Here is a 144,179-nt window from a genome sequence, read left to right on the forward strand (position 1 = left end):
CGCAGTCGCAGCAGGAGCTATGATTCGCTAGCTAGCTATAGCCGAGCTCGTCGCTAATAAACTGACTAAAGCTGTGGGGAAGGTTGCAAAACCAGGTTTTCCTCAAAAAAAACTATAAAAGATTGCAAGAAGTCACTGCAGTCGGGTTTGGGTCTCCAGTCGGTGACAGTCAGAGAAGACTGAGACTTTCTATATTCTATTCTGTCATGTTTCAAACTTTGGGGGCATTTTTCCCCAATTTTCTCCCCAGTTTAATCATATCTAATTCCACCCACTAGTTAGGACTCCCCCAATCACACAATACCACCAGCGCTAAGAGGGCGAAAGCTAGAACAGGCTTCCTCCGAGACCTGTGAAGCGCCACTGCATCTTTTCGAACTGCCGCTCACGCAACGTCGCTGGACAGCTGAACGCGCTCGGATGAAAGCACCAACCACCAGTTCTGTTACGTCAGCTAACAGACGCCTGCGCTGACTAGCATCACGCTGAGTAATGGGGGAAGACAGTGGGCCATCCTACCCACCCAGAGAGCAAGGCTAATTGTGCCCTCTTGAACTCCCAGCTACGAATGGCTGTAGCATCACCAGGTATCAAACTCTCGATCTCCTGATGATAGGGGCAACGCTTAGACGGTTGCGCCACTCGGGGGCAGAAAGAGACATTTTCATGTCAAAACGGCTTGACCACCTGGACGGGACATTACTGTTATTCTTCATGGCCATTTTGTTGTCGATTCTCTCACATTGCATTGGGAGAGTCGCCACTTACTACAGTCACAAGTTAGTAACCTTGAGACAAACACAGTTTCACACAGATTTTATTTTTTTTGCACCACTTTCTTTTTTTATTTCCCTTTTCCTTTAAGAAACATGTCAAAAATGTTCAAGAAGAGAGATATATGGCCTCCATAACAGGTTTTACTGCATGCGGGGTTTCTTTGACACCTGCATCACACTCACGCTCGCTTTGAAAAATGTGCCAAACATCCGCCCTGTCAGCCCAAATGCCAGCGGTATTTATCTTCTGCCGAAGTGGAAAACAATTCAAATGTCAGTGGTTGTTACGATGACGAGGTTATGATGACAGTGATGACGGACGATCAGGATGCAGCCTGTTCTTTAGTGGCGAAATCCCATTTGTGCATGCATGTTTCCTTTTATGAGGAATATGTATGTTCAGAATGCGTGGCTGGTAGAGGCCGTTAGGGCCTCCAAATACCGAACACACAAATTCAGTGTTTCAATGGCTAATTGACCACAAAATTGGTCATCTGATCATGAAAATGGCTAACTGATCATAGATTAGTCATCATGAAATGGGTTACTGGGCACAAAGTGGTTAACAAATGATGATGGTCATGTAATAATTCAGAACTGTTTTTGGTACATAAAACCAAATATAGTGGACCAGAGGGAACAATGTAAGAAAAATGTAGAATACAGGCTCTTTTTTATTTATTTATTTATTTATTTATTTATTTTTCTCATCATCCCAGATAAGCAGCACCTCATTTCGAGTTCAATGAATCTAACATGCTAACTTATTATAATTTATTTTATTTACACTTTTATTGTATTTGACATTTTAATTTATTCGTCATCTAATTTTATTCGAACTTTTGTTGTACTTTCTAACTTTTACTGTTTCTGTTTCGTTATTTTATCTCAGGTTTAGCTCAGTTAATCTGAACGCCAGCCTTTTTTACAAAGACTTATTTTATTATTTTATCGTACCGTATTTATTATTAATTTTTTAGAATAATTTATCAGCTGGAAGACCTCACGCTTGACGCACACATTTATTTTTTCATGATTTAAAACCTATTATTTATTTAGTTATTTATTTATTTTCCTCAGAGCAGATGTGCGTGTCTCGCTGGTTGAGCAAATGAAGTTGTGCTTGAGTTCATGCATAATGATAATTGACATAATCTGGTATTTATGAGTATTATTTATTGAAATGCATTTTATGCCGTACATTTGAGTGCACAAAGTTACAAACTATTATCTTCAAAGAAAAAGTAAGTGTGCCTGGTGTTCTTTATAGACCACGTGATGAAATAAACCATTTTCATCACTAGAATCATCGCTAATATTGGAAACTATTAGCTTCCATTCATTGTTAGACACTTTGCCGCGTTTAGTGGAGCTGTTATTTTCAACTGTCATTGACCCTTGGCACGATTATCACAGGCGTTCTCCGGCTCTATGCATTGTAAATAGTAAAATATCAGTATGTTACTTGTTCTGCCGTCACCTGTACAGAGATTCATGGGAAAAGAGGACATGCCGAAGGAATGTGACTAACAAATATCAATACAGTTTCTCTCCTCTCTCCTTCTGTATGTTTAGCACACCAATCTGTAAATCTGTTGTGTAAATATGTGAAGGTATAGCGTGACTATGTAGGCATGTGTGTGATTTATTGAAATGGAGTGGTGGCACAGAGTTAGCTGACTGTTTGCTGACTAGGCTGACTCTCTCATGTACATAGCTATGGTACAATGATATATTTTTGATGTCTGTTCAGTCTACATGTAAAAAATACGAAAAAAAAAAAGGGATTTCTCTGTCAATTTCACAAACAGATTGAAGTTGTTTCTCTGGTCACACCAGCGTCGTCTGTATAGCTCGATTTTTGTAGTGTTTGTCAGTTAACATGAAAGAACACGCTCCTGTATCTTGCCAGGCTTTTACTGACAGCTGATGAGAACTATTTGTACTATACTGTTCCGTAAATAAGCTTATTAGTAGTCCATCTAATTCAGCAAAGCAGCCAAGTTTGTTTAGAACAAATGTACTATTGGGCTGGGCGATATATCGGTTACACCAGTGTACATTGATAATAACACACCGTGATATTACATTTCAATTTTTCGATAATATTTTTAGCAATATATTTAATATATAATGAGAATTATATCCATATTATGCCCATACAATAGCAGCATCCCTTTTGCATAGTAATTTGTCTTATGTTTGTGCACTTTAAGACATGGTTACACCAATTTTATACAGCTAAAAAAACAAAAAAGCATGTCAAGTTTTTAAAATGGTAACACACGTAATAATTAAAAGTCTGAAATGGACTGCATAAAGTTTTTAATCAACTCAATTTTATACTTTGTACGGATTGTCATGGTTGCAACCCAAACAAATGTGCACCATGATCATCTTGCTCATGACAGAGCATGAAAGCTTGTATGACAAACAAAACATTGAGTGTGTTTACATACACTTTATAATCTGATAACTGCAGAAAATCAGATTTTGTTAGTAATACGATCCATGCGTTTACATGCACTTGAGTAATCAGATAATGGGAAAGTGAGGCAGTAATCAGATTTCTGCTTTGCAACCAGCCGATAAACTCACAAAAAAAAGATGAGACGAAACGTAATGTAAAACTCAAACTTCATACCGCTTTTTTTAAAAACATTGCACCACTTTAACTGAAACTATGAACATACATCATCTAGAAGATGAAGAATATTTAAATCTTTCATTTTTGCAAGTATAGTTGGTTTCAGCATCGCTCCAAAAGTGTTTTGCTGCCATCTTGTGGCAATGCTGCTCACTTATTTCCGGTACCGCAGTCTGTTTTCGCTCATGCACAGACTCAGAAATCTGAAAGAAATCAGAGTTTACATGCACTGAGAAATCTGATTATCGGATTTCTTAATCATATTTCTCCGATCTAAGAAATCAGATTGTGCTGTTTACATGACCTTTTGCATAATCAGATAACTGCAGAAATCCGATTATGATCGGATTATTGAGTGCATGTAAACACACTCATAGACTATAAAAATGCAGAAGTTAAAGAACACATGGTGGATCATAGCTGAAGGGCTGAGGAGAGATTGTGATTAGATTAGTACATCATAGCGAATGTTTATAGCTGTTTATCTATGGACATAATCAGGTTGTTCATGTCCGGCCTTTTTTGTAAACAGGGTGTTCAGTTGCAGTTCCTAAAGCATCCCTATGTGATATTTCTTGTTAAAAAAGTGAAAGAAGTCTTAACGTATTACGTCACATACACAGGCGCAAAAAGAAGATCCAACTCAATGTTTAGGTCTCAAATGCAAAATCAACATTATACTGATGAAGATGTGATGACAGTAGTAAATAATTCACTCACATCCTCAGAAGACACGTCCTTCACCAAGTTTTGACTGAGTTCTCTTTGAATGCTCTTTCAACGAGCTCACAAACGTCAGAGTCCTCCACTTGCGGGGGTCCGATGCACAACCAACGTGCAAAATGTTCATCACATTGCATGCAGTTACATATTTCTGCCAGAGGGGTCTCCAAATCCCCAAATCCTACATAATGTAGCTTTAAAAGAAAACTGATAAATTCATTGTCACCAATTCTTTCTTCTTATGTTTGTTTTTGGAAAAAAAACATGTTAGACTGGATGTGAAGATTCCACTGCATTTAAAATCACATCCTTCATTGTCCGAAAAAAAAATGCACTTTGTTTGAATAGGCTTTTACTCATGGTATCCAGTGGTTACCACATATTCACATATTATCATGTGTGAAAATGTGTGTTCAAGTAATGTTTTATAAAAAAGCACATTTGACGTGAAAATGTACGTCGGTGAGCACAAGTTTCCAAACCGAATGCCAGTGTGTGCTTTTGTTTTTAATAAATCAAATGCAAATGCTGAGAGCAAACTTAGAATCAAATTTTAGAACGTATTATAAATGAGGGCCCAGAGCCTGACAGTCTGCTGCCGTGCATCTAATTTAGGTTGTTTTGAGAGAACAGTTCCATAAAAAATATAATAATTATAATAAATAGTACTTTTTTTTCTTTCCGTAAAAGTGTTTTCTGTCTGGTTAACATTTACAATACTGTGTAAGGTTCTCTTTGGTGATTTTAAGAGAAGAAAACAGCACAAAACAGTCCAATCAAAATAAACCAGGTTTGTAAGACATTCTTATAGAGTGGCAGCACTCAGAATGAATGGTCTCAATAACTTTGTGCTAAATAAAATACCATCTGATACTGAGACATATTTGAGGGATATCATGATGTTGAATTTGATCGATATCGCCCAGCCCGGCTCTCCTGCTGAAACAGAAAGTGAAAGGAAATGACTAGTTGTAATATTTGAAGTAAAAGAAAAAGTAAAATAAAATGAAGGCCAGAGCTGCTTCATCAGCGTCTTTAACACTGCCGAATTACAGCTCACATCAAGAAGGATGTTCTTTACATTCAGACATTGTGTTGAAGAATAAATGATCAAGGTTAAAAAAAGGACAGAAATCATATTAATACTGAAGTGAATCCCCAGCCCTGCTTTCCCCTGTACCCTACTGTACTCCACTGTACTGTACTATATGCAAAATACTGTGTGTGTCTTAGAATATGAATGTGTCCCCTTTGCTCCTCAAATGAGTACTTAGTCTTCCTCTGTTGTCTGAGTCTGTAATTAAAATGATGAGTAAGTAAATAAATTATAAACTGATTTCAACCAAATGTATGCTTTGGTGTGATAAAATTGTTGTTATTATCTGTTTGGACCCAACTGAGGGAGATCAGATTACTGAAGGTCATTATGCTGTGATAAAATGAGATGTGTATTAAACGAGCTGCACACAGGCAATACAATCAAGAGATTTATCAGATTTAAACCTATTTTGATGCCATCACATCTCATGACAACATCAAACAACAAACAAAGAAACTCTTTTACAGCTAATATAATTCACTAACATGGTAACTCAGGGCTGTTGAGGGTCATTAGATTGTATCATATTTAAGCCTGTTACACAGCATTTGTGTTTGCATATTGAGGGTCAGTTTCCTGGACAGAGTTTAAAAGGGAATTTCACTGATTTTCCAGCCTTTCCATATAAATAATTCGCTAATATGTAATAAGGTCAGAGTGGTTTAATGCGAAATGCTCATTTCTAGAAAATTAGAATCAGAACTGGTCACAGTGGTGGTGATAGGAACCAGACGTCTGAAGAGTTTAATGTGACCTTACAGGAAGTTATTGCATAAAATGGTTAGGAATATATTGAGCCCCTGAAAGGACGTGGTGGGTTTTTTAGGTAAAAGGGACGTGGTGCATAATTTTTTAGATAAAATCTGGTGTGCACCAGATACTATCAGGTGAGCACGCAGTACTATCAAATGAGCACCAGATACTTTGTGGTGAGCACCTGATACTATGTGGTGAGCACCCAATAGTACCTCACCTGATAGTATTGGGTGCTCACCACATAGTATCTGGTGCTCACTGCATAGTATCTGGTGCTCACTTGATAGTATTGGGTGCTCCCTTGATAGTATCGGATGCGCACCTGATAGTATCGGGTGCTCACCAAATAATATCTGGTCCCTCCAGTTTTGGCCTAAAGCATAGTTTTCAAAGCCCATTCACAGTGGAGAGGTACATGTAGGGTACTGTAAGTCAAAATAGTCCACAAAGTGTCTGATTTATTGTTATTATTATTATTATTATTATTATTATTATTATTGTTGTTGTTGTTGTTGTTATAAACACTATACTATTAAAAAGATTGTTCTTCAAAGGTTCTTTAACAAAGAAAATATAGAACCATGAACACCACTACTAAACTAAAGAACCCTGTGCATGATTAAACGGTTCTTTGCATTGAGAAAGGGTTCTTCAGATGGATGAAGAATGTGCTGTAGATGGTTCTATATAGAACCTTTTTGAAAAGGGTTCTATAAAGCACCAAAAGTGGTTCTCCTATTGTTACAATGTCAAGCTTGTAATAATATAAGAATTCTTTTTGATGCTATATAGAACCATTTTCAAAAAGGTTCTTTATAGAACCATCTACATTCATACACGTTCTCTATCAGTCTGAAGAATCCTTTCAGGATGCAAAGAACCCTTTAATCATGAGAGGTGCTCTTTGAGTGTTAATGGTTCTATATAGAACCATTTTCTTTACTAAAGAACTTTTGAAGAACCATCATTTTTAAGTGTGTACCCATGAAATCTGACACGTGTAAGTTCACCGCTTGTTTTGAATAGTAAATAAAATGTCTATGTTTGTGTTGTGGACATGGTGACCACTGGTTCCTATCAGCACCACTGTAAAGAAATCAGAGTCGATAAGTTTCTCTACAATGAACCATTTCACACCAAACCTCTCTGAATGACTGTGTTTATGTCTCAATGATTGAATTGTAAAATTTTGGAAAAATTGGTGGAATTCCCCTTTAAGCCCACACAGGACTGCACAGCATTCTGAATGAAAATTCTTAATTGAAAGGAAAATATATCAGGACAAGCCTTAATCCCAGACCATGACACAAACCCAAAGAGCATATGTATTTAAATCAGTAATAAAGTGACTTCTGCTGATTTTTTTTTTCAAAATGTCTGCATAATTAAGTAATTAAGACGTAAACAAAGTCATTCAGAGTGGTTTGATGTGAAAAGCTCCATTTTAGAGAGACTCACCAAGTCAGGATTGTTCACAGTGGTGGTGATAGGAACCAGATGTCTGAAGACTTAAATAGATGTATGCTATTACATTCAGGCACGTTACATCACAGCCAGATAACATGAAATCCATATCTTGGGTGTGTGCATGGAAGAATGAACTTCCATGAGAGAACGTAAGACAAACAATTAAATAAATTAACTAATTTAATCCTCATTATTGTTTCATGCCATTAAAGGGGAACTCCACCGATTTTGCAAAATTACTCAATCGTTCAGTGGTTTAGATGTAAACAAAGTCATTCAGAGTGGTGTGGTGGGAAATGCGCCCTTCTAGAGAAGTTTACAGAGTCAGAAGTGTTCAGCATTATAGTACTAGGAACCAGACGTCTGAAGCATTTAATGGCTCTAAAAGCTACATCCCATTCAGTTATTACACAAATGGGTCTGAATGCATTGCTTGATGCTTGAGACATTGTTTTGTAATATTTTTGTTATAAAGTTTTGCCATAAAATGTTTTCGTAATATAAAGTTTTACTCCAGGATCACTTCCATGTTTCCTCTCAAAACCGCATTCGCAACTGAGATCAATGCGCCCAGGCTAATGTGCTTTTGTTGTTATTAGCCTTTACACAACAGTTAGTTCCGGCCACGCAAGCTGATTGGTTGAGAAGCGTTCTAACCGTGCTGTTACATCACAGGTTTTTCACAAACACTGTATCACTCCGCTGAGACGCCATTGTCAAGCAATGACTTTGACAGCTGTAGGAGCCATTTGAACGTTTTTACTTCTTACTTTGCACAAAAACAGAAAATGGATACTTTTAAGATCACGTTTGACCGACAGCCGATTTGGTCAGACTCTGAAGATGAGACGACACTAAATTCCCGAGCTGTCATCACCACTGAGCAGCTTTTCAGTCGGCGGCTGTGACAGAAGAACAGCTAAACAACCTGGAATCAGCCAGAAATGAACCCAACACCATTCGCCAAACTAAACAGGCTGTAAGATGCTGTACAGACTGGCTGGAACAAAACAACATTAATACTGATCAGCAAAAATTGACAAAACTGAGCTAAACCTGATATTGCAGCAGTTTTATGGCTCAGTCGGTACTTCAAAAGGCGAGGCTTACAGCAGACTGAGCAGCGAGTGAGCGGAGTTCGTTACTCTGATGTAATAACAAGCTGCTTGTTAAGGAACTATAATTTGGTGGAAGGAATTGCTAAGATGGAAACATATTAAATGCCGCGTTCACGACCCAGTTTATTTATTTCTTACTTTATTTATTTAACTGTTGTATAAAAGCAATAGAACACTCGAGGTCGTATGTTATCGCGAATAACATCACGGCTGTGATGATCTATGGCGACCAAATCACAGCCGTGATGTTATGTCGTGATAACACACTCCATCTCATGTTCTAATGCTTAAGTAGCTACAGCCATGCAACATGGCTAACACCAGCAGCAGCTCTTGTTTACAGGTTATTTTTACAGTTTTCTTGCCTTTTTTGGAAGATGGCAGAGAATGCAGAGGACCTCGAGAAACACAAATGAGATGCAGCAGCTTGAAGAAGAGCTGTAAGGAAAAATAGTACCCAAAGAAAACATATTTTTTCGAATTTAGCTGTATTTTCCCATTATCAGCGTGAAAAACGTACAAGACTCAAGTAAGTTCACTGGTCGTTTTGGATGGCAGATAAAATGGTTATATTTGTTGTGTAGACATAACGACGCCAGGTTCCTAGTACTACAACGCTGAACAATTTTGACTCTAAATTTCTCTAGAAACCAACCAAACCACTCTGAATTATTTTGTTTACATCTAAACCGTTGAATGATTAATTAATTTTGCAAAATCAGTTCAGTTCCCCTTTAAATTTGTATCCTGTATTTTGAATTGTTGAGGGTTAAATATTTAAATGTCATGTTTACACCTACAGAGCATTTCATGTGCTGGTTGGTGACGTCATCTTCCATCATATAACGATGGACAAACAAACAAGTAAACTCATTTGAGTCTTATTATACATCTTGATGACATGAAATTGGTATGCTGTGTTGTAAATATCTGTCTTAAGGACTCTTGGCCCCAGCTGAGGGTCAGGATTCCTGAGGGTCATTAAGCTGTGTCATGTTTACGCTTATAGAGTATTATATAGGCTAGTTTGTGCGCATGGTGACATCACCCCTCATTGCCACAGCCCTGAGCATCACTCTGGTCCTGAAGGCTGTGCGTTATGTTCTATTAAAAAGCGAATGAGTCATCAGAGGGGGAGGGACAGATGGGGGGAGCCAGTGAGGGCCTAGGGCTAAACTTGGCCTGCCTTGGGGAGGGTCTTTGGCCAGCACTTTCTGGACGCCTCTATCTGTCAGACTGACCGAGGTCGAAGCCCCAGCAGGCGTATAAAACAGAGGTGTGGGCCAGGAAACTTCAAGAACAGCGCGAGTAGAGGAGCAGATTAGTAGTTTTCCTAAGTTTCTGATTTCGCCTTTACGCACATTTTAGTCCGTGCGTAAAAACGCGCAAGAGGTCTTGACGCCAACTTGGAAAAACTCGTCTAAAGCTTCAAGAAGGGACACCTTTCGACCTTCAGTCCGGGTTACTTGAGGTCTTTCACACTTCCACCATGGCAGAGGGTGATTTCTACACGCTGGGCAGCAGGCAGAGGATTCCCAGAGACCCGTTCGCTCCACATTTCATGGACGACGATTTCAGCATGCCGGCTTTTCCAGACGACATGGCCATGGACTGGCCTGGCTGGGGGCTTCCCAGGATCACGAGTCGCCGCAGCGCGCCCTGGCCCAGCGGCCTGCGCTCCACTTTCACACCGCGGAGATACACGGAGCCCCCGCGCTGCCCCCCGGCCAGCCACCCGGACGAGCCGTGGAAAGTGTGCGTGAACGTGCACAGCTACAGGCCCGAGGAGCTCAGCGTGAAGACCAAAGACGGTTTTGTGGAGGTTTCAGGTGAGGGTACAGACGTGGAACGTCTTGCTTAATGGATGCGGGCTCTGATCTGGCCTAGTGATAGTGATGCATTTATTTCCAAAGCTCACTCTTCCATGACAGTGCCAACCTCACCATTATTAGGAAGAACAATAATGTACTTAAGTGGCACAAAGGAATCAAAGCAGAATTAGAAAATAAAATAGGTAACATCACTCTTAATTAAGCACAGCAGCAAATATATGTCTTTAAATTGTTTTTGAAAGCAACTGGCTTTGAATTTCATAAATGATAAGCAGCCATGGAAATGAGGCAGATCCTAAACGGGACCCTCAGAAATCATGACCTTCATCTTAGCTTGGTTTAAATGTCCTTAAGACTGACATTTACAATCATTACACCATATAATAAAGTTGCAATTAGTTCATTTTTTTGGTCGTTTGTGTTTGGAAGATGTCCTGGAAAATGATGTCACCTTGCACACCAAGCAACAACTTTAATGCCTGAAGACATCATAACAAGCATTATTGTCACTCTCAGCAGGGCAAAATCACTGGTAGGCCTTTCAAACTGACTGCAGATTGCTGTTTAGTGCAAGAGGAACCTAGGGGGAACCTGCCAGCCCCCTAAAATAAAGCAAAATACATCACCATTTCCATTTTCTAGGCTTAGTTTGGAATCACAGATCCACACGCAGCCATAGCACCTCTATCATGACTTGCACATTATGAAGGCTCACTTCACACCCACACACCTGCTGAGATCCCTTAAGAACATTAGTGCTTTAAACACGAGATAAAATTAGACCTCAGATGGAGAGTCCCGTCAGTCTGCCTTTAAACAGGGCCGGCCCCCTATGGCCTGTTTAATTCAAAGTGCGGATACTTAAAGCGACACTTTGGCAAAAATAAATAAATAAATAAATAAAATGAAAGTTCTCCCTTTCCCCAAATATAGTCAGTCAGCCCAAACGTTTCTGGTGTCTGAAGTTTGCTTTTTTAGTTTTGCTTTGGAGCTACAAGGCTAATGTAGCAAGTTACGGAAACTTGTACCTTTTGAGTTAGCAAACCGAATGCTTAAAACAAAATCCAGGCTTCCAGATGTCTGTTTTAGCTGTACTACAAACCAGTGCTACAGCCAGAATTTCATTTTAGGAGGGCCTGCTTACAAGTTAGGGGTTCAGCTAGCAAACGTCAAAGCCCAGAGACAATGGTATGGTGAGGATGACGTCCACCAGCTAGCCTTCATTTTGTACCCAGTTAAATAAAAGATGATTCATTTGCATTTAACTTACTAACATAACGCTTTTGTCGGGACAAAACCTCGTATCTCGAAAATGATAACTTTACAGGAGAAGGAAAAAACACACTTTTAACGTAAGTCAATGGAACCAGACTTTTTTCAAAGTCATTTTGGGCCGTTTCCATTCGTCATGAAATTTACACACAATATAAATTTTCAAACTTTGTCAGAAATGGAGATACAAGGTTTTGTTCCGACAGCAGCAATAAGTTATAACAACTGACAGAACACCACAGCTACTATAGGCCATTTAAACAGAGCTCTCAGCGAATGGTTGAAGATTGCAGTGTTCTCATGAGTATCTCACAGTACTGAACTTTGTTTTCTTTACCACAATCAACTACTATGTCTCGCTAACTAGATAAGTAGCAAATAGGTTGCACAGCTCAGCTAGCTTCCAACCATTAGTAGAAATGGAGCAGGATTACATGTTGGAGTTGAACTGACAGTGTCAGTGTGAACATTGCCATCATAATAGCAGCCACTGGAAATTTGTGATGCTTTAAGGAGGGCTTTATCAGTCTCTTTCTTTTATTTAAGGTGGAAAACATCATGAGAGTGCAAGGAAACAGCGCCTTTGCCCATGACTAGCTCACATTTTGTAATATTTTCATTGTCATTGTTTTTTTAAGAACCAGAAAGCCTGTCTTTCAGGTGGGAAGGCCTAGGCCCATCCCTTAGCTATGTCAATAAACATACGCATGCATTGTCAGAATCCACATAATCAAGTCTATTTGAGATTACTTAACAACTCAACCCAGTTTGAGCCAAGTGTGCATGCAGTTTGCACTTTGCTAAATAATGGGTTATACGCTGCTTTCTTTCAACTACTTATTAGTGTAATAGTTCCAGTGCAAAACTAAAGAAGTAAACTTGTGTTAATACGAGCCATCAAACCACCTTGGGAGCCACAACATATTATATCCATTTTACCATCTTGGCTGTAAATATGTCTCAGAATGTGCTAATGTTCAAGTATAGGGTAAAAAATATAGCATTAACCAATACACAGACTTACTTTACTCTGCTTTAAGCTTTAGCTGAGCTATAGCCGCTTTTCTCGCATCTCCAGCAGGAAACAAAAGTGGAATAGTTTCTTGTAAAATGTCTCTCAACGATTGATTTTTATGAGGCTGAAGTCGCTTCTCATTCACCAGCTTCAAGGTCGAATTTTCACGTTTCACCTTAAATGGTGTCTGACGTGCCAGAATGTAAGTGCTGCACCATTTAAGGTGGAACAGGAAAATTCGAAAAAGAAGCTGACGAATGAGAAGCGACTTCAGCTTCACGACTTTTTAGTGTTTGACATTGTTTATCATTACAGATTAAAAGTATCAGGAAACCAGCTGGAGTGCTTGTAAATGCAAATAAGTACATTCATCTCCAAATTACCGATGTTCGTCTTAAATCTTTCTCTTTGTCTTTTCATTAGCTACTAGCTGGGCAAGATTGTTGTCTGTGTTGCTATGTAACCAGCAGTCTGTGTGCCAACCTTCAGGGTTAAAGGGTGAATTAGCAGTTCTAGGCTACTTTAACTCCAGCGTTTAAGACCATTTACTGTTAAAACTGTGTTGAACGATCAGGAGAGCTTTATTTTACTGCAACAGAGGATCATTTTATTTTTACCTAAAGATCTAATTCCGCTGAGGAGCCGAAACAGGGCAGTAAAAGAGCCGCATGTTGGCGACCCCTGATTTGGGGACGAACTGTGTAAATGATATTTTGTGCCATACTGGCGCGTTAACCCGTGTTGTCCTTGGTTATATGTTTGTGAGGAGCTGCTGTGTTGGATCTGTGTTCGTCAGTCACACAGACGTGGTGAATGTATGTGTGAGGCAGCAGGGCTTTTTATAAGCACATTGTTGGTATGCCAGTTGGGTCATTCACTCAGAGCTGCTGGGAAGGTTAGAGGGGGGTGGGGGGTCTTCTGACGTCACTCAGCCTCTTTCTAAAAGTGATCTGGATAATGTTCTTGTAGCTGTGGCAAAGTGAGAGCTGCTCTTTCAACTCAGCTGAAAAGAGAGTGAAAGAAAGAAAGGGGGGGGGGAGGACTGCTCCATCTGAACCCCCTATAATAATAAGAGAGTAGAGTACAGTACAATACATTATAATAATCAGAGGTTGCTACAGTGGCCTAAAACCACACTCAGGTTAAAGTGTTGTTACTTAAGTGAGAAAATGACTCAATTAAAAGTAAAAAGGCCTTTTCTAATATAATGTGAAGTACAAAAGTAGAAGCTCGGAAGCTTATTATACTTATTACATACTAAGCCTTATTATTCAGTAAGTACAGGGAGTTCGGTGCAAACTGGTTGAGCTATTCTTAGATTATAGAAGTGTGTAATAAAACTTTGGGCCGACCAGCAGGCCCTGGCCATTTGAGGGCTTAAGCAGGTACCTTAACTTACAAAACACGCTATTAAATACTAATGCAATGTACAGAGAGAACGTTTTCCAACAGGCTGTATTTGTTACTGTGCCTTTAACACTGATATTTCTGTATATATCTATATATATATATATATATAAATATATATATATATATATATATGTGTGTGTGTATATATATATATGTGTGTGTGTATATATATATATATATATATATATATATGAGCTCTGTTGTCCTGCTCTGTGTTGTCATCAGTCCTGATGAAAATAAGTTAACTCTTCCTCTACAGAGAACATGCTTCTGCATGCTTTAATGGCACATTTGTTTCTTATATTTTTCCAATATGTTAAATTCAGGATATAAACAGAAATTTTGCACTAAAATTTGCAGAAAAATTCGATTTTTAGTGTGTAATAACCTATTTTCATTTAGAAAATCTACATTTAATTTGATTGGGGAGGGTCAAACTTTTGCAGATGACTGTATGTGTTGGGTTTTGTATTTTAGTTTTTATATATGGACGGAACAGACTGAACAGTGTGTTTTGACGCTTCAACAATGAAAAAGACGGATCAGTTATTCTAGAAAAATTGTTAACTGAATTAAATATAGAATAGTTATTTGTATCCGACATCGTGTTCGTGAGTAACAGTTTGGTCACACTGTTTGTTCAGTTTTAAAAAGAGGTGCGTTTATGGTTTGTACTGAAGTCATTCGGGTGGGATGGCTGGGTAGTGTGTGCGTGTGGGTGAGGGGGCTGGTGGTGGTTGGGGGTTGGGGGAGTGTACATATCTGAGTCAGGCTAGGGCCGGGAGTGGCACGATTGCAATTTAGAGACTAACAGCTGCTTAGAGGGAGAGAGAGGGAGAGAGAGAGAGAGAGAGAGAGAGAGAGAGAGAGAGAGAGAGAATACAGAGTGAGAGAGAGTGAGACAGAAAGAAACAGCGATAGAAAAAGAAAGCAAGAGAAAGAGATGAAGATCCTGAAGAAGAGAAAGATACTGAAAGAGAGAGAGAGAGGGGGGAATAAAGGAGAAAATGAAAGAGAAATCCAGAGAGTGAGAGAGACAGAAAAAAGCATGACGGAGAGAGAGAGAGAGAGAGAGAGAGAGAGAGAGAGAGAGAGAGAGAGAAAAGAAAAAGAAAATGTACTGTAATGTTTGAAATTTCTCAGATCAGTCAGTAAAATCAATGCTCTTCAAAACCTCAACTACTTCAGATGGAAACCAATGCCAGTGTACCCACGTGATACTCAGAAGCTGATATGTCAGCACTTGAGGCTATAAAAGTTCATTTTTGGATGAAGCAGAAAACATAAACAATTCAAGAGACGGCAAACGTGTCGTGCACTAGCCACTAATTTAGCCGCCAGTCATTATCGGCCATTTTATTCAGAGTCATGCCTGATTGATCTCGGTGTTAATGACTGCCGTGTCGTTCTCTCTGCAGGGAAACATGAAGAGAAGCAGAACGAGGGAGGAATCGTGACGAAAAACTTCACGAAGAAGATTCAGTAAGTTTTCCAGACGTTCAGAACTGAGACTGACAGACGGCCGCTTGTTGTTGGACATTGGTAATTCATAGAATTAGAATTGGTTGGTGCCCAAAAGGGTTATTTGGACCAAGGAGAACCACTTTTAATTCCTTCAAGAACCTTTAAAAAACCAGGGCCCGGATTCACGAAAGTGTCTTAAGAAAGAAACATTTTAAGAAACAAATTAGGAGAAATTGTTTTTCGTTGAATAACCTCTTAAGAATTTTCTTATTTTCTTAGCTATTTTCTCAAGAATGATTCTAAGAGCAAGTGGTTTCTTGAAAATATACTGTTCTTTAATGTTTTCTTAACCTTAAGACAGCCTCACACTCATCTTAGGCTGTAAAAGTTGACAAGGTGAGCATCTAAATTTATAACGGATGCTGCCTGTGCTGCTCCTGCCCATCCTAGTCCGTCATTGAACAATTATCATATTTTCCAGTGAGGATTTTTTTTCTGCACTGTTACAAATATAAAAAATGAAGGTACATTTTTGGTCCATCGAGGTACAAACAATGTAAATGTTCCCTCAAAGGTACAACAGTGGTTTTAAGGTCCAATTTTGAACCTTAAATAAGTTTTTTCCAGGTGAAAAGTTCGTATTTGTACCTTTTCGTAACCGAATGTTTTAAAACAGAACAATAAAATGAAAGCCTGGAGACGAGACGGGGTGTGTGGAGTCAGTACAGCTTAAAAAATATCATTTCAGTGGATTATGTTACAATTATTGTATCATGATAATATTATATTTGAGAACTTCTCAGTTTTTTATTCAAGAATTGCATTTAAGAACAATGGACCTCATTCATCAACCATTCCTAAGAAGAAATTTCTTCTTAAATCCCACTTACGCAGTTTTCATGAAGATTCTGACTTTCACCAGTGTTTTCTTGTCACTGGGGTGGAACCCTCATTGGTACATCTCAGTACCTTTAGTCAGGGAACATAACTGTACCATAATCCACTGAAATGGTATTTTCGAAGATGTACTGACTCCACACACCCCGTCTCGTCTCCAGGCTTTTATTTTATTGTTCTGTTTTAAAACATTAGATTATGAAAAAGGTACAAATCTGAACTTTTCACCTGGAAAAACTTATTTAAGGTTCACAATTGAAACCTTAAAACCACTGTTGTACCTTTGAGGGAACATTTACATTGTTTGTACCTTGATGAACATAAAATGTACCTGCACAGAACTCTTATGAACCTCTTAGTGTTTGTCTCAAGAACCTTCGCAAGTTTTTTCTTAAAAAAGCTTTCGTGAATCCGACCCCAGTTTTGTAAATAGAATGTCTAAATGTGAGCTTTAAAGAACCAACAGTTAATGAAGGACACAAACCAATTAAAGGTTTTTCCTAGAACCATATCTGCAAGCCAAGAACCATTTAGGAACGTTTATTTCTAGCAGTGAAGGAGAAAAAGAAAGAGCTGTTCTTCAGACTGTGTTCACACAATATTAAAAATGTAGAAATCACGTAAAAGTTACTAAATACCTTTAAAGTCAATGTGAATCAGAACACATTTCATCCCATATCATCACATATTTCACACTATCAGGGAGGGTCTCTGAGCTCGCGGAGCACTTTCTCTCGATGATAGGTGGGAGTGGTGGGAGGAGGAGGTGAAAGATGATATTAGTGGTATATTATTTTGTCCCGTCCACTGGTGCATGGTGATGTAATCAAAAATCAGAAAACGTTTTAGAGGTGGGAAAAAGTCTAATGAAAGACACAGAAAACGAATATTGATTATGTATATTATATGATTTAATGAGTCATGCTTAATACCAACAGAGACATGAACTAACAAACAAAAAGATCCGTTCGTGTCCATAGCACCCACAAGGAAAGCGGAATACCTGTAGCCATTGTTTGTTTATTCTTCAGTATTTCCTTGCAACAAACAAATATTCAGCTTTCTTAAACAACGTTTTTTTGACCATCTGACACAACAGCAGCCTCAGTTTAGCCATCTGGGCAGCTGCTGAGTCTCACTGAGCTGGAGCTGTGGGTGTTAGCTTCATGTTCGGAGTTTAAACCAGGATGATTATTAGAGCTGTAAGTGTTTTTAGCTTAGTTAACAAAAAAGCGTTTTTGATCTTTTCGGTCCTTTTTAATGTGGTTTCCCCAACAGCTGCTGAGAGGGAGGTGTGAATATTCAGCAGATACTACTCTCAACATACACATTAATTTGTGTGGTGTAACCCGTTTGATTCTGTAAAGCGAAAACCTGAACTTCATAACATTATGACCACCTCCTTGTTTCTATGCTCATTGTCCATTTTATCAGCTCCACTTACTATATAGGTGCACTTTGTAGTTCTACAGTTACAGACTGTAGTCCATCTGTCTCTCTGCATACTTTGTTAGCCCCCTTTTACCCTGTTCTTCAGTGGTCAGGACCCCCATGGACCCTCACAGAGCAGGTACTATTTGGGTGGTGGATCATTCTCAGCACTGCAGTAACACTAACACTGTGATCAGACACAGCAGTGTTGCTGGAGTTTTTAAACACTGTGTCCACTCACTGTCCACTCTATTAGACACTCCTACCTTGTCGGTCCACCTTGTAGATGTACAGTCAGAGATGATAGCTCATCTGCTGCTGCACAGTTTGTGTTGGTCATCCTCTAGTCCTTCATCAGTGGTCACAGGACGCTGTTGGCTGGATATTTTTGGTTGGTGGACTATTCTCAGTCCAGCAGTGACACTGAGGTGTTTAAAAACTCCAGCAGCACTGCTGTGTCTGATCCACTCAGACCAGCGCAACACACACTAACACACCACCACCATGTCAGTGTTACTGCAGTGCTGAGAATGATCCACCACCCAAATAGTACCTGCTCTGTGAGGGTCCATGGGGGTCCTGACCACTGAAGAACAGGGTAAAAGGGGGCCAACAAAGTATGCAGAGAAACAGATGGACTACAGTCTGTAAGGCCCTGGCCATTTAAGGGGTTAAACAATCCCAAAATCCCCAAAAAAGCACCCCCACTTCCTGCGTCCCTGCTAAACGGTGCAGTGTGGGAGACTAAAATAGTCAGATCCAGTGTATTTATAGCATGACACAGCATCTGTTGTGGCACTGGCGCAGTGCTGCCATTAGGCCAGAACATTTCTACAGATACACATAGGCTGCCTTCTGCTGAGTTTTCTTACCTCCACCATGCTGTATGGAAAATGCTGCGCAGGCCTTGCTTTATAATATGACAGTGTTTCATGCGCCTGACATTTTCTGGCTTAATTTGAATATCTGGTTATAACGCCCTCTTTAGTTAACCCTTAGAAGACTGGCCAAAATGAATAATTTAACCATTACTAGATCTGTTGTAAGTGTGTAATGCATGGTGGGTATTGTAGTGAAAGAACACTGATGAATGAAAACATGAGGCTGAGGGTTATAATGCGGAACAGAATACTGCATAACGCAACAAATAGCATATTAAACAAAAAAATAACATATAAATACCATTTTCTGGCCTAAAACACTCATGAGTGACGTTTACATCTGATTTCTGTTTTGGCAAGTTTGAGTCTGCTTAAGACTTTTTTGTTTAAATGTCATAAATGAGACAAAAATTTGGCAAAAACAGTTTTTTTCTCTATGCAAAACAAAACTGAACACAGCAATAAATACATCAAATTCAATGAATTCCTCTTGTTCGTCTTCCTACTTGTTTCAATGAGCTACAAGTGAGAAATAATAAAAAATTACGCTGTAAAAAGTGGCTCGTCAGATCTACCTAAAACAATTACTTAGTATGGTAACAAGTAGTTTTGTTCAACCTAAATAGATACTTTGAATGAATGATTCTTTCAGTCAGTGTAGTTTTTTGAGTTGAATAAAACTTCTTCATTTGCTTTTTACTGCACAAAGTAGTTTTTAGGTAGATCTGACGAGACACTTTTTACACTGTTACGCTTTTACTCATGCAGGCAGTAACTGTGACTGAGGGTTAAATGTTGGAATAGAAAACAGGCGCATCTCTGATCTCAGGCGCTCTTCAGAGACGTCTCTGTGCGTCGGCTGCATATCAGCCGTGTCTCTGTCCGTGCGTCTGAGTCGAGTGTGGGTGGAGAGTCACTCCGTCTGTCTTTATCATCACAGAGAACGACCAAATAGAAAAAGACCTTTTCAGGTTGAGTCAGTCTATTAGTCCTGTCTCTCTCTCTCTCTCTCTCTCTCTCTCTCTCTCTGCTCGCTCTCATTTTGTCCTGTGTCCTTCTCTATCTCATAAACTGTCTCTTTCTTTCTCTCTTTCTATTATTTCTTCTATCTCTGGCTTTTCTCCTCCTCTCTCTCTCTCTCTCTCTCTCTCTCTCTCTCTCTCTCTCTCTCTCTCTCTCTCTTCCTCTCTCTGTGTTGCCTTCTCGTTTCCTTCTCTCCCATTCTTTCTTTTTGTCTCCCTCACTTTCTTTCTCTTTTTGTTTGTCTCCTTTTTATTTCTGTCTCTCTCCCTTTCTCTCTTCTCTCTTTCTCTATTCTGCCTCTCACTTTCACTCACTCTTTCTGTCTTGCTCTTTTTTATCTCCTTTCTGTCTCATTTGCTTTTTTCTTTCTTCTCTCTGTCATCCTTTCTGTCTTTTCCTATCTCCTTTTGTCTTTTTTCTTCTCTCCTTTTCTTTCTTTCTTTCTTTCTTTCTTTCTTTCTTTCTTTCTTTCCATTTCCTATCCCTTTCTTTTTCTTTTTTCTTCTCTCATTTTCTTTCTTTCTTTCTTTCTTTCTTTCTTTCTTTCTTTCTTTCGTCCTCTCCATCTCCTTTTCTTCATTTTTGCCTCTCTCTCTCTCTTTCTCTATTCTGTCTCTCACCTTCACTCACTCTGTCTCCTTCTCTTTCTTTTTTATCTGCTATTTGTCTTAATCCCTTTTTTCTTTCTTCCTCTTGCTGTCATTTTTTTCTTTGTATCTTTTTCCTCCCTTTCTTTCTTTCTTTCTTTCTTTCTTTTCTATTTCTCTCTCTCTCACGCCCTCCTTTTCCCTTTTACCTCCCTATTCCTTTTTTATCTATCTCATTCTCTCTCTCATTCTCTTTCATTCCTTTCTCTCCCTTTCTGTCTCCTGTATCTTTTATCTTTCTGTGTTTGTCTCTATATATCTCTATGTCCCTCGCTCTCTCATCCCCACCCCCCTTCTCTCTGCTTCTCTCTCTCTCACTCTCTCTCTCTCTCTCTCTCTCCCTCTCTCTCCCCTTCACTTTGTCCAAGAGAATCATTTCAGATGGCTGCTGGCAGTCTTACAGAATCAATGTGGGAGATGAAATAATAAAAAAAGCCTCTTTGCCAGAGGTAAACAGAATAGCGTGCGGCTCTGAGCCATAAGCTGCCTGAATGATTTGACTTTGTCACACGGCGTAGCGACTTTGCCGTGCTGTGCTGGGCCTCTGACTGAGAGAGACAAAGAGAGATAGAGAGAGATGAACAGTCATGTACAGACACATGCACACGCAGGCAGGCAGGCAGACAGGCATGCTGTGATTTAAACATGATGGATCTAACAGATGTTTTAAGCTAGCGGACAGCCACCCGGGTCTTGGCAGGATGCTCTTTTGCTTAATCTCTTCTGCTTTGATCCGGAGCCCAAATTCTGGTTTATTGAAACGTCTCTGTATTCACTGGCAGTGGCTGATCATTGGAACTTTACAAAGTAAAAAGCCATCATGGTAGCTGAAATGACTCAAGTGACCCCTGCTTCACATAAAACCCTGCCCGACCATTAGCTTTGCAGCTAATCGTCACCGTCTCTGAAACGGTAACTTGGTTGGAGAACTTTACATCTTATATTTTGAGCTCCACTTATGACATTTGTGTGGGTTTATGTACCAAAACAGCAGTCATAATTCATTTTAATGTGACCATTTTCCAACCTCTCTTTATCTCCTAGACTTAAACTGGCTATTTTTGTTATGTAAATGAGCTCTGTTCTGATTGGTCTCCTTCTGCAGAACCAACGCTACAATCACATTACCAGGCTAAAGTGCCCTAATGTGACTCAGATCTGATGTTTTCAGGGCTGTGTGGACACGCAAATCTGATCTTTTAAAATCCGACCTGAGCCACTTTCATATGTGGTCCTAGATCGGATATGTATCCGATTCGTGGCCATATGTCCTTAATGTGACGCTCAGATCGGAATTCATGTGCTTTTTTTCCAAGCACCATCAATCAGCGTTACCATGGCAGCAGCATCAAACAGAAGTTAAAGCCTGTAAACTGTGGAAAAGCAGCTCATCTCACCTTTTTCACCTTTGTCTCGCTCTAATAATGAAGCTGAGAGTTAATTATCTTCTCAGCGAAGCTCGTTCTGCTCGTTAGTTTGTTTGCTGATGATGCACGTGACGCATGCTCTTCATTCACGTGACATTAGTGAGTAGGATGTGCTCATGCGGGTCATTTCAGGGTGCTGGTTTGTTCACATTAGTGACAGATTTGAATCAATTACCTACATGAGTGTGAACCATCGTGTCAGAGAGATCGGAGTGCAGGCTTGTAATGTGAACATAAGCAGATAGACAATCTGTGATGTAAGCGGTGCTTTAAGGTCATTAAGAGCCTTAAAACTAATGGCAGAACTTTAAAATCCATCCCGAGTGATACAGGTAGCCAGTGCAGTTCTTTTAAAATGGGAGTGATGTGATCTCTGTTTAGTTTTTGTTAGGCTGTTGCCGCATTTTGTACGAGTTGTAGAGGATGTATTGTTTTCTTATGAAGTCCAGTAAGAAGATCATTACAGTGATCAACTCTGCTTGCAACAAATGCATGAACAAGTCTCTCTACGTCACTCTGAGAGAGAAAAGGCCGAACTTTAGCGATATTTCTCAAATGATAGAAAACTACTTTAGTGACTGTGTTTACATGCGGGATAAAACAGAGCTCAGAGTCTAAGATCACACCCAGGTTTCCTACTTCAAGTTTGGCATATGAAGCTAAAGACCCAATTTTCTCATAAAGCAGCTTTCTCTGAGTTTCTGTACCAACAATCCCAATGTATTTAGTTTTTCTCGTGATTTATTTGTAGAAAATTTTGTGACATCCGCTGAGAATATATATACATGACATCACCTAAACAAGTTCAAAAGCAGGCTTTTTTTCAGTTTAGATATCACATATAAACACTAAAACGTTACTGCAGTAGCATTTTTGTTGGTCCAATTATCGTGACATATTCACACAGTCTGAAAGGGCAGCTAGCAAAAGAAATGACCAAAAAAAGGAGCAAGGCTTTTCTTAAGAAAGTGATGAAGTGATCTGTGAGTCACCAGTTTCCCCACATGCTCTACAGGTCTGGAGGAGTGCTGGGTTAGCCCTCCCTCCTCAGCTCGACACAGTCGTGTAAATGGATTTTAGCAGCTTAATGCTAATTGAATAGAGAGAGGCCACCGGAGTCGGCCCTGAACTAGCACTGGGGGTTTATATTAGCGTCTGGACACTTGGCAGCCAGCACGGAAACTCCACTGCCACCTTATTTGGTCAGAGTGCTCTACAAAGCCCTGGGTCTCTCCTTTCTTTCTCTGTGTCTGTCTCTATCTGCCTCTCCCACACAAAGCGTAGACTCTATGATATGGTGGAGTGGAGTGCAGCACTATCTGCTGCAGTCCAAAGGAGGATGAGCTCCTGTTTTGAGTCGTGGCTCCACTCAGTGTTTCTTCCTCATGCTTTTAGGTTGCGTTTGTATTGTAGTTTGGTTACCTAGCATGGTTTTCTCACAACATGAAGAGGAGTAAAGTTGCTGTAGCACACAGCCTCAAATGGATTACAGTATGTAAAACTGGGTTACAGTATGTAAAAGTGGATTACAGTTTGTAAAACGAAAACAATAATACAAGATATAATTGATAATATAAAATATAGTATATAGTTTGGTCATATGTGTGTATATCCTGTGTTTCGTAATGGTTGCAATGGTGCTTCAGCCTCATTGTAAAACTGAAAACTATCTGTTCTATAATGACAGATTCAGAACTCATAAAGAGATGGTGTGAAGTGACGAACCCTTAGGGAGTTGTTCCATTTGAATCTTGGTTCCAGTCAGTGGTTCTTCATGCTCTTGGGGAATTTCTCCATTTGAATCTTGGTTCCAGTCAGTGGTTCTTCCTCATACTCTTGGGGAATTTCTCCATTTGGATCTTGGTTCCAGTCGGTGGTTCTTCCTCATGCTCTTAGGGAATTTTTCCTTCTGAGTCTTGATTCCTTTCAGTGGTTCTTCCTTTGCTTTTGGGAGGTTTTTCATTCTAGGTCTTGGTTCTTCTTGGTTCAGTTGTTCTTCCTCATACTCTTAGGAAGTTTTTCTTGCCACTGTAGCCCTCTGTGGTCCTCATTAGGAGACTCAAATTTCTATAAAGCTGCTTTGGGACGCTGCCTGTTCTAGACAAATAAAAATGATTTAAATTAAATTTATAAAGCACATTTAAAAACCAAAGTACGATACCAAAGATTAAAAATGAAGCAATGAAACAGAATAAATAAAAGAAAAGACCATAATGACTGTAGGCTTACTGCCTTTTGCCGTTGTAGTTATTTAAAAACCATTTGTGTTTAATCCCAATTCGCTGTGTGCTCTGTTTTACTGCACACAGCACTGAGCCAGTACTAACAAACATGAGGAGTAGTCCAGAATTTGAACTGTGGACCTTCAGCAATACAATACAAAGGTCAATGCGAATGATATGAAATAAATTATGACCTAAGCCAAAATCCCAAAATGACAAACAGCTGCCTTCCATACTGAATGAGAGAAGAATAAAGATACAAAAGCAAATCTCAACTCCCACCCACAGCAGACAGATAGGCCCAAAGATGGGTCTTAAGCTGGGATACAAAAGGTCAATAGTGGGCGAAGACCTAATATTAAGAGTTAATTTATCCAACAGCCTGTGTGCAGCAACAGAAGAGGCATGTTTGGGTGGAGGTGGAGTGAATCCGAACAAATATGAGATTCATTTAAATCAAATCTGTCATGAAATAATGATGCAATCACAGAAACAGAGCTCTCTGTGCTTCTACTTCATATTTTGGCTGAACACACTGCGCATTACATCTACGGCTGCAAGCTGCATTTCAAAACAGTGTTGTGTTCTAGAACTGGAGATTCTAGAATGTTCTCCACTTCCCTCCTCCACTTTCTGTTTGCATTCTAGGATGTTCCATTTTTAGAACATTCCATAACTCACATTCACATTTTAGACTGTTCTATACCACCCATTCCCATTATAGAGTATGTTCTGTACCCCTCTCACACATTCTAGAACATTCTAAACCACCCATTCCTGTTCTAGAATGTTCTACACCATCCATTCCCATTCTAGTGTTCTGTAGCTAATATTCCCTTACTAGAATGTTCCATACCTCACACTCACATTCTAGACTGTTCTATACCACCCATTCCCATTATAGTGTTCTGTACCTCTCTGTCACAGTCTAGAACATTCTAAACCACCCATTCCTGTTCTAGAATGTTCTACACCATCCATTCCCATTCTAGTGTTCTGTAGCTAATATTCCCTTACTAGAATGTTCCATACCTCACACTCGCATTCTAGACTGTTCTATACCACCCATTCCCATTATAGTATTCTGTACCTCTCTGTCATATTCTAGAACATTCTAAACCACCCATTCCTGCTCTAGAATGTTCTGCACCATTCATTCATTGTAGAGTGTTCTATACCTAATATTCCCTTACTAGAATGTTCCATACCTCACACTCGCATTCTAGACTGTTCTATACCACCCATTCCCATTATAGTATTCTGTACCTCTCTGTCATATTCTAGAACATTCTAAACTACCCATTTCTGTTATAGAATGTTCTGCACCATTCATTCATTGTAGAGTGTTCTATACCTAATATTCCCTTACTAGAATGTTCTGTACCTCACACTCACTTTCTAGAAAGTTATCCACCTCACAGAGTATGTTTACATGCACTCAATAATCCGATCATAATTGGATTTCGTCAGTTATCTGGTTATTCTGATTAAACAGCATCCAATTTCTTAGATCAGAGTAAGGTCTAGAAATCCAATAAAGAAATCCAATAAAAAGTGCTGGATTTTAGCTCAGTAATCAGATTTCTCAGTGCATGTGAACTCTTACTCTGATTTCTTTCGGATTTCTCAGTCTGTGCATGTGTGAAAACAGACTGCAGTACCGGAATTAAGCAAGCAGCGTTGCCGCTACATGGCAGCAAAACACTTTTGGAGCGACGCTGAAACCAACTACATTCTTGATGAAATGAAGGATTTAAATATTCTTCATCTTCTAGATGATGTCTGTTCATATTATCAGGTAAAGATGTTTAAAAAAAAAGCAGTGTCATGAAATTTGAGTTTTATGTTAACGTTTACGTCACATCTTCTTCTGTGAGTTTATTGGCTGTTTGCAAAGCAGAAATCTGATTACTGTCTGACTCATGTAGACCCGGAGTTTTACAATATCTGATTACTCAAGTGCATGTAAATGCACTGATCGGATTACTGATCTGATTTTCTGCAGTTGGCGGATTATTAGGTGCATGTAAACGCACTCACATTTGTGTTCCTTTTCCCATTCCCAAGTCCTGTTCCAATTCTAGAATCTTCTCCGTCTCTCATTTCACTTCCAGTATGTTGCAACCGGAGACCAGCTGGGTATCAGCTGTGCATGACATCACCCTTCATTCATGTCTAAAGCGTGTTCCTCCCTCTCCCTGCAGAGCCGGGCTGAGTTTATGCTAATCCAGGCTCTCAGGCAGCGGATTCTCGATTTCTCCTTCTCTCTCGTTCTCTCTCTCACTCTTTCTCCCCCTCATTAAAATGGCTGGTGCCAGTCTGGCACATTGATTAGGAGAGTCTGCAGATGGAAATTTCAGGTGATAAACTCTGCATCAGGCGGCGATTTGTAGTAATTGGGAACAGACTCTATTACTCAGCACCTGCAGCACTCTCTCTCTCTTCCGCTCTCCAGGAGGTGGCAAGTACAACATTTAAATTAACATCGGAAAATACATTATGAATTATCTTCGCCCCGTGAACTAGTGCAAAAAAAAACTTTTTTAATGGCAAAAGCAGATGAGCAGTATGTAACTTGCTTCAGAATATGTCGCTCACGTTTTTCTACCCAGCTGACATGAAAAGGAGCCCTGAAGGAACTTCAACAAAACCTCTTGATCCAGTTCAGTGTTGGTTTTACTGAAATTCTCCTCAGATTTATAAGCCTATAACTTGTAAATCTCAACTTGGTCTGTAAACGTGTCTGTTTTATACAGTTTGTAATGGTGGGAACTACAAGAATGAGTTTCTAGAACAGTGCAAATTGCAAAGATCATGCTGTTAAAATGGTAGAGCAAGCACCACTTTGAACACTCTCTCCAATAGTTCAAGGGGAACTCCACCAATTTTGCAAAATTACTTAATCATTCAATGGTTTAGATGAAAACAAAATCATTCAGAGTGGTTCGGTGTGAAATGTGCCTTTCTAGAGAAATTTACCGAATCAGAATTTTTCACAATAAGGAAGTTTCACGCCAAAATAAAGTGGCGAAAAAGTGTAGAACCACTTCTGGATGCCTAATGAGTAAGGCTGAACGATTAATAGTGTTTATATCAAAATCGCAATTTAAGAGATTGCAATTTTTAAATCTGCAGTTTTTTTTTAAATTAAAGCCTGCATTATCAAAAACATTGTCATTAGTTTGAAGTGTGGAAATTTAACCTAATAACACAGAGCTTGTGAACTGCCTGTAGATGAGTTAGATCAATCAGAGGCCACCAAACTGCCATGTCTTGTGACATCACAACCACAACTTACTGGCAGTCTTGCACACTACATTCAGGGAACTTTTTCTTCTTTCGCTTTATAAGTACTTTTTAGTCACCAAATTACCACCACGAGTCTTATACGGCACTAATCTAACAGCATCCATCTTCTCATGCTGGGGCTGAATGTCAAATATCTCCCTGCTCCCTACATAGTACACTATGTAGGAATTTAAATACTGGATCTTGCAGCCCAACAGTGCAAAATGCAGCTAAGAAATAGGCATTTGGGATTCAGTCACATTCACACTCGGTAAAGTACTTATAGTACTAGGAACCAGACATCCGAAGCATTTACTGGCTCTAAAAGCTATGTCCCAGTTATTACGCAAAATGGTTATAAATGTGTTGCTTGATACCTGATATATTGTTTTGTGATTATTATAAAGTTTTGGCCTAAAGCGTATTTTTAAAATAAACTACTACTACAGGATCACTTCTGTGTTTCTTGTCAAAACCACATTCTCAACTGAGATCAATGCATGCAGGCCACCGTGCTTTTGTAGTAATTAGCCTGTAGCTACAGCTGTTCAACACTGCTAACGCTGACGTTCTATCCGATTCATTTCCCCTTCAAATTCACAATCTCTTCCACAAATCAGGTCCTCGAGTGTGCGCATTCACTGAACAGATAACAACGCCAAGCAACACTGGAACTATGGAAAGCGAAAAGGTTCAAAAAATGTTTGTATGGAAGCAGAAGAACCCAGGCCGAATGAAAAATTGGTGGTGTCAACAATAAACTACTTACTATTCTACTTACCAGTTTATGGGGTAGGACAGCGAGGAGCAACTGTGATCTATCACAGCTCCTCTGATGAATAATGTTAATCACATAAGCTCTGAGTTTTGGTGACACCGTGTGACTCAACGCTGCCAACTGAAGCAGCATAAAAGGTGTGCAGGGCGCAGAGGTACATGCAGGGCGTTGTAAGGAAGAAATATTACCCAAAAAATGGATGTTTTTCAAATTTAGCACTATTTTATGTGACATATAAAACCTTATAAGACACATGTGAGTTCACTGGTCATTTTAGATAGCAGATAAAATGGGGATATTTTGTAGTGTAGACATACGGATGTCTGGCTCCTCGTACTATAATGGTGAACAATTTCTCTAGAAAGGCTCATTTCACTCCAAACCACTCTGAATGACTTTGTTTACGTCTAAACAGTTGAATGATTAAGTAATTTTGGAGTTCCCCTTTAAGTTCCTTGAATTATGCCTCCATCATTTTGCATAAAAGCAGCTACCAAATGAAGAAAAGGCTAATGCGATGTAATCTCAAATGCAAGTGGTTAAATATGCTAGTTACACATTGCAATACACTGTTTATTTATCCTGTGGTTTATTTCAAGCTTGGACCGTTTAACCATCATGACCTGACGACACCAAAATGTCCTTAATCATAACATGACATACATTCTCCTGTCCTGCAGGATCCCGGTGGATGTGGACCCCCTCACAGTCTTTGCCTCCCTGTCTCCAGAGGGTGTGTTGATCATCGAGTCACGGCAGACCCCTCCTTACTACCTCTACTGCAACGAAACCCCTGCAGAGCCCACGGACGAGCCCGAGGCCAAACCGCAGGAGTCCACCATGGCTTAGAACGTGACCCAAGCAGCCCTCAGCACAGCCAGTCTGGTCAGTGAAGACCACGTGGACATGATGTTTGCTCCAAGCAAATTCCTACTGCAACCCCTAACTTGAAATATCTTGTGATGAGCATTTCGACAAACTAGTTATGCCGCTGGGCTTCCACTGTGCCTTCCTGCAGAGTTTGCTTACTAGCACCACATCTTATACTCTTCTTCATCCAACCAATCAAGGTCTTCTCAAAGCCTCGCAGATTGCAGTTGGAAGTAAACTCTGTAGGAAGGTGGATTTAGAGGAGGAGGGTTGGTGATCAGTGAGTTAGCGTAGGAGTTATTTTATTATGAAGTAGCAAGTGGTTAGATCAAATTAGCACATACATGTGGTCCTCAAAGACATTGTTGATTGATGCAAGAGTTGATTAAGCCCATTTTCAAATTTTCATTGTGAATAGAGTTGATGTGCTTGTAAGATATTGAGCAGATATTGATCTTCATAATTAGTGGATGAATAACTTCCAGAGCAGTTTGCTTGAAGTTCAGCAGTAGCCTTAAGGCAGATCAGATGTTTAGACACAGACAAAGTCTTCTGCAAAGTGAATGTTGCAAGGTGAAAGGTGGAAAAGGTCAGTGGTCAGGATCAGGCCTGTGGTTTGGAGAGACTTTAAGGACTTTTTCACCTTCCTACTAGCTGTAGAAGTCCAGATCCAATTCCAGGATGAGTTGTAATCTGTACCCAGAATACATTGATTTGGATACAAATCGGGCGATGCAAGGTGTGTTTTCTGAGTATGAATTCTGCTTGACTGTTATGTGAAGCTCTGTGCATGGTCCAGACTGTTGGGGTTCACTTTTAATGCTTTACATTTTTTTTCTTGCCTTTTTTTTTCTTTTTGAAAATCCAGTTTTTCTTGTGAAGATTTGGTGTGTTTTATAACTAAATGTATTTAAAGTTGCTAGCCTTTTATTTATCTGCGAAAGGAAATTAAGTGGAAAAACATTCAGTTTTGCTTAAAGTGAATGTTAGTATTTTATCAGTTGATGTTTTTTTCTGATGCTCTTGTCACTGTAAATATAGAGTTTGTAACTCATACTGAGAAATTATATAAAATAAAATGTCTTACTGAAATCGTCTCATTGTCTATGATTAAACATGATTAATTCATTCTAAGCTGCAATGTTATTTTTTATAGGTATAAAATAATGTAGTGTCATGCAGTTATGGTTACCAGTACGTGTAATTTTGGTCATTGTTATTTCAGCTAATAAATAAAGACATGATTTTGCCATGAGGTTCCATTTATAATAAGCAGATTTAATTTTTTTTTTCTTAAAGCATACTAAAGGTACACTTTAATAAATGATAAGCAACAAATATAATGAGGTCTGGTTTGAAAAAGAGTAGAATCACTTATATAATTGCTTAATCTATGAATCATTTTTGAGATTATTAAACTGATCTAACTTTTGTTCTTGTTTCAATGAAAAACACATTTCAGTTATGCCTCAATGAAATCAGCTGAAATATTAAATTGCTTGTTTTTATATTACTGTTTATTATTACATTTCATTACTCAAGCAAGTGTGCTTCAATACAAGAAAATATAAAGTTTAAAAAGCAAAGCTTTTAATTATTTGCTATTAAGTCCCCAAATAGATAATAAAATACATTAAAATATATATTGCTTCATTGTTTATCATGTACTGACTGCTTTTATTTGTTGTATATGATTATGTGGGGCATGTGAAATACCTAGGTGGCATCTAATCGATCATTGATGTATGGCTGGCATCAGTGACTGGCATGTTTGTGATTTTATGTATATTTTATTGAATTTCTAAATGTTAACACACCTTCTGAAAGCATCCGAAAACAGAATTAACACTGTCCAAGCTGGGACATCCTGGAGTTTTACCAGTTTATTATTGAAGCGCTAACTCAGTATGGCATTCATTTTACTAAACTGTACTTAACATCACTGAAATGTTCTCCTCTTCCATGAAACATTCTGTTTTCCAACATGTAGCCTGAGGTTACATTTATATTGTTTCTGTGTGTTTAGATTTTATTACAATCTGTCATAATTTATGCATACAGTAGCAATATATTTTTCGCATATTTGAAGTAAGTAAACAATGCATCAACAATAAAACCTCTACACTGACAAAACCCCAAAATCTCATCTGTACACTGTAATCCCGCATTTTAACTCAAATAAATTAAGTCTGTTGTACATAAAATTCAGTATATCCCACATATTGCTCAACAATTTTACTCAGCTTTACTCAGCTGCCTGGCATTGTGTTGTTGGCTAAGAGTAAAAGTTATCGTTCTTTGCTGATGAGTGGGCGTTTGTGTTGGTCAGTGACCATGTTCACTGTAAAGGTTAACTCTTCGATGTTTGTCAAAGTGGTCAATATCACTTAATTAGAAAGAAATTTTCAATTGCCTAATGAAATATATGGTTAAATTGCAGTTAAGTTCAAATAATGAGAATTTAAGAGTTGCACAAACGTGTTTGTTAGCCTAACACAAAAATTATAGTTATTATAAGTTTTCATTACACATTACTTAATTTTTTCAAGGCAACCGGTTTCCTCAATTTTTTTAAGTAAATTCAACTTATCCGGGCTTACAGTGTAGAGTGTCCAATTCTGGGCTGATCATAGTCATCAATCTCCAACTGTTTGGTGAATCTCCTGCTCGGTCACACCAGCTAAACAGTAACTACTTGCTGAGGTGTTTGAGCTGGAAAATCAACTGTCCTGGAGCTGGACACACCTGCTCTAAGGGCACTCCTCAACCAAACCATACTAATGGCTAACAGTCACTAATAGCACAGTTTGGGGTTGGTGTCTACAGCATGTCCACTTCATAAGAAATCTGCTGATTTCTACTTATTCCACTTTTTTGCTTTTTCAAATATGAGCTCTCTTTGAGACTAATAAAGCTCTCAGCTTTCTCTCTGTTTCTGCCACTGTCCTCTCCCACATCTGTGCCTTTTGTTGGCTATGGTTTGGAGCGAGTGGGCTGCGTTTTGGGAGCCTGTCCAGGGGAGTTGTCTCCGCACCGCGGCAGTAATTGGGTGACGGATTAGTGCAGAGCTTATTCAGAGCGCCTTGGCTCGCGCACAATCCTGTCGACGTGACGATGGTGGGAAAGCAGTAGAGGAAAGTCTTCTTCCTCTGCTTAACTGACCGATTCGCCCACTGCATGTTCCCTTGCCAGCTTAATCAAAGCTCTTTCTGGCACTGTTGTCAGATCTTCTGTGATGGGAGTAGGCCTACAGGGCCTGGGGTTTCTTTATCACTTAGTGTGTGAAATGGGGCCAGAGTCTGAATATGTATTTAGAAATAGGGTATAGTGGCCTACAGAGTCATTGCACAACAGCAACTGCAAGGTCAACAAACAACTACATTACCAGAAACACAACACTGTGTTTTTTGCTGTTGGTAAATTTAGTAATTCCAAATATCATGTGCTGAATAATTGGAAACTACACAAGGATGCATATGACAAAATTCTGAGGTTCCCAGTTTGGAACACCATTACCAGAAATAAATCTTTTTAAATACATAGGCATAACATTCTGACTGCCTCCTTGTTTCTACGCTCATTGTCCATTTTATCAGCTCCACTTACTATATAGGTGCACTTTGTAGTTCTACAGTTACAGACTGTAGTCCATCTGTTTCTCTGCATACTTTTAGTTTTTAAACACCTCAGTGTCACTGCTGGACTGAGAATAGTCCACCAACCAAAAATATTCAGCCAAAAGCATCCTGTGGGCAGCGTCCTGTGACCACTGATGAAGGACTAGAGCATGACCAACACAAACTGTGCAGCAGCAGATGAGCTATCGTCTCTGACTTTACATCTACAAGGTGGACTGACAAGGTAGGAGTGTCTAATAGAGTGGACAGTGAGTGGACACAGTGTTTAAAAACTCCAGCAGCACTGCTGTTTCTGATCCACTTGTACCAGCACAACACACACTAACACACCACCACCACGTCAGTGTTACTGCAGTGCTGAGAATGATCCTCCACCCAAATAGTACCTGCTCTGTGGTGGTCCATGGGGGTCCTGACCACTGAAGAACAGGGTAAAAGGGGGCAGTAGTCCATCTGTTTCTCTGCAAAGTATGCAGAGAAACAGATGGACTATAGTCTGTAACTGTAGAACTACAAAGTGCACCTATATAGTAAGTGGAGCTGATAAAATGGACAATGAGCGTAGAAACAAGGAGGTGGTCAGAATGTTATGCCTGATCAGTGTACGCCATGCATACTAACAAAAAGACAGAGGGGATCTCTCAAGCTCCAGGCCACCAGGGGTATGTGATACACTAAACTGCCCAGTGCCATGGCCTTCAGTGCCAGGCCTATAACTCGACACATTAGCATCTATAGCAGTGCTCACCAAGCTTTCTTCAGGAGATCTGCTTTCCTGAACTGTTAGTTCTAATCTGCATCTGACATGTTTCACCCCCCAATTATGTTACACGAAGGTGTCTGACCCAGCCAATCAAGGACTTCTGAACATGAAGAAGTTTATTAGCTGGTGAAGGTGTGGCACATTGTGGTTGGAACTAGACTACAGGAACCCCATAGATCTCCAGGACCAGAGTTGGTGATCTACACTCTTAAAAAAGATGGTTCTTCACGGTTCCTTTGGTAAAGACAATGGGTCTATATAGGACCATGAACACTAAAAGAACCATTTTCATGCTTAAATGATTCAGCATGGTGAAATGGTTCTTCAGATTGACGGAGAATGTGTTGTTTATGGTTCTGTTTAGAACCTTTTTGAAAATGGTTCAATATGGTGAAATGGTTCTTCAGATCGATGGAGAATGTGATGTTTATTGTTCTGTTTAGAACCTTTTTAAAAATGGTTCAGTATGGTCAAATGGTTCTTCAGATTGATGGAAAATGTGTCGTATATTTTAAAAATGGTTCTATGTGGTGAAATGGTTGTTCAGATTAACGGAGAATGAGTTGGTAATGGTTCTAAATAGAACCTTTTATAAAATGACTCAATATATCACCAAAAAGGGTTCTACTATTGTTACAAACATGTCAAGCTTGTAATGTTAGAAGAACCCTTTTTGATTCAACATGGAACCAAACACATTCTCCATCGATCTGAAGAACGATTTCACCATGCAAAGAACCACTTAAGCATGCAAATTGTTCTTTGAGTGTTCATGGTTCTAAAGAGAACCAATGTCTTTACTAAAGAAACCTTGAAGAGTCATCTTTTTTAGTTAGTATCAGCCACTGAATTGTCTTTATGGCTGAAATCAGTTTATCTGTGTGTTTTCCTGTTTAGATCCTGGTGTTTTCCTTGTGCTAATAAACAATTCCAACCTCATAAAGGGCTTAATCAGCAGAGGAGTTGATTCAAGTGTTCCTGTAGGAGAGAAAACAATGCAATGCATGTTGCACGCATGCTTCAGGAGCATAACGGAAGCACAGCTCTGGTCAACTGAATAAAAGAAGCTTCCCGGTTTTATGTGCTGCTGCTTTATTAGTGTTTAAGGTTGCGGGTTACAGCAAAATCTCAGATAACACTCATGGTCAGTTAACTGATGAAAGGACTGCTTGAATCAAAGATGAGCTGGGGTTCATTCTCACACTGTTCGTGGATAGATCTTCATCTACTTGGCCTGTGACTTGGTCTGCATCATTTCCTCCGGCACCACCTCTGGTTGGACCTCCAGCTGGGAGGGGATCTCCTCCTGAGTTTGCCCAGTGGCGGGTTGCTCAATTTCAGCTTCAGCAAGCTGCACCTCTCCCTCTCCCTCGGGTTCCTGGACATCTCCATCTGACACAGCTTCGGCTTTCTCCTCCAACTGGGACGTCACGGTGTCTGGAGCTTGAGCAGCTTCAGGTTGCTCTGCGGGCTCCTGCACCTCCTCCGGGGCCTCCCCAGCATCTTCAACCTTTTCCTCAGAGACTTCCACTTGTTCCTCCTCCGGCATCAGTTCTTTCTGAGCCTTTTCTTCTGGCTGACCCTCTTCAGCAGTGCTTGGGGTGGGTTCCTCTTCTCCCTCTACGGTAGGAGCTGGAAAAAATGGAAGGAAACAGGCTCAACTCCAAAACACATAATTCAGTTTATGACTCTGGAACTTAAGAAACAGTTTATGAGTCCAGGACTTAATAATTTATGGGTGCAAGGCATTGAGAGCCGAAATATAAAAGTAAAACCCTTGCTCTCTAACGCAAAATAAACAAAACAATTGCAGCTTGTTTGGAAAAGCTGCAAAATCATTTTGTTTGGAGGTTTTACTTCCATAAACCAGCAGGTGGGTCACCTGTGGGATGAAGCCTGTCATCAGATTCAGGCTGCTGGGCTTCAGATTCATCCTCAGGCTTCGTTTCAGCACCTGGAGGGACGGTGGGCTGAGAATCGTCTCTCTCGCTCGGTGGGATCCCTTCCCCTTCAGCAGTCTCCTCACCCTGGAGGTCGTCCTCCTGTTTGCCTTCAACGGTTGGTGCCTCCACCTGTGGCACAAACGAGAAACGTTTTTCAGACGGAGACGAGGAGTTTAAAATGCCACTTCGCGACCCACTAAATACCAGAGGCACTGCACACCGACATGATTAATTTTCCAGGGTTGTGGGAAAAGGCCAGCAATCCCTCCAAGGGTGAAACACAGTTCCATTTAATCACTTTGTTGGTTATTAGAACAATTATGAGACTGGTAATTGGAAAAAAGGAGGGCGATTAATTTATAAACTGCTATACAGATTTAGACGTCTTACTTTTACAGCAGGCTGTAGGATTGCATACCTCTAATTATTTCTGAAATCCCTTTGGCTCTAGTAGAAAAGCATATTTTGCTTTTGCAGCCAATTAACTGGCGTGGCGCAGCGGTGCTGCAAATTGACTCAAGGAAAGAGAATTCTCACATTGGTAAATAATTGCAACACTCGCATTCTCAGAGCACAGTAAATGCCTTCTGTCTTTGTGGGTGTTATTTTTCCAAACACCTGGACTCTCTCTGGAGTCTCTCTCACATTACAAAACCTCATAATTGGACTCTTTCTCCTAAGGCAAAAAATACAAATAATTGCTAGTGGATTACAAAACAAAGTTAATAAAAAGTTGCCAAAATCAAGTATCTTGTGTGGCATGTGAATACGAGAAATGCCAAAATACAATTGTGGAATGGTGAAAAGGCTCACCTGGACTGGAATAGTGATGTCGGCCGGCTGGGGAACGCTGGTTAATTTGGCTTCAACAGTAAGGATTCCATCTCCGGTCAGGAAAGATTGCATAGTCTCTACATCTACTCCCGATGGAAGCCTGGCACAATGTTAAATTAAAATCCTCATCAACATTATGTCAACTGGGATTTACTTTTCAAATGAGTCAAACTGCATTTTAAACTGACTTGTATTTCCTTGTGAAACATCTAGAGATGTAGCCATGTTCATCTTGTCTCTCTTCGTGTTTTCCTGTGGGTTAAATACAGCAGACACTGGATTTAATGAAATGAAGAAGAAAGTATTCTAATCTCAATCACTTTCAGAGACACTTTCCACACAATAGGTCTACACATAGATTTCTCAGTTCATTCTGAGAACCCTTAAAACATCTCTGCATTCTCATAACGCACTGATGCACATTTACAACAGTGTCACTTTTCCTGGAGAGCCAACTTCAGTACTTATCCAACCCTCAAACCTGAAAAAACATAAATTCTTTGGAGCAGGTGTGGCCAATTAGCATTGGAACGTATTTTTATAGGAAGGTAGCCAACATTCTCATATACGACAATGTAATTATAATGTAATGATAATGTTATGACAATGGTTACTTCCGCCAGCACAATCTGAGTGGTTAAGAAGTCCTGTTATATGCCATAACTTCTTAACTTCTATAAGACATTTGACCTTCAGCCCATTTGGTCAGATTCTACTTAAGCCCCTAAGTGAGTCTTTCCGGTCAGCAACTGTGACGAAACACCTAAACAAACTACAGTTATTTGGAAAATAACAGCACAATTCAGCAAACAAGGTGGCTGTGAAATGCTTTACAGACTGACTGGAACAAAACTGATATTGTGACAATTTTATGGCTATTAGGTACTGTTTTCTAGCAGAAGGAATTGCTAGTATTAAAGCATGTATGATTAAATACTCTGGACTTCTCATGCTCATGTTCTACTGCTTAAGTAGAACATTACTTTTGACAGTTATTAAAGGACGATCTCCAGTAACCAGGCTGGTGACCTTTGCTTTACAACATGCACTCTTAAAAAGGAGGATCTTCAAAGTTTTTTAGTAAAGACAGTGACAATATATAGAATTGTTTGAATGGTTAAATGGTTCTTCACCTTAATTCAGTATTTGTTGTATATGGCTCTTTGAAAACCCCTTAAAAATTATTCTAAATAGCACCAAAAGGGGTTTTTTGGGCCTATAAGAATTCATTTTTGTCTGATTAAACATTCTTTTTTGGTTTTTCTTGTTTTTTATTTTTCTTCTTTCAAACTTTTGTGAGATTCTTGTACTTTATTGCTTGACTCTGATTCTTTTCAGGCCTTTTCAATGGAGCTATACTAATAAAACACATTGTTATCATTTATTATGACTTACCTTCAATTACTAGGAAGCCAGTCTGCGTCCTGACAATTAGCTCTGTGGGTGCGAAATGGTTGACGTCCAGACTAACTGTCCACTTGCACTGCTCAGTGTAAACCTCGGACACCCCTTCGCTCAACTCCCTGTGGACCTTAATGCTCATGACCCTGGAGGCCCTGGTGTAACCGCGCCAAGAGGAACTTCCCAGCTTTCTGAAGAGATTCTCCATCCAGCTGAGGTCTCTGGAGTCCAACAATGGAGGAAGGCCAAAGTGCTGGTTGTAGAGCACACTGGGCTGCCATCCATAGCTTACGGGAGACCAGGTGGCATCACAGAAGGACTGTGGCTTGGTGCTCGTGGGCTTGGGTTCATCTGCCATGCTGAAGGGAATGCCAGAGGACTACAAGTCACACAAGTCTGAGTGGAATGGGCCTCCTCCTGAATTCACCTCTTATCTGGAGAGGCTGTGTGGTACTGGGAGACATCCTCGCAAGCCTTTATATACCCTGTCCTTGCCTTTTAGCGCTTACTAAGCAGCTCTGCTGATGCTAGGAGAGGAGAATGTAGGGACGAGGTGACGGAGAGTTAGCATGGACTGTTGCCTCGATCTTGCTTTGACCACTGTATGCTGGATGCTAATTAGAGATATTTATAGATGTGAAGGGAAAATGACAAATAGCTGGTGGATGAGGCAGACCATCGAGAGTGAACTCTGCCTAAGAACTCAACGGCCAAGAGGAGGTTTGTCACTTATCAGTGACCATTAGTATGCTGTAGAGACTGCATCCCAACTGGGAAGCTGGTGAAGGTGGCCAGATGCTGGTCAATTAGTTATGACATTTCGTTGCTCTAGATAGTATGGGGTATATATATATATATATATATATATATATATATATATATATATATATACATGGATGCATACATATGATAATATATAATATATATATGCGCAATAATCTGATAACTGCAGAAAATTTACATGTACTTGAGTAATCAGATAATAGGGAAACTCTGGGTCTACATGAATCAGACAGTAATCGGATTTCTGCTTTGCAACCAGCCAATAAACTCACAGAAGATGTGACGTAAACATAACGTAAAACTAAAACTTGATGCTGCAGCTTCTTTTATTTTTTGTGGCACTTAACCTAAAAATATGAACATACATCCTGTAGAAGATGAAGAACAATGCTGCTTGCTTATTTCTGGTAGAGCAGACTGTTTTCGCATATGCGCAGACTGAAAATTCAGAAAGAAATCAGAGTAAGAGTTTACATGCACTGAGAAATCTGATTACTGAGCTAAAATCCAGCTCTTTTTATCAGATTTCTATCAGATTTCTATTTTTAGACCTTACTCTGATCTAGAAAATTACTACAAATCGGAGTACATGGCCATACATGAGTACGTGAACTGTTTACATGACCATTTGAGTAATCAGATAACTAAAAAAATCCGATTATGATCTGATTATTGAGTGCATGTAATCACACTCACTGTATATAGGTTTTATGATGAATGAACCAAAAGAAACGGCCCAAAATTACTCGGAAAAAAGTCTGGTTCCATTGACTTACATTAAAAGGAAAGTATATTTTGCCCTTCTCCTGTAAAGTTATCATTTTGGCGATACAGTGTTTTGTTCTGACAGCAGTAATATATATACATCAGCAGCACACCTGATTAGACAATCCAGGTAGTGTATGAAGCCATAAATACTGGGATTCCTCAAGAAGCGATTTGGAAATTACACAACTTGTCAGTAGAAGGCCAGTAGAAATGGTTATGCTAATACACTGACAGACCTAAAATCACATTGTATTGTATTACTGTTTGTTTCTATTTATTCTAGTGTTAGAAAACAAACATCTGTCCAGATAAATAGCTTTAATCTTATTTTCTGATGTGACCTAAGGCTTCTGCAGAGTGTACCATCCTGCTGAGTTTAATTAAGCACAATGACCCCATTTTCACCTGGTGTTAAAAAGCAACCTGATGATGTAACAATTTTTTTGCATATTGAGAGATGCATATTAATCATTGTGCAATTGTAAATATGTGCTACAGCCATGTTAGAGGATTTTTGGCCCACACTGTGTTCACATATCACTTAGGTGTAAATGTGATTTGTGTAACAGCAGGATTTGTGGAGAAGCATCTGAATCTGAGTCTGAAGTTTACAGCTGGACAGTCTTGATTTGCCCACAAAATGTATTAGAACTTGATAAATACTGGTCATGTTTCAATAAATTATTACATGTTCTCATATAAAAATGCTTATTTTGGAAGGCTTTGAAGTTGTTTCGATTACTAGTACCAACAGTTCAGTGTCTCTCCATCCCGTAGTGCCCTGCCTGTACTATTATTTATAAAAAAATGGGCAGAAAAAAGTATAAAAGCATGATTGGCAGCTTTTTGGCTGAAGAGAAAATGATGTATATTAGATTTTTTGCTACACTATTCCTTCAAAGTCAATATGAATCAGAAATCATAACATAGAGAGAGAAGGTAAAATAACATTATATAATTAGTCAGTATTAAGTTTAAGTGTTTTGGTGTGATTTAGTTACACTGTCTTGGAACTTACCATGATGTTACCCAAAAGAATTACTTAGTACTTTGGAGTTTGTACCTTACACTTACCTGGTTAATATCTAGAACTTAAGGGGCTATAATAAAAAGCATTACTGAATCTTGCCTTGTGATATAATGAATTGTGTCTAATATGGTCAGCAGAACTGGCAGAAGTACACAAGTTTTTTGTCAAGTAAGAATATAAATGTACATGCTTCTAAATGTACTTAAAGTAAAAAATGTAAAAGCATTTATTTAAAAAGCTTTTCTAATAAATTTCCTGTGTTCCTGTTGAGTGATAATTAGATGTACACAAACATGACATTATGTGTACATAATGGTTTATGCTTGACCTTCATGCATCATCTGCAAAATCATGCAAATGACAGATTTAATGTTTTTTTGTTGTTGTTGTTGTTTTCATGAAGGATACACCAGTAAATTTTTGAACCAACCAGGTCAAATAGTTCTTGTAAGTCAGCCATGGATATAATTTTTTTCCCAACATATTTGCACCTTCCAGGATACGCACCGGATCACCACTATCACTTTCTTTCAGATCCGCCTTTCTTTTCACTTATCCGCCTCATCTGCTGCTTCTCTTTTCGTCCTTTTCTGCATTTGTGGTAGCTGTGGTAAAGAGTCTGGTCTGAAAATGGAGAAAGTAATAGAAAGAACAGATTTTTTCTTTTAAGATTTAGTGAGTAAAAGCAAAAATGATCAAGTGACAGAAATACTGAAGTACAGTAATTCCACTGCTGATGATCAGTTAATGAACTAACAACTTTAAACAAAGGTTCACTTTAATTTCAGGTTGACTATAAAGCAAGAGTATGGAATAAGACTGCCATTAGAAATTTGAATTTAAATGAAGTTTTAAATCTGGATCATACCATCGGAAATTGAATTCTGAACTAAAATTGCGTTCTGTGCTTTGTAAGAGAGCAATAAAAAATCTGAAACTGACTCAGTGAAGTCAAATTGAACATCTGAATTTCAGTTTCTCAAAAGCATTTAGTTTTTCCAGATTCACTTTCAAAATAAACAGCAATGCGATGTTTAAACCACAACCTGAATGTGTTTTGTATGTGCTTCATGAGGCCTGTCAACTCTAGCAATGCAGATGTGCCCAATATACTCATCCCGCTATTATTACAGTATCACTGCTGTGGAACATCACCCAAACAGTATCTGGTCAGTGGTGGTCCTATAGCGGTCCCTTTCCACTGATGGAAGTGGGGGAGGGGGTTAGATCAACTGCAGCAACAAATGGGCTACAGATAGTAACTGCAAGTGTACCTGTATGGTAGGTGTTTCTGATTAAATGGCGAGTGTAGGTACACATGGGGGGGGTTGGCCTGGAAGAGATTAGGTATTTGACTGCTTTTGTCTGCAAGACACCTAGATGTCATTTTGAACGTGAATCTGAAAATGTGAACTGATAGAAAAGCTACAAATTGAATTACAGACAGACTTAAAGACTTAAAACTCAATTTCAATTCAAAGACTTAAAACTCAATTTCAATTCAAAATTAAATTTCAGATTGTATGCTACTAATAGCATGAACTCCATATTAGAGCAGGGACACAATGTCTTGAGCAGTGCAGGGGCTACTACAAAAGTAGAACTGGTAAACACTGACATAATCCACAGTGGTTGAACAGCACCCAGCACTTTGACCCCAGGACAGGTTAAACAGTTCCTACTTGTCTGGCAGGTTTTCCGTGGCCCTGTTGCCATTAGAGACCAGTAACAGGGCACAAGGAAAACAGCTTTCAGCGTTTCATTTTACATTTACACAACTACTGGGATCTCTAGATAATATGTACTCTTCCAAGACCTCACTTGAATAATTAAACAAACCACAAACCGTAGCATGCCAACAACGCCAGTAGCAGTAAGACGGTACACTGGATCTGCCAAAGTTCGTGATCGTGGTCTCCAGCACAAGGAAAGCTGGGAACGGGTCTACTGGGAGAGTTTGGGTCGCAGCCAGAGAGAAAACAGCCAGCTGGGCTACAGGGTTGATGAGGTGGGATCTGCTTTACTTTAGAGTAGAAACCTATTCCGTCTCTGAAGCAGCTAGTGGTGTTTTATCATCATTTGTCAAATTTATACCTGTTTGTGATAAAAGCTTAATGCTTTAAACACTTTAAATTGTCTGTTTGCGATTCTGTAATGTGATAAAACTGCTGGACAATTTAGAAGGCCCACTGGATTAGGCCCACTAATGGTAAACATTAGCCATTTTGTTTACTTTCCAGTACTTTATATTAGTTAATTTGTCTGCATTAACTCAGTAATTGGTTGTTACTTAGCTGATTATTTGGATCAGGTGTGTTAGGATGTGGAAAAACTCTTAATGTATTAATTTAGGCAATGTAGCTAGCTGAAGTATTAAGCTCCCCAGACAAAAAATAAGTCACCTTGCGTGTTTAAGGTGGTAGTAACTTCAGGCTCCTGCAGATGGCGTTGCACGAAGATGATCAGGCTATGAATGCCTGCGACAGGATTCATAGATTGAGAAGAGGTGGTACAGTGCAGTGAATGTCTCATTTGATGTGTGGAAAATGGGTGGCAAAGCAGATGTTAATGATTGGCAAAATGGAGTGACCAGCAATGGTAAAAATCCCAGTCTACAGGAAATTCTCATCAGAATTTTTGAAAAACAAAACTGGTGGTCAGGGATTGCCGGTGTGTTTTACGTCTTATAAAGAAAAGTCACTTTGTTTTCAGGCAAGAATTGCTTCTAGAAGTCAACGCAGGTTCTTCACAACCAATTTCTGAAAGAACACTCCGCAGGGAACTGCATACCATGAACATATGGAGCAGAGTTGCACGCAAGAGGCCTTTATTCACTGTTTACAAAGTTGCCTGGTTACAGTGAACGAACTGGACTGTTCATGACCACAAAATCCCTATATTTGAATCCTCTTGAAAATCTGTGGGACTACTTGGAACAACGAGTAAGATGCCAGAGAAGGCATCCGTGAAAACTGTCTGAACTGGACAATTCTTTGATGCAAGAGTGAATGACCATTGACGTTGCCAATATCAAGAAACTTGTCCAGTCCATGCCAAATCAAATCACAGCTGTTATTCATGCTTGTGGAGGTGTTACATGCTATTAGGTACATTTCAGTCACAGGTGACAAATTTTTTGTGTGGTGAGTTTACATCTACACTGCCTGTCAAAAGTTTGGGTCTTTGTAAATTTTTAATACAAATTAACATGTTTTGTTTGTTGGTTTGCAATCATTTAACACATTAAAGACCAATCAGATTCATTTTGAGAAACCAGTCACACATGCAGAGTAATACGTGATTAACAGATCCGCGTAAATATACACTAGCTAGGTAGCTAACATCTGCTCTGGTATCACTATGCAGGGTAGCTATATAGATAGGTTTAACATCAAGACTTCACTAAAGGATTCACTGAAAAACAGTATCACACAAAGTGAAGTATATATTACATACATGTTCTTGAAGCTGCCATAAGTAGTATTCCCTCTGCTGTGGGAAAGTGAATGTAGTTGCTTGATGCAAACTTAATCCCTTGAAGGCACTAGTGAAAAATAGCATTATTGTCGCCATGCTCAGTAGATAAACAAAAGATATTAACAATTAGGGATGTACCAATAATCATATTTATGTTCAGTTTTGGTTTTTCACCGCCAAATTTGGAGAAGGCCAATTTTTAGCCTAGCACATTGCCAAAATTGCAATATAAACAACATTTTTTTATCATTAATGAGACAAAATAGCCTTTTAATTTCTTAAATGAAAGATCGGTTGCCTATTTAAATATCATGAATCAAAGTGTGACATGGAAAGCTGAAGGCCACTGACTGTTTAGCGCAATGATTCATGCTTAATGATGCGATGACATTTTGGTTTAAGTGAAGCAGCAGAATTCAGATACAGTCCAAGTGCACCTCCCTGCCTCATATCATTTATCTCACAAAATTACACCACAGATCAGCCAAAATGAAAATAATAAGTGGGCAGATTGCTGATCCTGTGTTTGGAGCCAAAATCTGTTGACTGCAGTTTTGGCCAATTGCAATCATGCATCCCTACTCACACAGTGATGGTTTCTAGTGTTTAATGTTTCTTGCTGCTTTCAAATGGTCACTGTTTTATAAAAAAAACACATTTCCCATCAGGAGGCACCACATGAACACCCTCTGAAATCAGATAATGAAGTCAGGATGCATAAATTGGCTGTTTGTCTGTCGACCTGTCCAGGGTGTATCCGCTTGGATAGGCTCCAGCACCCCAGCAACCCCGGAGGTTAAGCGGCTTAGATTTTGTGTGTATATGTGTGCATAAATTGATGCTTTGTGTTCTAAGTATATGCATTGTGAAGTCAACGCGTTTTCCATCATTTTAGCTCTCTTTTCTGCATCCTACTTTCCTTTGATTCCTTTTCTCTCAGTGATTGGTCTGGGTTTTTCCATCGTGGCAGTCTGTCCATCCTCTTTCCACCCACTGGATGCTGATCTTTGATACAGAACAGATTAACAGCATAAAGAATATCTCTCTGTCTCCAACGTGCACATGGCGGCCCAAGGACACAGTCTTTGATAAAGCCCTTCCCATGTGTCCCTTGTTTTCTTCTCTCCAGTGGTGCAGCTGCATTAGGCCTTGTAGTGAATGATGCCCCCCATCACACCTGATAATTCAGTCGCGTCTCTCAGAGCCTTCGACAAATGCTTCTGAAAGACACAGCGGCTTCCATTTGTAATGCAATTTACTCCCTCATTGTGGGCTACAGAGCTGCGATCACAGCCCGCGCTGTGAAATCTAAAGTACCGAATGCATTGTGGGATAGAAAATGTCAAGTGGGAGGTGTTGTCCCCAGGACTTTGCATTCATCATTGTTATTGCCTGTGTTTGGCTGCTGATCTAGGCAGATTCTCTTATATATATAGTGGCTTGGTGTGCATTATTGGAAGTGACTTGGTGGAGTGGAGGACGCCTGCATTGGCAAATGTTGAAGACTGTGCAGGAGAGGCCACTTTAATGGGCTTTTTCTCTTTCTCTGACAGCCTGCTGTTCAGATGGAGCTACTGAATTTTAAACAGCTCGCAGTGTAACAAACAGCCGTGCCGCTTTCCAATGGTTTCCAGGAAGGGACCCAGTAAAACACACGTTGCATAAGCAGTTGTCATACGGCCTCTTACAAATCACCGGGGATTGTGTAAGCAAATGCCATTAGCCGCTGTCTTGTCCTATAAACATATGGAGTCTGGTCATCCATTCTGCTTCATAGCTGGGTAGCAGCTCTGTCAACCTCAAGTGGAAACTGAATATATTTGTTTAAAGAAACTTGAATATTAGTAAGCCTGTAGTGCGCATATTTTCTCTGAGGAGAGGTAGTACTCTTGGGCCAATTTTATAACCATGACTGTGTTGCCATTTCAAAACAAATGGGTAAACACTAGTAGTTGCCGATATACCGAAGAATTAAATTCTTCTCTGGTATGAGTTTTGTCACAAATGTAGGATGCAAATACACAAATAATTGCAGTTCACACTAATGTTATCCCATTTAGTGGCTGACTCATGGATGTTGACAGAGAAGAGTGGCCTGTCTTTTCGGATTGCCTTGGCCTAACATGGACACCAGACCGATTGCCAAACTTGCTCTTGTATCGCCTGAGAATCCACCTGACTCAGCTGCATCAGACAAGGCCACAGTCGGGGCCTTGTGCACAAAACAAACCACGGACCAACTGGTACTGAAGCAGAATGACTGTAATATTTTTCGAATTCCAGCAGTGCCTGACAGTTAGAGGAGCGAGTTCTTTGTGAAATTTGACGAAGCTGAAGTTCTCATTCGTAATTTTCATTCCACCTTAAATGGTACAGCAATCACATTCAGACACCTGTACAGTACCAAAGTGTAACTGCTTCTCCAAATAAGGTGGAAAGGAAACAATCAAGCAAAAAGCTGTCCAGTGAGAAGCCTATTAAGAAACTTCAGCATTGTAGAAATTCAGATGTGAAACAATATTAAGCACAGTTTTTGCCGAACACACAGGGCTAGTGTTAGAAAGCAATATTGATACAGGTTTATTTACATATTGTTCAGATTTACTGTTTTGCACAAAAGAGCATCAGGACAGGAAAGGGGTAAAAGGGGGCAAGAAGACAGAAGGACTACAGTCTGTAATTGTAGAACTAAAAAGTGCACTAATATGGTAAGTGGAGCTGATAAAATGTGTGTATATATATATATATATATATATATATATATATATATATATATATATATATATATATCATCAACCATGTGTGTCCTGGATCCATCATCCTCATTACGTGTGTTATTCTGACCCCATCACCATCATGTGGTTTTTATATATATATATATATATATATATATATCACTGTTGTCGGAAGAAAACCTATATATATATATGTGTGTGTGTGTGTGTGATGCAGGTGTCACTGGGTCTATGAGCAGAATGTACAGTAAAGTACATAAAGTGTTCCCATAGTAAAGTGTTCTTAACAAGTGTAGACTGCATGTTTCATAAGCATAGATTATCTACATGGAGTTCTATGTGTTTTTATGAATATTGAGCCCTGAATATTGAGCCCTGGTTTTGTGGTTTTGTCTAATTGCCATCGTGTTACAGTTTACATTGTAAGTCAATATTCTCAATTAAAGATAAGAGAGAAAATAAGCTATTCATCTCTTTCCTTCTGTATTTTAGTATCGCTGTATGCAGCTGCTGTTGTTGCACTGTGCTGTTATTGAAATGCATCTAAATTTGGAGCAGAGTTGTTGTTTTAAGACTCTGTTTGTTGCCGCTTTTTGTCAGTAGGGGAAAAACGCGGCATGTGTTTTAAGCTGAGAGAGCGCACAGCGGTGTGTCCGTCTCGAACACGAACAGATTTACTGCAAATGAGATCATCTATCAGCAGGGGAGCGAGGGATGAAGGAGAGAAGCAAGAGGGCGGCCGGAGGAGACACCTCAGTCTCAAAGGAGCCACATTTATCAGCCAGAAGCCTCTGGCACATGAAGTCTGATGTTATTCTACAAACAGGAGACTCCTGATGATGGTGGCTAGTACATTGTTCTGGGGAGGAAAAACCAACAAGGAACAGTTGTGACAAATTGAGCTTTTGGTTTTGTGAAATGACCTTCAGATCATGAAGACTTCAGAATAGCTACTGTACAGTATGATGTCCAACAAGCACCAATAAACCCAATTATTGTGTTGGTGTGCTTCTCTAGAACATTCTGATTTGTCTCTGCAATTCTTTTTTCTGAAATACTGTAAAGCCAATGTCAATTGATGGTGTTTGAACGAGAATGATAGTGTTTGTTGGAGAATGTTGACGTTTGATGGAGAATGTTGGTGTTTTGATTGAGAATCTTGGTGTTTTGATGGAGAATGTTGGTGTTTATTTGGTGTTGGTCAATGATAGTGTTTGGTGGAGAATGTTGGTGTTTTGATTGACAATGTTGGTGGTTGGTGGCTTGTGTTTGGTGGAGAATGATGGTGTTTGGTGAAGAATGTTGGTGTTTTGATGGACAATGTTGGTTGTTGGTGGCTTATGTTTGGTGGAGAATGTTGGTGTTTTGATGGACAATGTTGGTGGTTGGTAGATTGTTGCTTGGAGAATGACGGGGTTTGGTAGAGAATGTTGGTATTTCGATTAACAATGTTGGTGGTTGGTGGCTTGTGTTTGGTGGAGAATGATGGTGTTTGGTGAAGAATGTTGGTGACTGGTGGAGAATGACAGTGTTTGTGGAGAATGTTGGTGGCTGGTGGAGAAGAACAGTGTTTGGTGGAGAATGTTGATGTTTTGATGGACAATGTTGGTGGTTGGTGGCTTGTGTTTGCTGGAGAATGATGGTGTATGGTGGAGAATGTTGGTGTTTTGATGGTCAATGTTGGTGGTTGGTGGCTTGTGTTTGGTGGAGAATGATGGTGTTTGGTGGAGAATGTTGGTGTTTTGATGGACAATGTCAGTGGCTGGGAGCTTGTGTTTGGTTGAGAATGATGGTGTTTGGTGGAGAATGATGGTGGTTGGTGAAGAACGTTGGTGTTTTGATGGACAATGTTGGTGGTTGGTAACTTGTGTTTGGTGGAGAAAGACAGTATTTGATGGACAATGTTGGTGCTTCGTTGGACAATGTTGGTGGTTGGTAGCTTGTGTTTGGAGGAGAATGATAGTGTTTGATGGAGAATGTTGGCGCTTCTTTGGACAATGTTGGTGGTTGGTAGCTTGTGTTGGTGGAGAATGATGGTGTTTGATGAAGAATGTCGGCGCTTCTTTGGACAATGTTGGTGGTTGGTAGCTTGTGTTTGGAGAAGAATGATAGTGTTTGGAGGAGAATGGTGGTGTTTGCTGGAGAATGTTGGTGTTTTGATGGACAGTGTCGGTGGTTGGTAGCTTGTGTTTGGTGGAGAATGATGCTGTTTGGTGAAGAATGACAGTGTTTTGATGGACAATGTTGGTGGTTGGTGGCTTTTATTTGGTGGAGAATGATGTTTGTTGGAGAATTTTAGTGGCTGGGGAGAATCACAGTGTTCGGTGTTTGATGGAGAATGTTGGTGCTTCTTTGGACAATGTTGGTGGTTGGTAGCTTGTGTTTGGAGGGGAATGACAGTATTTCAATGTGCTTTTTGGGGAATGTTGATATTTTGGTGGAAAATGATATGTTTGTTGGGGATTTTGTGTTTGGAGGAGACTATTGTTTCACAGTCCATTTTGTAAATGAGTTAAATGAATAAAAGAAAAGCAAAGAAAAATGTAGTACACTAACCCTTTAAGTTATTTCAAACCAACAAAGAAATGCTCATTTATGCTCATTTCATGAAAAAGATTCTGAAAAGCTAGGTGTCCAAAAACTTTTGACATGGATGTATTTAGCTGAGCTTAGGATAAGCGATCTGAAGCACTAGATTTTTCACAAAATCCTAAATCTAGCTTTACAATCCCCTTAGGTTGTGTTCTTTTGCGAGAAGGACAATGTGAGTGTGCCCTTATGACTAAGCAGAACAGGATTATAGCAAGCCAGCACTATCTGACTTGACACTGTGTTTTTTTGTTTTTTTTTTCATAGGCACCCAAGGCAGAGATCAGCGAGGATGATGACGGCGGCCTGTGTCACACGAGCCCTGCGGACACTTCACAAGAAAATAAGGTATTAGTCAGCGGTGGGTCTTATGAGAGCACGAAGACGTGCGAGGAGGCGAGATGAAGAGATGTGAAACTTTTTCTAATTAAACTCGGCCGGTTCATTGACTGATGAACTACCTCTTGGAATGTAACACTTTGAGAATTGGGCCTGTGGGTGGCTCTCTGCCAGTTACTTTACCACAGTATCAGGGGTCATTCGAGGATGGCAAGTTTTTTTTTTTATTAGAATCAGAATCAGAAGCTTTCTTTGCCAAGTCTGTTTGCACATGCAAGGAATTTGTCTTTGGTGAGTGGGCCGCAACCTAACACATCTCTTTATTATTAAATCATTTTCAAAAGTATTTGAGCAACACTTAGAAGCATAGAAGCAACCTAAACACATGTGCTACAAATGAAAATGTAAGCTCTGTTTCCAGTACTTGCCATTTATGAGCAATTTGGCTGTAAGTGCCATGAATGGCACTCTTACAACTTACTCTGTAGCTGAGATCAGTTGTAGCAGGCTGAAGGGCTCATTCGAGCATTTGCTAGAAAAGTCTGGTTAATTGACACAACAGAAGTAATTTAGTGTAATTTTATGTTGTTTGAACTAAATGGACTTCCCCACCTAAATACATAACCATATGAAAAAGGTTTGAAAACCCCTGCTCAAATTACGTTTCATTGATTTTTGGAAAAAAAAAAATTCCAAATTTATTTATCAAATATATTTTTGCAATGTATGAAAACAGCCAAAAAACATTTGCTCGATATATATACATTAATAAAATGCATTTATTTGTATTTGTTATTATATGTTTTTAATTGTTTGTAGTTTTAACAAAGGTTACAGATATAACTAGATCTACAATGAATGATACTGACTTCTGTGTTACAAAATATACAAAATATATACCCATATATATGTTTTTCTCTATGGGCAGAGAACACAACTTTCAACTAATTTTTGTGCAAAATTTCTATTTATTTGCTGAATTTAACATCATCATCATCATCATCATCATCGTTAACCGCTTAGTCCAGATAGGGTCGCGGTAGCAGTTGGGAGAGCAGAGAATCCCAGGTGACCCTGTCCCCCGCAACTTCCTCCAGCTCATTCCCGGGGACCCCAAGCCGCTCCCAGGCCAACTTGGAGATATAATCCCTCCAGCGGGTCCTAGGATGACCCCGGGGTCTTATTCCGGTAGGCCGTGCCTGGTAAACCCCCACCGGGAGGTGTCCAGGGGGCATCCGGATCAGATGCCCGAACCACCTCAGCTGGCTCCTCTCAATGCGGAGGAGTAGTGGCTCTACTCCGAGCTCCTCCCGGATGGCCGAGCTCCTCACCCTATCAAATAGAGTGTAGCCCGCCACCCTGCGAAGCAAGCTCATTTCTGCCGCTTGTATTCGCGATCTCATTCTTTCGGTCATTACCCACAGCTCATGACCATAGGTGAGGGTCGGGATGTAGACCGATCGGTAAACAAAGAGCTTCGCCTTACGGCTCAGCTCCCTCTTCACCACTACAGTCCGGTACAGCGACCGCATTACTGCTGCCGCTTGTCCCAGCCTGCGGTCGATCTCACGATCCTTCTTCCTATCACTCGTGAACAAGACCCCGAGATACTTAAACTCCTCTACCTGGGGCAGATCCTTTCCCCTTACCTGGAGTGGGCATACCATCCTTTTCCAGGCTAAGACCATGGACTCAGACTTGGAGGTGCTGATACGCATACCAACCGCTTCACACTCAGCTGCAAACCGCTCCAGTGTGCGCTGGAGGCATCCATGTGATCCAGCCAAAAGAACAACATCATCTGCAAATTTAACATATAGGCAAAAATTAAATAGTGTGTTTAATTAAGCATATCTACAGTAATTGTGTATTAAAATGTACGGAAGACTGTGTTCTCTTCCTTTCGTGTAATTCAACAAAACATAATTTGACCAGGGACACCCCAACTTTTGCATACAACTGTTCAAAATATGAAGAACGAAATATATAGGAAAACTGGAAAAATGGCTGCGTCAAATACTGACAAATTTATTGACGACCACAAAATAGAAAAGCCAATATCAGCAAGACAAAAGTATAATTCATTTACACAGGCAGACGGACAGATAACTTTATTGTCCATTTCTAGACATTTGCCTTTGGCTTCACAATTCAGCACTTACACAGACAATATAAAACATAACATGGGGGAGCTTCACATAAATTATATACACTTACAAAAAGTTGTCATTTTACTATTCAGATCCCTGGATAGATTAAATTATAAATTCCTCAAAGAACTTGCTTGTGGAATAAAGCACCACTCAAAAAAGTTTTTTGTGACCTTTGGTGCCCTAAAATGTAAGGGAGCTTTTTAAAGTCCTTCAAAAGAGAATCTGAAGACTCCATGAGAATCTGCTGGTTCTCCTGTCCATTAAAGGCCTCATACACCTCACATACTGTAGCTGTCTTTGTGATTTTCCTATGATTTTCTCTACTGACAACTCTAGACAATTTCTTCCTATTCCGTACTCCAGGAATGCTATACCGAGTAGGAATGTTGTAAGTTCAAACACTCTCAATAATACTTTTGCAAACTAGCTCAAAAATATCCACTCTTACAGAAAAGCTGTTTCAATTCCTAAGCAGATGTAACCATTGCAAAGCCCTTTGGTAGATATATATAGAATGAGTTGTGAAGATTAATCCACTATCTAACTTAGTTGAAACAGTCTAAAAACAAACCCCCCTTGTGGAGGCTGCACTTTAGCCTGGTTTCATTCAGTCCCGTTGACACAGGTGTATAAAATCAAGCACCTAGCCATGCAGTCTGCCCATTTGTGAATTAATGGGTTGTTCTAAAGAGTTTACTCAATTCAAACATGGGACTGTAATAGGATGCCACTGTTGCAACAAGTCAGTTCACAAACTTTCTTCCCTCCTAGATGTTCCACGATCTACTGTGAGTGGTATTGAACAGTGGAAGCATTTAGGAACCACAACAACTCAGCCACGAAGTGTCAGACCAGGTGAAGTTACAGAGCAGGTCGCCGACTGCTGAGGCACATAGTGCATAAAAGTCACCAACGCTCCGCTGACTCAATAACTGCAGTGTTCCAAACATTAACATTAAGCATTAACAGCAGCACAAAAACTGTGCACAGGGAGCTTCATGGCAGGGTTTCCATGGCCGAGCAGCTGCATGCAAACATTATATCACCAAGCACAATGACAAGCATCTATTGGAAGTGGTGTAAAGCGCCACTGGACTCTGCAGCAGTGTAAACATGTTCTGTGGAGCGACGAATCACACTTTTCTATCTGGCAGTCTGATGGACGAATCTGGGTTTGGCGAATGCCAGGAGAACATTACCTGCCTGACTGCGTTGTGCCAACTGTAAAGTTTGGTGGAGGAGGGATGATGCTATGGGGTTGTTTTTCAGGGGTTGGCCTAGGACCCTTAGTTCCAGTGAAGGGAAATCTTAATGCTTCAGCAGACCAAGACATTTTGGACAATTCTATGTTTCCATCCTTGTGGGAACAGTTTGGGGAAGAACCTTTTCTGTTCCAGCATGACTGAGCCCCAGTGCACAAAGCAAGGTCCATAAAGGACTCGCTGGGTGAGTTTGGTGTGGAAGAACTTCACCGACCCTCACAGAGCCCTGACCTCAACCTCGTCGAACACCTTTGAGATGAACTAGAACAGAGATTGTGAGCCAGGCCCTCTCGTCCAACATCAGTGTCTGACCTCACAAATGCTCTCCTGGATGTATGCAAAAATTCCCACAGACACTCTAAAATCTTGTATAAAGCTTCCCAGAAGAGTGGAAACTGTTATAGTTGCAAAGGGGGACCAACTCCATATTAATGCCTATGGATTTAGAATGGGATGTCATAAAAGCTCCTGTAGGTGTAATGTGTAGGTGTCCCAATAAGAGCGAATAAAATAACACACAGCGGGATTCAAAAGTCTCAAAGATCATTATTGAATATGGTTCTAGTTTTCACATTTTTCTGCAGTTTTTTCATTATAAATTAGATTAGCAGCATAACAATTTGCATGCAAAGTGGAATCCTTGAAATACGTTCTTAGTATTTGGTACAGTATGTTCTTCTGCTTTAATGACTGCATGTACTTGAGCTGGCATGGAATCCAAGTTTGTGCAGAAGCCTCTAATAAGTAGATCAAATCTGTCTGAGAGTGGGAGCTTCAATGGAGTATGACCTTTTTGCACACCATCCTCAGTGTCACAAATTTGTTATCTAGAATCCAAAATGTAATTATTATTATTATTATTATTATTATTATTATTATTATTATTATTCATTTATTATTATTATTAACTTTTCTTTGGCTCAAATGAATTCCATTCATTTTTCACAATGTCTGCATTATTCAGTGGCTGGGATGTCAACAGTCATTCAGAGTGGTTTAATGTGAAATGATTCATTTGTAGAGAAACTTGCAGACTGATTTCTTCACAGTGGTGCTGAGAGGAACCAGAGATCACTATGTCTACAACACAAATATAGCCATTTTATTTACTATCCAAAACCACCAGTGAACCTACATGTCTTCTGATTTTTTTTTCTGTAACATTGATGGTGGTAAAATAGTGATAAATCTGGAAAAAAAAGTTTATTTGGGGACTATTTTGCCTTAGAAGCTCCTTCATATATCCCTCCACCATGAATATGATTAAAATGTATTGATTAGAATATGTTTTAGACCAAACCTTTATCACAAAACTACCATAAAAATGTCTCATAACCATTTGATGTGATAACTTTCTGTGGCGTAGTTTATAGAGGTGGACGTCTGGTTCCTATCACCACCACTGTGAACAATACTCACTCTGTGAATTTCTCTAGAACAGAGGATTTCATGCCAAACTACTCTGAATGACTCTGTTTACCTCTTAATCATTTAATTAAACATAAAATTTCTATTTATTTCCAGGTTTAAATAAAAATGAGGTGATTTCTGTAATCAGAACTCACTTATGATGAAGACAGCTACTTTCATTGGACTAAAACAGTGTTCAGGGTGAATCTTGAGAAATGACCTTCGCACAGCTGTCGGAATTCTCTGATGATGTTGCTATGGCAGTGCATGAAGATCACCAGCATGTTCTACTTGAAACTCTTTAACTATGTAAAAATGACATGGAGTACATTTTACCCCAAGTGAAGTTGTACCCCACGATCACATAGACATCCATTACAGTATTCGTTCATGCATACGCGGTCAAAAAGTGACGCTGACATCAGTGGTGTGCAAAAGTTTTGGCGCCCCTGGTCAAATTGCATGTTTTCTGAGTGAAAATAATTCAATGCATCCTCTACAGAGAACACACATCTGCACATATTAATACACAATTACTGTTTATTTACTGGATTTAGCATATTGAAGAAAAAAAATACACAAATGTTTGCTGTGCAAAAGTTATGGCACATTTTATGTATGTTTAACGCAGCAAATAAATAAATTAATTCAAGAAAACATGTTTCATTATATTATCTGTGGAAGATCTTAGAAAATTAACAAAACATGTCATTTGAATGGATGTGTACCTGTATTCTTTCACATAGATGCACAATTGAGTATTAAGGATATAGTTTTATTTTCATATCTATGATTAGTTTCGAGGCATGTGGTCTTCTGCTGATCTGGATTCCTTTCTCTTTTTTCCTTCAGAAATCGCCTCCAAAGCGTCTGAAAGCCGGGAGAAGAGCGGACCCCGACAGTCTCTGGAAGCATCTTTGGCACTCAAGGTTAGATTTCCCATTGTGCCATAATTACGCTCTGTGGCTGTGTCAATAATTTAGTTGAAATCAGTGGCCTCCACAGATGCTGGGGGATTACCTAATCAGGGGTCTGTTTGTCTGTTTGCAACACAGATTTCCTGCTGAAATTTTCTCGTTGTTTGTTTGTGGAATGTGTGCTGTAAGACATTTGACTTATTTCCTGCATTCGGCTCAAAATAGCCTTAGTCTGCGTACTGAGTTCCTATTCAGATGAAAGGAGGTTGTCAGAAGCGTTAACTGGAATAAAAGTAGAGTCATATTGTGTAAAATCCAACTGAAAATATGTTTGGGATCGTTTATCACATTCTTTTTTGTTGTTTTCTATAAAATAATAAAGAAAAAATAAAGATAATAAACTAGAAACTAGTTTCTAGAAATATAATGTATAATGTATAATTCATTATTAATACATTTTTAGTTTCTTTATAACTTGACCCAAAAGGGATTTTATTTAATAATTTGTGTCATATATATATATATATATATATGTATATATATATATATGTGTATGTATATATATATGTATATATATAAAACACAATATGTCATATTGTGTCATATGAATGTATATATTCTATATTGATAATTGCAAAAGTTATGGCACATTTTATGTATGCAAATAAATTAATTAATTCAAAAACCATATGTAATTATATTATCTGTAGAAGGTCTTAGAAAACTGACAAAACATTTGACTATATGTGTTCACAAGTCTGGGATCATGTATCACATTCATTTTTGTTGTTTTCTACGAAATAATAAAGATAAATAAAGATAAAATGATACATAAAGATATAACAACAACTAGAAATGTAATGTACAATTTCATTATTAATAAATAAAAAAGGTCATTTTAGTTCACTTATAACTTGTCATGTAAGTGTCATGTATCCTATATTTATAATTATCACTTTTTTATGCAATAATAACTTAGACAAAGTAGAGTTAGATATTAGAGATGTCTTATTTTGATGATTAAATAACAAATGATGTATTATTATATGAGCTCTTACCAACTATAATGTTGGATAGTAATTTTATTCATTTTTAACACTTGAAGGGTGTCTGCATATCACATTCATAACATCTTACATAAACACTTCATAACATATAAATGAATGTTTAAATCAACATTTATAAAGTATACATATTTTACATTATATTAATATGGACTGCTGTGTCATTTTACTAAGATATATTTTTCAAAATAAAAGTCCTCATTTTTTATTTCAAAAATGTATTTTCAGTAAAACGTTTCATTTGTTGACCGCTTTGACACTGAGGCACATTTCACATATACCTTTACTTTTATATGTTTTTTCTTAAGCATTTGTTGCTTTACATGTCACTTCATTTATTTGACACAATATGTCATATTGTGTCATATAAGTGTCATATATTCTATTTTAATAATTGCAAAACTTATGGTCATTTTTATTTTGGCTGTCCAGAAATGATGTGTTTCACTGATAACAATTTAGTTTTGCAAAATAATAATTAGGACTTTTATTTTGAAAAAAGAAAAGTCTCTCACTAAAATTACATAGTACTCCATATTAATATCATATAAAACATGTATGCTTTATAAATGTTGATTTAAACGTTCATGAACATGTCATGAAGTGTTTACGTAAGATGTTATGAATGTGTTATGTAGACCCCCTTCAAGTACAGTGTTACCAATTTTATTATGTACCTTGATGCTTGACAGGTTGTTCGATCAGAAACAGTGAAGCTGCATATGTCTTTAACGTTTAATACACTTATGTCTATAATAAATATTTAAATATTGAAAACTGACAGCTAGTCTTGGAGAAGTTACTGCAATGACAATACAGCTATAGAATGGCTGCGCTGGCTGCCGTCCATATGTGGAATACAATACCTACGAGAATTAAAACCTCTTTGTGGCCTCTTTTGAAGAGTGCTTGTTTGGAAGTGGTGCGTGAACTCAAAAACTCATCCATCGGCGCTTTCCAGCTGTCGTAAAACGTCAGTCTGATGCTGCTGGACAGCAGTGGGTTGCTGTAGGGTCAGTCTGCTATGAGAAAGGTGTGGAGATGCTTAATCAGTTGTTGGAAAAGGACGCTGTGTCCCTGTGTAACGACATCATTTATTGTCTCTAGTCTTTTTGACGCAAATCTGCAATAAAATTGAATGAAGTGCTTCATTCACCTCTCTCTCTCTCTCTCTCTCTCTCTGTCTTTTCCAGTTTATCACTCTATTTTTCCTTTTCCCTCTTCCTCAACCCCAGTGGCTGGAGTACAGTCTGAGCCTGGCAGGCATCACCGGTGGCATTTGGTGTATGAAGGGGGGGATATAACATATTGTTTCTCCGCAGGCCCCTCTCTCTCCGGGCATGGCAAAATGGTTGACATTTATGACAGACGCTGATAGGGCCCAGAATTCTGAATTATTTATGCCAAAGCTGGGGCGCTCTGGCATTTTTGAGAAGTAAAACACAATTACTGTGGCTGGCTTTCGCTCAGGCAGAAGTTACTGCTCGCACATCGGACCCAGTGCACACTTTACCTCCAGCGTTGTTTTGGCTTTTGCTGTTGGTTTTCATGCTTGCTGGAAATGTCTGTGTTGTTTTTCCTGGATTGTGTCCACCAAGCGATGTGACCTTCTGAGCACAATGAACGACATTACAATACAAACAGCACAATCATGTTTATCTCTGCAGATGCTCGGCACATTGTGGAGTTTAGGGAGAAGGCCTCGCCTTTCTGACTTCCTATCCTAATGTTTCAGTCACGTGATTTTTTTTGTTGTGGCTGCCATATTTAGGATGAACGTAACTAGAGGTGAAAGATGGCTAAAATTACTCTCTTTACTTTGGAAGAGAAAAAATGTTACCTCAACAAAGTCGATAAAATAGGCTGAGATCCTTACAGTTTCCCCTGAACTCCTGATCCCACTTAAACTGGCAGAAAAGCTACCAAATTTGTGTTTTCCTGACATTTATATTTATCTCATACTCAGGCCCTGATTCTGTAAGTTTGCTGGTGCAGTTAGTGCAGAGTTCAGCTCCAGTCCTGCAACCCCTGCACTGCATGACTGTGGTTTCCCTGGTTAAAATACCTGATATTATTAGCTAATTAATCCCTTCTTGAGCTGAACGAGGTGTGAACAGCAGAGAGAAACACTGAACTATACAGTGCAGGGGGTCCAAGCCTGAGTCTGAAGATGCTGAATTAAAGGTCTGTGTGTCTCTCGTTATTCTCAGCTTCTGTCGCGTCTTGCAGGTGAATCATTCACAAAGCACAGCAAAGTGAAAGCATTGCGCTGGTGCAGCCACTCCCTGATTCGGCCCTCAAAATGGTGGTACATAGTCAGTGTGACGTCACACGTCTATCTGACTTGGACTTCACACCTAATTCCTTTTGCTGTGAGTGACCCTACACCTATTTTTATTTTATTAAAATAAATGATTGATTTATCCTTTTGTCACTACCAAATCAATCATAACACTACAAAAAAAACTTTATCAAATGTTTCAGTAGTGACTGTTTCAGTTGTGATAATTTTAGTTCATTTTTAACAAAGCTTTAAATTCTAGCCAGTACATGACTATCAAACACAGCTTTGAACAGTTGCACTGCAAAAATTGATATCTTAGTGAGTGTAAACATCTTAAATATAGTCAATGGATCTCCTTTTCTCATTATGAGAGTTGTAAGAATACTGTAAGATGTTTTTTACTTATTTCCAGACATGTTTTACTTGTTTTTAAGCAGTTCTATCTCATGAAAGTGTCTTGTTCCATTGGCAGATCATGTTCTGTGTTTTAAGCATTACTTTTTGAAATAATCAAAATTATCTTCATTATTTCTCGAAACAAGTAAACTCATCTGCCAATGGAATAAGACACTCTCACTAGATGAAATCACTTAAATCAAGAAAAATGTACAGAAACAGATGGAATATTCTTATAATATTCTTACAACAGTCTTATAATGAGAAATATTAGATATATTGACTACATTTAAGTCATTTTTACTTATTAAAATATTATTTTTTGCAGTGTGTACACTCATGAATTCCTAATATTTTTGTTAAAATCCAAAATGAATCACAGAAAATATGTTTCTTTAGTGACAGTTCTTAATATTCCACACTGATTTTCAGACTTTTGGAGACATTCACTCGAAAACGATGGGATCTAACTGCTCACCATGTGTCCATGAAGGACAAGGATGCAGTCTCACTTGCTGCTCTGACATGAACTAAAACTCTTTGCCTATGTTCGAAATAGCCAACTACATACTTCTTATATACTGTTTGTGCCTAAAAACAGTAAGTAGTGTGCAGTATGTGAACGTGAATTTCTCCAGTATGCCAGAGATACCCAGATGACATACTGTTCTGGCCAAATTTTCCATAGGCAGGGTTATCTACATGATATACTGCATCCCAAAATACAGCATGGCTATTTTATGAAAATGTAACCACTGATGTAAACGCCTGGTTTGCTCCATACAGTTTAACCTTTTTTAATGGCCAAGGTCTGCTGGCAGGCCCAAAGTTTTATTACACACTTCTAAAACCTAGGGCCCATTCCCATTTCTTATGTTTACCCCTACCCCTTGTTTTCAAGTGTCACCTTGCCCCTTGGAACTGAGTTACAAGGAGCAGCATTTGAAATCTTCCCAGATGAAATGGGACCCTCAAATAAAGAAGGACATTGCTTCATTAACAGCTACTAACGCTGCTCTGTAGGTGACCCTGCCAGTCTGCAGTGACAGCAGAGGAGGGTAAAGTTCAGCTCCTCACTGCTGGGCAATTATTTATTATCGCCCACCCCTAATTCTTCAGTGATATGAAGCTGAAGTCAGATATTCACCAGTTTCTCGTTCGAATTTTCCTGTTCCACCTTAAATGGAGCAGCAGTTACGTTCTGGCGCTTCAGGCATCAGAACTGCTGGACTATATAAGATGGAACGGGAAAGTTAGCTAGCTACTGAGACATCAGCATACTATTAGCAAATTTTTATGCTTGTTATGAAGAAAGGGACCAAAATACATTGAAACGACATTAAACTAAGATAAAACAATGGTTATTGTAATTTTTTGTGTATTTCTTTGGTTGCTTGTACAGCCATCTTGCCGGTTTTTCTTTTTTTCTCTAACACTCTGTTTGGAGTGTGTCTCGGAAAAACCTCAGTTTGGAGGGCAGTGTAGCCCTAACACTTTGCCCTACCCCTCCATCTCAACAAAAATTGGAACACCCTACCCCTAGGCATGAATACACAAATGGATGGCTAAGGGTGAAGTGGTAGGGGCGAGGGGTGAAGGACTGGGCCTTTGAATAGCTCAGCGAATTCGCACTAAAGTCCTTTTAGTTACTGAATAATAAACCTTAGTCTGTAATAAACCTGGGATTTTAAGGGGTTAATAGGAACGGTTTCAGACTCATATGGACATATAAGTAAAATCGAAGAAAATAATTTGTCCTTCTTTTTGATTCTCTTCTGGTCTTGAGGTGGTTTTGCTCACTTTGTTTATTATTTGTTTATAAATTACTGCATAGATAACATGGTTAAAACAATAACATAAAGTTGGTCTCAACCAAACAACCTGCTCAGCATCAGCTTTTCAGCCTCCCATATCAAGTCACACTGCTTTTTATTCAGGCAGTCTAGCTCATATTACCAACTGTGAATGTAATGACTTGCAAATGGAGGAAAACAGGCGTGTTTGGAAACCGCAGACAAACCCAAAGCTGACATTTCGAAAGTTTATTTGTGGATTTGGAGATGGGTAGAAGGCAAAACCCTTCGCTCTGTCATGGTATTATTTTAAAAAACAGCAGACACGTCTCTCCACCAAACTGAATCCAACTAAACAGGGCTGAAAAGTGGCTTGAAACTGTTGCTAAGTGATTGAGGAAAATAGGGCAGGTTTTGAGATAGTTCTGATGGTCCTAGTCCTGGACGTTGACAGTCTAGTCACACTGTTGTCCTTTGTGGTACAGCACACAGGTTTTGTTGTCTACTGGGCACTGCTCTGCATGCTACTACACGTTAGTACTATGCTATGTTAATGCTGTCCACAGTATGTTGTTTTGCAGTATGCTGTTTCAAACCCAGCACTTGTGTTTCAGTGACATGAAAATGAGGGACAGCATTTTTTTAACCCCTTAACGTTCCAGGTTTGTTTCATAAAAATGCTCATTATTCAGTAAGTCATAGAAGTGGTGGGCCCATGGCTTATTAAGGGGTTAATCAATGCTAAAATAAATTTTTTTAACTTCACTTTATAAGAAATTTAAAAAATTAAAAGTTTTATGTATGTTTAGCTTCTTTAGCTCAATTAATGAAGGGTTTAAATAGATCATAAAATAATCCTTATAAATACCTCAGGTCTGAATATTCTTATTTATTTATTTATTGCTGTGGAACCACAGTTTGAACCAATTCACTAGAATAGTCCATATATTTTTGGAAAATCAAGATAAATGGTTGGGGCCACCACTTTTACCAGATTCTCAAGATAAACACAAAGACAGTCTCCATAACTGTTCTCATGTTTTTTGTTGAATCTTGCTTAAACTAACTCTTGCATATTTTATTGACTACCCTTCACCACTGGACCATCTCAAACATACCATTTCGTCTGCCCTTTTCCTGGACAATGTCTGTCTTGAAGAGCTTTAGTTTTGGCTACTCCTCCTTTGGGCTAAGCAGTGTTGTTGTCTTTGTGGTTGTTTTATTTTTCTCATCATTTATATTAATTATTTCTAATAACTATGTAGTTATACATTAATAACAGGCAATGACAATGTAACTACAGGTGATGTGTTCACTGTTACAGATGGATTACACTAGTACAGCTAACATGAATACACAAGACTCAACTTCAGCTTTCACTCATGTAATTACACAAGTGTATCTTAATAGCTGTAGCAGCACATTTTCTCTTGTGTAATTACACAGACGTAACAGAGTTAATTGCTGTTTTTCTAACAAGACCATATATTTGATGATCATTTTCCCAACAGGAAGCTGGTCCTGGCAGTGAAGCAGGGTTGCAGCTACTTTCACCTCCTCCAGGAACAGGAGGTGCAGGAGGAGCAGCAGAGGGAAAAGAGGAGGAGAGAGGAGAGGAGGAAAAGAGCAATCCGACCTCCTTCCGTTTCCTCTGACTCAGACACAGACAGAGAGGCAGAGAGGTAGGACTGTACATCATATGTTTCCTGCTCAGCGATTAGTGGATTTGTATGTAATAGACTGTGAGTAAGAGGAACATGCACTACTATAAAGGGGTTGGGATCACAAGTTGGGATCGTTGCAATACATGGAATTTGGCACCAGAACAATCGTTCTGCTTTGACTGGCGGGCTCCCAAAATGATAGGAACCTCTACAGCTCGAGGGCCAGGGCGAGTGACAGCCAAAGTAGCGCCTATTCATTACACAGCCCCTGCTGGTCAGGGGTCCACATCTCATTTGGACTGGTGAACAATCATCTCAATTTCACATCGGCTCATCTTTTCCTGACAGGGCAAGCGGGAAAAGAACAATGACCATTTATATGTTGTTGTTATTTAGATTTGTTGTATATTAGAGTTTTAGGATTATTTTCTTTGGCATGTTCTAGACTCTCGGAAAAAAAGGTACTGAACTGTCTCCCCTCTTGTCGCTGGGGTGGTACATGCAAAGGCAAGTCTCCAGTATCTTTAATTAGGGAACATGATTGTGCCACAATCCATTGCAGTGACATTTTTTAAGTTGTATTGACTCACACACTGCCTCGTCTCCAGCCTTTTTATTTTAGTGTTCTGTTTTAAACTATTTAAAATTTCCACTGGGAAAGATTTATTTAATGTGGACAATTGGACCTTTTACACATTTACACAGTCTGTGCCTTGATGAACGAGAAATGTACCTGCACAGTACATTTATTTCTGGCAGTGTACTAGTTATGTTTAACCTTTTAAATGGCCAGGGTCTGCGGGTGGGCCCAGAGTTTTATTAAACTCTTCTATAATCTAAGAATAGCTCAGCCAGTTTGCATTGAAATCCCTACACTCTCAGGAAAAATGTACGAAATTGTCACTTGGGTGGGACCCTCAAGGGTACATCTCAGTACCTTTAGTCAGGAAACATAACTGAACCATAATCCACTGAAATTATATATTTTAAGTTGTACTGACTCCACACACCCTGTCTCGTCTCCAGGCTTTTATTTTATTGATCTGATTTAAAATATTATATTATGAAAAGGTACAAATATGTACTTTCCACCTGGGAAAACTTATTTAAGGTTCACAATTGGACCTTAAAACCACTGTTATACCTTTGAGGGAACATTTACATTGCTTGTACCTTGAAGAACAAAAAATGTACCTGCACAGCACCTTTATTTCTAACAGTGTGTAGTTACTGAACAATAAGCCATTGTATGTAATAAGCCTTGGCTTTTTTTTCCAAAGCAATTGATTAATATACCCAAAAAATATTTCGTACATTCATAAAGAATATGAATACAGCTCAATCCACCATTTCATTTACATTTTCGTGGCGAAATCTCTTTTAAAGCTGAGCTGTTTAAGTTGCATATTACTTTTTATCAAAAATATCTTACTTATAGTTTTATGTGGGAGCTTTCTATAAACATGGACTCTATGTCAGGCCATTTTAACAGTGTAGGACAATTCATCACAACACTGAATCCCCCTTTTGATCATCAAGGTAAACTTAAATGGAGGAAAACTGCATCAGAAGGTTGAGATAGGAAAGTTCCTTGAGATAGGAGCTGTATTCATATGTATACAGTGTTAGACTGGAAGGAGGTGGGCTATTAGGCATACCCCCCCATACCAAAAAATGAAGTTATTCCATATTTTAATGGAATAATTTCTTGTTGTTCCTAAAATACTTCAAATATTGAATAAAACCTCTTAAAACACCTTTTGTTTTCTTTATTTTCTAATATTTAAATCTAAACTGTTCAAATTATTATTGTGTATAGTCAATACATTGTATACGTATACACGTTCATCCACACATACACACACATACACACTCTCTCTCTCTTTTCTGTTTAGGGGGTGTGTTACTGCAGGGGTCTCAACAATCTGGAAGCGGAGCAGAAGAAGACGGGTTCAGTCTGCCCGGCCCTTCACTCCTGTCCACCAGTCACTGACCTCACACCAGCCACAGCAGCTAGCACAGTAAGAGACCACACCTCTATCTCTCTCTGTCTCTCTCTCTCCCTCCCTCCTTTCTCTCTCTTTCCCCATTCTTACTCTAAGTCCCAGATCCCATTTCTTAGTTTTACCCCTACCCCTTGTTTTCAAGTGTCACCTTGATGCTTGGAACTGAGTTACAAGGGGCACTAGTTGAAATCTTCCCTATAAAATGGGACAAACGTCAAATAAAGAAGAGCATTAACAGCTACTAGCGCTGCTCTGTAGGCAACTCTGCCAGTCTGCAGTGACAGCAGAGGAGGGTAAAGTCCAGCATCCTCACTGCTGGGCTTTAGTTACATTTAGGCCTTCAAAGGGTGGGGGGTGGGGGGGGGGTGGTAATTATTTATTGTCACCCACCTCTAATTCTTCAGTGACATAAAGCTGACCTCACCCTACCCCTTTATCTCAACGAAAATCTCAACGGGACACCCTACCCCTAGGCATTAGGGCTAAGTGGTAGGGGCGAGGGGTGAAATGGGATTGGGCCTTAATCTCTTGCTTTCTTGCTCTTTTTCTTCCCTGTTCCACTTTTTTCCCTGTATACCACTTTCTCTATTTCCATCTCAATCATTGTTCCTAACTCTGGCAGCACCTTTTTAGTTCACTCTGTATTTCATGCTTTGTTTCTGTCCATCTGCAAACATACAGTCATGTACAAAAGTTTGAGCACCCCAGTTGTATTTCATGTTTTGTTGATTTTCTAAGTGAAAATATGACATTTTTCTTCACATTTTTAGTGCACAATTCATCCTTATTTGCTGATTTTAATGTATTTTGAAAAAAAAATTTAACAAAAAATGCCCCACTGACCCTCCTGATGATACTCGTGCTGGGACACTCGAACTAGAACTAATTAATCTTAGACATTTTGTCACCTGCTTCACAATTTGCAAAGCTTTTCTCATATTCATGCTAACGTATCGTCATCAAAGGCTTCTAACAGTAGTCATGTCAGATGTTCACGTGTTTAACTCTCACAACTTTCATTTGACCCCTAACAGTAGTCACTTCGTAAGGAAATTTACAACCCCAATTCCAAAGAAAGTTGGGACACTGTGTAAAATGTAAATAAATGTAAATAATATAGTAATAAAACAGAATGCAATGATTTGCAAATCTCATAGACCCACATTTTATTCACAGTCGAACACAGAACACATATCAGATGTTGAAAGTGAGACATTTTACCATTTCATGAAAAACATTAACTCGTTTAGAACTTGGTGGCAGCAACGCATCTCAAAAAAGTTGGGACAGGGGCAACAAAGGGCTGGAATAGTAAGTGGTACTAATAAAAAACAGCTGGAAGAGCAATTTCCAACTAACTCGCATGACTGGGTATATAAAGAGCATTTTAGAGAGGCAGAGTCTCTCAGAAGCAAAGATGGGCAAAGATTCACTCTGGGCTCCAGCAATTGGTCTCCTCAATTCCCAGATGTTTACAGACTGTTGTTAAAGGAAGAGGGGATGCTACACAATGGTAGACACAGCCCTGTCCCAATTTTTTGAGATGCATTGCTGCCATCAAGTTCTAAATGAGTTCATGTTTTTCATGAACTGGTAAAACATCTCACTTTCAACATCTGTTTTGTGTTCTATGTTCTATTGTGAATAAAATAGGGGCGTATGAGATTTGCAAATCATTGTATTCTGTACATTTATTTACATTTTACATAGCGTCCCAACTTTTTTGGAATTGGGGTTGTACATAAATAAATCTTGACTTGACTTTAACTGAAAATATTGAATGTGCCAAAACTTTTGCACAGGCCACATTTTTATTTTTTATATGTTAAATTCAGTAAATAAGCAGTAAATGCACATGTGTAGAAGTGTGTTCTCTGTAGAGGATGTGTTCACTTGTTTACACTTGGAAAATCAACAAAGCATGTAACTTGCCTATGGGTGCCTAAACTTTTGCCTATGGCTGAATAGACCCTCAAGACAAAAGAGTGAACAGCATGTTTTAGGACTTTATCAGAGCCAGTTTATTAGGAGCCTAGCCACTTCCTATTTCCCCTTTTATATCAAAAAACAGGACTGCAAAACAGCAGAGGGCGACTGTGAGTGAGTCCTCAATGAATGGGAGTAAAAGGAGCTAAACAGCGAAAAACGAAAGGTTATAATAGTTTCTAATCATTCGCCCAGAACTTTTCTTTAATTTTAGAAAGTAGAAGGATGTATTTCACAAAAAAAAGCAAAGAAAACCCACTTATGTTTCCTTTTTTTTTTACAGCAAACAGATTTTGGGCAGCAGGACACTAACATTACTGCTACTGAGTGCTGATTGGTTGGCAAGCAGAGCAGCTCATTCACTGTTTGTACTCACTGATGTCATTGAGATATATAAGACATCGTTTTAAACTCCAATAACTCGAGTTTAAAAGCTCTTAAAAATATAACAGCAGTGTTAAAATGTTTTATGCTGTTCTGTGTTCAGGAAATGACTGTATTCTTTCATATTAAAATGTTTAAGCATTTATGAACTATGATTTTGCTCAAATGCTCCATCTTAACCCATTTATTTTGGACTCGCTCGGGGGCGCCCTCTAGTGTCTGAGAAACATTACAGAGTAGAAATTCTCCTTTCTAGAAGTTCCCTGACTTTATTAATCTTCACATAGTACATTAAACTTTTTCCAAAAACACAAAGAAAATTTAAAATTCCCTTGACTGGTTGTTGTACAGGCTTGTGTTTTCTGTGTTCTAGTCCTTCTGACTTTATCTCGGTTTGTACCGAATAAGACTTTAATGGCTCGATTTGTGTTGTGCTGAGAAAAGGGAGAGAAATCCTGCTGGGTGGTGAGGTATGGAGGCTGTAGTGGCCCTCTTTGGCCTGTATATCTGAGATTACATACTGAAAAGGTCAGTCATGCCAAAGTTGCCTGGCTGAGCGTAGGTGGCTGTTTTTGACATCCGGTCTGAATCACATTGAGCGCTGACCCTGAAGACTGAGCGCTTAATTGAAGAACAGCAGAACTATAATGACTCTCCAGACTGAATATGAAGAGAGACACACTTCACTCTGAATCAGTGAAGACTTATTTAATCACACAGAGCCTCAGCCTTGATGCTCTCTCTGTCTCTCTCTGTCTCTCTCTCTTTCTCTGTGTCCTTCCCTTTTTCTCTTTATCTCTCTCCCTCATATCTCCCTCATCTCTCTCTCTGTCCCAGCTTCTCTTTCTCTCTCCCTTCTCCTTTGCTCTCCCCTCCTGCTCTTCTTTTCACTCTCTATCACTCTCTATCTATCTCTCTCTCTTTCTCTCCTTCCCCTTTTCTCTTTATCTCTCTCCCTCATATCTCCCTCATCTCTCTCTCTGTCCCAGCCTCTCTTTCTCTCACCCTTCTCCCTTTCTCTCCCCCTCCCGCTCTTCTTTTCAATCTCTATCACTGTCTATCTCTCTCTCTCCTTTCCTCTCCTTCTCTCTCTGTCTCTCTCTCTCCTCCCTCTCTCTCTCTCTTTCTCTCTCTCTGTCTGTTTCTCCATCCTTCCCTTTTTCTCTTTATCTCTCTCCCTCATAGCTCCCTCATATCTCTCTCTCTGTCTCAGTCTCTCTTGCTCTCTCTCTCTGTCCCTCCCTCCTTCTCTCTCTCTCTCCTTCTCTCTCTCCTTTCCTCTCCTTTCCTCTCTCTCTCTCTCTCTCTCTCTCTCTCTCTCTCTTTCTAACACAAGCCTACACACTTTCTGATTCTCTCTTTTGCGTTTTCCTCTTTCAGACGTCTTTCTCTCTCAGGTCTCAGACTGAGGATTTAAATGCGTGTAAAGGAATTAGTGGGCGTTATGTCTGCTGGACTGAATTGCTGTGCTCCCAAATATTTCCTGCTTCTATGACGACTGAAAAGTCTGTATGCGCATGTTTGTTTATGCAGTACTGTGCAAAAGACGTATACAGCCAAGTAAAAAGTTTAAAACTATTAATCTCAGCACTGAGTGTGTCTTTGCCAGTAAAGCCTTGTATAACATTAGAATAATCATAAAAAAAAACAAACACAGTAAAGCAAGAACGTTTTTATACCAGTTAATATGTAGGTTAGCTTCTTGCTGCAGTCCAGCTATTCATTACAGAGCTCACTGAACAGCATAAAGGGTTCATCCTTCAGGTAAAGGGTTCTTTATAGTACCAGAAAAGGGTTCTTTGGCATGTAACAATAGTGGAACCCATTTTGGTATACATACATACATACATTATCTAAACCGCTTAACTTCTGGGTCGCGGTGGGGTGCTGGAGCCTATCCCAGCTGTCATTGGGCGGAAGGCAGGATACACCCTGGACAGGTCGCCAGTCCATCGTAGGGCCCTGCCCCATTTTGGTGCTATATAGAAACCTTTTCAAAAAGGTTCTATATGGAACCATCTACAGCGTATTCTCCATCAATCTGAAGAACCGTCTCCTGAAGCAAAGAACCTTAAATCATGCAAAGGGTTCTTTGAGTGTTCATGGTTCTGTATAGAACCATTTTCTTGACTAAAGAACCCTCTCTCTTTTCACAATGTTCTATATAGAATCACACACATTACAACACAGTACAACACATTCTTTATCAATCTGAAGAACCATTTCACCATGCAAAGAAGGCTTTAAGCACGCAAAGGGTTGTTTGAGTGTTTAGGGCTCCATATAGAAACATTTTCTTGACAAAGAACCCTTTAAGCTCCATCTTTTTAAGAGTGTATTTCTATACACTGATGAATTGACAAAAAGAAACGGCCCAAAAAGTCTTGTTCCATTGACTTACATTAAAAGTGAAGTGTGTTTTTGCCTTATCCTGATGTTCCAACAACAGCGATGTACAGAATTTAAAAAGCTTAGCAGTAAAGCCATATATATTATATATATATATATATATATATATAAGGCTGCATATATTTCAAATAATTGGTCTGAGATAATGTGCTCTTCCCAAAAGATGTCTCCTGTGAAAACACTGTCAGGGATGTTGTCAGCTATATTAAATGTGGCTGCGTTTCATGCACAGAGCTGTATTGATTTTTCTGTGGAGGTAATTCCTCAATGAAAGACACAGTTTATATCTGAAGTGATAAAATTGTGGCTTTTGCTGCCAAAGAGCAACTCAAATGTCTCAGAGTCACAAGAAACAGGACACTTATTACTTAACCCTTGTATGTTGTTCATGTTTTTGTTACCCAGTAACACCACATTACTGTTTTTTAAAATCAATACAGCCATAACAGTTTATGTAAAAATACCAGATGTTCATAATATCACAAGTGGCCAGCGTCAGGTTCTCCTTTAGCAGCTGTAGCCAGTCAGCAGCCTGTCCATGTTGTCCACCCTCACACACCTACACACACATTAACAGCAGGCCATGTAAGAGTAGAACAGAGTGAAGGACACAGCACCTCCATAGCAGGTTCACCCCAACACTGTAAACTGTTATTGTTTATTTGTAAAGAGGCCAGTGTAGCACAAGTAAGTCTTGATTACATATTAAAAGCATATTTAGTGTTGTACAGTCTTATGCAAAAGTTTGGGCACCCTGTCAGGTTACATGTTCTGTTGATTTTCTAAATGAGTTAACACATGCGCTACTACCCACTTCAATGCATAATTACTGTTTATTGGCTGAATATTAATTATTTGCGGAATTTAGCATATTTAAAACAATAGAACATAAAATGCAACCTGCACAAAAGTTAAAGCATGTTTTTTATGTTAAACTCAGTAAGTATATAGAAATTATGCACTAGAATTCGCAGGAAAATGCCATATTTAAGTTTGTTCCTTATAGATGACGTGCTAATTTCTTTTCACTAAGTAAATCAACAAATTATGATTGACATTTGCATATGACTGTATATATACTGATGCCCTATATGAATGCATTTGTAATTTTTTGTAAATAGATGAGGCCTCAGGCTAAGTAAGACTGGTTTTGGACAGGTTTTGATAGTAAAATAAATTACGACTGTCATAAGAAAACATTGTAACCCCATTTTTTTACCCCATTTGAAAACGCCAGCTGCCTGTTACATGATTATGATGAATGGATCAATAGAAATGATACAAAACTACACTAAACCGAAGTGCATTTAAGTTTATATCCTATAAAGTTATAATGTAGAGTTTTATTATGACAGCATTGACATATCAAATAGACATTTTCTCCTGTCTGTTCTTTCAGAGAGCACATGTATCGTCAGTTGTGCTGCCTGTGTTGGCTGCTGGAGTCTCTGACCCTGGAACATTCTGGTAGAGTCGGGCCTGTGGTTTCTTGTTGGGATGCAAAGTGAGTAGAATTGCCAATCCAGTACAAATCCATAATTCTGAACTGGTGTCTCTTAAACCCTTGAAATCTCAGGCTTATTACATTCTAAGGCTTATTATTCAGTAACTACAGGGACTTCAGTGCAAACTGGTTGAGCTACTCTTAGGATATGGAAGTGTGTAATTAACCTTTGGGCCTACCAGCTGGCCCTGGTCATTTAAGGAGTTAAGTATGTACCTTATCTTATGAAACTACAGTTGCTGCACACTTTTAATAATAATACAGTGTACAGAGAGAACATTTTCCAACAGGCTGTATTTGTTACTGTGTCTTTAAGACTGATATATCTAAATACGTTTATATACACACTGATCAGGCATAACATTATGACCACCTCCTTGTTTCTACACTCATTGTCCATTTTATCAGCTCCACTTACTATATAGGTGCACTTTGTAGTTCTACAGTTACAGACTGTAGCCCATCTGTTTCTCTGTGTTCTTTGTTAGCCCCTTTTACCCTGTTCTTCAGTGGTCAGGACCCCCATGGACCCTCACAGAGTGGGTACCTTTTGGGTGGTGGATCATTCTCAGCACTGCAGTAATACTGATGTGGTGGTGATGTGTTAGTGTGTGTTGTGCTGGTATGAGTGGATCAGACACAGCAGTGCTAAACCTAATCTGTTGAGTGTTTGTTTCATCTAAAAAAGAACCACTCAAAATAAAGTGTCACCATACATTTATTTGAGTGTGGGTTTACACTACGCACTATTTCCAGTGTAAATTGTCGGCCCCTGTACATTGTTTTACACAAACAGGCATATCGCTGTTGTCAGAACAAAACCTCATATCTCCAAAATGGTAACTTTACAGGAGAAGGAAAAAACATACTTTACTTTTAATGGAAGTCAATGGAACCAGACTTTTTGCCAAGTATTTTTAGTTTATTTCTGTTGGTCCATTAACCATGAAATGTACATACAATGTAAAGGGAAATAGGCATTTTCAAATTATGTCAAAAGCTGGAAAACAACATAAATGAGGTTTTGTTCTGACAGCGGCAAAATGTTACTAAATGCTTTGTAGATCAGTTCGAATCTGAATCACAAATTATACACACTTACAAATGTGATCGTGTGTAAATACATAAGTGAATCTGCACTTTCTAAGTAGCATTTGAAGTTGGAAAAATACAGTGACATGTATTTCCTAATACATCTTCTGTATATGAGCTTTGACAATGATAGCCCATCAGTATGCAGGACAAATGGTTGAATCTCTTCAGAGCTTCATCACAGCGCTGTGGGCAGTGCGTTAGTAGCCAGTGTACGGGTCAGACTCAGACTACACTGGGTTTCCTCCCTCAGGCCCAACACTGACCTTAATAACACTCTGACTGCTTGACCTTGTGTGATATAAAGTTGATGTAATGAGGACAGTTGCTACACTGAGTGTAGTGTTTGTGTGTGTGTGTGTGTGTGTGTGTGTGTGTGTGTGTGTGTGTGTGTGTGTCTTAGCATGAATGAGCCTCAGGACTCTAAATCAGAGTTGTCATGTGCCTGTGTGTCTGTGTGTCTGTGTGTTTGTGTATGTGTGTGTGTGTGTGTTTGTGTGTGTGACGAGTGAGCACTTAGTGGGCGGGGCTGCATGCAGTTTGCTGCAGTCCTCATATGTTAAATTCAGGCACATTTTTTGAGACAAGGCACATTTTGACCTGTGCCTGAGAAAGAGGCAAAGAGAGATAGTAAAGCCATAGAGAGAAGGAGAGAGAGAGAGAGAGAGAGAGAGAGAGAGAGAGAGAGAGGGAGAGAGAGACGGGGGGGAGACATACAGACAGACAGAGATGCAGACAGACAGAGAGAAAGAGACAAAGAGGGGAGAGAGGCCACTGACATACACAGAGAGAGAGATAGACAGGCAGAGAAGGGGAGAGAGAGAGAGAGAGAGACGAGACATGCAGAAAGAGAGAGAGAATGTAGACAGAGTGGGGGTGGGAGAGAGAGAGAGAGAGAGAGAGAGAGAGAGAGAGACAGGCAGACAGTCAGACAGACAGAGAAGCCATAGAGACAGAGGGAGAGAGAAAGAGAGATGGACAGACAGAAAAGCTATAGAAAGAGACAGAGAGGGAGAGAGAGAGAAAGGGAGAGAGAGAGAGATAAAAGAGAGAGAAAATCTGCAGAAAGAGAAAGGAGCTGTTCAGAGATCAGAAAGAAAGAATGTAGACAGAGAGAGAGAGAGAGAGAGAGAGAGAGAGAGAGAGAGAGAGAGAGAGAGAGAGAGAGAAAACAGCAAACAGCTAGAGAGAGAAAAGCCATTGATAGAGTGAGTATATAGAAGTGGTGGGGAACTCTGGCCAGATTCCTGCACAGTTTGCTGATTTTTGCTCAAGCACACCTGAATAAACTCATCAGTTAATTGAAAATCATTAGACTGTGCTGGACTCCGGCCCTCAGTTCCACACCTCTGGCCTATGGTGATTATATTAGCTGATGCTACAGCTGCAGCTTCCAAGATTATGTTGAAAGGGCCAGTAAAGTTGAACAGTTGAAGGTGATGACCTCTGTCAACAAACCTCCAAACAAACTCATGACCAAAGTTCAGCAACATCCAATCTACACAGTTTTGCCCTCATTCTAAACACAGTTGATCAACCAAAATTTGGTGTCTGAATAAGGAAATCCTCTTTGAAGTGGTAGATTTATTGTTAATTAATCTCAAATAGACTTTTGATACAGTATGACATACTAAATTTATAAAAAAGTAAAAAGTACAGACCAAATTCCGCCTGCCACTACTGTTTTAGGGCCTGGCCCCACCAGATGTCGCTGTGGAGTAGAAAACCTCATATGTCCATAATGGTAACTTTACAGGAGAAGGAAAAATCTACTTTACTTTTAATGTAAGTCAATGGAACCAGAATTTTTTCCAAATAATTTTGGGGAATTTATTTTGGTCCAGTCATCATGATATTTACATACAATGTAAAAGACAACATGCATTTTCAAATTATGTAAAAAACTGAGAAACGTAACGACATAAATGGAGATGAACAACGGTAAGGGCTGACCCGTCAGCGCTCATCTAACCAAGTGAGCACTCTCAGCATGTTCAGCGCACTTTCAATAACCAGCCATGAGGCCCATTCACATTGGCTCCGTGCTGAGAGCAGCCAATAAAAAATAATAAATTCACAAACGTCCAGACATTTAGTAAACATGGCTCACGGTATAGGCATTGCTACACAGCTGGCACTGTTTCTCATCAGTTGTAGTAGCCACTCATAATAGCAAGGCAATATAATGAGTCAAGTCAAAAATGTCATAAAAGTTAAATTTGGTACTCAGCCATTAGAGCTGAAATTAGAGATTACATGTTTGGGACACACCAGCCAGAGGATTTCAACATCATTCAGTCTGGAAAGGACAAAAACCGCTCCTTCAATCCAGAGAGGTTCAAGAGAAAAACATGGCTAACTGTGAGTGTAGCTAAAAAACACTCTTCTGCTTTCCTTGCCCTGCGATGGACTGGCGACCTGTCCAGAGTGTGTCCTGCCTTCCACCCAATGACAGCTGGGATAGGCTCCAGCACCCCACCGCGACCCAGAAGGATAAGCGGTTTAGATGATGGATGGATGGATGCTTTCCTTGCCTGCCCTTGCTATGCTATCACTTGAATTGATTCATGGATTGGTGGACTTTGAGAAAAAGTTTTTGACAAATTTGCCCAGATGAAATATCGTCGAGCATCTTTTCTTTTCGAGCAGTGAACTTCACTGATGAGTCATTTTGCATTATTATAAAGTGCATTATTCCCAGCGCCCGGAAAGCATGTTTCCCTGCTCTGATACGTTGTTTGGATATGTAGTTGCAGACCACAATGATCGTATACTGATAGATAACTTTGGATTTGTAATGCTGTATAACCAGGTTTTGAGAGATTTAATGCTGTTATCATATCACTGATATTCCTGTCTAACTCCTGCACCACGTTATGCTAATTTGTGAATCTGTGATTTCACTGATAGAGTGCGTTTGTGTTTGGATCAGGTTTGTGTGTAGTTTCACTGATGAGTTGCTGCTGCCCCTACAGTTTATTGTGCCCCACCAGGCTTTCTGTGGCAGAGACGCCACTGGTTTTAGCTATGTGTGATAATATAAGCGTGCAGTTTGCGCCATGCTAATTAGTGGTGTATATTACAGTACTTGTTAGCTACATAAGCCTCATAACCCCAATGCAAAACTAAAGAAGCAAACTTCAGACACCAAACATGTCTTGGCTAAATTACTACAGTTGAATTAATGGAAAAAATTGTGTAAATTGAAATTTTCACCAAACCATCGCTTTAATATAGACAGCAGTGAGAGATGTAGTTACATTGTTTAGCGAGCTGTACGCTAGGGCGGAGAGAAGGCGCAGTGTTATAAATACTAGACAGACAGCAGTGGAGTGGCCCATATTGGAGAAAAGAATGGAGGGAGAGAGGAGAGAGGGCTAGACAGGCAAACGGAGGGAGAGAGAAAGTAGAAAAAAGATTATATCCTATGTCCTGGAGCTACGGGCTAATATTAGTGATAAACTGGGTGAGAGATGGAGAGAAAGTGCAAGGGAGAGAGTGCGAAAAAGGTGCAACGGAGAAAAAGAAAGAGAGGGAAGGGTGAGCAGTAAGCTCCACTCGAGCCTGCGGGGCCTTCCACAATCCAATTTCCAATAAAGTTAAGCTTTATGGAGAAGCGCAACAGCACTGCACATGGCAGATATTACACACAGTGATGAAACTATAACAGCGAGTGTCAGAGTGCAGAGGAAGCTCACTTATGAGAGACAGACCCGTTTTTCTTTCGTCATTTTATCTCTTCAAAGCGATACCTGGACCAAAGTTGACAAAAGTATGTAGCATAGCTAAAAACAGTAGCATACCTGTGTTCCCAGTTTTTGACATAATTTGAAAATGTTAATTTGTTAGTTTCACAATGAATGCAATATGTAATATTGTAAAATAATGTAATATTTTAACGTTATTCCAAGTCTAATTGAGAAGATGTAGGAATAACTGATATCAACCTCTGAGTGAGCATGTGGCTGACTCTCTCTCTCTCTCTCTCTCTCTCTCTCTATCTATCTATCACTCTCACACTCTTTTTCTGTCTGTCTCTCTCTCTCTTTCTCTGTCTGTCTGTATCTCTCTCCCTTTTTCTCTGTCTCCCTCTGTCTTTCTCTCTCTCTCTCTTTCTTTCCCTCTCTTTGTCTCTCACCCTTTCAAATTCAAATTCAAATAACTTTATTTAATGAACAATTGTTGCCAAAGCAACAGAATATTATAGTAGAGAATGAAGTTGAAGAAAAAAAAATTTATAAAAGATATATATATATATATATATATATATATATATATATATATATATATATACATATATATATATATATATATAAATGTGTGTACATATATATATATATAGCTGCTGTCGGAACAAAACCTTGTATCTCTAAAATGATAACTTTACAGGAGAAGGAAAAGGTAAAGTCATACATCTATACAAATAGAAATATGTAATATTTCTCCCTTCTCCTTTTCTCTCCCCTCCTGCTCTTCTTTTCAATCTCTATCTCTCTCTCTCTCTCTCTTTCTCTCTCTCTCACTCTCTCTCTCTCTCTCTGTCTCTCTCAGGGATCCTGGGAGGAGCAGAAACACTCTAAAGACTCTGAATAAAGAGAAGGCGATACAGGCCAAGTGGGAGCAGTTTGTGTCCCCACCAAAGGTTTTTCTCTCCCAGATCAGCTCTTTAAACAGCGATGGCTCTGTGATTATAGCCTGCTGTCTCCATAAAGCTCACAATCTCCCCGGCTTCAGAGCTCAGTAATAGAGACGCACATATTTATCGACGTGGATGAGTTGTGGTATACCTGCTCTCTCTCTCTCTCTCTCTCTCTCTCTCTCTCTCTCTCTCGGAAGTCTTTTATGGTGTCTGGTGTCTGAAGGGCTGGATACATATGGTTTTTTTTTTATTGTTTCAAGCCTTAGTAGAGTCGTGCATGGAACCTCAAAACTAATGTAGCTAACAAGTAATAGAGGCTCATGTTCCCCCAGTGAGGGCTGTGCAATGCCCGGATTATCATGCACTTTATTCCCCAATTTTATCCTCAGTTTGGTTGTGTCTAATTCAACCCACTAGCTAGACTTGCTAATGTGGTTTCTGATACTGTGTGACAACTTTTTTAACAGTGTGGACTGAGCAAGTTTTCACGGACTCGTGAACTTGTGGGCATTGCAATAGTTTATGATTAGTCTGTGTTTTTCCATTGTTGAGCAATGTTTTATCTCTAAATGGTGAAGTAATCGGATAGTGTCAGAACTTCGTTCACTAGCTCTACACAGCAAATCACACACAATGGATTGACACTTTAGCATCGTCAATGGCAATGAATTTTATGATCTGTCATCATATTTTAGATTGAATGATGCTTTTTTTCTTGGTATCCTTTCCATTCTTGGCTTTTTTTCTGGGTTTGCAGCCCTAATAAGAATTAAGCCAAACTGTTGGAATATTATTAATTATTAATTATTAAATGTAAATAAGAACACAGTGCAATGATGTGCAAATCATTTAAACCCTTTTTAAATGTAAATAGTACAAAGACAACATATCAAATATTGAAATTGAGAAATTTACTGTTTTATTTTAAATATATGCCCATTTTGAATTTGATGCCAGCAACACATTTTAAAAAAGGTGGGACGTGGGCTTGTTTACCACTGTGTTGTATCTTGTCTTCTTTTAACAAAACTCTGTGTGTGTGAACTGAGGAGACACTGCTGTAGTTTTGAAAGTGAAATGTTTTTCCATTCTTGCTCGATATAGGATTTCAGCTGCTCAACAGTTCAGGGTCTCCTTTGTCATTATTTTCATTTCATAATGCATCAAATGTTTTCAGTGGTGACAGGTCTGGACTGCAGGCAGGTCAGTTTAGCACCCAGATTCTTTTACTAGCCATGCTGTTGTAATACATGTAGAATGTGGTTTGACATTGCTGAAAAAAGCAAGGCCTTTCCTGAAAAAGACGTCATCTGGATGGCAGCATATGTTGGTCCAAAACCTGTATATATATCATTCAGCATTAATGGTGTCTTCACAGTAGCACACCCCCATCATCACAGATGCTGGTTTTTGAACTGTGCGCTGATAACAAGCTGGATGGCTCCTCTCCTCATTAGCCTGGAGGACGCAGTGTCCATGATTTTCAAAAAGAATTGCAAATTTTGTCAGACCACAGGATACTTTTCCACTTTGCTTCAGTCCATCTTAAATAAGCTCAGGCCCAGAGAAGGCGTCAGTGTTTCTGGATCATGTTTATATATGGTTTCTTCCTTGCATGGTAGAGTTTTAACTTGCATTTGTGGACGCGGCAACAAACTTTGTTTACAGACAGTGGTTTTCAGAAGTGTAACTGAGCCCATGCAGTGATTTCCACTACAGAATCATATCTGTTTTTAATATAGTGCTGCCTGAGGGCCCAAAAATCACGGCCAACCAGTACTGGTTTTCGGCCTGCTCCCCTTACATTGAGAAATGTTATTCTTTAATTGTTGCACTATTCACCCACACAGTCTTTCAGAGTGGTGGACCACTCCATATCTTTACCTCTGAAAGACTTTTTATACCCAATCATGTTACTGATCTGTTGCCAATTAGCCTAATTAGTTACACAACCTTACCAGTTCTTTGTTATCCCTGTCCCAACATGTTGCTGACATCAAATTCAAAACAGGTATATATTAAAAAAACAATAACAATAACAATAACAATACTGTCCACATTTGTAGATAACAGCATGCCAGAAACCACATAAGCAAGTTCATCTGAGATTACTCAGCAACTCAATATGCTTTGTTTTGCACAATGCTAAGTATGCATCTCTCTCTCTCTCTCTCTCTCTCTCTCTCTCTCTCTCTCTCCCAGTCTCTGCGTCCTGTGCTCAAAGTGTCCCGCGTGTGCTCTGCGCGATCTTTGACTCGGAAGTCCTCCTCCCTTAGCATGCCGTCGTCTGTGGCGATGACCTCATCACTGGGCAGCAGCCTGTCCTCCTTAGTACTGGATGCCAAAGACCCCAGTGATGTCACTGTGCCAACCGAGGACGGCGAGTGTCAAAGCGCAGAGGTGTCTGAGGCGGATCCACCTGTGAATGAATGTAGGTTATGCAGGTCAGAGGTCACATTTTTGGATCCACGGGAAGAGTGGCATCAGTGCCAGTTTAAGGGGAGACTAGCTAATACCTATTTCTTCAAAACACTAGAGGGCGCTCATTCATGAGACCAATGAATAGTGTGAGTTGAGCTAAACAGCAAAAAATGACAAAAGTTTCTAGAGATTTGTGATGGGGTTCCTTTTGGTTTGGAAAGTAGAAGGATGTATTCCATTAAACCTTAAAGGAAACCAGTGTCCTTCTGTTTTTCTACTGAGTGCTGGTTCATTGGTATTAATGTTACTGACTGCTGAATGATTGACATTACTGCTACCGAGTGCTTATTGGTTTGCATTACTGCTACTAAGTGCTGGTTGGTTTGTTGGCATTACAGTTACTGAATGCTGATAGGTTGGAATTATATCTACTGAGTGCAAGTGCTGGTTGGTTGGTATCATTGCAACTAAGCGCTGATTGGTTGACATTTGTGCTATGAGTGTTGATTGGTTTGCATTGCTCCTACTGAGTGCTGATTGGTTGGCATTACTGCTACTGAGTGCTAATTTATTTGACATTACAGCTACTGACTGCTGATTAGTTAGCTTTACTGCTACTGAGTCCTAATTGGTTGGCATTACCTTTACTGAGTGTTGACTGGTTAACATTACTGCTACTGAGTGCTGATTGGTTGGCATTACAGCTACAGAGTGCTGATTGGTTGGCATTACAGCTACTGAGTGCTGATTGGCTGGCATTACTGCTACTGAGTGCTGATTGATTTGCATTACGGCTACTGAGTGCTGAGAAATTGGTATTACAGCTACTGAGAGCTGATTGGTTAGCATTACTGCTACAGAGCGCTGATTGGTTAGCTTTACTGCTACAGATTTGTGATTGGTTAGCTTTACTGCTACTGAGTGCTGATTGGTTGGCATTACTGCTACTGATTGCTGATTGGTTAGCATTACTGCTACAGAGTGCTGATTGGTTGGCATTACCTCTACTGATTGCTGATTGGTTAGCATTACTGCTACAGAGTGCTGATTGGTTATCTTTACTGCTACTGAGTGTTGATTGGTTAACATTACTGCTACTGAGTGTTGATTGGTTATCTTTTCTGCTACTGAGTGTTGATTGGTTATCTTTACTGCTACTGAGTGTTGATTGGTTAACATTACTGCTACTGAGTGTTGATTGGTTATCTTTTCTGCTACTGAGTGCTGATTGGTTATCTTTACTGCTACTGAGTGTTGATTGGTTAACATTACTGCTACTGAGTGTTAACTTTTTTGCAGCAGACCACTTTCCTCTCCTGTTCTATTGCTTAAGGGACACATTTCTGTTATTGTGTAGTTTCTGACCTCTAGTTTGTTGGATTTACAGAGAAGCAATACCTACGAGGTTCATTTGACAGAATTTACATCTGTATTTGGTAGGCCATGTAGGAATCAGTGCAGTTTTATAGAAACACGTCCTTTTATTATTTAACCCAGTGGAACCCAAATGTCATTTTATTCATTCTTTAAAGTCCCATAACCTGCTAGTAATATATTAAGTCCCCGTATGACATCTTTACATGATCAGTTTTACAGTCTCTTGTCCTGGACACCCACTGCCCTGCACATTTGGATGCTTTCCCTGCTTTAACACACCAGTTCAACCGAGTAAAGGGCTGTTAATGAGCTGATTAGTTGGTTTAGATGTGTTGGGAGCGGGGAAGAAACTAAGATGTGCAGGGTAGTGGGCCTCCCTCCAGGAAACAGGGTGTCTTTGTTATGGTGCTGATATATATGAATAATCTCTGCTCTGATTGGCTGCCCTGTACAGCAGTTCAGGTCGAAACACTCCGTATAACTTCAATGTGAGCGGAGCTAAACTGCCATGGGCTGATGTATGTAAAAGTGTCAATTGTTGTGACAATAAAATGGGCTGTTTTTGCAGCTTGGTTTTCATATATGGATGGTATGTTTTCATGCTCTGTCAACTTTTGTTTATTTAGTGAGAAAAAGTGGGGAAAATTCAGTTTTCCTTGATATGGACCCTTTAAATCACATACACACATGCACATTAGTTTCTGTGCTGTCTGGTTCCAGGTGGGCCAAACTCACGATTAGTCCTCCCTACTGTTTAACTGCCCATATGAACTGTCACATACTATCATTATTTTTTACTCGTCATGACCTTTGATCAGTTCTTCCTGCTGTCATGGTAATAGAATCCATCTAGAACCTTTTTTTTTACTACCGTGGTCACCAACCCTCCTCTTAGGGATCTACTTCCAGCCTGCATCTAAAAAACTGTCCCACTGGATCAGATCCATTAGTGTTGCCTGAGGGGTGGGACAGTTTTCCAACTGCAATCTGCCAGCAGGTGTGGAATTGGACAGCAGGTTGGAACTGGACTTTGCAGGAAGGTAGATCTCCAGGACCAGGGTTGGTGACCACTGTTTTAAAGCATTTAATAAAATGATAGAAACCAGGTTTGTGTTCTAGAAGGGGAAGTCCACCCATTGTTCAAAAGTTCCACATAATTAAGTGTGTGAGATGTAAAGTCAGTCAGTGGGGTTTTGTGTGAAATGTTCCATTCTAGAGAACCTAGCGCTGTTCACAGTGGTGATAGTAGGAACCCAATGTCTGAGGAGTTTAATGCCTCTAAAAGCTCCCTCACAGAAAGATAATGTACAAAATGATTATGAAAATGCTGTCTGATTAAGGACATAAGGATTATAAAGGTTTTGTGATAAAGTTTTTGCCTACAACATTAATCAATTTATTCCACTAATAATCCCTTTATTTCAGTCTTTTCATGGTGAGGTGGGGGTACATGTAGTGCATTGTAAGGCAAAATAATCCCCAAAGAAAGCTTAATTTTTCAGATTTATCACTATTTTACCATCATCAACATCACATATAAAACTCAGAAGGCACGTGCAGGTTCACAAGTGGTTTAGGATAGTAAATGAAATGGCTATATTTGTGTTGTGGACAGGCAACCCCTGGTTCCTATCACCACCACTGTAAAGAAATCTGAATCAGTACGTTTCTCTACAATGGACCACTTCATATCAAACCACTCTGAATGACTTTGTTTACATCGCAATGAAGCAATTATACAAAAATTTTGAAAAATTGATGGAATTCCCCTTCCTAAAAAGGCCACTGAGGGCCTGACTCCTCAGTTCACCACAGGCATCCAGCTACTCTCTGTAGATAATCATCAGCACTCTTTAGCGCCCCCTACAGAGCAGAGTGGGAAATTGTGCTGGTCTTGGATCAAAGCTGACTGCACTGGGAGACTGGCTTTGTATTTTTCTCTCTTCTTTTTTTCACACAATCATTGCCAGTTGTTTAATACCCAAAGAAAGACACTCTGGAATCAAAAGACCCATTAAAGCCTCTTTTAGTTCAGCCAGTTAATTGGGGAAGCTACTAATCCTCTAGATTTAAGCGTGAAATCCAAGAGCTGGCCTGTAAAGATATCTCTCTCTATTTAACTTTTATTGTTGCCACTTAAATAGGTTGAGGCTAAAACTTTTGTTTTTTGCATTAAAAGGAACCGGAGGTAAAAAATAAATAAATAAATAAATATTAAAAATGTGTGATGAGAATGAAATCAACACAGGCATTCATTATTTTTCATAGAGCTTGATATAAAAGTGATTAAGTCCCCAATCCAAAAACATTGTCCTCATTTTTAATAGATATTAAATCCAGAGCGTTTAAAATGAGATCACGGGAGAGCTTTATGAAGCCTAATGCCAGCCAATTCATCTCTGAGTTATTGCGCTTTTAATTTGTGTCCCCACATCAACCCATTTTTTAATTCGATGAGTGCTCCCCATTTTTCCAGAAGATTCATGAATTTTCTTTATGTTAATTAAGTTTTATGGTGGGGAAAATCCTGGTAGTTATTAATGTGTGAGACTGTGATTCATCTGAATATGGCCAGAATGTTTTTGCTCAAAATGATTTGCTTCTAAATCTGTCATGAAATAAAATCAGTGGAATTGTGTTAAATGTTTTGACCAGCAGAGGGCGATATAAGTTTATTTTGTGTTGCATAGGCATCCTCACTGAAGGGTAAAAATGTGGCATTTTTAATTCAGCAATTAATACAAAGTTAACAGACAAGCAAAGACCGAAGCAACGTAAGTTTATGTGGAAGAGATTTTGGTCCCACTTTATATTGTCTCTAATAACTGTGTAGTTACACATGAAAAACACATGCAACAACACTGTAAGTATTGATGATTTAGTCAGTGTTACAAATGGATTACAGAAATATAGCCTATGTAATTACACAAGGGTATCTTTTTGATACACTACAGATCAGAAGTCCTTTCCAGCAGTTAAAGTATGGTTTACATTACATAATTACTGTGGAATAACTGTGTTGTAACAAGCTGACCTAATCACATCACATTGATTGATACCATTCTGTAATTACACTGTACCTATATAACAACTACACAGGAACTTTCCTGTAGTGTAGTGTTAAAGTTACACTTTAAATAAGTGGACAGTTCCTGTGTAGTTGCTATAAAGGTGCTATGTAATAATAGAGTGGTAATATAGACATTGCTTTGGAGGTAATGCAACACAATTAATGTCATAAAATCTCATAAAAATTATGTTACGATAAGTGAACATCTGCTGTTCTGTCACATTACAGAATGGTTAAAAGCTGAAACCGGTTACAGTGTCACAGCACTAGCAACATAAATGCTGGCTAAATGTTAGGAAAGCTGGCAGATACAGTGTAAATAATGTCTTAATGTAAGTGATTACATACTTTTACTGCTGGAAAAAAGTCTGATTACAAATGTAATTACACTTATGTTATTACTCTTGTGTAATTACATGAGGCAAAACTGAAGTTGATACATATGTAATTACATAAAGTGTACTTCTGTAGTCCAGCTCTAAGTGTGACTAAATCATTAGTAGTTACATTGTTGTTGCATATGTTGTTCACATGTAACTACACAGTTATTAGAGACACAATATAAAGTGGGACCGAGATTTTCCTTCATATTTTTCCAAATAGGCATAAACCTGCAGATGGCCTTTAACACATGAGCATGTGGATGCTTATTCAGGTTTTATGGTCTCCCACAGCTGGTCAGCAGTGGAAAGGTTTTGTCCAGTTAATTTGTGGGTGTTCTGAGACCAGATGTTCTTAAAGGGGTTAAAGGGGAGATTCTGATTTTTTTTATTTTTGCATGACTCAGTTTTCACTGAGATGTAAACAGAGTCATTCAGAGTAGTTTGATGTGGTTCATTGTAAACTCTTTAAAAAGATGCTTCAATGGTTCTTTAGTAAAGGAAATGGTTCTACATAGAACTATGAGCACTCAAAGAACTATTTGCATGATTAAAGTGTTCTCTGTATTATGAAAGGTTCTTCAGATTGATGGAAAATGTGCATGAATGTGCTGTAGATGGTTCTATATAAAATAGAACTTTTTGAAAAGGGTTCTATGTAGAACCCAAAAGGTTCCTCTATGTCACAATGTCAAGCTTGTAACAAGTGAAGAACGCTTTTTTGGTGCTATATAGAAACCTAACCTTATTTTTTTAATTGTGTAGAGACTCCTAGATATTTCTTTACAGTGGTGCTGATAGGAACCATGGGTTGCCATGACTGCAACACTAATATAGTCATTTTATTTACTATCCAAAACCACTAGTGAACCTACACATGTCTTCTGAGTCTCTCTGCCATAAATAGGTTTTTAAAAATGCTAAATCTTGTCTCAAAACTATCATAAAACAATTTCTCAGGCATCAGGTAGCATATTCATAACCATTTCACATAATAACCACACAGAATTGAGGGAGCTTTTAGAGGCATGAAACACTTCAGACATCTGGTTCCTATCACCACCACTGTGAACAATCCTGCTTAGTACGTTTCTCTAGAACAGAGCAGTTCACAACAAACCGCAAGTTGCTTTGTGGAAAAAAATTAATTTCCCTTTAAATTTACACTCTTAAAAAAGATGGACCTTTAAGGGTTCTTTAGTAAAGAAAATGGTTCTATATAGGACCATGAACCCTTTACATGATTAAAGGTTTCTTTGCATGGTGAAATGGTTCTTCAGATTGAGGGAGAATGTGCTATGTATGATGAAAAGGGTTCTATGTAGCACCACAAAGCGTTCTTCTTTTGTTACGATGTCAAGCTTGTAAGAATAGAAGAATCCTGTTCTACGCTACGTAGAAGCTTTTTCAAAAAGGTTTTATATAGAACCATATGCAACACATTCTCTATCAATCTGAAGAACCCTTTTATCATGCAAAGATCCATTTAAGCATGCAGAGGGTTCTTTGAGTGTTTGTGGTTCTATACAGAATCATCTACTTTACTAAAGAACCCTTGAAGAACCACCAGTGTAGTCCTTGACCAGGCCAAATTTTCTTTCTGAAAAACTGCTCATCTTCTGGGAATAATTTATTAATAATGGAAAGCAAGCAAAGTTTTTGCAGTTGTTCTTCTAGAAACAGTCGTGAGGAATTCTTTTTCCAGAGTTCAAAGACTTTTCTGACTGTCTTTCAAAATCATGACTTCCAGCTGTTGGTCAGTCTGAACTGTGGTGGCTTTGGGCCTTTTGGATCCTTTTGTGCTGAAGTGCTGTGTTTTTCAGAAAGCCTTGCTTCATATTGATAAATTATTTCCAGAAGATGGCAATCAGAAGCAAATTTCCAGCTAGAAACTGCTAAAAAATAAGAAGTCAGCTTAATTTAAAATGATAAAGTAACAGATTCCACTGCTTTTCTTGAGTTACAGTTACAAATAAAGCTACTGCGCATTTTTGACCAAAGTACAAACAGTGCAAATGTTCCCTCAAAGGTACAACAGTGGTTTTAAAGTCCAATTGTGCACCTTAAATAAGTTTTTCCCAGGTACGAAAAGTACGTATTTAGACCTTTTTATAACCGAATGTTTTAAAACAGAACAATAAAATAAAAACCCTGGAGATGAGACGGGGTGTGTGGAGTCAATACAGCTTAGAAAATATCATTTCAGTGGATTATGGTTCAGTTATGTTCCCTGACTAAAGGTACTGAGATGTACCCTTGAGGGTACCACCCCAGTGACAAGAGGGGTACTGCCTCAGTGACAGTTTAGTCCCTTTTTTTCTGAGAGTGTAGTGTCTCTGCTCTCAGATGCTCAAACACACATTCTCAAGAAACACATTTAGCAAATTCTCCCATATTGAGAGCAAAATGAACCTCTGGCCACAGAACGGTGAACATTCCCCTAAAAATGAAATATTCACATCAAAATACCAAACACTGCTATCATATGAATTTCAACAGCAAAGCAGTTTTTCACCCTGTGAAAAGAAATTAAGAAACACAGTTGTTTCAGTGAGTTTGCTGCTGTCTTTGGACTAAAGACAATGCAAATGTGCAGACAAGAGACAATGAAAAGACAGCAGCAAACTCACTGAAGTACATATACCTTAATTATATATTGTTACTGTTGGGACAAAACCTCGTATCTCCATTTTTTTTTTTCAGTTTTTGACATAATTTTAAAAAGCCTGTTGCCCTTTACATTGTGTGTAAATTTCATGATAAATGGACCAAAATTACTTGGAAAAAAGTCTGGTTCCATTAACGTACATTAAAAGTAAAGTATGTTTTTTCTTCTCTTGTAAAGTTGCCATTTTGGAGATTCGAGGTTTTGTTCTGATAGCAGCAACATATTTACCTTTATTATTTCTGGTTTTTTTAGTGTTTACATGAGGAAAAAACCCAAACTGTATGTGATACACAATGTACACCACACTGTCAAGAGTGTAAAAAATAAACTCAGATACTTGAATAACTAAGTAGGTAAATAAATAATAGTAATAGTTTAGACACAAAAAGTGATCTATATCACATACAGTGTGCTGTCTGGCTGAACAGTGTTCTAAAAGTCTTCTACAATCTTCTAGGATGTGTTCCTCAGATGTTCCTAGATGCATCCTCTATAAGCCCTGTTGTCTAAATTTCATTTCATTTGTAAACACATTTCATTCTCAATGAGTTGTGTGATGCTAAATGTATTTAAAATCATTTTAGTGTGTGATCAGTGCTGATTGAAATGACAATTACCATACTTAGTAATTAAAATCTTTTAGTCCAATAAATAAGACTATTATCAAGTTTGATATAATGAATTATTGGGAAATGCCACATTTTGAATGAACGCTAAAGGTGACGTGCGGACGCCCGTCATTCATTTGCATTTCTATCTCACACTTAACGTGTCTAATTCCAAAGAACTCTTCACACAGTCTGATTGTGGCCAGTGTGTGGAGTTACTGGTGTCCAGCAGGCAATTTATCAGATCACTGTCCACTTTGCTTTCTCAGTTCTTCATTAAAAACAGTGTTTTCACACCTGAGGCCTGTTAGATATTCATTTTTACATGATCGTTTTCTATTTTGTTCTCTACATCCTTTACATTCAAACTGGCTATTTTTGTTATTATTATATGTAATTGGCCTCTGTTCTGATTGGCTGCCTTGTAATGTGCATCAGAGAGCAGTTTGGGCTGAAATCAATGGGTGGGGCTGAATTGCTGGGTTCTTAAAAATGTTCTAATGCTTAAATAGTTCTTTGCCTAGTTAGATGGTTCTTCACCATGACTCAGTACCTCCTCTATGTGGGGGTACTATCAGTATTACGCTATCGATGCATGTCAAATTACTTTTTTTTGGATACTATTTGGAACCCCGTTTGCTAAGATTGTACATGGGTCATTCTCCATTCGGAGTGGGAATTCAGGTGGATACATTTTTCTTAAAAATCTTCTTTTATCCCAAAACTAAATAATCTTAATATGTCCATTAACCGTAATATCTGTAATACGGTAATATTTGTACATTGGCTGACTCGTTGGCCGTCAGGTAACCTTGTGCAACTGTTTAAAATCAGTAATAAAAATAATATTTGGCATTATTTTGACAAAATTTTAATGAACCAGCCGATAAAGCACATAACACCTGTGTCACATAAAAGTGATGTGCTGCCTGATAAACAAAATTATTAATAAATTTATGAAATATAGTTAGCAAGTGTGACTCGCCTTCTCATGCCTTGCGACGCTTCCTCTCTGATGAGCCTCGACCCAAAGAAGCAGTTTAATAGAGCTGAAAATACTGTGGTAAAAGGTAACATAAGAGTCCTGATAACACCAGTGACAAAAATCACTGTGACAAATGAATTTTCAAATAAAACACATCATTTTTAAATGTAGTATAACGTTAATGATATAAACAGTATAAAAAAAGAAAAATCAGAGAAATCATGAGGGAAAAGTGTTAATTAATCTAAATAGGTCAACTGTGTAAATGTACATATGGACTTTTGGAGCTGTGCCTAATATTTGAAGCATCTTTTTAAGCCCTGCAACCTTTGGGACACGGTTTCCCCTCCAAATGGAGAATGACCCACATATAAATATGTGTGTATATATATATATATATATATATATATATATATATATATATATATATATATATATATATATATATATATATTGTATACATGAATTTGTGTGTGTGTGTGTGTGTGTGTTTCAGACTTGCGGAAGCTTCTGGAGGAGGTACACAAGAGTGTTGCTAAAGAACTGCATGGCTCAGAGATGCAGTATGGCTTTGAAACTGATTGGTAAACTCCCATGGGCTACAATTTCACCACTATGTATTCCCTTCCTAATGGGTCCCACAGGGTCCAAGTACCTTTCTGTTATGCTGTCTAATAAGTCTTAGCTTTTAGTTTCCCACTATCCTGTTGCATTTTGGGTGTAATGTTACAGCCTGCAGAGAGATGTTGCACAGCCAGCTTTTGTTATAGTGCAATACAATACAGTCAGCATTGTGGTCAAATGAGGCCAAACACTGTATGTCCAAAAGTAGACACCTTCTCATCCAGCACAAATGTATTAATAGGGACTTTGCTGCAGAAACAGCCTCTACTCTTCTGGGAAGGCTTTATAATATATGTAGGAAAATTGTTGTGAGGATTTGAGTGCATTTAGAGCATTAGTGAGGTCAGGTACTGATGTTGGATGGTCAGTTCTGGATCACTCCAACTCATCCCAAAGGTTTTGGATGGAGCTCCATCACTCCAGAGAACGCAGTTACATTGTTCCACAGCCCAAGGCTGGGGGGCTTTATACCCCCAGAGCCCATCTTTGGCATTGGGAATAGTGACCCTAGACTCATGTGCAGCTGCTCCAGAGCATCTCATTTAATGGCAGTTCTTTTCTATGGAGATTATACAAGCTTATACAACAGAGATCCAAACTACTTCTAGAAGCAACATCAGTGCAGGAACTGTGTGTTGGGGGCTTTATGAAATGGATGTCCATGGCTGAGCAGCTGCACACAAGCCTTAGATCACCATGCGCAATGCCAAGTGTTGGCTGGAGTGGTGTAAAGCACACCATCACTGGACTCTGGAGCAATGGATACATGTTCTCTAGAGTGATGAATCATGCTTCACTATCTGGTAATCTGAAGGATTAATCTGGGTTTAGCAGACGCCAGGAGAACACTACCTACTGGAATGCATAGCGCCAACAGTAAAGTTTGGTGGAGGAAGAATAATGGTCTGGGGCTGTTTTACAGGGTTTGGGCCCCTTAGTTCCAGTGAAGGGTGATGTTAATGCTACAGCATACAAAGGCATTTTAGACAAGTATATCCTTCCAAATTTATGTCCACAGTTTGGGGAAGGCCCTTCTCTGTTTCAGCATGACTGTGTCCCTGTGCACAAAGCAAGTTCCATAAAGATGTCGTTTGATGAGTTTGGTATGGAGGAACTCCAGTGGCCTGCACAGAGCCCTGAACTTAACCCCATCGAACACCTTTAGGATGAATTTGAACTTTGACTGGGAGCCAGGCCCTCTCGTCCAACATCATTGCCTGACCTCGCAAATGCTCTTTAGACAAAATGGGCACAAAATCCCACAGATACACTCTTGTTGAAAGCTTTCATAGAAGAGTGGAGGCTGTTATAGCTGGAAAGGATTGGCAACTCCGTATTAATGGCAATGGTTTTGGAATGGGGGGATGTCTGATAAGCTCATGTATGTGTGATGGTCATATGTCCACATACTTATGGCCACATTGTGTACTTTGTAAGGTTTTAATGTGTAACAACTGTGATCTGTTTTACTTGAGTGCACTTTTGCTGTGATGGCAGATCCTTTCTGCTATCATTGCTTTCTTTGTTTGTTTTAATAATATATGAAATGATTAACTGAGCAAGCTCAATTGTATGAATTCATTCAATGACCAGTTATTTGAAATTAACTCATTATGATGGTGAGTGCTCAGAGTAGCTGATCTCTACAGCTGTAATGTGTTCCTTTCAGTCGGTTGTGTGTTTGTTTTCCTCCAGGAGTGAGGCGCTCAGAAGTGTCTCCTCAAGGCTGGACAGTGCGGTCACTGGGAATGTGGACACACCGAGGCCGAAGAGGTGGGTCTAGTTTTCTCATACACATACACTGTCACAGATATTTAAAGGTGTTTATGTTTTAAGATGCAAGGGAAAATCTCTTTGTGTTTGTTTTCTGGACAACAGGTGTGTTTTTGTTTGTTGTTTTTGAAAATGATAAAAAAATAATAAATAAATAAACCTTTACCATCTGAGTCTAATCACATTACATGTTTTGTTGTTTGTTTTGTTATGTAAGTGAAAATACATTAACACATACTCTACAGGAAATGAGATGTGACACTTTGTAAGAGAAAGTTAGTGCACAAGTTGAACATTTTGGGAAAAAAAATATAAAATGCTTTATAAATTTTGCAAAAGCCATATTTTAGATTTTTTTCTAATAATGTGAAGAAATGTTTTTTTTCCATACAGAACCCAAAACAACTTTTTGACCAGGGTGACCAAACCTTTGCATTCAACTTATATATAACATTATTTTTATTGTTACTCAATAGAATAATGGATCAGTCTAGATTAGCCTATATTAATTCAATAATTACTCTCATAACTTTAAGACTTACTCAAATATTTACACGTAAAATTTCTTACTGCCCTTGAATGTACTACTGTAGCAGGAAAACATGGTACATTGTATAATTTTCATTATACTTGCGGATCTGGGACCTCCTAATTAACTTCTTGGACCCCCTGAATGTCTCAAAACCAAAATTCTGGGGGTCCCCCTTTTTGAAAAGGTTATTCTATTGTAACAAGCCTGACATCATAACAATAGAATAACCGTTTTTGTTACTAGGTAGAACCCTTTTCAAAAAGATTCTATATAGAACCATCTACAGCACATTCTCCATCAATCTGAAGAATGCTTTCACAATGCAAAGCACCCTTTAATCGTGGAAAAGGTTCTTTGAATGTTCATGGTTCTACCTTTTTCTTTTCTACTAAAGAACCCTTGGATAACCATCATTTTTAAGTGTGTGGTCACAGACGTTTGCATGGTACTATGGATCTCCAATATGTACACTCTTAAAAAAGGTGGTTCTTAAAGGGTTCTTTAGTAAAGACAATGGTTCTACATAGAACCATGAACACTGAAAGAATCATTTGCGTGCATAAATGGTTCTTTGCATCATAAAGTTGTCCTTTAAATTGATGGAGAATGTGTTGTAGATGGTTCGACCCTTTTGAAAATGGTTCTACATAGCACCAAAAAAAGTTTTTATATTATGACAAGTTTGCCATCATAAACAAAAGCAGAACTCTTTTTGGTGAAGAACCATCACTTTTAAGTGTGTGGTTACAGACATTTGCATGGTACTATGGGTCTCTGATATGTACGTTCTTAAAGGGTCGTGTAGTGAAGACAGTGGTTCTATATAGAACCATGAACACTGAAAGAACCCTTTGCATGCATACATTTTTTTTTAAAAGTTTGCCATCATTAACAATAGCAGAGCTCTTTTTGGTGCTATATAGAGCCATTTTCATAAAGGTTCTAAATAGAACCATATACAGCACAGTCTCCATCAATCTGAACCACCATTCACCATTCAAGAGGGTCCTTTGAGTGCTCATGGTTCTATATAGAACCATTATCTTTACTAAAGAACCCTTGAAGAACCATCTTTTTCAACAGTACACATCAGGGGTACACAACTCTGGTCCTGGAGGGCCGGTGTCCAGCACAGTATGGAGGTTTCCCTACTCAAACACACCCACTTAACCTGGCAATTAACAGATAAGTGTAATCAGGTGTGTTGGAGCAGGTAAATCACCAAACTGTGCTGGACACCACTCTCCAGGACCGGAGTTGTGTACCCCTGGTGTACATCCATGCTTTAGCATACATCCACCAGCTCCTGCTACAGGCCTGGGGGCTGGTAAGAATCAGATCAGTTGTTTTTCTTTAATAATATATACCATGTTTGAAGATAGACTGTATCAGTGGAGGAGCTGACCAGTTATGCCACCAAAGAGTACGATCTGAGCCACAGATGAAACCAAGTAGGCCTATTTACAAAGTACTTGTTATTCACTGCATGACACAAACTCATGCAGATACACGCTGTGTAGATTCGTGTCATTCTGTGTCTGACAGGACTGTTGCTCACAAGTTTCGAAAAAGACCAAAATTCTTGCCTAATTTATTGGCTCTCTTCCTCTTTTCTTGTCCAGTTCCGCCTCCAGACGGCCTGCCACCACCGCATTTAGCCACAGGAAAGCGGTCATGTTGGATGAGATAAGGCTGGCGTTTGAAGACAGGGCAGAGGAGCTGGCACTTAGTTTAACAGATACTCTGGACCGCAGTGCTAAGTGAGTCCCCTCAAAGCTAAGAGAGCTCATAAAGAGAAAAGTTGGCCATTCTCTAGATATGTTGTAAAGTCAGCACTGCTTTTTTGAGCCATGTTATGTGTATAACTTTGCTTTTCTTAAAGCACATGTAGAGACCGGCTAACTCAAAAAGTTATTAGATAATAATGGCAGTGCTTTATTGTTATGGTCCCCTATTTTTATTTGCTGAAACTCAGTGTTAGGTTTTGGGTAAAGTTTAGGTTAAGATTTAGGTTTAGGTCTCTTCCTCAGGTGCTCTGGCCATAGAGGTACATAGGCGGTCTGATTTTTAGGTAATGCTGTCATTTACACTCCCTTAAGTTCTAGGTATTAACCTGGTAACTATGAGGTACAAACTCCAAAGTACCACCGCAATTCATTTGTTTGAAATGATAGTAAGTTCTGAGACGAAATTACAGTAAAGTTACTGTAAACGCAAATACTCTGAATTAAGTCCACCACTTACACTGAAAGAACAAACAAGTTCTAGATATTAATTGGGTTAGTATGAGGTACAATTTACAAAGTGCTGGGTTAATATGTTGGATTAAATTATGGCACCAAGACAGTGTCACTAAATTACACTGAAAGGACTTACAGGTTATAGTTATTTAGCTGATAAAGGACAAAGTGACAAGGTGCAAACATACCTGTGCTATTTCAACGTAATGTCACATGTTTAAGCAGGAAAGTAAATCAGAAACACCTTCAAGTTACCAGCTAAAGTTATATGGCTTAAAAGTGACAGCGCAAAAAACAAAGATGTGAAAAGATTTGAAGTAAATGGTAATAAACAGATATAAAGCTATATAAGACTCTTTATATGTTATTCTTACACAATCTTTTCATGTCATACAACTACTGGTACTTCTAATGTAGTTGTGTTATAACTGAAGTTTGGAGGGAGGAACATGCCTGAAACCCCTCCTTCTTCCAATCTAACGCCCTAAAAATTCACATCCCCACCTTCCGTTCCTGTGACGAAGCGTTCGCAATCCCCACCACCACCCCATCTCCTCCCTGTTCCTCAGTCCAACATCAGTCCTGCTACAGCCATGAGGGGGATCTGGCCTTCTAGCTACAGGCAGAAGCTGCCCAGAACTCCACCCTCCCTCAATCAGTCTTCCCTCATACTACCACCACCATGTTGAAGGCATGGTCTGAACTCACAAATGCACTTTGAACAATATAGAGTTTTTTCCACATACTTATCCAATTAATATCTCAGGCATTCTGCTAGACTGCCTTGGAACCGTCATGTTACCCAAAATAATTACCTAGTACATTGGAGATTTTTACCTTACACTTACCTGGTTAATGTGTAGCACTTAATGCACTGTAAAACAAAGCATTACCTGCCCAAAAAGGTGAAAACCACCACCAAAGTAGGTGCTTTTCTTGGCCACAATGAGCAACGAAACCCACCAAATTCTCTCAGGCGGAAGTCTGGCCTGCAAAAAAACTAAGTATCTGAGGCAGGTTAAAGTGCATTTATGTTTAATTGAATGCACAAATGTAAGTTTCTGCATAATTCACATGCTGAGATGTTAATAAACTCAATCAGAGTGGTTTGATGTGAAATGGTTAATTGTAGAGAAACTTAACGACTAAGATTTCTTTACAGTGGTGGTGATAGGAACCAGGGGTCAAATAAGATTATATTAACTATCCAAAATGACCAGTGAACCTACATGTGTCAGTAACACTTTCTATGAATGTCACCTTTGTAAGCATCTATAAACACATTCATAGCATGTTATAATGGATTCATAAGACATTATAAACATAGCTATAAATATTTTTAAAAATGCATTATACATTATAGCCATGTTTATTATGCTTTATGAATTGTTACCATAATGCATTGTAAGTACTGATCATAACAAATTATAAGAGCTCATAAGTTGTATTTATCCGCTCTAAGTAAAGTGAAGCGTACTGTACTAAAGCCTCCTCCAGTGTTAAGAGTGAGGCTTCAAGTTGAAGTATTTACTGAAGGATTTACTGAAACACTAAAACATACACAATAAAGCACATTACAGGCTTCAAATGTCAGAGTTTAAACTAGTGCTGCCATCAGTGTTTTACCCAATGTGGGAAAGGTAATGTACACCACCGTTAGCTTGGTATTTGTCTTTACTTTGCAGTCTCCAAGCTGGGACTGACTTCTTTGGCACTGACATTTTAACATGTTATTAGCACTACTTATAATGCATTATATTAACAATTCATAATGTATAATAAACATGGCTATAAAGTGTAATTCAGTGTAATTCTTTTTTATAAATATTTATAATCATGTTTATAATGCCTTATAACATATTATAAATGTGTTTATAGATGCTTACAAACGTGACATTCATAGAAAGTGTTACCCATGTGTCTTCTGAGTTTATATGTAATGTTGATGATGCTAAAATAGTGTTAAAACTGGAAAAAAAAACATCTTTTCTTTGGGGGCTATTTTGCTTTGCAACACCTTGCACATACTTCTCAACCATAAATGGCTTTTAAAAATATGTTTTTGGCCAAAACCTTCTCAAAACTTTCGTAAAACAATGTCTGAAGCATCGGGCAGCGTATTTATAACCATATCACGTAGTATCTTTCTGTTGGGGAGCTTTCAGAGGCATTAAAATCTTCATACATCTGGTTCCTGTCATCACCACTATGAATTCTGGCTCAGTCATTTTCTCTAGAACAGAGCATTTCAATCAAAATCAAACCACTTTGAATGAGTTTGTTTAGTGTTTATTGATTTAATTAATCAATATTTAATTTTTAAATTTTCCTTTAAATAAGAGGTGATTATATACAAACCACCAACAGGGGACCATCTAAATATTGTCTCACCAAACAGCTCACAAACAGAACATCCTTTCACTTTTTTACTCTCTCTTCCTCTCTCTCTCTCTCTCTCTCTCTCTCTCTCTCTCTCTCTCTCTCTCTCTTCCTCTCTCTCTCTCTGTAGGAAACGATGGAGCAGTGGAGTTCAGAGATATCGGATCCTCTCCAATGTGTCTACCTACAGATCTCTCACTTCCTCTTTGTGCTCCGTAACCTTTACACTGGGCGAACAGCAATCAGAGAACACAGATGTACCAGACAGACCCTACAGCACCCAGTGGTGTGTGTTTGTTTACTAAATACGTTGTTTATACATTAGACTAGCATTTATGTGCAATAAGCTGTTCAATTTACACAATTCATTATAGATTCATTGCATTTAGGCAAAGAACGTGAGAGGGAGTGTGCTATAGCCAATTATGGCTGGGATTCAATACAGGTACAAGTTCAGTAGATCATCACAGCTGTTATGTTATCTGCAATAACAATCTCATTTTTCTACAGTTTTGCAAAATAAAGAAAAAAATAAAGCAAAGAAGCCTCGAATGTTGCATCAAATGTGCTTCCATACTGACAATTGCTTCCACTGCAAAAAGTTGTGCCCTTCTGCATTATAGATAAAGCAATGCAACTCACAATATCAGGTTCAGCTCAGCTTTTTAAATACCAGATAAACCTGAATGTTATTTTGTATTTCACAGCCCATCTTGTTTGCTGAATGGCTTATTCCAGTTTGTCTAATTGTTCTGTTGCAGTTGCTAAACCTAAACACTTGGTGGCAATAACAGGTTCAGAATCTGATCAAACATGCTGCAGGTCAAATATTATCTTCTGTATATTACCTAATGTAATAATTTTATGTTTTTGTATGTGCTCAAGTAGAAATTAATAATACTGCATCTACATGTTGGCTATAATAGATGGACAATGGCCAACCAGGATATCCACCACCGCAGCTGTAGGTGGTACATTCCACCAAGAGTACAGTTTTCCAACTTTTACCATCAAACACAGCAGGTGGAATAAAACAGATGTTGATTTTTTGTTTTATGAGCCATTGATGCCGAAAGTCTCGTTGCAAACACAGTATCATACAAAAAAAATAAGAGTACAGCGCATGAAATAAACAGTAAACAATGGCAAAGGCTCTCCTCTAATAATAATCCATTTTCGCTGGTATTGCTGTCAACACATTAGTGTTTGTGTGGTTTCATGTAGCATCAGCTGTGACCACTTTGAGGCATGAAAAAAAAAATTTTTTAACATGTAAACACAGCCTAATGATTAGCTGCAGAGTAAACAGTTCCTTAGCAACCAGTGCTCTGCAGAATGATGCAGTTACTGTGAAAAAAATTTGTGTTGCTATTGCAAATAATAAACACAGGTAGAACACTTCTATAACTGATTTATGAAATTACTTTGTTACATAATGAGTTACATCTACACTTGATTTACATTCCTATTCTATATCGCCAAGTTCTGGGCACTTCTGACTTTTTCTGTTTATTTTAGTGGCAAAAATGTCAAGGGTGACTTTTCGTTTTGCAAAACAAGACTGTACACATTATAATAATAATAATAATAATAATAATAATAATAATAAAATACCTACTCGTCTACCTAAAAGCACTTCTGTGGTGTAGACTGGAAGGGGGGGGTGGGGTCAGAGAGTTCAAAAATGAAAAATATTTTCTGCGTCCCTTTAAAACCCTGTTGAAGAACCTGTTGTTATTTAAGTCAGTATCTCTTGTGTGTGTGTGTGTGTGCGTGCGTGTGTGTGTGTGTGTGCCCTCATTCCAGGCTCGCTGCGTTGCTCGGCAGCCTTCCCCCTCACACACACTTGGACAGGAAGTTGGTATGTGTGCTGGAAAAGCTGAAGCGTTTCACGGCAGAGCGGTCACTGCGGATCCGCCCTCACGTCTTCCTCAGGGTCCTAAACTCCCTTCAGCCCTGGGAGCTCTGCTGCCCCGACCTGTGTGTGGCTATAGAGGTAACAGACTCAGAGCCCAGTCTGCACTCTCAGGCCAAAAGTCTCCAGACAGCCTTTCAAAGGAGTGCATGAGCAACTGAGCAATCATTAATTTGATGGTTAATGAAGTTTCACAGTGACTATGAAAAATTAAATATTTCAGTCTTTCCATGATTCCAACATACGTATATTTAAAAAAGATAAATCTACACACACACACACACACATGCACACACACACAATATACACACATGGCAGACAAGAACGGAAACACCACTCCGGTACACAAACACACACACACACAAACACATGCACGCACACAGACACACACACACACACACACACACACACACACAAACACACCCACATGCACACACATAAACACACACACAAACACATGCACGCACACAAACACACAAACACACACACACACATATGCACAAACACACACATACACACAAACACAAACATGCACACACATAAACACACACACAAACAAACACACACGCATACACAGACATACATATGCACAAGCACACACAAACACACAAACACACACATACACACAAACACACACATGCACACACATAAACACACACACAAACACACACATAAACACACAAACACACATATAAACACTCAAGCATGCACACACACACACACAGACACACATGCACAAACACACATACACAAACACAGACATATGCACACACACAAATGCACACATACACCTAAACACATGCACACATACAAACACACACACACACATAAACACACAAACACAAATACCATACCAAATACCACATGTACCATAACTTTTGCACAGGCCGTTGTTTTTTTTTTCCCAGCAAATAAACAGCAAATGTAACAGTAACATATTAAATATGCAGTAGTGTAGAGGGGGTGTTCGTTTATTTTCACAATCAACAAAATGTAGTTTTAATGCAAAGATTTTTTTTTATTTTACTGGTTCATTATTAAATATTACTTAATAACATTCCATAGAGAACATTTACATACTGTACCTTGAAAGTACTGACTGCAAATCTCAATGGCCAAGAGATTTTCCTTCTTTTTTCTTTCCAAACCGTTGGATCTATTTGAATTTATTGTTTTTATTAAAACAACCAACCCAATTCATATAATCGTAAAATGAAAAGAAATATAAATTAAATACAAAATAAAAGCTTAATTACTTCAGTATGATAAATGCATAAAAATATCGAGGAAGGAAGGAAATACAAAATTAAAAATAAAAACAATGATAAGCAAAACAAGCGATCTGATCTCAGAGAAATATAATAATAAATAATGAAATGCTCTGAAGCGAGAAGGAAATAAAAATGTAATTAAATTGTGATTCGTGAACGATGAATTTTAAGAACGGTCAGCTACACTTACAACAAATAATCTCTCCTTACTTAATGAAAACAACAAATAGCCATAAAGTAAATTAATAAATAAATATCATACCGACCGAACCTTGTTGAATAATAAGGCAAACATAAACTGTAGAGAAAAGCTAATCTAAAAAGAGTGTTTTACTCCTCTGACGATGCTTCATGTGTGACGTTTTGGAGAGAAGATGAGAGAGAAAGAGAGAGAAGATGACAGATATACTCCTCTTCATAATCAGCCCTCATTTATCTTTTACCCTCACTTCCTGACTGTGTGATTACACACAGGAACCATCCTTCAAATGGCCCTCAGAAAGGCCAGTACGGACCTGCAGACGCAACAGACGACTGGAGGGTGTGTGTGTGTGTGTGTGTGTGTGTGTGTGTGTGTGTGTGTGTAGCAAAGCACCACTCAGTCAAAACACTGAAGCAGCTCTGAGATTAAAGAGTCTGTCTGAGTTCTAACTTCAGTCGTCTGCTCTACACAAGTTTACTGACCACAGCTTAGAAGAAAAGGCTCCGAGTTCACCAGCATATAATCAGTGTCTGTGTTTACATGCAAAGACTTTTGCCAGTCCGATTGAACACATTCCAATTATAGATGAAGACTGAGGTGTTTATATTCTCACTCTACTCAACAATCTGATGGAAAATCTCCGTTTACATCACACTACAGCACTGACTCGTCTTCTCACAGTGGAAGGACGGCTGTGGATGTTTTCAGATCTGAAGCAGCTTGACTTTCTCCTCTCTCTCAGAGATGAAAGCTTTAAGTGCTGTTTATCTGATGGGGGCAGGTTTGGTGTCTACCAGGTCTTCCAGGTGGTTGTTAGGAGTCCCCTTTTCTCTGTAGCTTTTAATTCATTTTTGAACTCCACGTTTTTCACTTATTTTTCCTTGACGTCCTCCTTCCTTACGCAGGTGTATCCCGTATCTCAAAAATATCTCCTGATAAATGAATAGGTTGTACTTAATTTTAATTTTGTCTATTTAAATTAAATCAACACAATGTACTTTTAATGCAAAGATTTTTTTTATTTTACTGGTTCATTATTAAATATTACTTATTAACATTTCATAGAGAACATTTACATACTGTACCTTGAAAGTACTGACTGCAAATCTTAATGGCCAAGAGATTTTCCTTTTTTTTTTTCTTTCCAAACCGTTGGATCTACTTGAATTTATTGTTTTTATTAAAACAACCAACCCAATTCATATAATCGTAAAATGAAAAGAAATATGAATTAAATACAAAATAAAAGCTTAATTACTTCAGTTAGTTAAGCAAAATGATAAATGCATAAAAATATTGTGGTCTCTGACTTTCACACAGCACCGTATGTTTGTTTTATTTTGTTTAAATTTTTGTTTGTGGGTATAAATCATTGTTATGTAAGAAAGGTGCTATATAAATTATTCACTGTTTTGATTCTCTCTCTCTCTCTCTCTCTCTCTCTCTCTCTCTCTCTCTCTCTCTCTCTCCTGCAGATAGTGCGTCAGAATGCAGTGAGGATGTCCGTAGAGGAGTATGACTGCTGGCTGCGTGGCAGAATTAATCTTCCTCAGACAACCCTTAGTATAAAACCTTGAAGATCATTTATTTTGTCTCTTTGCTTTCTGTCGTTCTGCTATCATACTTTCTTTAATCACTCTTTATGAGACATGTTCCGCCCCCCCCCTTCCTCGTATGTGTTCTTAAGGACTGTTTTGCAAGAAAAATTTAATTCACTCAACAGACTTGATTGTGTGGTTTCTGACACCGTGTGACTCACTGTTATCTGTACAAATGAACAAAAGAATATTGAACAGCTTAAAACAGCAGTAGTTTTGTAGTTGAACTTGCCTTTTGTCTGCACTTTTGTCTGTACTTTACAACCACACAGTCAGAAACCACATAAGCAAGTCTAGAGATTAACTAACAACCCCACACAGTTTGACGCAAGTCTGATGATTCAGGCAGGCAGTTTGCAAAGCCACAGCTCCAGTGCAAAACTAAAGAAGCAAGATATTTTAATCAGATGTGCGGATGGATCTGTTAGAATGGGGTGGCCAGGCAAGACCCAGAGATCCTACTGGGGTGCAACATTGGTAGTAAAAAAAAAGTAAATAAAATAGTGTTACTGCATAAAAATGACATTAAAAATGCATGCACTAGTTTTCTCTGTACACACTATAACTATATCTGTTAAAATCATTCACACATGAAGAAAACAGTACTTCAACACAGCGACAGTAAAAAGATTGAAACCGCATTGATGTTGTGTATTTTATTCATTCAGGAAGAAATTATGTTTTTGAATCAAGTAAATAAAATGCATCACTTTGTTTAGTGCACAGTGTTAACTGAAAAAAAAAACATTTCATATAGACAGGCCATAGATGTTTCTTGCTACAGGCTATATATAGACAGCTAGAGAGCCAACAAAACCTCGTATCTCCAAAATGACAACTTTACAGGAGAAGGAAAAAACATACTTAACTTTTAATGTCCAATAAAGTAATGCAAAGCAATAAAGTCAATGGAACCAGACATTTTTCGAAGTAATTTTGGGCCATTTGTTTTGGTCCATTCATATTTCAGCCATGTGTAACACATATATATCTAAAAATATATGAAAGAAAACATTTAAATATCACATAAAATATGGATGGAATATCTTGCTAATAAATGCTATCTTAATGGTACTTAAGTTTATTGTACTTCATTTGGATTTTTTGCTTTAAAAATCTTCAGGTGTTTGTATCAGACACACACCAATCAGACATAACATTATGACCGCCTCCTTGTTTCTACGCTCACTGTCCATTGTAAACTCCAGCAGCGCTGCTGTGTCTGATCCACTTGTACCAGCACAACACACACTAACACACCACCATCACGTCAATGTCACTGCAGTGCTGAGAATGATCCACCACCCAAATAGTACCTGCTCTGTGAGGGTCCATGGGGGTCCTGACCACTGAAGAACAGGGTAAAAGGACTACAGTCTGTAATTGTAGAACTACAAAGTGCCAAATGTAAAATATGTGTACACTATATGTACACTACCTATATGACCATATATTTTACCCTTTGTGATATGTGTATATATGGCCATATACCAGATTTCCGCATGGGGATACCAAGCATGTCTTTGCTGGTCAATTATATTTGGAGGGGCATGTCGCTTTAAATGCTCTCTGTTCACCCCCACCCACCCCCCCCTCGCCCCATCGTCTTGTTTTGGTTTGTGTCAAAGCAAATTCAAATGGGCCTCTCTTTTCCATATGAAGAGTCCTGAGCTCTCTGTTTACAGGTGAACATCTGTTCTCTCCATCATTCGAGTGACTGGAGACCAGCGTCCTGTTCTCTGTCTTTATGGTCTGCATTCTTCACTTTAAAGCAATAGTTTTGCACCACCCACCCCTCCCAACACTTACCCCAAATATAATCTGCCAAGACTTTAGTCTATGTCACAAGTTTGCTTCTGTAGTTTTTCACCGGAGCAACACGGCTAATGTAGCTAACAAGTAATGGCAGCTTGTAGTCAAGAATTAGTATAGTGCAAACTGTAGGCCTCTATCCTTAGACATTTGCTTCAAACTGTGTCGAGTTGTTTGGTAACCTCAAAAACAAACTTGCTTCTGTGGTTTCTGACATACATTTAGGGGAAACAAGTATTCCGACACTTTTGTTTTTGTTATTTAATATACATCCAATGCGTATATCCACTGTGTTTCAACTTTGTACATATAAAGATGCAAAAAAAGAACGCATTCATAAGAATAAATGAAGATTACGAAGGTCCCTCTGATGGAAAATCGTCCTTGTTGACACGTCCATCTTCTCCCCAGATTCAGTTTCTTTGCTCGGTGAGATTAAATTCTCCTCTATAATGTCTGCTTTGTTTGATCCCCGGTGATGTGACCGCCATCCATGACTGGGGTTCTTAGACCTTGCTCTCTCTGGATGGGTAGGATGGCCCTCCTTCCCCCCCATCCTTCAGCACAATGCTAGCCAACGTGGGCATCTGTTAGCTGACATAACAGAATTGGAAGTTAGTGTTCTCCTCCAAGCACATTGAGCCCCAGTGATGTTACTCCAGTGATGTTTCATTACATTATTACATAAGATGGCAGTGCTTCATGTGGTGTCTTCACAATTCCTATTTATTAGCTTTTTGAGTTTAACATGCTAGAAAAAAATTAAATAAAAAAACATAAAATGTACCATAACTTTTGCACACAACACATTTTATGTTTTATTTTTTCCCTCATTAAAAAAATGTGCAGAAGTTTGTCCTCTTAGAAAACTCAATTTAACCAGGGTCACATACGACTAGATGTAGTGGTGCTTGAAAGTTTGTGAACCCGTTAGAAATTTCTATATTTCTGCATAAATCTGACCTAAAACTTCATGAGATTTTCCTAAAAAAGTATTAGACTTGGGACCCGGTCATGTATTTATTGAGGAAAATGATTCAATTTTAAATATATTGAGTTTTTTAGGTTATGCAGAAACATATGAAATTCTAAAACTTTTAAGCACTATTGTGTACACATTTGATGTATGTGTATATATCAAAAATCACAGTGTGTGAATATTATTTCTTCTCCTGTACAGCTAAAATGAACATAACTAAACTGCAAATCTATGAACACTTGTGGACATTTTAAAACCTGAATTTTGTCTATTTGTAAGAAAATTGTGTACATTCATGTTATTTTGCTGAACTATCGCTTTAAGTCATAGTTCACAGTCTTAGCACTGCTGTGTCCTGTAATGACTGAATCTGTATCCCGGCGTCCTGAGACAAACTGTGATTGTGTTTTTTGGGAATTCTGAGTATCGATCATGAGAATGATGCTGTCTGTGTGTGTTTGCGAGATAAAGGTTTTTCCCACATGACCGATGCTGATGTTTGTGCTCGTTGGCCTGAGCAGTGTGTCCACTCTGCCAGACTACAGCCAGGAATTTTCAGCATCAGCAGAAATGTTCAGAGTTAAAGCAGCTTTTCTTATCCAGTTCGATAAGCTGTGTTGCCTTTAGACCCAGAAGAGAGCTAACAAACCCTCCAGCGTGTGTGTGTGTTTGTGTGTGTGCGCAGTGGGCAGGGTCAAAGATCACAGAGACACACACAGATACCCGCAGGCCAGTTACTGCTATAGGCGAGGGGGCTGCGGCTGGAAATTTCTAGAATGCCTTTCTGTTTCTGGGTCCTAACATGCCTGAGCCTTTCATTTAGGCCCCATTTGGTGATTACGTGGTGGGTACTTTCCCAGCAGGCACAGCTGACACTCATTACATTGACTGCACTGAAGCAACAACAGTTTACTGACCGATAGATCAGTTGTAAAGTTGTAGAGTTGGGCCAATGCTTGATGGGAACCCCTTCATTCCAATATGCCACTGTAAATGCTATACATTTAGGCTTGTCTTAGTTGGAAGTAAGAATGAGGCTGACATTCCACAAAAGGAACAGCAATGCAGTAAAGTGTGTATATTAAACATTAACAGAATATCAAAATAAGTTATAAGACTGAAGTTATAATAGGAATAAAAAAGTTCAAAGAAATATCCAATTAAAGTATGAACTTAATTAAATTAGGCCATGCATTTCAATTCAGTCAAACAGAGTAACATCAGCATATGCTCGACATAACACTAAGAAACTGATAACTCTTTATTATTTTCATAGCAGGGGGCTCGGCAACATGATGCTCCGGAGCCGCATGTGGCTCTCTAACTGCCCTGTTGTGGCTCCACAGCAGAATTGAATTTTTAAGTAAAATTAAAAAAATCTCCTTTGCAGTAAAATAAAGCTCTGCTGATCTTTCTAACACAATTTTAACAGTAAATGGTCTTAAACCCTGGAGTTAATGTAGCCTAGAACTGCTAATTTACCCTTTAACCCTGAAATGCAGACAACAATCCCACCTAGCTAGTAGCTATTGAAAAGACAAAAAGAATAAATTTAAGATGAAAATCGATAATTTGGAGACAAATGGACTCATTTGCCTATATAAACACTCAGCTGATTTCCTGATACATTTAATCTGCAACAAGAAACTGTCAAACACTAGTTGCGAAGCTGAAGTCAACTTGCCATTCTCCAGCTTCTTGTTCGAATTTTTCCGTTCCACCTTAAATGGTGTAGCAGTTACATTCTGGCACCTCAGGCACCATTTAAGGTGGAATGGGAAAATTCGAGCAAGAAGATGGCGAATGAGAAGCAAATTCAGCCTCTTGAAAAGTCCAACGTTGAGAGACGTTTTATGAGAAACTGTGCTACTTTTGAGGAAAAGTTTCCTGCTGGAGATGTGAGAAAAGCAGCTATAGCTGAGCTACAGCTTAAAGCAGAGTAAAGTAAGTCTGTGTTTTTGTTTATATTATATTTTTAGCCTGTAGTAGGACATCACATACTGAGACATATTTACAGCCAAGATGGTAAAATGGACAGAAAATGTTGTTGCTTCCAAGTTGGTTAGATTTTTGTTGAAATGATAAAATGGCTCTTCTTAACATTTGGGGTTGCCAACCTCTGTTACAGCACTTTTCATTTTAGTTACACAAACTCAAAGTGCGTCAACACAGAAACATAAGACATTTAAAACAATGGAAAGATAAGAACAATGTGTTCTAAATAAAAATATTACAGTTCTTACTGCAAATGAATACAACTACAACTTGTTTGGGCTAGCATACGTCTACTTCTACTAAACAAATGTGTTTTAAATTTCAGTGCAGTTTATTTGGCTTTTATACGAATGAAATTTTCTTTGAATCAAAAGAAATAGATTTCTTTAAACTGTACTTCAATTAATGAAGTCCCCTTTTATGTAAACCAGTTAATTGAAGAGAACAAAGTTAATTTATTTGATGTCGACTTATATTCAGTTTGTAAATCAAACAACACTTTGAACTGAGTCTCTTGAAGAAATTAGGTCCCTACTGGTCAGTAACGTGTGTGTGTGTGTGTGTGTGTGTGTGTGTGTGTGTGTGTGTGTGTGTGGGTGGGTGTGCAGATTACATTTAAGGATAGGAAAAAGTGACTAATGGATGTCTAATAAATAATGACATCAACATTGCTTAAATAATGTTTCCACCTGATGAGATGTGCTTCATTGTAATGAGTTTGTTGTGTGTGTGTGTGTGTGTGTGTGTGTGTGTGTGTGTGTGTTAAGGTTTGAATAAGTCACTATGTGTGCCCACATGTGTGCATATGTATGAGTGTGTGTGTGTGTGTTCTACAAAGTTCAGTGTGTCCTTGTACCTCTCTGGTCGCCTCCTACGGAAAATTAAATATTTGCTCTGCATTTACCGGCAGCCTGGAGTGGAGAAAGTGAAGCTGCACCAACTTACAGAAAGTGACCTGTGTGTGTGTGTGTGTGTGCGTGTGTGTGTCCTTCTGAGTAATTCTGAGTAATGGCATAATAAAAAGGAGTTTTAATGATAAAATGACTGCTTCTCGATAGAAAGTTCCCATTGGCTACACAATCGTCTCACAATTACCTACAAAATTTGCTACAAAACATTCGCAAGTCTAAGCAATAAAGGAGCTTTTACTGATATAACTAGCTGTGTCCCAATTCAAGGGCTGCATCCTTCAAAGGACGCAGTCTACAAAGGCGTGTCCTTCGAAGGTTGCATAGACCCACGAAGGCTGAAATGAGACCGTCCGCTCTACGGTGGATTTCCTGTTTGCGTCACGAAACGCCGCTCTTGTCAAGTTCTTGTAACGTTCTTTAAAGATGGAGCTGATTTTATTTTGTTTTTTTGTTTTTTTCATTTATTATAGCTGGAGATGCTTCTCTCTGTCTGCTCCTTGCTCCCTAAAACAAAATGAAACAGCATACGTTTTGCTTCAGACCACATTGGCTATGTATCATTAGCTATTCAACTCAGTTTAAACCCATTTACATTTAAAAGTGTCTCCCCAGACGCCGTTTGTTCCTCCAGTGACACCAACATGTTCTCGAATCCTTGCCAGCATGCAATGAACCTTGGGATATGTTGGCTGGTGAAGGATCCACCTGTTGGATCCTTTGTTGCCATGGAAAAGGAGGACACATTTTGCGGCCGCATATGAAGGAGCCTTCAAAATGGGACAGCCTTGTCACACTGCTGTTCCTCACGGCCTTCAAATGCAGCCCCTGAACTGGGACACAGCTAACTGGGTTCATATTATTAGTAGTAGTAGTAGTACTAGTAGTACATGTTCACCAATGCAATGCAGTTAAATGACATTTCACTGGCTTATATAGAGCAACATTTGACATTATATAAATTTGATACAAATATTGCATCATCATAGCATTTCATTGGTGTCTGTCTTCACTTGAGGACATGAAAAAATGTTTCAAGTGATTTTTTTAAATAAATGATATTGACAAAAGTCTATCACCAAAAGAAATAGTGTTTCAAGGAATTTTAAGTAAGAACTGAATTGCAAAAAGTCACCACTGTCCTGTTTAACCTGCCTTTCAGCTGGTGGTCAGTAATTATTATGTCTAATTATCAGTGAACGCACCGATTACTAAAACTTCAACCGAATGGAAATGTTGGAAAAAGGTGCACGTTGACTTTTATCTGACTGATTATTTTTAGTGACCCATGTTGGGGTGTGAGGTGACCTTAGCTTTGACCTTGAGGTTATCACCAGCTATTGCTGGAATATAACACTTGTGTAAACATTTGCTTTACTACTAGATTACAGAAGACTGGAAAAGTAAGAGGCCCACAAAAATAGCCAATATATCGTCAAAAACGTGTTTGAAAAATATATATTAGTAACAAAAATGATCAGTCAGAAAATGATCAGGGTGAACGCAGAGCAGTAATGTTATGTCTACAAGATTAGCAGCAGCAAATCAGCACAACATGAACACAACTTATTTTTATAACCGGAATAGGATTCCGCTTATAACATTTTCAAAATGCTATTCCTCCACAATTTGCAGCCTAAATACAGTATTTTTTGTGATTCTACCGAATTGATTCAGAACCATTTCGGACATTTGAATAACTTGGTCTTTAGATTAAAATCCCTTTGTTTTGAGTGACCCTATACCTTCATTATGTTTATTTTATTCAAATAAATGGCTGAACCTAATGTTTCAGTACTGACAATTTTACCTACTTTTGAGCAGAACTGAGCTAGTACATGACTAGCAAACACAACATTGAAGTTGTGAACATACAAAATCATAATATTGTTCATTCAAACACAAAAACTTTACTTAATTGCACAAAATATGTGTTTCAGTAGTGACAAATCAGACTTTTGGGACCACTTACTTCAAAATAAATAGAATCTAAGTGCTCACCATGTAACCGTGAGGGACAGGGATGCAGTCTCACTTCATGCTCTAAAATGGGGCATGGCTAAAATTAGGCTCCACCTATTTACTAAAACTCTATGTTTCGGTAGTGACACAAACTCAGGGGGCAGCATTTTTTGAATAAGGTTTTTATTTAAAAATCAAATTCATGATAAATCTGAAATTTTCAGCTTAATTTTTGTTTAAATGTGAGCATTATTGAATTAGTGTCCATTATGAGGCTCTGTGTAGGTACGTTTTTCGTTTATCAAGGTACAAACAATGTAAATGTTCCCTCAAAGGTACAACAGTGGTTTTAAGGTCCAATTGTGCACCTTAAATACGTTTTTCCAGGTGAGAAGTACGTATTTGTACCTAATGTTTTAAAACAGAACAATATAATAAAAAGCCTGGAGACGAGACGGGGTGTGTGGAGTCAATACAGCTTAGAAATATGATTTCAGTGGATTATGGTACAGTTATGTTCCCTGACTAAAGGTACTGAGATGCACGCTTGAGGGTTCCATCCCAGTGACCAGAGTGACAGTTTCATACCTTTATTTCTGAGAGTGTCTAGACATCCATTTCATTATAGTACTTGTATCTACTTAATTACAGTTGTAATTTAATTAGCTGTATCTCATTTGACTGTATAAATTTCATGTTCTCCATTTTGAACTTGGAGAACCCAACCAACAGGTTAATCCTATCTAAAAGAATAAACGTGTGAAATCTCCAGAGTGCCCCGACAAAGCTGGTTTGGTATGTACTTACGGACAGGAACTGCTTTGTAGACCAGGCTGTTTCCTTCTTCCTTCTTCTGCAGCAAAACTGAAAGAACTTTGCTCCATTAAACACACTTTCACTATCAGGCCGGGTCATTATAACAGATTATAACTCACTGCACAGCTCATGTATGTAAATTATCGGTGAATGTAAATCACTGACGGGGTGAACGCACTCGGAACAGCCTTAAACTCCCTTGTGTTTGATTGCTGTGAAGGTATTTGGTAGGGAAGTGTTTGGCTCAAGGTACAGAGTTAAGAAATGTGTGATGAGGAAGATCATATCTGTGTCTAATGATTCAGGCACGGCCTGTTAGGTTGGTTCTGCTAGAGAACATTATGACCTGTTTGTGTGTAACTCGTTCCTCCACCAATGAAGTTTGCTGTGCAAACATAGACAGACATGTTTGTTTTCATACCATGTTGATGATGGTGCTTCAAGAGTTTTTTAGTAGAGGAAATAGTTCTATATGGAACCATGAACAAAGAACCATTTGTATGATGAAAGGGTTCTTTGCATCATGAAAACGTTCTTCAGACTGATGGAGAATGTGCTGTAGATGGTTCTATATAAAACCTTTTTGAAAAGGGCTCTAGATAGCACCAAAAAGGGGTTCTTCTATAGCTATGATGTCAGGCTTGTAATAATAGAAGAACCCTTTTTTGGTGCTTTATAGAACACTTTTCAAAAAGGTTCTAGATAGAGCCATCTACAGCACATTCTTGGTCTGAAGAACTCTTTCATGATGCAATCATGCAAATGTATGTGTATATATATGAAAAACAAGTATCTGCAAAATAGTAACTTTATTATTATTATTATTATTATTATTATTATTGTTATTATTATTGTTATTATTATTATTATTATTATTATTATTGTTGTTGTGGTTATTGTTATTATATATAAATTGCTGCAAAAACATGTAATACAGTCATTTATTGTCAAATTATCAGCATTGAGAGTTTATCACTTTAAAATAAGACTACCCTTATAAAGCGTTAATGAATGATTTAAAATGTGCATATTAATGGTTATTAATTAGGCCAAAAAGACCTTAAAATCAATAAAAAGCAATTTCAACACTTAAATAAAAAGGGCATCAGTGACCTGTTGTTTACCTAATAGTGAACCTGCATTCATTCATACAGTTAAACTTGAGATTTTAATGTTTACTGATTTTACTTTGTCTCTTTCATCAGTTTGCATTAATCCTGTCAGCTTCCTCACATATTCATATTCATCAAATATAACAGCTAACGTTTGCCCTTTTTTATTAATGTGTTGTAACTGCTTATTAAGGGTTAATAAAGTGTTTATGACCTGACTAATAACCATTAACAAGCTAGTTTTTAACCATTCATAAACCTTTGTAAGGGTAGTCTTGTTTTAAAGTGGTACCGCCGCAGCTTTCTCTGTCATTTTACAATCTCCTAGTTCTCCTCATCACTGTCCACACATTTACATGCTTTATGACAGCTTTCGACAGATTATCAGAAATCTGTGAAGTATATATAGAGTACTTGCATTATCCTGTAATCATTTTTATCTATAAACACTTTTGTCTAGATTTGGAAGTAAAAACAGTGACAGTAAAGATGTTTATCAAAGCAGAATCTTCACGCAGGTTTAGTTTCCTGCTGTTGACTGTTTTAACTGTGTATAGAGGTCTAGTCTAGATAAGACTTGCTTTTCCTACAAGGATGTAGGGAGTTCTAGGAATGAAAAACGATCTCTCTCTCTCTCTCTCTCTCTCTCTCTCTCTCTCTCTCCCTCTCTCTCTCTCTCTCTCTCTCTCCCTCTCTCCCTCTCTCTTTTCCACATGGCAGGGTGTGTAGGAGACTTGCCACATCGACAGGAAGTGAAACCATGGTGATCACAGAGTGTGTCATAAGTGACGTCTGTTCCTCTCTCTCTCTCTATCTCTCTCTCTCACTCTCTCTCTCTCTCTCTCACTCTCTCTCTCACTCTCTCTCTCACTCTCTCTCTCTCTCTCTCTCTCTCTCTCTCTCTATGTTCATATTTATCTCTGTGCTGCTGGTTGAGATTCCTCTTGTCGTTTTTGGTGATGTTCTCACATAGACGTCAGACGCTTAACCAACATCATTCACTCTCTTTTTTCCATTTTTCCATTTTTGGCCTTTTTTTACATTGTGTTGAAACGTTATGCTTAATGGACCAACAGTCCGTTTAATTTGAATAAAATCTCTTTACATTAAAAGTTAAGAACGTTTTTCCTTTATAGTTCTACACTTTGTACTGTATAGTTCCACACTTACATCGCAGTCTGTTTCTCTGTATAATTTTAGCCCCTTACCCTGTTCATCAATGGTCAAGACACTGTGAGTGACACTGACACTGATACAGTAGCAAAAAACATCTAAAAGCAATTTCTTGTGAAGTCATCACAGGATGTTAAGTGTATTACAACTTTACATAGATAATGTGCAGCAATCTTTCGCCTAGCTCTCATCGTCCACACATCTAAATGTTTCTTTACAGCTTGTGCCAAATGGTCAGAAATCTATGAAGTGGAGTAAAATCATCATATAATCATTTTAATACATGTATTTGCACTCATTAGATCTACAAACACACACTAACACACCACCACCTCATCAGTGTCACTGCAAATTGGTTTTATCATTAAAAACAGTGACCCTAAACTTTTGAATGGTCATCTACACTGACCAGCCACTTCAATAAGTACATCTCCTTGTTTCTACGCTCATTGTCCATTTTATCAGCTCCACTTACTATATAGGTGCACCTATATAGTCCATCTGTTTCTCTGCATACTTTGTTAGCCCCCTTTTACCCTGTTCTTCAGTGGTCAGGACCGCCAAAGGACCCCCAGAGAGCATGGATTATTTGGGTGTTGGGTCATTCTCAGCTCTGAAGTGACCCTGACGTGGTGGTGGTGTGTTAGAGTGTGTTGTGCTGGTGCAAGTGGATCAGACACAGCAGCGCTGCTGGAGTTTTTAAACAGTGTCCACTCACTGTCCACTCTATTAGACTCCCCTACCTTGTCAGTCCACCTTGTAGATGTAAAGTCAGAGACGATAGCTCATCTGCTGCTGCACAGTTTGTGTTGGTCATCCTCTAGTCCTCCATCAGTGGTCACAGGACGCTGTTGGCTGGATGTTTTTGGTTGGTGGACTATTCTCAGTCCAGCAGTGACACTGAGGTGTTTAAAAACTCCAACAGCACTGCTGTGTGTGAGGTTTGAACGCTCTCAGTCAAATGACAAGTTTTGTTGATTTTCAATGTAAAAAAAAAAACAAGTTCATCCTCTACAGGGAACAAACTTAAATGTGCCATTACTTTTGCACAAGCCACGTTTTATGTTTTCTTTTTTCCAACACATGAAATTCAGCAAATGATCAGTAACTGTGCATTAAAATGTGCAGAAGTGTGTTCTGTGTAGAGGAGGTGTGACTCATTTTCAACAAGACATGTGACCTGGGGTGCCATAATTTTTGCACACCACCGAATCTGCCGCATATGTTTTCTCCATCAATGGGCTGTGAATAGTAACATATGATGTTATTGTTTCTGCTGAAAGTCTTAGCTGTGTAATTGTTGTAAGTTCAGCGATGTGTTTCCACTCAGTCGACTCTTCACCCAGTCCGTGTAGGAGGTGTAGGCCGTTGACTCTCTTTGTCCACTCTGAGTCATTCACGAACTGACCAGAATACGTCAGACATATTAAACAGCCCTGAGTGGAAAAGCAACAAGCTCGACGCGAGGCCTGTGTTTGTAAGGACACATAAAACGCAGGGTTTGTGGTTTCTAATCCATCTGTCTCTTCAAATTTAGTCTCTATCTCGCACTTTCGCCACTGACTGTGTGTGAAACCTCGCACTCTGAAACTTCTAATGAAGACGAAACTTCTGCCTATGTATTTCCTGCAGGTGTTTAAAAGAACTGAAATAACTGCTTTTCTCTAAAGTTAAAAGGAATGACAGTGTTAATCTATGGCACTTAAGGCTACGGTAACTTTAATGAAACATACACATAAACTAGAGGCTAAAAGTACAGAAACAAGCAGCGATTTTTTTTTTTTTAAGATTCAAAAATATCAGGCTGTTAAGTCAATAACCAGCACCACACAACAAGTTTATGCACATCTGGCTTAAATAAATAAGTAAATGAGTGAATCAATAAAGGGCAGCACGGTGGCGCAGTGGGTAGCGCTGTCGCCTCGCAGCAAGAAGGGCCTGGGTTCGATTCCCAGCCAGGGACCAGGGTCCTTTCTGTGTGGAGTTTGCATGTCCTCCCTGTGTCTGCGTGGGTTTCCTCTGGGTTATCTGGTTTCCTCCCACAGTCCAAAGACATGCAGTCAGCCAATTGGATACACTAAATTGCCCCCTGGTGTGAATGTGTATGTCTGTCTGTCTGTCTGCCCTGCGATGGACTGGTGACCTGTCCAGGGTGTATCCTGCCTTCCGCCCAATGACAGCTGGGATAGGCTCCAGCACCCCCACCGTGACCCAGAAGGATAAGCGGTTTAGATGGTGTGTGTGAACCAATAAACAAATAAATGTGTCATTGAGTGCATTTACATGCACTTAATAACACGATAACTGCAGAAAATCAGATTTTGGCAGTAATCCGATCAATGCCTTTACATGCACTTGGGTAATCAGATAAGGGGAAAACTCCGGGTCTACATAAGTCGGACAGTAATCCGATTTCTGCTTTGCAACCAGCCAATAAACTCACAGAAGAAGACGTGACGTAAACGTCACGGAAAACTCACTTTACGCCACTTTACCTGATAATATGAACAGACATCATCTAGAAGATAAACAAATATTTAAATTCTTCATTTCATCAAGCATGTAGTCGCTCCAAAGGTGTTTTGCTGCCAGGTAGCGGCAACACTGCTCGCTCATTTTCTGTACCACCATCTGTTTTCACACATGTGCAGACTGAGAAATCCGAAAGAAATCAGAGTAAGAATTCACAAGCACTGAGAAATCTGATTACTGAGCTAAAATCCAGCCTCTTTATTGGATTTCTTTTTTATTGGTTTCTAGACCTTACTCCAATCTAAGAAATCAGAGTGTGCTGTTTACATGATCATTTGGATAATCAGATAACGCCAGAAATACAATCATGATCGGATTATTGAGAGCATGTAAACACACTCATTGTGTTTATACCTACTACTGCACATACTCACTACCCAAAGTATTTTTACAATTGCTGTACAGATACACAAAGACACCTGACCATCACATCTGTATGAGGTTAGACGCCCCATTGCAAAACCATGGGTATAAAAATGGAGTTGGCCCTTTTTGCGACTCTAACTGCCTCCACTCTTCTGGGAAGGCTTTCCACAAGATTTTGCAGTGTGTCTGGGGGAATTTGTGCCCGTTCAGTCAGAAAGGCATTTGAGGTCAGGCACTGAGGTCAGGAAAAACAGCCCCAGACCCCCCAAACTTTTCTGTTGGCACTATGCATTCCTGGCTTGATTCATCACTCCAGAGAACACATTTCCAGTGCTCCAGAGTCCAGTGTTTTACACCACTCCAGCCGATGCTTGACACTGTGAGTAGTGATCTTAGGCTTGTGTGCAGCTCCTCGGCCTTGGAAGCCCATTTCATGAACGTCCCGATGCACAGTTTCTAAAGGCGTTTGAAACTCCGTACTGATTGATGCAATAGGAGATTTTTACACACTACTCACTTCAGCATGTTTTTGCGGGAGCTTTGACAGTGCCACATGTAAAGTCATTGAGCTATTCAGTACAACCCATACTACTTCCAGTGTTCGTCTATGGAGATTGCAAGACTATGTGCTGGATTTTACCTTTTAGCAATTGGTGTGACTAAAACCCTGAAGCTCAATAATTAGGAGGGGTGTCTACATACTTTTGGCCATATAGTGTTTTCACTGTACATATATCATCTGTTCACATGTTCACTTTTATTACCTTTGCACTTTGCTACAATTTGGACTTCTAGTAGATGATAAACTGTGTTTTATTTCCTAGTACCTGTACTGTGCAAAGGCAATATATCTATCTATCCAACTATTCATCCATCCATCTAACAGTCCATCCAAATATTCATTGGCGTTGCACTGTGAGCTCATTTTTTGTTGATAACAGCTCCTTAGTCGTACGCTGTTGCTCCAGAGTTTCCATCAAACCCTGTAACTATACGTTAATAACTACATTATTGTTATGTATTTATTGACAAAACATTATTTTACCAAGTAAGCTTTGCTTCCAAACTTTCGGAGTTTAAACCAAAAAGTGTATTTTTTCAGTGTGCTGTTTGTGTAAAGTTCATAATGCCGGCCTCCAGTATTGACCCTTAGAAACACATTCTCAGCACAAACTTTCTGAAGCTAACAGCAAAGCTGAAGATTGTGAGATTATGCTGAATTCTGAGGTTTGGCTTCCTCTGATTGCAGTAAGATTTGGTCTTGCTTTCACCTCATAGAGAAGGATATGGGTGGGTCCTCATACCTTTCCGAACTTGTTAAAGCAACAGTTTGGCAAAAAATCAACACAATTTTCCCCTTATCCTAAACATAGTTGACAAACAAGATGTTCTGGTGTCCAAAGTGTGCTTATTTAGTTCTGTACTGGAGCTACGAGGCTAAAAAGTATTGAAAGCTAAGGCCAATAATAGTACGATTTTAGTACAGCTTACCAGAATGCAAAACAAAACCAAATCTTGCTGCAATCAGAGGAAGTCTAACCTCAGAATTCAGCATTATCTGACACCTTCACAATGACAAATTAAAGGAAATGGCGGCATAAAGCGTCTTAGTAGGGCCACCAATGCTTCAGTGCTCCTTGGCATAGACTCCACAAGTTTCTACAACTGAGCTGGAGGGATGGAACACCTTTCTACCAAAAATATTTGGTGTTCCACTGCCATCATCAAAAGTTGGTGTTTTTCATCAGACGTTGGGAGATTATGGACACACTGGTCCAAAAGCTGCCAATTAGGTTGATATATGGTGACTGTGAAGGTCACAACATATGGTTTATATCATTTTAATACTCATCAAACCATTCAGTGACCCCCTGAGGATGAGGGCACTGTTATCCAGGAAGAGACCACTCCCATCTAGACAGAAGTAATTAATTATAGTATAATGATAATCAGTGAGTGTTGATTTGCTGTGACCTTTCCTTTACAAGGGGACAAGTGGACCTAAAAACCATGCAAGCAAAATGCCCCCCACAGCATAACAGAGACACCGGACCTCCTCACTGTAGGGGTCAAGCGTTCAGACTTGTACCATTCTCTTGATGTATGCTGCACATGCACTCTCCCACTTGTGGAGAATGTGGCGAAGGATGACTCCTCTGACCATATCACTGTGTTCCACATCTCCGTAGAGCAGTGTTCATGGTTTATACCACTGACCTCTGAAATGGCCATTCGTCTTTGTAATGAGGGGTTTATGCAGTAGAATATCTCTCTCTATATAGCTGGGGATGGACCACTCTCGCTACCACACTGCATTGACATGCTCAGTCACCTGAGGAACAGCTGCTCTTCTGTTTTTGTTTTGTTTTTTTTACCTACATTTCGCACTAATGTGCGAGTATGACGGTCACTGAATGTGCGCTTTCACCCACAGTTTTCAGTCCTGTTTACTGATGTCTTTCCCATAGGTATGAATGCAGATGTCACTTCAGTTACTGTTCCTATTTAAACACTGGACCGTCTTTGTGACTGAAGCACCTGCGACTTGTAACACAATAATGAAACCTCTTCCAAGGTCACCCAGATCTTTTATTCCTGACCTAAAATTGAGGTCAGCTGGGCCTGCTCAGCTTTTCTTTCGTCTGAGATGCTGGCAGAATGTTAACTGTTTAATTGTATCAGGTAGTACAGCTGTTTAAAACAAAATCTGAATCTAAACAGATACAAATATCTGGTATTTTATTTATTTGTTTGTTTGTTTGTTTGTTTATCTATTTAAAATTGCACAGGCTCCTCTGAAATGTATAAGGGAAACAACTTGCAGCTCACTTGCTTTACGGAAATAGTGAGTTTGCCCTCTTTTGCTGCAGTAACAGCCTCTACTCTTCTGGGAGGACTTTTGTACACTAGATGTTGGAACATTGCTGTGAGAATCTGATTGAATTCATCTACAAAATCATTAGTGAGGCCAGGTACTGATGTTGGATGGTCAGTTCTGGATCACTCCAACTCATCCCAAAGGTTTTGGATGGAGCTCCATCACGTCAGAGGATGCAGTTCCACTGCTCCACAGCCCAATGCTGGGGGGCTTTATACCCCTCTAGCCAACTCTTGGCATTGGGCATGGTGACCTTAGATTCATGTGCAGCTGCCCCAGAGCGTCCCATTCTATTGGTCAGCACTTTTGAAGTAAGTATTGTCTCAACTTCAATGAAAAAATCTATTATGGACTTCTAATGGTGTGACCCTCTAAACAGATATACACTGTATGGACAAAAGTATTGGGACACCTACACATTACACCCACAGGAGCATTTATGACATCCCATTCTGAATCCATAGGCATTAATATGGAGTTGGCGTTCTTGTGTTCTAGTTCATCCTAAAGCTCCTGATGCAGAGCTCTTTTGCTGATGTTGCTTCCAGAGGCAATTTGGAACTCTTTTAGTGATTCAACAGAGGATAGGCACTGTGTGCTTCAGCCCCCGATAGCCCCACTCTGTGAGTTCGCTCTGTGTCCCTGAAACTGAAAGGGTGAATTAGGGTTCGAGGGTTTTTCCCCCGTCTGTCAGCTGCTGGGTTTATAGTTGAGCTGAGATCAGAAACCTGACACTCACTGTTAGCTGTGTATCAGCTATAGCAGCCTTTACTGCAGGCCGTATACCACGCACGCTGGAAGTGGTGACAGGTCAGTATTAACAGCGTGGATCGCACTCTAATTTAAGCCCGGACTTCACCGTCCGGAACAGCCCTGCATCGGCAGGGAGCGAGAGCGCTAACAGAAAGTCCCTCGGCTAAAAGTGTGGCTGGGATTTCAGTGATGTTTACGCATCCTGCTGAAGTTCTGTTTCCTTTCGAGTCAGGTTTGGATGAAATAACAGAAGGGGAACCACAAAAGCTTCATATGAAAGGTTTCGTTTCTAAACTCATTACAGGCCAGCTGGTGTTATACGTTATTATACATCGGCTGATATTATTTTTAAAGACTCATTATGTCCAAAATTGTAACAAACTGATCCAAAACAAAATATGCTTTTAACTGTTTAAACTTTGATGAAGATAAATGTATCCAAAGGTTTAGCAAATAGTTGTTTCATGCTAACAAAACCTTTGCAGGTTTTTTTTAATTTATGAATTTTTATTTTTTGTTTTATGAAAAGTAACACAATTATGATATTGCCCATGGTTTGAAATAGTGGAAGAATGATTCTTGAGCTGTTTTATCTGCTGATGAAAGAAACCACATCAGTCATTTGTCTTCCTGAGCGCCGTCAGCATGAAACATGCATATAAAACTCCAGACCTCAGCTCCTCTCACAGGAAGTTCTCAGCGTGACTAAATATACCACAATGTTGTGTTACAGAGAAATAGAGGTGGAAATGAGGCCATATGACCCCACAGACTGTTAAAAACAAAGGTTCCGAAATGGTTATACAGTTCTAAGAAAACTTAGACTTAGACAGACTTTATTGTCATTCAAATTTACACCGTACAGTGCACATTAGAACGAAATTACGTCGCATAGGCTCAGAGTAGATCAGGGAGAATTATAAGTAAAGCTGTAACTTATAGAACCTTTACATCATGTGGAGGGTCGTTAAACCATTTGTGTACATTTTTGAAAATTTTGTGGCAGGGAGGGGGAATTAAAGAAGATTGGAGTGTTGACCACCTTTACCACCCCCCCCCACCTTTGACTCACCACTTAACCACTCGGAAGTGCATCCTCTGTGCCCACTGACAACACAAGAGAAGGAGGGAACAGTGATGAGTGGATGTTTTGGTCTGATGCACTTGCCCTCAGTTAGGTTAGTCTCAGTGAGTTAGTTATCCAGCCAAACAAGAATACAGTGTTATGAAAAATGAACATAACTTTTATGCACAGCTGTTTTGTCTGACTAAGCTTTGCTGTGAACTGCCCTTATTTTATGTTGCTGCTAGCTGTGCATCCTTTAGCTTGCAAAATTTAGCAAAATAAAGTAATGAAGTGGTATCAGCGGTCATGTAAAACAGATGGAGATGTTTGCTACATTAAAATTAGGGTGAATACAGCAAATCAAACATTTGGCTTCCTGTTTCAATACCTGTTTTAACAAGCCATAATCCGCTTGGCCTCGACAGTTCCCCTCGGTGGAATCCCTGACACCATCTTAAAGGCTATTAGTTGTATGAGTCTTCGGAGGGTCCGAGGGAACAAGTGAAGGGTCGACTTCAGCAGCAGAACTTGCCCAGAAATCACTGCAACCTGACGCATTTCCTTTTTCAAAACTGAAAATAATAGTGGGCAAAGTGGTTTATAAGCCTGAGTAGTAAAATACTTTAAAATCCTTCATATTTCAAAACCATAACAACTGATTTGCTGTGCTTTAGGCTGCAAACTACCCAAACTCCTACACATGACTGCTGATACGACTTTATCACTCTGCTAGCTTACTTGTTAGCATGCTAAAGTCTACACAGCTAGCAATAACAAAAAGGCATTGCACAACGGCTCTACACCAAAGTTCATAGCCAGACAGTAAATAATTATTCACAGGTTTTATGTGTGGTACATTCAAATAAAAACATTGCGCTGTACAGCTTGCATGGCTAGCCAATTAGCTCACTGAGGCTAACCTGCAGAGTGCATTCTATATGAGTAATCCGCTCCTCACTGTCCCCTCCCCCAACTTCTGCCACAAGTGGACACAACTTAGGTGAGTCGAAGTGGGCGAGGGCATGTTAAAAACGAGCCCATAGTTTTAAAATATTAAGGATTTTAAACTGCTATGACTTAAACAGCTCTGGCCGCCATTATTTTTCAGGTTTGGAAAAGTGTTGGGCCGCAATGATGTCTCGGCAAGTGCAGCTGCTGTAGTTGGCGCAAGCTCACTTGGTCCCTTGCCCCTTCACTTGCTTCACTTGAGATGACAAAGTAATGGAAAAGCCTTTAAGATGGTGGGGAAATGGTGTGGCCAAGTAGGCGAGGGCATATTAAAAATGGTATTGCAATGAGCAGCTGGTAATTCAGTTGAATCCGATGTACTTAAGCAGAAAAATCACCAAACTATGCAGGAATCCAGTCCATCAGGACGGGAGTTCCCCACCCCGTTCTATGGCGTCACTCCAAAAAACCCTTGTTGGCATCTTTAACCTATTTAAGTGCACCGCATTGATTTTACTGGAAAGACTAACCAGACAATAGGCTCATATAATCAGCAGCAGCGTTTCCAGTTTAATTATTCAGAAAGCGAACTTGTTTATTCTGTTCAACGCTTTTCACCCACGGTTCTCCACCCTCATCTGCAATGCTGGTTGCAGACATGCTGATTAAATCTCCCTGAGGTTAAATGGGTGTAACGCTATACTATCCGCCTAAATCCTGAAAGAAACCACAGTGGCTGACCTGCTTCAGGCTAGAGCGAAACTCCTCTGTTCAGTCAGGCCCCAGTGCTACTGAGCTGTTATATAACACACGTTCAGAGATTCGTAACAGTGTACGACGGTGTGTACTTGTATGTTTCATCATCTCGGCCTGGTCATGTGCTGTAAAATGCTACAGAGGGTCAGATCTTTTATCTTATCTCTTCTTATTTGAGCCCTAAAGGCATGTGGCAAAGTCTCAAAGGCTGATTTGACCCGCTATTCCCAAGAACCACTGTCTACAGCTTTAAGCAGCATTTAACATCGCAGTTTCAACTATATACTACGTAGAGAATACGCTTTAAGATACTATTACTGGTCTAGAAATCGCTCAGTGGTGCAGGACCAGCATATTTATTTCATATGCTGCAGCGATATGAGCCGAGCAGAACTCTCAGATCATTAGGAACTGGTCAGTCAGTCCTGCCGAAGGTGAAGACTAAACATGGAGAAGCAGTGTTTAACTACTATGCTGCTCTTAAATGGAACCAGTTGACAGAGAGAATCAGAAAAGACCCGACACTGGACACTTTAAAATCCAGGCTCAAAACGTTCCTATTTGGGCAGCTTTCAGCTCAGTTTAAACACTGTTAGCGTTTCTAGCCCCTTTTCCTGAGTGACAGCACTTTCTTTTAATGCTAATCAAACTTTTAATTTTAATTTGATTATTTAACCATCCTAATTTATTTTCATATTAAATTTTCGATTTAATGATTTTCGTTTTTAAATGTATTGATTTAATCATGTTTTAATTATGTTTTTCTGTTCGTGTTTACATTTTTTGAACAACTCTGTGTTTTCTGACTCTGTATTTTCTTATTTGTAAAGCACTTTGAATGACAGCAGTGTATGAAAGGTGCTATATAAATAAACTTGACCTGCCTTGCCTTTAAAATGTATGGGAACACTTGAACTCTGCTACATAACCTTGACATAAGCATACCATAAACATGTCATGGCAGATGTCATATGTTGCCATAACAACATAACAGACTATGTTCAGTAATAAAGCAGTGCCATGTTACCATTACTGGTAAGTGAAGTCATGACAGCTTATATTACATGCTAATATTAGAGGTGCACTCTAGTTAGTCATCATAACATCAAACACTATCACATACGGCTTGGTAAGTAATGCTAACATGACACTTTTATATTACTGCAAATAATCTGTAATGATAATTCATGACAACCGTCTTGAAATATGTATGGCATGGTTAATGTTGTGTCAAATGTCTTGTATTGCACTTACGCTGTCTAAGTATCAGCCCTGGCGTGTCTGGCTGTGTCTTAGTTCAAGGGTAGTGTGTACTCTGACCTACATTATATTGCCAAAAGTATTCACTCACCCATCCAAATCATTAAATTCAGGTGTTCCAATCACTTCCATGGCCACAGGTGTATAAAACCAAGCACCTAGGCCTGCAGACTGCTTCTACAAACGTTTGTGAAAGAATGTTTTGCTCTCAGGAGCTCAGTGAATTCCAGTGTGGTGCTGTGATTGGATGCCACCTGTGCAACAAGTCCGGTCGTGAAATTTCCTCGCTACTAAATATTAAACAGTCAACTGTCTGTGGTATTATAACAAAGTGGAAGCGATTGGGAACGACAGCAACTCAGCCATGAAGTGGTTTGGCCATGTAAAATGACAGAGTGGGGTCAGCGGATGCTGAGGCACATAGTGCGCAGAGGTCGCCAATAGAGTCAATCGCTACAGACCTACAAACTTCATGTGGCCTTCAGATTAGCTCAAGAACAGCGTAGAGAGCTTCATTGAATGGCTTTCCATGGCCAAACAGCTGCATCCACGCCTTACATCACCAAGCGCAATGCAAAGCGTCGAATGCAGTGGTGTAAAGCGCCGCCACTGGACTCTAGAGCAGTGGAGACGTGTTCTCTGGAGTGACGAATCACGCTTCGCCGTCTGGCAATCGATGGATGAGTCTGGGTTTGGCGGTTGCCAGGAGAAGGGTACTTGTCTGACTGCATTGTGCCAAGTGTAAAGTTTGGTGGAGGGGGGATTATGGTGTGGGGTTGTTTTTCAGGAGTTGGGCTCGGCCCCTTAGTTCCAGTGAAAGGAACTCTTAATGCTTCAGCACCAAGAGATTTTGGACAATTTCATGCACCCAACTTTGTGGGAACAGTTTGGGGAGTTTGGCCCATGACTGCGCACCAGTGCACCAAGCAAGGTCCATAAAGTCATGGATGAGCGAGTTTGGGAAGAACTTGACTGGCCTGCACAGAGTCCTGACCTCAACCCGATAGAACACCTTTGGGATGAATTAGAGTGGAGACTGCGAGCCAGGCCTTCTCGTCCAACATCAGTTGGATGTTGACCAACTGACCTCACAAATGCTCTTCTGGAAGATTGGTCAGAAATTCCTATAAACACACTCCTAAACCTTGTGGAAAGCCTTCCCAGAAGAGTGGAAGCTGTTATAGCTGCAAAGGGTGGGCCGACATCATATTAAACCCTATGGATTAAGAATGGGATGTCACTCAAGTTCATGTGCGTGTGAAGGCAGATGAGCGAATACTTTCGGCAATATAGCGTATGTGCACTAACTAGGGTACGTTCTGAGTGCACAAGGAAGTCACACTGGATAAGGGCGTCTGCTCAGTGCCCTAAACGTAAGTATGGGGTTCCTGAGTGTGTAACAATTTTAGTTACACTTGACTTTCAGAAAGGTTCCTCATCCATTTTGAAACCATCTTCAATTATGGATCCACACCTATTTTTCAGCCAGTGTATGCAAGTTAAATCAGGATCTTCTTGTTTTTGTCAGCTTCTGTGGTGGCAGCTCTATGTCCTACTACCGCCCACAGCCATGACCACTGTGGTTTAGGCATACTTTAACTGTTCAGGATGGTTGTGGTTATTCAAATATCTCCATTTGTTACCCAGAATGTGTACTTTGGAAAACAAAGCAGGAAATAAAGTACGTATTATCTTGCAAACTTGGAGGCCACCAGCAACAACTAAATGTGGTTTGATGGAAAAGGCCATAGAACTCAATCTGACTGGCTACAAGTGATAAAATGATATGGATAGGCCTTGGATGAACATCCAGCAGTACCTATCTGAATTTTTTTATATGTAATTTTCACACTTTCATCCATCAGTAACTCCATACAACCAGATTACAATTGTGCTCAAGCAAGCTCAGAACACACAAACCAAGTGGAATTTACATTTAGCATGGACATTACTGGCTTGTGCAAAATGGCAAAATTTAAGTGGTACTAAATATGGAAATGTTCCAAACAAAAGATGACGTTAAAGTGCAAAGCCATAGATATTTTGTTCTGTGGTTAAATGGGCTGCAATTTCAATCATATACACCAAAAATGCAAACTAAAAAATTTATGAAATCCAAAATATGATGTACACATCAACCCTTACCTAGAGTTTTCATTTTTTCCCCATTAAATACTTTCTTCCTGGGATTCTTAACCTACTCATCATGTGCAAAAATGATCAGAATACAGTTTAAGCTCCTTAGCTTGGAGTCACAAATGAGCCAAAACAAGCTGTGATGCAATGCAAGATTTTTTTAATGCAGTAAATGATTCTACGAGGAGAGCGCTAATAAAATTTCACATTTACAATAAGCATTATCTTAAGCAGACAGATAACAATACAGAAGACTCTGGACTCTGAAGGTACAAATAAATAGATCCGTTTTTTAAAACAATCCCCCCCCCCCCACATAAAAAATACTGAATGTGAACCAGGTGAATTGGGTTCCCTTGCATTCGATCACTACTTTCCAGATGTTCTGGTCTATTTCCCCATGTCTCAAGATTAAACCAAAATGGGCCTGCCACATCAGACTCAAAAACAGCAATTACTTTGGTCTGAATAAGAAAACAAAAAAAAAAGGTTGCATAATGTGCTGTTTGTACATGAGCTTGAAGCATAGGGTAGTCACATAGTACACTATAAAGAAAGTTGCAGATTTTAAGTAATTTGTAACCGATATAACTGGTTTTAGACACTAATAAGTTGTGGAAAGAGTTCATTAGCGAACATGTCATCCCAGGAACCATCTGAGCACAACGGGGATGACATGTCGCTGAAAGGGGAGGGGGACCTTTCGTATCCAGAGTCACTGTATGCATCGGCTGTCAAATACGCTGCCTTCTCGTAGCCGTCGAAGGAAGGAGATGTTGACAGGAAGTCGTCAACCCCAATCGCGTTGCTACTGGTCACGGGGATGACCACTTCCTCTGGCTCATCCTTGACAGACACCGTCTCCACTTCCACTTCAATCTCCTCTTCGTCGGATGTCGAGAAGGCCACGCTTTCTTCCCGGATCTCTTCCATCTTCATTTCCTCAACGCTCTCAACGCTCTCCTCATGCTCCACCTCGACGGGCTTGGTGTAGATGTGGTCAAACTGAATCAGTTCATTAAGGGCCTCCAGCTTAACTGGTGGGGCCCCCACAGCTCCAGGTGTGGAGGCAGGTAGCGGCTCTCCGGCTGCCCCCACCAGAAGAAGCTGTTGCTCTGGCTCTGGTACTTCTGGGAGACCACCCTTGAAGAAAAGCTCTGGGTCAAGGATGTCCAGAATGCCAAGCAAGAGATCAGACTGTTGGATAAAAGAATGAAAAAGAACCATTAGTGTCAAAGATAGTTAGAAACGTTTCTCTCAATTGGGAACTTCATAGGAAAAGGTAGGAAAAACAAGAAAATGAAATAAATAAAATCACAAGTGATGAGCTAAATTTTGCCACTTGACGTGACTGACGCATTAGCCATGTTCCTTGATGACTCTGCATGAGATACTTTCCAGAAATAGATACCAAACCAGCTCAACAAGAAAAAACTGGTATCTGAAAGTTCATTGCCAGTAACGTTAATAAAAACTCCTCAGACTGGTATGCTAGGTTTCCTCCCGGAAGGTGCAGAAAGGTTTTCCTTCCAAGTCCGATATGGTCTCGTCTAAGCTAACCTCTTCATATTTCTTTATAGAGAAGAATAAATGTGCTTGGAGCACTGCCACAAAAGCATGTTTGGTCCCCTGAGATCCTTTCAATGGAGGTCTTTGAAAAACTGTTCAGTATATTAAAAGTTATCACTTTTTAAAAAGCTAGAACTTCGACAATGTTATGGTTTTACACCAATAACAATGTTTTCCCCAGGATCATCCAAACCAAGACCTATTTAGGAACCTTCATCTTAAAGAGTGTGCCTTTAGCACCAGGTGAACCCCTTTACCTCATTGTCTGCATGGCCAGGAGTGTGAGAATCAGCGGTGAATTCTTCGGACTTGATGACTGCTGGGCCTGCACCTGCTGCGGAGGCACACGTAGCCTGAGTTCTGCGGACTCAGAAGACCCGGTCACCAAAACCAAATCGCTCACCCCGGACTCAACAACCTGGACCTAGAGATGAAAGAGAGGCGTTAAAGGATAAAAATACAGTATTTACAGTTAATGACTGGTTCTACACACAAAGCAAAAACACGTTTGGTGCAAGGCGTTCATCAGTTCTTAATGGTGGTGCATGGTTTGAGACCAGTCCATCATTTAACATTATCCTTATCTTTCCCGTCATTTTAGTGTTACATTCTATTAGATTTGACCTTGACCCCAAGCCAAAAGAGTAGCATCCTTTATGCTGTATTATTTGTCAACATTTGCTTATGTATAAGCCAGATTAGTCTCATTTCATCCACCCAGCCAACCCCCCACCCCACCTTAACTCTATAAATCCTCTTTACCTTCTCTTTCGTATTAAGGGTGTCCAACCCCAATCTCTGCCTGAGCTCCTCATTCTCCCCGAGCAAATCGCTCGTCCTCTCCCTCAGCATCTTGTTCTCCTTGTAAAGTTTCTGATTCTGTGGGGAAACAAACAGATTCGTCAAGAATTCCCAAGGAAATCCATGGAAAACAAGAAAAATTGGCAGGTCCACCCAACTTGACATCTGTCTTAAGTTTACCTCTTGCTCCAGCTCGAGCACTTGCTGCTCCAACTCTCCCATTCTGGCCTTTTTTCTGTCTCTTGCTGTTTGTGCAGCAACTCTGTTCTTTAGTTTCCTACAAGAAGAACAAAAACAACATTTATCACACCACTTATTTAAAGCATGCACATCATTTCTAATCAAGTTCTTTCAGAAGCTCAAATCGCAGAGCATTTGATCAGGCATAGTTTATTGCAGTTTATTGCAGGTTATTGTTATATTGTTATAAATGGTGTCACAGTATGATTTGACATATTGTGGATATTGTGGACAACTAAACCACTGCATAACTCCCTTTTAACTGGATTTACTGTAGCACAGTGTAAAACTTTGACCAAAAAAAAACACTGTACTAAATTAACAGCACTTTAAATATGAAATGCATATTGTGAAAATGCCTTCCAAGTATTAAGATACTATTTTTGCCACCCCTAACTTACTATATGCAAATAATTCAACGTGGGCATAACTGACCAAATGGTTGCACAGCTTTCTACATACTACTACATAAAAAAGATGGTTCTTCAAGGGTTCTTTAGTAAAGGCAATGGCTCCATTTAGAACCATGAGTTCTATATAGAACCATTTCATGCTTAAACCGTTCTTTGCTTGGCAAAATATTCTCTGTAGACTTGATCAATTGCAATTGCACAATCCTGCAGCCATGTTACTGCCACGAAGGCAGAACTTGACCTGAGTGAGTGAAAGGGAGGGGGGGGGGAGGAGCTCAGCTGATTCTGGCTAGAGGTCAAAATCAGCATTTACACCGACGCCAAAGAAGAGATTAAACACCCCAGACTCAAGCTGGACCTCAAATGGTTACCTAACTATCTAGTACCATACATATGTAATATAAGCGCTTTTATGTGCAAACAGAGCACTATATATCCAATGGAGACATTTGGGACTCCGCCCTATAGCCTATACGCAAGAAGCTTAAGTAGGCTTCCTATTAACCAGCTTACTTATTAATTTTTTCCGTTCCACCTTAAAACGAATGATGCCATAGGAACGTTCTGGCTCTGGCGTCTCGCCAGAATAGGACTGCCGCACCATTTAAGGTGGAACGGAAAATTCGAAGAAACGACAGCTTCCCCTTAGAAACTCCTGTCACGGAAATCCATCGACTAAACAGGCAAAGCCGAGGCCAGAGACGTTAACGTAAACGACTACGTCTGGTATTAAACCGCTCACCTTCGAAGTGCTTTTTCCTCGGGGCTCAGATGTGTGAGCCTCTGTCTTTTCCGCAAAGGAGCCGCGGTGGCGCTGGAGTCCGAATCCGAGGATTGGTGAGCCGAGGACGGCAGGACGACGGACACCGACCGGCCCAGTCCCCCGGAACTCTGCTTCCCAGAGATGAGGAGGACTTTATGGGCGCCCCCGGCCCCTGCTGTAACTACAACCATATTGTATTCACTTCAGGGGGCTTCGTGAAGATCCCTTTGAATCAATGGGGGGGGTAAAAAGAAAATAAAAATAATGAAAAAACGTTTTTATCCCGGTGTTGTTTCCCCTCTCCGCTCTACAGAAACTCTAACCGGGCGGAAGAGCCTGCTTTCTATTTCTACTATCGTGGTGCGATCTGATTGGCTAGTGGGTCGTGGGCGTCATGTGTGGGTGGTGCCGAATTGGCTGGGAGGCTGATGCAATTTACATACCACCATTTGCTTTCCTCTCAAACGGCCCCTGAACCAAAACAACAAACCTCCATATGCAAGATTAGAAATGGAAAATGCATTCACTTTACTGTTTGTGTGAGGTTAATGGATGGCCAAATGCATTAATTATGGAATGAACTGCACCGGGCATTGTTTTCTATGTTAAAGTTGTGTGCTGAGGTGGACAAAGTGGTCACTTATTTCAGTGAATTGCATCAGTCCAACAACAAAAACATCACTTAGCAGATTTCAATTGGAAACCAGCATCTATACAGTATTTGGAGAGGGAGGAATGGTGGCACATGAGTTAAAACGTGGAGTAGACTGCACTTTTTCGGTACCAGACACTGGTTTTCTGTGATAAAGTGCTGAAGTGGACAACATGGTCACTTATTTCAGTGAATTGCATCAGTCCAACAACAAAAACATCACTTAGCAGATTTCAAATGGAAACTAGCATCTGCACAGTATTTAGAGAGGGAAGAATGAGAGCGAATGAGTTAAAATGATTTAAACGTGGAGTAGACTGCACTTTTTTGCTACCAAACACTGGTTTTCTGGGATTAAGTGCTGAAGTGGACAACGTGGTCACTTATTTCAGTGACCACTTGCATCAGTCCAAAAGCAAAATCATCACTTAGAAGATTTCAAATGGAAACGAGCATCTATACAGTATTTGGAGAGGGAGGAATGATGGCACATGAGTTAAAACGTGGAGTAGACTGCACTTTTTTGCTACCAGACACTGGTTTTCTTGTGCTGAAGTGGACGAAGTGGTCACTTATTTCACAGAATTGCATCAGTCCAACAACATTTTCATTACAAATGGAATCCTCTAATCAGCATTAGGAGGAGGTAGATGGATGTTAAAATGGAGTTAATGGATTGGAGCTCACTGCTTAATACCAGACAGCGTTTTCAGCGTTAAAAGTTGTGTGCTGAAGTGGGTACCCAGTTAGCATAATTTGTCTCCTTGGCTTTGTTCTGGCCCAGTATGCAGCTGGGTCCTCAGCCCAGATCTGGCCCACACTCTATAAAGTGAGAAGACTTAATTGTTGTGGCCCAAATCTACTCAATCTACTGTGGCCCAACTACACTGTTGGCCAACAAATATAGACACAAAGCATAGCTGTATGAAGCTGTGCAGCATCCCTGTTCTGGTGCACATGCTCAAGATGTGCCCAGTAGTCAACTAACTATTGCACAGGAAAGCCAGAATCGGCCCAAAACTGTTTGCTATCTGGGTATAGTCGTCAACTATTTCAGTGAATTGTATCAGTCTAACAAAATCATCTAGAAATGGAACTAGTTTCTGTACATTATATGAAAGGGGAAGGATGAGAGTAAATGGGTTAAAATGTTTTACATGTGGAGTAGACCGCACCTTTTTAGGACCAGGCGCCGTTTTTTTGTGATAAAGTGCTGAAGTGGACAAAGTGGTCACTTATTTCACAGAATTGCATCAGTCAAACAGCGTTTCCATTGGAAATGGAAACCTCTAATTAGTATTAGGAGGAGGTAGACAGATGTTAAAATGCATGAAACCTGAATTGGAGTGCACTGTTTTGTACCAGACAGTGTTTTCTGTAAGTGGATGTAGGCCTAGTGGTCACCTATTTCACAGCATTGCATCAGTCAAACCATAAACTGGAATCTTGTTAGCATGTGGGTAGAGTTAAGTGCAAAATGCATTTAATTAAACTACACTGTTAGTACCAGACACTGTTCTCTGTGTCAAAATAATGAATTACATCAAGTCAAACTTGTTGAAGCTGTATTGATCAGGGTCCACTTTCCCAAATTCATCTTAGTATTGAAAGCTTAACTGATGGAAAGAGTGTTCAGTGTTATGTTCGCTTTACCATTTAAGAATCGTGTTTGTGCAAAGATGCTTTCAGAAAACCCAGCCCTGGAGAATTCTACAAATTGTTTTGTTTGTTCACTGTTTTGTATTCTGTTTTAAAGGGACACTCCAGCCAAAATGATAACTTTAACTATCGTCTGTTGTAAACATGCCTGTTCATCTCTTACATTGGTGACGCAGTAGTCCGTAAAGCAAGATTTACTAGTTTACAGACTAAAAGAGCACCCTCCCACCTTCTGATGATGTATCTTAAAGATGGAATTAAAGGTTCAGTGCTTTGGGGTGAGTATTACATGAGTAGAACTAATTGATGTGGCTCAAATCCGGCCCAACTACACTGTTGGTCCACAACGTTCGCGCCAGAATTGGCCAACAAATGTAGACACATTGCATAACTGTATGAAGCTGTCCAGCATCTGGCCCTGTTCTGGCTCACATGTCTTAACATCTGCAGAGTAGACAACCAACAGTTGCATAGGAAAGCAGAATCGGCCCAAAACTGTTTGCTATCTGGGAATAGTGGTAAGCCATTTCAGTGAATTGTATCAGATTAACACAATCATCAGTTAGAAAGCAAGATTTACTAGTTTATAGACTAGAAGAGCACCCTCCCACCTTCTGATGATATATCTTAAAGATGGAATTAAAGGTTCAGTGCTTTGGGGTGAGTATTTCATGAGTAGAACTAATTGATGTGGCTAAAATCTGGCCCAACTACACTGTTGGTCCACAACGTTCAGACCAGAATTGGCCAACAAATGTAGACACAAGGCATAATTGTATGAAGCTGTCCAGCATCTGGCCCTGTTCTGGTCCACATGCCTAACATCTGCAGAGTAGACAACCAACAATTGCATAGAAAAGCCAGAATCGGCCCAAAACTGTTTGCTATCTGGGTATAGTGGTCAGTCATTTCAGTGAATTGTATCATTCTAACAAAATCATCAGTTAGAAAGCAAGATTTACTAGTTTAAAAACTAGAAAATCCCCCTACCCCACCCTCTGATAATGTATCTTGAAGGTGGAAGTAAAATTTGAAAGACTACAGGTGCTTTGGGGTGAATATTTCATGGCAGCTATTTGAAAAGTTTTTTTCGCTGGCTGTCCAAATTAGTCTAGAATGCTAGCTAGGACCATAGATGTATTTATTAACCCTTTAAAATGTAATTTTCTGTCTTGATTACAGAAAATAGTGACCCTTACTGAGTCACAGCCTTTGAACTGAAGTGAACCATCAACCTGTATCTCCTGGGTGTTTAATGGTGATCATCTGTAATAGTGATACGTAATCAGGACTGATGTAGTCATTGACATTAATAGCCTGCTATTGTTAAGTACTCAGTGATGATCCAGCGGCAATTAGAAAGAACACTATCAACAGAGTCTGAGAAGCTTTTTTGTTAAAGTAACCATTCTTATAAAAGCTGAATGCCTTATTTTACTTTAGTTCAACAGTAAAGCATTATAATGACACATCATTAATTCATAGTTCATCATTTCTAGTTCCTGTGTTAATAGCCATGTTACTTTATGGCCCGAACACTGTGTTTGACATTAACGCCAGTACAGATGTCAATAGATACAGTGTATTCTATAATATATACTAAATGAACTGACATCTTATGTTACAAGACAAGGCTTATTATTCAGTAACTACATGGGATACAAGACAAAGTAGCTGAGTTATTACTAAGTTATAGTGATGCATAATAAAAAATTTAACCCATCAGCAAGTCCTGGCCACTTAAAGGGATAAAATATATGTGGATTAGACGTATGTGGCTGGGTCCTCAGCCCAAATCTGGCCCACACACTGTAAAGTGAGTAGAACTAATTGATGTGGCCCAAATCTGGCCCAACTACACTGTTGGTTCACAACATTCATGCCAGATTTGGCCAAGATATATAAACGCAAGGCATAACTGTATGAAGCTGCCCCCAGCATCTGGCCCTGTTCTGGTGCACATGCCCAAGATGTGCCCAGTAGTCAACAATCTATCGCACAGGAAAGCCAGTACCGGCCCAAAACCGTTTGCCACGTTTGTATAGTGGTCAACTATTTCAGTGAATTGTATCAGTCTAACAAAATCATAGCTACCCCTTGAAAATTGACCATAAATCTTCGAATTAGTTGTATTTTATTCATACAATATGTGAAACACAACATTAAGCAAGGTTATTGAAAGAAAAATAAAGAAAAAAATGTATGTGCATACATATTTCCTTAAGCTTTAGGCGTGTATAAATTCAGTTATGGGTCAAAACCATAATAATAGCCGTCAAGGGTGTCATTGGAATGACAGTGTTGCCCAGTAGAGTGTAATTAGCATGTGAAAGGTGGTGAATAGGTTTTACAGGCTGGCTGACGAGTCGTCTGTCACCTGAACTCGTCTGAGTCAGCCTGTGATAAACAGAAGCCTGTTTACCTGACCGTCCTTCAGCCCCGCAATCAACATCGTAAAATGTAAATGAACATTACTGCAACTGGGTTCTTCTGTTTTGGGTGGGCCTTTTGGATCAGGTCAGATGATGGTTTTCTGTTCTGTGTCAAAAAGGGTTCTTTGCACTAAAAATAGCAGGAAAAGAACATTTTAAGTGTGTTCTCTGTACTGGGTGTTTTAGCAAGTTTTCACTTTTTTTTGCAAATTGTTCAAATGCAATTTGAACAATTTGTTCTTTCTTCTTCTTCTTCTTCTTCTTCTTCTTATTATTATTATTATTATTATTAGTAGTAGTAGTAGTAGTAGCAGTAGTAGCAGTATCCTTCCTGTGACATTTTAGCCCCACAAGCATGTCGCTGTTGTCGGAACAAAACCTCATATCTCCAAAACAGTAACTTTACAGGAGAAAGAAAAAACCTTCTTTACTTTTAATGTAAGTCAATGGAACCAGATTTTTTTCCTAGTCATTTTGGGCCGTTTCTTTTTGTCCATTCATCATGAAACTTACACGTGATATAAAGGGCAACAGGAATTTTCAAATTATGTCAAAAACTGTAAAACAACAAAAATGGAGATACAGCGTTTTGTCCCGACAGCAGCGAAATAGAAATGTCATCCTCTTCATAGGGTGTTGCAGTCAGCCTCCAGTGGCTTCCCCGTTGACTCATCACATTCCTCATTTCTGATGGAAGCTTAGGTGATTTCATGTGGAATGTGGTATATTTTCAAATTTCACATTAAAATGTATGTTTATTCATCAAATACTAGATGGCTAAGTCATATATAAATGGCTATTGTAATGGGTATACTGTGTTACATTACATATACCTGCACATTACATCCATGGCATGCTTTGTTCTTTTTTATTATGTATATCTAGAAATATCTGAGCATGTTGACAATGTTACCAAAGCTGAGACATGTTTTGAGTCACTTGCTTTCACAAATACGAATGTCACTCTCGGCCGTCCCACACATACAGCAGGAAAAGAGCTTTGTTTCATCATATTTCTGCGCTTCCCTTTTGCTGCTGCTATAGTCGGGGGAGCCCCTACTGGTGAGGAGTCTGAAAACCAGAATCAGGGATTTTTACCTCTGGACTACTTCCATTTTTCAAGACCAGTGCACTCTTTTATTTCCCCCTCCTAAACAGAGTTTGAGGTCTCGTGGTACTTTTGGCAGGGACAACAGAATATCTGTGTGAGGATGATGAAACTCATCTCTGATATTCCTCTGAAAAAATGACTCACAGGAAAGTTGTGACACTCTGTAGCTGCAGCATTTCCAGGCAGTGTTTTAGATGTGAAGCACCAGGATCATTTCAAGGCTGCCACTAATGACAGTTGTTTTGGGGTTTTTTCGATTAGTTAATGATTCTATTTGTCTGATGTCTGAACAGAAAAATGCCAGACCTCAAATTCAAAAGAATTGCTGTGACGTATAGGTTAATTGAATCAGTGTATGTTATAGATACCCTGAATAATTCAATGGTTGAGATGTAAACAAAGTCATTCAGAACGGTTTAATGTGAAAAGATTGATTGTAGAGACTCTCTTTACAGTGGTGGTGATAGGAACCAGGGGTCGCCATGACTACAACACAAATATAGCCATTTTATTTACTAAACCACCAGTGAACGTACATGTGTCGTCTACGTTTTTATATGGAATGCTGATGATGGTAAAATAGTGAAAAATCTGAATAAAATTAAGTTTTCTTTGGGGACTACTTTGCCTCACAACTCCCTGCATGTACCCCTCCACCATGAATGGATTCAAATAAATGGATTCAAATATTTTAAGCCAAAACTCCCATAAAACAATGTTTTAGACATCAGCAGCGTATATCTAACCACTTCATATGATAACTTTCTGTGAGCTAGCTTTTAGAGGTGGACGTCTGGTTCCTATCACCACCACTGTAAACAATTCTGGCTCAGTAAGTTTCTCTAGAACGGAAGATTTCACACCAAACCACTCTGAATGACTCTGTTTACATCTTAACCATTTAATTCTGTAGAATTTAAGTATTTGACTTAAAATGGGTCTGAATGAATGAATTCAGAACCACTGGCCAACTGTGCTCGCACACAGAGGAATTAGACCTTCGCATTTGCCCGGAGCGGTGGGCAACCTGTCCACGGCGCCCTGGTGGCAGTTGGGGGTTAGGTGCCTTGCTCAAGGGCGCTTCAGTCATGTCCTGTCAGCTCAGGGGATCAAACTGGCGGCATTCCGGTCACAAGGCTGGTTCCCTAACCTCCAGCCCACAACTGCCCCAGTTTATGTATTAAAATGGTTTTGTCGCTGGAGTAATACGCCATGACTCCAAACACTGTTGAGTTCCTTAGTGTGTCACAGCGCGGCATATTGAGCCATAATGAGGCCACAGAAAGCCACGGTGGATCACATGTGGCTTGAAATGTACAAAGAAAGTCAGCCAGTCTTTTAGATAAACAGAGAAATGCTGAGGATAGGTTACCTCAGCTAACATTACTAGCCTAGTCTTTTTCAGCTCATATCTTACAGCTAAATATATATATATATATATAAATATATATAGCCTATATGTAGGCTCTCCTGAAGTCTGTGGGGCTCTGTTTTCATCTTATTGGATGAAATAAAGTGATAAAGACAAAACATAATATAACACACAAAAGGATTTTGTAATTAAATGTAACTGAGTTAAATGTGGATTCCTTTCCTTGCGAAGATACTTCAGTAGAAGCAAAAGTATCATGAAATTACTCCAAATCCAAGCTCAAGTCCATCTAAATAAGAGTAGTAAATGCAACTCCTACTTACTACCCAACTCCATCAAACAAAAACAGTTTCAATAATGTCTAAACTGAATAATTCAATAGAGAAAATGTAAAGAAAGTAATGATGAAAAATGAAAGTAATATTGCATCTGCAGAGGGCCGGTGTGGCTGCAGGGTTTCATTCCAATCAAGCTGGATCACAGCTCGTAATTCTGCTCATTAAATTAGTTCCACCTTTAAGCAGTTGATCAGGTGTGTTCCTGCTTTACTGGAATGAAAACTTGCAGCCACACTGGAGAAGCAACTTTGCGGATGAGATTGGACACCGCTGGCATTAAGGATGAAATGTGGTACCGAGATTAATCCTGGCTCATTCTGTTGATCTGAGAAGTCTGAGGGTGTATTCTCTCCATACTTGCGGTGTTCCTTTAAAAATGGGAGCAACACACAAAGAATCTCGGCCTGCTGCTCTGTCAGTTTCTCTACCTTTAAGCTTTAGTATTGATGTACTGCTTTCAGTTTCCCAGCCCGTCTCCTCATACTGAAAGTATGACTCTATATGTCTGAAAGTTTGTTGTTTATCCAGTGTTTCTTCTGACATGAAGGGTATTAACAGGGAGTTTTTCCTCCTTTGCTGCAGTAACAGCCTCTGCTCTTCTAGGAAGGCTTTACACTCGATGTTGGAACGTCGCTGTGAGGATTTGATTGCGTTCAGCCCCGAGAGCATTAGTGAGGTCAGGTACTGATGTTGGATGGTCAGTTTTGGATCACTCCAGCTCATCCCAAAGGTACTGGATGGAGCTCCATCACTCCAGAGAACTCAGTTCCACTGCTCTACAGGCTAATGCTGGGGGCTTTATACCCCTCTAGCTATATTAGTTGTATACGTACTTAGAAAATATGACTATAATAGTAGTATAAATCGTATCACTCCTTTGTGTCACAGATCACCAGGCCATGTTTTATGGTTTTTAATGTTAACTTCAGTATTAATTTGCGTTCTCTGTTAAGGACGTTACTTATTTTCTGACCAAGACTTTTGCACATGACTGTATGCTAAGAGAAATTCCTTGTAAGTGATATATTGTTATATTGACTTGTCGCCAATAGAGCCAGTTCTGATTCAGGATCCCCTCCCCCCACACTCATGCTGGGTGGTATCATGTGATAGCAGTGTGACTTCAGCTGATAAAGGACAATAGAACTGATTAGACCTTGTTCAAAAGCTGAACGTTTCACTATGCAGGACTGCAAAGAAATCGGCCCCAACATGCATATTTATTTTATGATTGAATAAGTTTTTAATGTTAGAGGGAAATTCCGTCAGTTTCGCAGAGCTTCTTCATAAAAACTCCAGCAGCACTGCTGTGTCTGATCCACTCTGACCAGCACAACACACGCTAAGACACCACCACCCCGTCAGTGTTACTGCAGTGCTGAGAATGATCCACCACCCAAATAGTTCCTGCTCTGTGAGGGTCCATGGGGGTCCTTTTTATTTTATTGTTCTCTTTTAAAACATTCGGTTATGAAAAGGTACAAATCTGAACTTTTCACCTGGGAAAAACTTATTTTAGGTGCACAATTGAACCTTAAAAGCACTGTTGTACCTTTGAGGGAACATTTACATTGTTTGTACCTTGATGAATAAATATGCACCTGCACAGAACCTTTATTTCTAAGAATGTACTAACAGATTTTTTACTAAGGGATAAATAAAATAAAAACTGGAATAAATATAATAAAGAATAAGAAAGAACAATAAAGATCCACTGTGAAAGGAGCTAAAGAGATGTGTGAATATCTGTACATATGCAGGTCTGAGGAGACATATAATATACTAGCTATAACTATTATAAACAGAATATTGGACACTCTTAAATGATTAAATGTGCTGTGGATGGTTCTGTATAGAACCTTTTTGAAAGGCATTCTATTTGGCACTAAAAATGGTTCTTCTATTGTTGCAGTGGCAAGCTTGTTACAATAGAAGAACCCTTTTCAAAAAGGTCATCTACAGCACAATTAATCTAATCAATGATTAATGAATTTAATCACCTTTAATCATCCAAAGGGTTCTTTGAGTGTTCATGGCTTGTAGAACCATTATCTTTGCTAAAGAACCCTTGAAGGACCATCTTTTCTAAGCGTGCAAAATTATATGACCATGTGTAAAAATCACCACTTCTACAGTTGTGAAAATAAGTGGTTTGTTAGATTCAGTTTAATATTAAATTGCAAGGTGTCCACTGTGGTTAACGAGAGCTCTGGGAAAACACGTGTTAGCATGTCTGGCTGCGCTGGCTTTGGTAGTCCTGAATCCTCTACCAGAAGATCTCCCAGAGTGCCTGGAGGAGGTGTTGTCCAGGATGAGGTGGGTCAGCAGTAATTATACCAGCGTGCTTCATCACCCTACTGTTGTAGATGCCCTGAAGCGTTGACAGACTACATCCGCTGTCATTTCTGCTTCTTTAAATAGGCCGTCAACCACATTTCATCAGCTCAAACATGTATATCTGTCCTGAACATCCTGTAAAGCCAGTTTATTTTGAATGAAAATCTTTCTTATAGTAAACTTTTTCATCTGTTAGCACGAATACTAGCAATGCCAGGTCGCCTGAGCTGAAAATTTGACAGATATAGTCCTTGACTTGGGGAATGGGGGCTTAAAATAAGCATTATTAATGAAAATAATCCCTACAATAGCAAAATATCAGCACTTTTTACATGCAGACACATTTTGTAATTGGCTATTTAACATTAACAAACATCTAATTTGCATTTTCATGGGGGGCTCAGCCCATGGGAGTCCTAGACAGCTGCCTAATGCAAAGACGGCTCCTGCCAACAAGGTCCTGTTAGCTAACTGGGCTGGAGGAGGTGTGGGTTGATTTTAGTGTGGGTAGAAGGCGCAGGCTGCTAGCACACTGTGCCACTTTCATGTGTGATTAACAGTTAGCAGGGCAGTGCAACAGTCAACATTGACATCCTGTGTGTGTGTGTGTGTGTGTGTGTATAAGGAGCCGGGCGGGAACGATGGTGGTATTTCATCCAGCTTGGAGACAACACTGTCTTCATGGGGTGTTGAAGGGTCACACCCATTCTCACACACATAGTTAGGGTTGGAATCCAGCTGGGGGGAGTCTTTGGCCTGAGGCCATGTTTACCCAAACCCTTATTACACTCCACCCGCTCTGTACGTGTCTGTGTTTGCGCTGGCTGTGCGGTTCCCACCCATTCCCAGTTTGATGCAAAGGTGGAATCTAGGTGAGGATATGTGTGTGTGTGTGTGTGTGTGTGTGTGTGTGTGTGTGTGTGTGTGTGTGTGCGTGTGTGCGTGTGTGTGTGTGTGTGTGTGCGTGTTTGCACAGCCTTCTCTTTTCACACTCTTTGAGAGATTGCTAGAATGCTACACATACACTCTAAAAAGTGTTGTGTCGAATAACAACACACTTGTGTTACCTGTTTTACTGCTTTTTGTGTCATATTATGTTCTGATTTAACGCATTCTGCACTAAAAGTAACACAAAATGTGTTGTTCATAAGTAGGCACTGAAATATTTCAACACATTTTGTGTTAAAGGTAACTTAAAATGCATTGTCTCCAACTGACCATGCTGATGTGTCTAGTTAGAGACAGAATGTGTTGTGCTTAGTGCACTACACTCAGCTTTCCTCGCTAACTAATGCTGCCTTCGAGCGGTGTCGGACACTCAGAAACACCAACTGTCTGACTGGTGACTTGCACTCGAACAGACGACAACTGGGAACAGTTTACAACTGGGAAACTCAGAATTCTCGATAATACACTGGTTTGCCAGATGTGAATATACAGTGGTATGCAAAGCTTTGAATACCTCTGGTCAAAATGCTTGTATTGTTAATACATCCTTCATAGAAAACTCACTTCTGCACATTTTAATGCATAATTACTGTTTATTCATTAACATATCAGAAAGAAATGAACCATAAAGAGTAGCCTGTGCAAAGTTATGGCAAGTTTTACAGTTTATTTTTTTTCAATATGCTAAACCCAAATTTTGTACATTTTCAGAAGAATGCTACATTTAAGTGTGTTACTCGTAGAGCAAGGGTGTCAAACTCAACCAATAAAAGAGCCATATTAAAAAAAAGTCTTAACAAATCTGTGTTCCAGCTGTGTTTTTATTTCATTTTAATTAACATTTTGCTATGACCTGAACTGGCCGTTGTTTATTCAGAATATGGCAAAACTGCAACAGGAAAATAGGCACTGAATACTTGAACCATGTGTAATACATATAAAACAATAGGCTACATTAGCTACACGTAACCGTTAAATCTCTTTAAATGTCCCCTGGAAGCACATCTTTTAAACCTGCCTGTTTGCCTGAACGAGCCAAACTAGGCATTTTTCCTTTTTGTGGTGTGACCACTGTCCTATAGATTGTTGTTGGGGGAGGAGGGTCCGAGCACACATGTCAATGCACATTGAAGTGCAGCTTATGGTAAAATGGACGAATATTACTATTAAAAAGAAAATAATCTTGCTGACCAGATAGGATTTATTGTTTAAATGCAGAATTGTATATGATTTATAAAGGGTAGTCAAAATAAGCTTTAGCTTCAAACTACACCTTTTCAGTCAGCACTTGTTTTTGTATCGATTATTATGTTCATTCATTTTACACCTATAATTTTTCCTTTGATTTTTGTGTTACATACTTAATATTAATATAATATTAATATATATTAATAATATTAATAATATTAATGTTGATTTGGCCACAGGTCTTAGGTTTGACACATGGGTTATAGAGGATGTGTTGACTTGTTTTAACTCAGAACATCATTAAAACATGTAATTTGACCAGAGCACCCAAACTTTGGCATGTAACTGTTTATACAGTTCTCTAAACCCACCTTCAATGAGCTATGTGTTAATTCGAGGCTCATGCGGCCTATTGATGTGCATGTGTCGACACATCAGTGTTATCCAGAAATGATGTCTTGTGCAATGTGGAATTAGGAATGTGTAGAAATGTTCTGGGCAGACCTTCCTGCCCCCCTTCCACCCACATTTTATAGGAATTGCGAAACAGAATAGTGTTTTTGTAGTGTTTTGTGCCATAACATGGTGCTGCTGATGCATTAATTGCACAACACGTTTCAAAATCTATCAGGCTGCGTGCTATCTCTGCTTTTTACTGCGCGTATCTTCTTCTTTCTTATCAGGTTGAATGTTTGCATGTATTTAAAATTGAGACAACAGACAAATCTACTGGAGTGCTGGTGTAGTTGGAACTGGTTCAGAAGCTGGTCTAATTCAGTTCAATTCAATTTTATTATCATCAAATGTGTATAAAAAGGTAAAGCATAGCAAAAAAGCTTGACTAAATTTAGAGAAATAAAAAATCAAATGTAAAATATTTTCCATTTAATGGAGATGGAGCAGATCAGCCAAGACATCTTTAGTGTCCAAATATTCCTTCTTTCATCTTGCAGCTATGAGGCTAATGTTGCTAACAAACACTAGAAGAACTAAAGAGGCCGAAAACCCAAACATGTCTCAGCCTGACGTCCGGGGTAAGTGACAAATTCTGTTAATTTGACTTCTCGCCAAACTATTCCTTAACAGTTTATGGATTCAGTGCAACTTCAAAGCAATAAATATCCTGTGCAAAAGTGTTTCACTGATCAGGCAGAACATTATGACCACCTCCTTGTTTCTGTGCTCATTGTCCATTTTATCAGCTTCACTTACTATATAGGTGCACTTTGTAGTTCTACAGTTACAGACTGTAGTCCATCTGTTTCTCTGCATACTTTGTTAGCCCCCCTTTTACCCTGTTCGTCAGTGGTCAGGACCCCCATGGACCCTCACAGAGCAGGTACTGTTTGGATGGTGGATCATTCTCAGCACTGCAGTAACACTGATGTGGTGGTGTGTTAGTATGTGTTGTGCTGGTCAGAGTGGATCAGACACAGCAGTGCTGCTGGAGTTTTTAAACACTGTGTCCACTCACTGTCCACTCTACTGGACACTCCTACCTTGTCAGTCCACCTTGTAGATGTAAAGTCAGAGACGATAGCTCATCTGCTGCTGCACAGTTTGTGTTGGTCATCCTCTAGTCCTTCATCTGTGGTCACAGGACGCTGTTGGCTGGATGTTTTTGGTTGATGGACTATTCTCAGTCCAGCAGTGACACTGAGGTGTTTAAAAGCTCCAGCAGCACTGCTGTGTCTGATCCACTCAGACCAGCACAACACACACTAACACACCACCACCACGTCAGTGTTACTGCAGTGCTGAGAATGATCCACCACCCAAATAGGGGTCCTGACCACTAAAGAACAGGGTAAAAGGGGGCTAACAAAGTATGCAGAGAAACAGATGGACTACAGTCTGTAACTGTAGAACTATAAAGTGTACCTGAGCTGATAAAATGAACAAAGAGTGTGGACACAAGTTAAGTGTACTTAATGAAGTGGCCAGTCAGTGTGTAACAATAGCATAAACGCGGAAGAGCCTGCAAAAATAGTGAGCTGGGTACACTGCATATTGACACAGGAGCGCATAGAAACATGCACGGCTGAATGAGAGACTACAAAGGCATCACTACATTTCTGTAAGCCTGACTTGACTTGAGGTTGAGTGACATTCTAGCAGATTACGGTAAGGATTCAGTGGGGAGGAACATTGTGCTGTGTATACTGACCAAAATACCACCGGTGGGATATTGCTTATTGCTAACGCTCTGTAATTGGGGCTGTGTCTATGGCCTGGATAAGCTCGGCTTTGTTTGTAGAAGAGCTGATGCCGCAGTCTTTTTGTCAGGCATCAATTGCACACGGACACACAGACACCCTCTCGCCCCTCAGCTCAGTCAAACTCCGAAAACATCATCAACAACAACACAAACAGCTCGCTTTACAGTAATGCAGAAACCCCCTGTGCAGGAGGAGGCCTGGATCTACAGTACAAGATAAACATTTGGACAGTCTGGACCTCACTGAGTGCATGTGTTTCATAATCATAATCATAATGTTTACAGGGCCCACACCATGGAAGCCTAATTTCAAAATAATCTTGGAATAGAAGAGTTTGATATAGTATATAAACACTGATTTCAGTTTTTCAAAGAAATCTGCAGGGATATTTTCCACACCTGTGAAAGTTCAGTCTTAGAAGTTGGTTGCATTTTTTTTTTTTTACAAATGCACACACATTTTCTAAGCTATTTATCCTCCTGGGTCACGTGGGAGCCTATCCCAGCAGTCACTGGGCAGAAGGCAAACACCCTGGACAGGCCACCGGTCCATCACAGGGCAGACACACACAGGCATACGTATTCTCACACTCTCACAAACAAACACACACCCACACACACACACACCTAGGGCCAATTTAGCATCTCCAGTTCCCCTCACTGCATGTGTTTGGCCCTGCGATGGACTGGCGACCTGCCCGGGGTGTATCCTGCCTTCTGGCCAATGACCACTGGGATAGGCTCCAGCACCCCCCCGAACTCAGAAGGGAAACCCACGCAGACACAGAGAGAACATGGAAACTCCACACAGAAAGGACCCTGACCACCCTGCCGGGGAATTAAACCCATGCCCTTCTTGCTGTGAGGCGACAGTGCTACCCAATGCGACACAATACCTCCTAAATTTATTACCAGAATGGTACTTTTGAGTTGCTTTTTTCCAGCAGCTGTGCTTCCCAGCATGTCATGGTTGTCCGAACAAGCCTTTTTTTTTTCATGTTTCATTTTTTTTTACATATATGTACATCTGTACATACACAATATTTGAAAATTCCAGTTGCACTTTATACTGTGCCAAAATTTCATTACAAATGGACCAACAGAAATCATCCAAAATGACTTAGAAAAGCATCTTTTTACATTTACTTCCATTCTAAGTGAAGAATATTTTTTCCCTTTCCTGTAAAGGTTTTGTTCTGACAGCAATGATATTTGAAACTTTCCTTCTTCCTGTTAGAAAAGTTTCCTTTACTTTACTTTTAATGTAAGTCAATGGAACCAGACATTTTTCCAATTAATTTTTGCGGCATTTCTTTTGGTCCATTCTTCATGAAATCTACATACAATATAAAGGCCAACAGGCATTTTCCAATTATGTCAAAACTGAAAAACGACCAAAATGGAGAATGGTTTTCTTCCAACAACAGCGATATATATATATATATATATATATATATATATATATATATTAAGTTAAGGTTGGTATAAATTGAAAAAAAAACATTGGAGCATCCCTTTATGTTAATTCCCGAGGCTGAATAGAGTCATAATTTAGCCATTTCCCCCAGTTCTTTTTAACAGCTTTTTATTTTCTATCTCAGAGCAAATGCTTTCCACTTCATAAATTTCATAAGCAATCTTTTCCCACTCTTCAGCTGTTGTGGGGTCTGGCTGGAGCTGTATACAAGTGATTGCCTTCTTACTGGCTGCTCAAAACACCTGCAGCAAACATCTATCCCCTCCTCCTAGACCATCTGGTATGTTCCCCAGGTATAAACTGAACAAGTCTGGGGGACATCCAAATGCCAAATATTGTTAATTTGAGACCCAATCTGTTCCCAATCATTTTGAATTTTTGTACAGCCCCAAATGACACAAGTCTGGCCCAATGAACCACAGTGTCTCCAGCAAGGTTGGGGTGTATCAAGCTGCAGCGATTGAACTTTAAGCCCAATAAAAAATCAAATGTTTTTCAGCAAAATTCACACCACATTCTAGAAGTTGTGGTTATAATTTGTGTGTTATTCATGCTCCCCCAGGCCTCAGTGGATATACTAGCATTAAGCTCTTTTGCCCAGGCACTCCTGGCACGTTCAGCTGACTCACATTCAGTTGATTTTTTAATTCTTTATTCCTTGATATAGAATTAAGGCTTTTTTATTATTGCCCTTACAATATGCCTGTAGTACACAATGGACTATAGGGTCCTCTTTCATTTGAGGATCAGGAGCTTTAATCTCTTTTAAATAGTAGTGGCGAAGTTTTAAGTGTCTGAAGAAATCTTGGTAGGTTAAGCCATAATTATCTTCAAGTCTTGAAAACATAATGAAGTCAGCG

General features: G+C 39.3%; 4 protein-coding genes across 6 annotated transcripts; 2 read left to right on the forward strand and 2 right to left on the reverse strand.

Annotated features, from left to right (window-relative positions):
• The first annotated feature begins 9,767 nt into the window (after positions 1-9,767).
• hspb8 (heat shock protein b8) lies at positions 9,768-30,135 on the forward strand. The gene is made up of 3 exons (XM_036598883.1): positions 9,768-10,415; positions 15,534-15,597; positions 28,854-30,135. The coding sequence occupies exons 1-3, from the start codon at positions 10,076-10,078 to the stop codon at positions 29,020-29,022; spliced, it is 573 nt and encodes a 190-aa protein (XP_036454776.1). The 5' UTR covers positions 9,768-10,075; the 3' UTR covers positions 29,023-30,135.
• Positions 30,136-34,535: 4,400 nt separating this feature from the next.
• Positions 34,536-42,168, reverse strand: si:dkey-1k23.3 (heat shock protein 67B1). Its single transcript, XM_036598413.1, has 7 exons — positions 42,050-42,168; positions 40,711-40,827; positions 37,617-37,981; positions 36,410-36,473; positions 36,201-36,321; positions 35,327-35,516; positions 34,536-35,076 (listed from the first exon to the last, which is right to left on the reverse strand). Exons 3-7 carry the CDS (start codon positions 37,978-37,980, stop codon positions 34,670-34,672), a joined length of 1,146 nt encoding a protein of 381 aa, XP_036454306.1. The 5' UTR covers position 37,981; positions 40,711-40,827; positions 42,050-42,168; the 3' UTR covers positions 34,536-34,669.
• LOC118827165 (coiled-coil domain-containing protein 60-like) lies at positions 41,891-102,483 on the forward strand. 3 transcript variants are annotated; one of them, XM_036598410.1, is made up of 15 exons: positions 41,891-42,211; positions 49,272-49,352; positions 55,021-55,097; positions 62,134-62,304; positions 64,182-64,307; positions 70,471-70,575; positions 73,357-73,452; positions 76,219-76,309; positions 78,509-78,737; positions 88,312-88,399; positions 90,135-90,212; positions 92,367-92,504; positions 95,494-95,649; positions 97,170-97,359; positions 100,227-102,483. In XM_036598410.1, the coding sequence occupies exons 1-15, from the start codon at positions 42,056-42,058 to the stop codon at positions 100,326-100,328; spliced, it is 1,884 nt and encodes a 627-aa protein (XP_036454303.1). In that variant the 5' UTR covers positions 41,891-42,055; the 3' UTR covers positions 100,329-102,483. The 3 variants fall into 3 exon arrangements, with proteins under 3 accessions (XP_036454303.1, XP_036454304.1, XP_036454305.1); XM_036598411.1 differs by lacking the exon at positions 73,357-73,452; XM_036598412.1 differs by lacking the exons at positions 70,471-70,575; positions 73,357-73,452.
• Positions 102,484-123,944: 21,461 nt separating this feature from the next.
• On the reverse strand, positions 123,945-127,922 carry xbp1 (X-box binding protein 1). The gene is given in 6 exon segments (XM_036598362.1): positions 123,945-124,998; positions 125,628-125,711; positions 125,714-125,794; positions 126,133-126,249; positions 126,352-126,448; positions 127,567-127,922. Coding segments are annotated over 6 exon segments (1,191 nt in total). The 5' UTR covers positions 127,779-127,922; the 3' UTR covers positions 123,945-124,398.
• Positions 127,923-144,179: the final 16,257 nt, after the last annotated feature.

This window comes from Colossoma macropomum, unplaced genomic scaffold (assembly GCF_904425465.1).
Source record: "Colossoma macropomum unplaced genomic scaffold, Colossoma_macropomum, whole genome shotgun sequence".
In the NCBI taxonomy this organism is placed as follows: Eukaryota; Metazoa; Chordata; class Actinopteri; order Characiformes; family Serrasalmidae; genus Colossoma; species Colossoma macropomum.

Excerpts from the sequence above, each read along its gene's own strand:
- si:dkey-1k23.3 (XM_036598413.1), bottom strand. The coding sequence starts at position 37,980 with ATGGCAGATGAACCCAAGCCCACGAGCACCAAGCCACAGTCCTTCTGT. Across the intron at positions 36,322-36,409 it reads TGTTTCACAAGGAAATACAA|GCTTCCATCGGGAGTAGATG; the intron begins GTCAGTTTAAAA and ends ACATTGTGCCAG. Across the intron at positions 35,517-36,200 it reads ACATCACTATTCCAGTCCAG|GTGGAGGCACCAACCGTTGA; the intron begins GTGAGCCTTTTC and ends TTTGTGCCACAG.
- LOC118827165 (XM_036598410.1), top strand. The coding sequence starts at position 42,056 with ATGCCAACAACGCCAGTAGCAGTAAGACGGTACACTGGATCTGCCAAA. Across the intron at positions 49,353-55,020 it reads ACACTTCACAAGAAAATAAG|AAATCGCCTCCAAAGCGTCT; the intron begins GTATTAGTCAGC and ends TTTTTCCTTCAG. Across the intron at positions 88,400-90,134 it reads TATGGCTTTGAAACTGATTG|GAGTGAGGCGCTCAGAAGTG; the intron begins GTAAACTCCCAT and ends GTTTTCCTCCAG.
- hspb8 (XM_036598883.1), top strand. The coding sequence starts at position 10,076 with ATGGCAGAGGGTGATTTCTACACGCTGGGCAGCAGGCAGAGGATTCCC. Across the intron at positions 10,416-15,533 it reads CGGTTTTGTGGAGGTTTCAG|GGAAACATGAAGAGAAGCAG; the intron begins GTGAGGGTACAG and ends TTCTCTCTGCAG. Across the intron at positions 15,598-28,853 it reads AACTTCACGAAGAAGATTCA|GATCCCGGTGGATGTGGACC; the intron begins GTAAGTTTTCCA and ends CCTGTCCTGCAG.